The sequence below is a fragment of the Oncorhynchus clarkii genome, chromosome 17 (genome assembly GCF_045791955.1).
Source record: "Oncorhynchus clarkii lewisi isolate Uvic-CL-2024 chromosome 17, UVic_Ocla_1.0, whole genome shotgun sequence".
Taxonomy (NCBI): Eukaryota; Metazoa; Chordata; class Actinopteri; order Salmoniformes; family Salmonidae; genus Oncorhynchus; species Oncorhynchus clarkii.
In genome coordinates, this window is record NC_092163.1 from 64,535,074 (window position 1) to 64,648,043 (window position 112,970).

Here is a 112,970-nt window from a genome sequence, read left to right on the forward strand (position 1 = left end):
TATTATTAGCACATTCATTTAATTAGCTTGTAGATATGATTCTCCTGTAAAGGCGTAATCAGAAAATCTTCAAACAACCTTTACTTGGCGATACCTTTTTCGTTTAGATTCGGAAGATACCAGTGTCTTAAACATGTTCCCAGTTGCAGGACGTTCCAAAAAATAATCAGTCCACTTCTTGGAGCGTGCAAGGAGGTTCCTTGCCATATTAGCTGCCGGAATGCTTGTATTTCCCAACATCTTTACAGGAACTAACGTAACAGACATTTGATTTGATAACAGCCGTCGGCCGCATGTGAACTCAAAAAAAAAAAAGTCCCCTTTTCAGGATCCTGTCTTTCAAAGATAATTTGTAAAAATACAAATAACTTCACAGATCTTCATTGTTAAGGGTTTTAACACTGTTTCCCATGATTGTTCAATGAACCATAAAAGATTAATGAACATGCACCTGTGGAACGGTCGTTAATTAATACACGAACAGCTTACAGACAGTAGGCAATTAAGGTCACAGTTATGAAAACTTAGGACACTAAAGGGGCCTTTCTACTGACTGGAAAAACACTAAAATAAAGATGCCCAGAGTCCCTGCTCATCTGCGTGAACATGCCTTAGGCATGCTGCAAGGAGGCATGAGGACTGCAGATGTGGCCAGGGCAATAAATTGCAATGTCCGTAATGTGAGACGCCTAAGATCGCGCTACATGGAAACAGGACGGACAGCTGATCGTCCTCGCAGTGGCAGACCACGTGTAACAACACCTGCACAGGATCGGTACATCCGAACATCACACCTGCGGGACAGGTACAGGATGGCAACAACAACTGCCCAAGTTACACCAGGAACGCACAATCCCTCCATCAGTGCTCAGACTGTCCGCAATAGGCTGAGAGAGGCTGGACTGAGGGCTTGCAGGTCCTCACCAGACATCACCGGCAGCAATGTCGTCTATGGGTACAAACCCACCGTCGCTGTACCAGACAGGGCTGGCAAAAGTGCTCCTCACTGACGAATTGGGGTTTTGTCTCACCAGGGGTGATGGTCAGATTCGTGTTTATCGTCGAAGGAATGAGCGTTACAGGGAGGCCTGTACTCTGGAGCGGGATCGATTTGGAGGTGGAGGGTCCGTCATGGTCTGGGGCGGTGTAACCGCATTATCGGACTGAGCTTGTCATCATTGCAGGCAATCTCAAGGCTGTGCATTACAGGGAAGACATCCTCCTCCCTCATATGGTACCCTTCCTGCAGGCTCATCTTGACATGACCCTCCAGCATGACAATGCCACCAGCCATACTGCTCGTTCTGTGAGTGATTTCCTGCAAGACAGGAATGTCAGTGTTCTGCCATGGCCAGCGAAGAGCCCGGATCTCAATCCCATTGAGCACATCTGGGACCTGTTGGATCGGAGGGTGAGGGCCAGGGCCATTCCCCCCAGAAATGTCTGGGAACTTGCAGGTGCCTTGGTGGAAGAGTGGGGTAACGTCTCACAGCAAGAACTGGCAAATCTGGTGCAGTCCACGAGGAGGAGATGCACTGCAGTACTCAATGCAGCTGGTGGCCACACCAGATACTGACTAACTTTTGATTTTAACCCCCCCCCCCCCTTTTTGGTCAGAGACACATTATTCCATTTCTGATAGTCACATGCCTGTGGAACTTGTTCAGTTTATGTCTCAGTTGTTGAATCCTGTGAAGTTCATACAAATATTTACACATGTTAAGTTTGCTGAAAATAAACGCAGTTGACAGTGAGAGAGCATTACTTTTTTTGTTGAGTTTACAATCTTTGGGGAAATCCACAATTGGGCTCTTTCAATACTTCTATCAAATTACATTACCAGAGGCACTACTAGGTCTGTGGCGGTTTGCTTGACAATCACCAGCTCACATTACATTTTGTGAGACGGTGATTGTCATGCAAAAAACTGCCGGTCTCACAGTAATTGACCGTTAATTAACATAAACACCTTTAGCATCTCCTGGCTTCCATGCATAGCCTACAAGTCCCTGATGCAGAGCTATGGAACATCTACATTTTAAAAAGTCTAATAAATCCATTATTTATTTTAGACAGGTCTAAAGAAACATGATATGAAGAAAATGTAATCTATTTCAGCAGAACAGAATAGCATACTCTGAGTTGTCCTTATGTTGGGGCGGCAGGGCGGCAGGGTAGCCTAGTGGTTAGAGCGTTGGACTAGTAACCGGAAGGTTGCGAGTTCAAACCCCCGAGCTGACACCGTACAAATCTGTCGTTCTGCCCCTGAACAGGCAGTTAACCCACTGTTCCCAGGCCGTCATTGAAAATAAGAATTTGTTCTTAACTGACTTGCCTGGTTAAATAAAAGGTAAAAAAAAAAAAAAAAAAAAAAAAAATGTTAGGAACTGATCTGGCTATGTCATATGGCTGTGGGCTACACTTGTTCATTTAGCAGACAAGATTTGCTTAGAACTCTGTGGCATTATATTATATTATATATTATATTAATTCATAGTATGACGATGACAATTGAACATAGCTGAGTAAAATAGAAAGGATATTTTCTCCAGACGATTTGAGTGAGCACATGAGGCTATTCTCTGTTGAGCAGTTAACAAAGAAACAGGTACTCATATATGCTTAATTTATTTATACAACTTTAGTTGTGATAAAAATCAAAACATATAGCCCAAAATGTGTAATACATTCTAAGGCTGCATGATGTGACTAATGATGATTTGAAAAAACTTGCATGAAAGAAATGAGCTCTGCTTTTTTGTGTGCAGGCTGTACACACTTCATCTCTCATTCACAATTTGACAAGCACTTTATAATGCATCAAATTTCCCAGCTGCATTCTCTTTGTGTGGCCATAATACCCCATAAAACATTCCATGCCTTTTTTCCATGCCAGTGGCTGTTGTGCCCTTGGACTGAATATAATAATTATAAATCCCTTCTCCCTGCTGCGTGCAGAAGCACCTCTCACTCACATGGCTCTATGTCACGTGATCGGGTCTTTCTCACAGGCTACAAGTTAAGACAAACACGTCGGGGACACAACGGTTCGCGTCCTTCAATTCCGAGGCGCATATTCGGATGACTGCCTTGCCTGGTTCACCAATTACTTTGCAGACAGAGTTCAGTGTGTCAAATCGGAGGGCATGCTGTCCGGTCCTCTGGCAGTCTCTATGGGGGTGCCACAGGGTTCAATCCTCGGGCCGACTCTTTTCTCTGTATATATCAATGATGTTGCTCTTGCTGCGGGCGATTCCCTGATCCACCTCTACGCAGACGACACCATTCTATATACTTCCGGCCCGTCCTTGGACACTGTGCTATCTAACCTCCAAACGAGCTTCAATGCCATACAATACTCCTTCCGTGGCCTCCAACTGCTCTTAAACGCTAGTAAAACCAAATGCATGCTTTTCAACCGTTCACTGCCTGCACCCGCACGCCTGACCAGCATCACCACCCTGGATGGTTCCGACCTTGAATATGTGGACATCTATAAGTACCTAGGTGTCTGGCTAGACTGCAAACTCTCCTTCCAGACTCATATCAAACATCTCCAATCGAAAATCAAATCAAGAGTCGGCTTTCTATTCCGCAACAAAGCCTCCTTCACTCACGCCGCCAAACTTACCCTAGTAAAACTGACTATCCTAACGATCCTCGACTTCGGCGACGTCATCTACAAAATTGCTTCCAACACTCTACTCAGCAAACTGGATGCAGTTTATCACAGTGCCATCTGTTTTGTCACTAAAGCACCTTATACCACCCACCACTGCGACTTGTACGCTCTAGTCGGCTGGCCCTCGCTACATATTCGTCGCCAGACCCACTGGCTCTAGGTCATCTACAAGTCCATGCTAGGTAAAGCTCCGCCTTATCTCAGTTCACTGGTCACGATGGCAACACCCATCCGTAGCACGCGCTCCAGCAGGTGTATCTCACTGATCATCCCTAAAGCCAACACCTAATTTGGCCGCCTTTCGTTCCAGTTCTCTGCTGCCTGTGACTGGAACGAATTGCAAAAATCGCTGAAGTTGGAGACTTTTATCTCCCTCACCAACTTCAAACATCTGCTATCTGAGCAGCTAACCGAGCGCTGCAGCTGTACATAGTCTATCGGTAAACAGCCCACCGATTTTTACCTACCTCATCCCCATACTGTTTTTATTTATTTACTTTTCAGCTCTTTTGCACACCAATATCTCTACCTGTACATGACCATCTGATCATTTATCACTCCAGTGTTGTTAATCTGCAAAATTTTAATTATTCGCCTACCTCCTCATGCCTTTTGCACACAATGTATATAGACTCCCCTTTTTTTTCTACTGTGTTACTGACTTGTTAATTGTTTAGTCCATGTGTAACTCTGTGTTGTCTGTTCACACTGCTATGCTTATCTTGGCCAGGTCGCAGTTGCAAATGAGAACTTGTTCTCAACTAGCCTACCTGGTTAAATAAAGGTGAAATAATAAAAATATTGAAGATATTGGAAGAACTACCCACATTTACTTTGTCAGCCAATAAGATGTGTAGGCCTAACAAACAGCAAAAGCACTCGCCTATGTCAATCTATTATCCCCCATAGTACAAAAGTTGACCTATTCTATTATGTGCTAGAAATAAATATTATGATGCAATCTCTATTACACTCAACACTGCCCTTTCCTACCTGGACAAAAGGAACACCTATCTGAGAATGCTATTCATTGACTACAGCTCAGCGTTCAACACCATAATGCCCTCAAAGCTCATCACTAAGCTAAGGGCCCTGAGACTAAACACCTCCTTCTGCAACTGGATCCTGGACTTCCTGATGGGCTGGCCCCAGGTGGTAAGGGTAGATATCAACACATCCGACACGTTGATCCTCAACACGGGGGACCCTCAGGGGTGCGTGCTCAGTCCCCTCCTGTGCTCCCTGTTCACTCATGACTGCACGGGCAGGCACAACTCCAACACCATCAAGTTTGCCGATGACACGAGTGGTAGGCCTGATCATCAACAACGATGAGACAGCCTATAGGGAGGAGGTCAGAAACCTGTCCATGTGGTGCTAGGACAACAACCTCTCCCTCAACGTGATCAAGACAAAGGAAATGATTGTGGACAAAGGAAAAGGAGGACCGAGCACATCCCCATTCTCATTGACGGGGCTGCAGTGGAGCAGGTTGAGAGCTTCAAGTTCCTTGGTGTCCACATCACCAATAAACTATCATGGTCCAAACACACTAAGACAGTCGTGAAGAGGACACAACAAAGCCTATTCCCCCTCAGGAGACTGAAAAGATTTGGCATGGGTCCTCAGATCCGCAAAAGGTTCTACAGCTGCACCATCGAGAATATCCTGACTGGTTGCATCACTGCCTGCTATGGCAACTGCTCGGCCTCCAACAGCAAGGCACTACAGAGGGTAGTGCGTACGGCCCAGTACATCACTGGGGCCAAGCTTCCAACCATCCAGGACCTCTATACCAGGCAGTGTCAGAGGAAGGCCCTAAAAATGGTCAAAGACTCCAGCCACCCTAGACATATATTGTTCTCTCTTCTACCGCACGGCAAGAGGTACCGGAACGCCAAGTCTAGGTCCAAGAGGTTTCTTAACAGCTTCTACCACCAAGCCATAAGACTCCTGAACAGCTAATCAAAGGGCTACCCAGACCCCTCTTTTATGCTGCTGCTACTCTGCTTATTATCTATGCATAGTCACTTTAATTCTACCCACATGTACATATTATCTCAAGAGCTAGACTAACCGGTGCCCCCGCACATTGACTCTGTACCGGTACCCCCTGTACATAGCCTCGCTATTGTTATTTTTCTCTTGCTGTTTAATTATTTGTTACTTTTCATTTTCAAATTTTTACTTAACACTTTTTTCCTGAACTTCTTATAGCATTTTTGATTAGGGGCTTGTAAATAAGCATCTACCTGTTGTATTTGGCACGTGACAAATACAATTTGATTTGATATATTACAAACATAGTCTAGGACAGTTGTGGGATGCGATAAATAACACATTTAATACAACCACTAGCATAAAAAAAACTGTTTTAAGCAATGAGCCTGACACAACAAATCATAACGTTTAGCTTAAAATGTTGATAAACTATGAGGCTATTTCTTCATATTGCACACATGGCAGGAGGCTGTAAGTGCAAACGTTCCATTAGCAGGAAAACACGTTTCTCATAAGTGACGCAAATGCAATTACCCATATAATGCTTTTATTATAAAGGTGAATTTTTATGGTGAAAATTATCTTCACCAAACTTGAAAGTCACGCGCTGCTTATGTATGCCAATTAGGCATACATTTCACCTGTTGTAAAATGGATTAATGTGCTTCATTTTAAGAAGTTATTTGGCCACTTTAGTTGTGATACAAACCTTATCAAAACATAAAAGCCTATGGGCTAGGAGACGTGATGTGTCACAACTTCTGCCGAAGTCGTTGCCTCTCAATGTTCGGGCGGTGCTCGGGGTCGATGTCACCGGCCTTCTAGCCTTCATTGATCCATTTTTCATGTTCCATTGGTTTTGTCTTGTCTTCCCACACACCTGTTTTCAATCCCATTCATTACCTGTTGTGTATTTAACCCTCTGTTTCCCCTCATGTCTTTGTCAGAGATTGTTTTATGTCAAGTGTTGTTTTATGTTGTATAGGTGCGCGACGGGTTCTCGTACCCATGTTCGTTTATGTATGTACGTATTTAGTGTTTGGAGCATGTTAAGTGGACTTATATTAAAAGACTCCACTTACACTCCGTTTGACTCTCCTGCGCCCTGCCACCTATACACACGACTCTGACAGAGACTACGATTTGAAAAAGTTGAAAGATAAAGGCATGGCTGTTTCTTGCCTTAAACTGGGCAAGTATTCAGACCCCTTTATTTTTCCACATTTTGTTACCTTACAGCCTTATTAAAAAATTATTACATTGTTTTTTCCCCTCATAAATCTACACACAATACCCCTTTAATGACAGAGTTTAGATATTTTAGCAAATGTATTAAAACTTTTAACATAATTAACACAAGTATTCAGACCCTTTACTCAGTACTTTGTTGAAGCACCTTTGGCAGTGATTACAGCCTTGATTCTTCTTGGGTATGACACTCCAAGTGTGGCACTCCTGTATTTGGCGAGTTTCTCCCATTCTTCTCTGCAGATCCTCTCAAGCTCTGTCAGATAGCTGCATAGCCATTTTCAGGTCTCTCCAGATCAGGTTCAAGTCCGGGCTCTAGCTGGGCCACTCAAGGACATTCAGAGACTTGTATCGAAGCCACTCCTGCATTGTTTTGGCTGTTTGCTTAGCGTTGTTGTCCTGTTTGAAGGTAAACCTTCACCCCAGTCTGAAGTCCTGAGCGCTCTGGAGCAGCTTTTCACCAAGGATCTCTGTAATTTGCTCCGTTCATCTTTCCCTCGATCCTGACTAGTCTCCCAGTCTCTGCCGCTGAAAAACTTCCACACGCCATGATGCTGCCACCACGTTTCACCGTAGGGATGGTGCCAGGTTTCCTCCAGACTTGATGCTTGTCATTCAGGCAAAATAGTTCAATCTTGGTTTCATCGGACCAGAAAATCTTGTTTCTCATGGTCTGAGAGTCGTTTAGGTGCCTTTTGGCAAACTCCAAGCGGGCTGTCATGTGCCTTTTACTGAGGAGTGGCTTCCATCTGGCCACTATATCATAAAGTCCTGATTGGAGGAGTGCTGCAGAGATGGGACAACCATCTCCACAGAGGAACTCTGAAGCTCTGTCCATCGGGTTCTTGGTCACCTCCCTGATCAAGGCTCTTCTCCCCCGATTGCCCAGTTTGGCTGGGCTGCTAGCTCTAGGAAGAATATTGGTGGTTCCAAACTTCTTCCTTTTGAGAATGATGGAGACCACTGTGTTCTTGGGGACCTTCAATGCTGCAAAAATGTTTTGGTACCCTTCACCAGATCAGTGGCTCAACACAAACCTGTCTCGGAGCTCTACAGACAATTCCTTCGACCTCATGGCTTAGTTTTTGTTCTGACATGCACTGTCAACTGTGGGACCTTATATTGACAGATGTGTGCCTTTCCAAATCATGCCCAATCAATTGAATTTACCACAGGTTGACTCCACTCAAGTTGTAGAAACATCTCAAGGATGATCAATGGAAACAGGAAAATGTCTAAAAACTTGTTTTTGCTTTGTCATTATGGGGTATTGTGTGGGATTTTAAAAACAAATCAATTTTGGAATAACGCTGTAATGTAATAAAATGTGGAAAAAGGTCAAAGGTCTGAATACTTTCTGAATGAACTGTAGGTGATTTGATGATGTTGAAGTTGAAATGGTACTGGAATAGTGGAGGCAGCTCCTGTTTTCTTTGCGACTTGCCTATTTCACAGTGATGCTTAACAATGTCACTTATGTTATCCAATACTTTTTCAGTGGGGACTATTTCTTTCATGTTTCATGAGCTCAGTATGCCTACTACTTCCTATTTTCTTGTCACTCTAGGTATTTTTATTAATTGTTGTCAACAAAGTTTTTATCAAAGTTATGTTATTTGCCGATATGTTATGTATTGCACCCAGTTTCATCTAGAATCATAGTTATATTCTCCAGCCCTCCCAATAGTAAACCAAGTGGCAGGGCTGTCATTGACTAGCCTCACAATGCCGCCTGATCATGCAAGCTTACATTAAATGCTGCATGGTTTATTGTAAGCTTGCCGGATCGGGCCATTTAGCGAAGCTAGTCATTGAAGGGAATATATTAAGGATTGTGGCTGTCAGCTGCAGTTTGTTGCCTGGTAGTTTTTATGCTTGTCATCATTCTATTAAAAGGTTGTTTTTTTTGACTGATATTCTCTGAAATATTTGAAATAAAAAAATGTATTTTTTTTTTGTCGTGTCAGTGAATGACAGATTGCAATAGCGTATGTGGTTATCTGATACGTAAAATACCTAACTAACGTTTCCATGCGATGTCAAATCTGGCCGGTGTCAGCAACGCTGCACTGCAATGGTTTCAGGCGTCAGCAACGCTGCTCTGCAATGGTTTCAGGCGTCAGCAACGCTGCTCTGCAATGGTTTCAGGCGTCAGCAACGCCTGGGCACAGGAAGATCTTTGCATAACGACAGTCTTAATTCATTATTTTGTAACCTTAGCTAGCTAACATCGGCATGGCCTAACTAGGCAGCCTGTCATGCCAGTAGAACCCGTTTCACTTTTTACTAATTTTCTAACGTTAATCAGTCACTGCAAGTGATTTCAAATACGGATTGTTCAATTATTGAACTGGAATCAAACTAGTTAATTAATTCAATGTAACGTTATATCCTATGTGCCCGCTCAGACTGTGGCGGAAGCTCTGTCTAAACGCAAGTACCACTCGCAAGCGATACAGTTTTGGAAAAAATATGGAACGTAACTTTGATATCCGTGAAAAATAATTTTCTAAACACAAAAAGGTTAAATAACTATAGACTTTATGGCTAGCGTTTCTACACGGCCATATTTCCATTTTACATCGCTTGTTTACAAAGTCGGCGACTACCTGTGCTAATTAGCTATCGGCATCTCTGAACACCTGTGTGTAACGGAAGGATGCCACAAACATATTGTAACTGAAAAATGGTCAACTTTCAACTGTGTAAAGTAAGTGTATATTTTGCATTTCTGAAAGTGTGACATGAAAGTAGAGGGCTTTGCTTCTAGAACCGTACCGCAGTTGAGAATCTATTCACGTTTAATTCCTTGGACTAATGGAGTAGACTTCTTTAGTATATTATTGGGCTCAATCAAGCATTCTGATTAACAGTTGTCACGGCTAACTTAGTTCTGATCGTTTGCCTCGAGAGTCTAAATGTGCCCATAAGTTACCTACCTCATTGGTCAGAAAGCTCCAGTTAGCTAACTCTGACCCAGAGGGGTATACTACAAAGCCGGTTCAATTAGTGAGCTAGCCAGCTAACTTTGATAAACAACCAAACAGAACTATTGCTTTTCAGATTATAAGGAACATAATTCGCGTATGTGTTTTGGGTTGTTGAGTCAATTAGACGATGCCCATTATAAACAACCACAATAAAATAATAGTATTTAAAAACATTTTTTTAATCTATTTAACCAGGTAGGCCAGTTGAGAACAAGTTCTAATTTACAACAGCGACCTGGCCAAGCTAAAGCAAAGCACTGTGACAAACACCACCACAGAGTTACACATGGGATAAACAAAACGTACAGTCAATAACACAATAGAAAAATCTTTGCACAGTGTGTGCAAATGTAGTAAGATTAGGGAGGTGAGGCAATAAATAGGCCATAGTGGTGAAATAATTACAATGTAGCATTAACACTGGAGTGATAGATGTGCAAGTAGAGATACTGGGGTGCAAAAATAAATAACAATATGGGGATGAGGTAGTTGGGCTGTGTACAGGTGCACTGTTCAGTAAGCTGCTCTGACAGTTGATGCTTAAAGTTAGTGATTTTTGAAATTCGTTGGCAGTAGAGAACTGTAAGGAAAGGTGACCAAAGCAGGAGTTGCCTTTGGGGATGACCAGTGAAATATACCTGCTGGAGCGTGTGCTACGGGTGGGTGTTGCTATGGTGACCAGTAAGCTGAGATAAGGCGTGGATTTGGCAACGAACAGGAAGCGAGGGCCAGCCAACGAGAGCATACAGGTCGCAGTGGTGGGTGGTATATGGGGCTTTGGTGACAAAACGGATGGCACTGTGATAGACTACATCTAATTTGCTGAGTAGTGTTGGAGGCTATTTTGTAAAGGACATTGCCGAAGTCAAGGATCAGTAGGATCGTCAGTTTTACGAGGGTATGTTTGGTGGCATGAGTGAAGGAGGCTTTGTTGCGAAATAAGAAGCTGATTCTATATTTAATTTTGGATTGGAGATGCTTAATGTGAGCATGGAAGGAGAGTTTACAGTCTAGCCAGACACCTAGGTATTTATAGTTGTCCACATATTCTAAGTCAGAACCGTCCAGAGTAGTGATGCTAGTCGGGCGGGCAGGTGCCGGCAGCGATCAGTTGAAAAGCATGCATTTAGTTTTACTAGCATTTAAGAGCAGTTGGAGGGCACGGAAGGAGTGTTGTATGCCATTGAAGCTTGTCTGGAGGTTTAACACAGTGTCAAAAGGGCCTGAAGTATACAGAATTGTGTCGTCTGCATAGAGGTGGATCAGGGAATCACCAGCAGCAAGCGCGACATCATTGATATATACAGAGAAAAGAGTCGGCCTGAGAATTGAACCCTGTGGCACCCCCATAGAGACTGCGAGAGGTCCGGACAACAGGCCCTCCGATTTGACACACTGAACTCTATCTGAGAAGTAGTTGGTGAACCAAGCGAGGCAGTCATTTTAGGAGCCAAGGCCATTGAGTCTGCCGATAAGAATGTGGTGATTGAAAGAGTCAAAAGCCTTGGCCAGGTCGATGAAGACTGCTGCAGAGTACTGTTTTTTATCAATGGCGGTTATGATATTGTTTAGGACCTTGAGCGTGGCTGAGGTGCTCACATGGCCAGCTCCTAAACTAGATTGCATAGGGGAGAATGTACGGTCGTTTTTGTAATGGTCTGTGATCTGTTTGTTAACTTGGCTTTTGAAGACTTTAGAAAGGCAGGGCAGGGTGGATAGAGGTATTTAACAGTTTGGTCCTAGAGTGTGTCCTCCTTTGAAGAAGGGGATGACCGCTGCAGCTTTCCAATCTTTAGAGATATCAGACGATACGAAAGAGAGGTTGAACAGGCTAGTAATAGGGGTTGCAACAATTGCGGTGGATTATTTTAGAAAGAGAGGGTCCAGACTGTCTAGCCCACCTGATTTATAGGGGTCCAGATTGTGCAGCTCTTTCAGAACATCAGCTATCTGGATTTGGGTGAAGGAGAAGTGTGTGGGGGGGGGGGGGCTTGGGCAAGTTGCTGCGGGGGGTACAGAGTTGTTGGCCGAGGTAGAAGGTTGCCAGGTGGAAAGCATGGCCAGCCGTAGAAAAATGCTTACTGAAATTCTCGATTATCTCCAATTTATCGGTGGTGACAATGTTTCCTAGCCTCAGTGCAGTGGGCAGCTGGGAGGAGGTGCTCTTATTCGCCATGGACTTTACATTGTTCCAAAACTTTTTGGAATTTGTGCTACAGGATGCAAATTTCTGTTTGAAAAAGCTAGCCTTTGTTGTGTATATTTGTTGCATATCGCGGGGGCTATTTGATGCTAATACAGTAGACCACATATTTGGACAAGTTAGCTGGCAAACTCATTGATCCTGCACTAGCTGGAGAGGCAGAATTGTTCACTTCTTACTGTGATGAGAGTATTGGCATATACAGTGCATTCAGACCCCTTGAATTTTACTACATTTTATGTTACAGCCTTATTCTAAAATTGATTAATTTGTTTCCCCCCCTCAATCTATACACACTACCCCATAATGAGAAGGCAAAAACAAGTTTAGAAATGTTAGCAAATGTAAATAATAATTTATAATTTTATACATAAGTATTCAGACTCTTTACTTTGACGTACCTTTGGCAGCAATTACAGATTAGCGTCTTCTTGAGTTTGACACAACAAACTTGGCACACCTGTATTGGGATTTTCTCCCAATATCTCTGTAGATCCTCTCAAGCTTGGTCAGGTTGGATGGGGAGCATTGCTGCACAGCTATTTTCAGTTCTCTCCAGAGTTGTTTGATTGGGTTCAAGTCCGGGCTCTGGCTGGGCCACTCAAGGACATTCAGTGACTTGTCCCGAAGCCACTGCTGCATTGTTTTGGCTGTGTGCTTAGGGTCGTTGTCCTGTTGGACATCTCACCTCTCTTCCCTCTCCTTTTTGAATCCAGGCTGCAACCGAACTCTGAGCCATGTCGTCACGCTTGTTGCTTCGGCAGCAGCTGATGCGGGAACAAGCCCAGGAGCAAGCGAGACAGGAGGCCCAGGAGCAGGCCTCTGTGGCTCAGCTCAGGGCAACTGACTCCACCCCTGCTGTCGCTGTCACTCTGCCCCCAATAGCTGCTCGCCCTCTTTCCGCACAGGTGCCCGTGGAGGTTTTGAAGGTGAGGCTCCACTTCTAAAGGCTTCTCCAGAGGAACTACACCAGCATGGCTTGCTACACCATTAAATTGCTGCGTATAACCTCCATACTAAGTTGTCATTCTCTGTTCGCTGTTTGACTGACATGGTCTTTCAATCTGATAGGTGCAGACCCACCTGGAGAACCCCACCAAGTTTCACATCCAGCAGTCTCAGAGGCAGCAGGTGAAGCAGCATCTCTCTGCCACCCTCTGCAATAAGTTGGCAATTCAGACCCTGGGTGAGTCTCCCCTGGCCCTGTCTAGCTCTGCCCCTGAGATGGATCCCATAGCCCGCAGTGTTCCCAACAGCTCCATGGCTTCACACAACCTGGGATCCAACAAAGAGGAGGTATGTCCCATGTGGTTCAGTTGGTAGAGCTTTTGTGTTCGATTCCCACGGGGGAGCAGTATGAAAAATGTATGCACTCACTACTGTAAGTCACTCTGGATAAGTACGGCTGCTAAATGTCTAAAATGCAAATGTATGTAGTATGACTGAAGACCATTACACTGCAATACACCACTCACATTGGCTTGCAAGAAACATTATATAGCATATTACTTTCTCATGTGTTTTTGTTCTACCTTATGTTATTTTTAGTGCTACATTGATATTGATTACTGCATTGTTGGGTTTGGAACTTGCAAGAAAGGCAAAGTGTGGCTACTTTGAAGAATCTCAAATATAAAATATATTTAAATTAAATTAACACTTTTTTTGTTTACTACATGATTCCATTTGTGTTATTTCATAGTTGTGATATCTTCACTACTATACTACAATGTAGAAAATAGTAAAACAAATAAAGAAAAACCCTCCGAACCCTCAACTTTTGACTGGTACTGTATTTTCAATGAAAGTTTAGGCTAAATGTCTAGACTGCTGGTCACTTATTTCTTAATTACTTTTTTGTTTGTTCTGTTGTGACATGCTTGAGGTCTCACAACTAGGATGCATGCCTTTGTTATCTTGCCCTTGTTGGCTTGGTGTCACAGTCTTCTGTTAAATACTACACTGGCAGCTTAATGATATCTGCACCTCTCTTACACACACGCCTTTGCTTTGAAATCATGCTTCATAAGGGCAAGAGAATGACTTAATTTGAGTCAGTGTTCCTCCCCTATATGTTTCAAATAAATAATTGAATATATGTAAATTCAAGCTGGCCTTTAACGTTTCATATTTAAAATATATATATATATTTTTTACATTTATTTTTAAATTTAAACTTTATTTAACCAGGTAGGCCAGTTGAGAACAAGTTCTCATTTACAACTGAGACCTGTCCAAGATAAAGCAAAGCAGTGCGACAGAAACAACAAAACAGAGTTACACATGGAATAAACAAGCGTACAGTCAATAACAGTAGGAAAAAAAGAAAGTCTATATACAGTGTGTGTAAATGGCGTGAGGAGGTAAGGCAATAAATAGGCCATAGTAGCAAAATAATTACAATTTAGCAGATTAACAACAGAGTGATAGATGAGCAGATGATGATGAGCAGATGATGGTTTGTAAGTAGTGATACTGGTGTGCAAAAGAGCAGCAAAGTAAATAAAAACAATATGGGGATGAGGTAGGTAGATTGGGTGGACTATTTACAGATGGACAATGTACAGCGCAACGATTGGTTAGCTGCTCAGATAGTTGATGAGGGATGAGTTAGTGAGGGAAATGTAAGTCTCAGAAGTCTCTTTTATTGGGTGTTCTATGAAGCTGATAAGTTATTCTATGTATTGATTGGGTGTCTGTGTATCGTTCCAGATAGATGGTGTAATTGATGACATCATCAGCCTTGAATCAAGTTTCAGTGACGATTTCATGACATTAATTGAATTGGGGCTATAGCTGCCTAGTACAGTATGTGGAAATGTGTATTTATCAGTGTTTTTGTCCATTGCACTTGGGCTAATCCAATCATTTAGTGAAATGCAATTAACAACCAGCCTGTCATTCTTGGAATTATCTTGCTATATCTGTTGTCTTTGTTGATATTCTCAAACTGGAATTCGGTGGTGCTGTAGGAGTAAACATACACTTCTGGCACTTCACTAGGACTCGTCAAGCCAGTGTTGTCTGGGTGGGGTAGCAACCAGGAGAGAGGAGAGTAGGACAAAGCATGCAGGGCATGGCAGCGTGTGAAGTTGGAATGGTGGACAATGTAAAGAAGGTTCTGAAAATTCTGCAACTATTTTAACAGTCAAGTTGTTATAGGGAAAGGGATTGAAGAGATTGCGCCCGGCATCAGAACATTTGGATTTTGGTTTTGCTTCAGGAGCATGGGGGGAAAAAAGCGAGAACATTGAGGTAAATCAATCGTGTTGTAAGGTAGCAAAATGGCATTGTTAAGGAGAATGGACATTTAGCCATTTCTCTCACATTTATCAGGATTTATAGCCTACCTCAACACTCAACACTCAAATCAGATTTGTTTGTTTCAAATGCGCTAATGCTTTTGGATAACTGTTAATCGAAGGTTCTACAAGGTTATTAGGCCTATACGAAATTGCGATGACTTGCTAGAAATTATGTTCTTTATAAGCCAACCAACCTGTGATATGATAATTTAGTATCCTTGAAGGTCAAATATAGTACAGTAATACAATATGGTGTAGCTTATACATGTTCTATTTCTACCAGGATAGTTCTTACAAGAGATGTTAGTACATAAACATGTTATTTTATTTTTTATTTTTTTTTAAATACAGGGAACAGTGCACAGTAAATGTTTCAGTAAAAGTGTCGGTTTTTGCCAGCCGGCTAATTTTCAACCGCAGTCCCTGGGCATTTATTAAAAGCAACTACAATAACAATACAGACAAACAGTGAGCACATGCAGAGCAACATAGGACAAGCAACACATAGCACGCAGACAGCAACATAACACATAAAGCAATAAAATAAAATACATAAAAGCAGAAAGTAGTTTCCACACTAGATTTATTGGGAATATAGGGTGTTGAACTACCATTATCCTTTTGTTTTGACAGTTATGATACTTAAATTAGTATTCTGGTACACAAAGAATAAGAAAATGTAAGACAATACAAAATATGAATTAATTCATTTTAGTTTAATTCGTTTCCTCAAGAAGCTCATCCAGGTTGTTAGTATTCAACATTGTTTGCTTTGTTGTTAATGCAGGGGTTTCCCTGTTTCTTACAGCTCCCCTGGAACCTCCTGGAAGTTAACCATAGTCCTGGAATGGCAGCACCTACCCACACTGTCAGCAACTCCTGCCCTGCGGATCTAACCAATATTAAAAGGGAATATTCTGGTATAGTCTTTTTCCTTTACTAGGCCCCTGATCCTTATTTTATATAGCTCTGGAGATGAGCATGTTTGTTTGGATTATACACTTCTTATGTAATGTCCTACGTAACTTTCCATTTTATTGAGAGGGGAAGGTTCAATTGTAACTTGTATAAATAGTAAGATAATTGGTTTTTAGATTGCACGGCAGCACCTCCAAAGTATATGTTATGTTTAAGATGCAGATAACAAAGCTCGGGTGAAAGAGAGACAGAAGAAAGACAACCATAACCTCAGTGAGTCAAAGCTTTTTACTCACTTCTGTATTGTTCTTACCCCACTATGATGCTAGCCAACTCTTGTTCCTCTTGGAGTGGCAGTGAGTTTAATTTCTCAATCTCTTTGTCTACATGGTTTCTCTTGACAGTTGAGAGGAAGCGGAGGTTTAACATCAATGACCGCATAACAGAGCTGGGGTCCATAATACCCAATTCAAGGGACTCGTGAGTTTGTCATTCTTTAATTCTTATTCAGGACATTTACTTTGGATGAATTAATCAGTTGTGCTATTGACACAAAATAATTATAGGAAATCTCAATTACAGTTAATATTTTGGCCATGAAAAGCAATATTCAATTTGGAACAGATTTGATATTCCTCTTTAACAACCTTCTCTCATGGCTGTAGGGAGTTGCGCTGGAATAAGGGCACCATTCTGAAGGCCTCAGTGGACTACATCAGGAAGCTGCAGAAGGAGCAGCAGAGAGCCAAGGAGGTAGAGATGCGTCAGAAGAAGCTGGAACATGCTAACCACTGCTTGATGCTGCGCATCCAGGTCAGTTTTTGGAGAAAAAAGTAAGAAATGCTATCATAAAATGTATTTAGTGATTGCTACTAATGTTCCCTTATTTCTGTTATTGTTATTTTGTGAAGGAGTTGGAAGTGCAGGCTCAGCTTCATGGACTCTCCAGCCCGATGCCCTATGGTCTGAGTTCAGACCCCTCCTTCCTCCAGCAGCAGCACCTTCAGCAGGGAGGTCATATACTTGGGCCCAGAACTGGAGTGGCCTGCTCCCAAACCTTTCTCAGCCTGGGTGATGCAGCCATGGCACAACCCATCCCTACCTCCTTCCTCTCTCCACCCTCCTCTGACTCCCCTGTGGGTGTGACCATAGGCAGCCCCCTCGACCTGGGCAGTCTGCGCTTTGCCGAGCTGGATGACCCCTCCAATGCTGGGCTGTTCCCAGGCGTGGGGTTGGGGGACATTGTCATGGATGAGGGGTGCACACGGTCCCCTGAGAGGGTGGACCCACTGTTTTTTGTGTCACCAGGTGCCTCAAAGACCAGCAGTCGTAGGAGCAGCTTCAGCATGGAGGAGGACTTGTAAAGGGTCTTATTAGCGTCAAGCTGATCGAGAGAGAAGGGATTTAGGGAATGAGAGGGCTAGGGAAGGAGGAGGAGCACAGGAAAATAAGAGCCCCCAGTTAAAACACTGCATATGGCACTGGACACTGCTTTAAAACAAACAGCCAATCGTTTAACTAAACAGGACTTTGATCTGAATCATGCATCAGTACAAAATAAATGACAATCCTTTCCTCTCTTACCAAGTTAATATCGGTCCCTGATCTTAGAAAAAGAAAACAAAAGCTTTTCGGTACATGAATCAATAGTAATGCAATCATTTTCAAATAGAAAATAGTCAAATTAGTTTTTGGATATGGACTATGGACATTGATTTTTGTTCTGTTTCTTGCAAGCCTCAACTCAACCAAGAGTTCCCTGTAGAGAAATTAAAGAGGAAATAGTGGTGGTTTAGTCAAGTACGTTATTGGTCCTTATAGAGCGTATACTTTGTGCACTTTGCAACTTTTGTGAGAGCAATGAGGTTCTTGTATCTATTTAGTGAAACTGGCATGAACTACATAACGGGTGTGCTATTGAATTGAGATATTTTTTAACTGACTTGAATCAGGATTTGTTAGCTTAAAGTCTGTCTATTTTTACACATCTCAGAAGGTTTGTCTAACAAAAAATGTACCAAAGTAGTATTTATTAAATATATGGCACATAGTGTTTGTGATATAAAAAAGCAAACATATTTGATGACCTGTAAAAAAAAAAAAAAATCTAGATTTACTGTATCTTTCATTTACTTTCAAAACATGTTGTTGTGACTTTTTCTGTTGTCTATGCATTTACTTTTAACGCTTTTGTCTGTTGAATGGTTGTACAGCTGGTCAGTAACTCAACTAACAATGACCAAGAGAAGGAGAGAAGTAAAACAAAAGCTACTGCAGCTAGTTAGCCAAAGCAGGTCACCTTTCACAGAATGGTAATATATTTAAGTCATTATATGGGTGTGTTATATATTGTTATATAGTAAATGGACGTATAGCTTTAACGTATGTTAATCTCTGAAACACTGCATGCTACATGTTATGTGTCACATAGACTTGGCCTCTAACTCTTTTTTTACAATTTTTATTTTTTTACCTTTATTTAACTAGGCAAGTCAGTAAAGAACAAATTCTTATTTTCAATGACGGCCTAGGAACAGTGCCTGTTCAGATTTGAACTTGAACCTTTAAGTTACTAGTCCAACGCTCTAACCACTAGGCTACCCTGCCGCTACTTCCACTACTTTTTCCTTAGTCCTCTAATCTGAAAATGTGTATGGTCATGGGACTGTCTAACATTCCCCATGTTTTTCCCAGAGACTGAAATCTGTATATGGTTATCACTCCTCCAGCCTTCATACTCTTTCTTTAATTTGTATTGACAAGTTTTTCAAAGAAAAGTACATTCATTACCTGTATATGTTTAGGAATTTTTTTCCATGTCTGTTTTATCTATTGCCATTGATGCTTGTCATTCTTGAAACAATTGTGCCTTTCCTCCATGTCAAGGAAGATCCCTGCAGTGTACTCTCCTAACACAGGCTTTTTTTTATGGAGATGAAAATGTTTGAGACAAACAATGCAATATCTGTCTGATTATCTGTTTCTAATGCAAGTTGTAGTGTTTGTTTGTGTCAATTATCCCTTAAAAGATGGGTTGCCAACTGGCGATTTGACACATACAATTACATTTTTTCATTCATTGTCTGTGACTTGAATGTAGCTGTGGTTTGATATGAGATCCTATAATTTGAATCATTTAGAAAAAATTTATATTTTTGTTCTGATTTTCAGTTATGGTTCTGCTTTTACTGGAATGCAAACCTCTAACAGCCTTAAAGGGAATATATTGTTGTTGGACACTTTTATATTTTAATGTGTATTGAATTACTAGCTTTTTCTATGCTCAGATAAGTAACCTGTCTAAATCTACACTATTGTCTGGTGTGTTTGTTTATTTTAAACTAAATAAAAATCAGGAAAAAACATTTGCCTATGTTGAATGCTTTTCACTGCAGTGATGTAATTACAGTTTCATGCTTGGTCTATTTAATCACGATATTTCACAATGGAAAAAGGGTTTTCAGAGTGCATTGTGTCTCTATGGTTGGGCTTCATTGTTCCAAATATGCTTTTCTTGCATACCCTCTGCTTTCTCAGACTGGCCCTTGGATTTGGAATGTATTCAATGGGTAAAAGCAATATGGTAGTGTTGTGGCTCCTCCTAGCTTTGCAGGAGCTTTGTACTGGATTTTCGCAGATTGCATGACAGAGCTAGGAGGCTTAAAGCTTTATTTTCCCCCAACTACTGTAATAAAATTAAGGTGGGGAGTGTACAGTGTAATCACCTAAAAATATACATATTCAATACATGAGTGCAATTGTCCAGAGAGAGTGTTTCTGTTGATTCATTTGAATGACTTAATGGCTTTTATTCCATTATAAATAATTTTTTATTGAATATCAAGGATAGCAACACAAATTTTCTGTAAATGTAAACTTCTGAATATCAAACCATACTGTAAATGTGCCCTATCCTGCCAATATTTTACATTAGTAGAATTCATACAGTCGATTGTCCATAATATTACCATCCTTCTATTAACATTTTATTTTTGTTTGTCCTTTCAAATGCTGATGCCTTCCTTGCTGCCAAGAACTCCAGATAATTTACCACACCCCCACCTCACTCACCACTTTGCTCTGAAGTAAATGTACATTTGTATATGAGCAGATTTATGGTTTAGTTAATCACTACTCTCAATTAACTATACTTAGAGTGCAGTGGTACCCTCTCTTTCAACAGTCTCACTCCCTATCAGCAATAAAGTATCACCGAGTTGTCTGTATGTGGTTAGCTCTCTTTCACCTTGTGGTCCACCTTGAGTCATTGGTTAGAACAACATGTTGCCAGTGCAGATTTAGAAATGCAAAGAACCAAGTAGACTTTGTCAGTTCCCCCAAGATCTAAATTAAATGTCATTACAGCAGATTAATTGCTGTCCTTTGAGTTTGGCCCTACACCATCTCTACAATCTCTGACTCTTGACAGTGTTCATAATCGTTTGACACTAACCAGGTTAGTGGAAGAGCATTTGTAAGATCTCCATGCCTAGATCCACACACTCTGTGGCTTGCATGCAGATATCACAGACACAGCACTCAAAACCTGGATCTACACACGGGCAGCAGTGGGCATCCAGACACCCACAGCAGGCACAGTGATGGGTCATGTCCAGCAAAGGTTCCAGGGAATCAGGCTGACAGCAGCACACTGGAGCGCAGGGAGGAACACAGGGATGAGGCACAGGCATGGCATCCTTTCCCCGTGGCCAGTAAACAGTCCCAAGGCTGAGAGAAAAGACATACCAAGAGAATGGAGGCACACAGGTCTAAGGATGTGAAAAGACAGGAAGCAGGGAAACATGGATTGGAAGGCATTTGTAAAGAGGAAAGTACAAAACAATAAATGCAAAACTACATTTAAATCTGGAAGTAATTTGTTTCTTCACGTTCAGAAAAGGCTCTCACCATCTCCATCCACTTGGTTAATCTGGACAGCAGAGGTTTTGTAGCTGCTCTTCTTTATTGAAGTGGGTGGCGGTCTCATTTGGTATGGTGGGCAATGCGTTGAGGTGGTCAACTGTGGGGAAATGGGCTGTGGTTGTTCTTTTGCCACAGACCATTGTTGTGCTTCATTTGTCTTGTCCGTTAGTAAGGTACTATGGATGTTCTGGTGGTGAAATTCAGAATTCTCATCAATTGGAGGTTCTGAATATGATATGAAATTAGATTGATAAATACAGTGCCTTGCGAAAGTATTCGGCCCCCTTGAACTTTGCGACCTTTTGCCACATTTCAGGCTTCAAACATAAAGATATAAAACTGTATTTTTTTGTGAAGAATCAACAACAAGTGGGACACAATCATGAAGTGGAACGACATTTATTGGATATTTCAAACTTTTTTAACAAATCAAAAACTGAAAAATTGGGCGTGCAAAATTATTCAGCCCCTTTACTTTCAGTGCAGCAAACTCTCTCCAGAGTTCCCTGTAGAGAAATTAAAGAGGAAATAGTGGTGGTTTAGTCAAGTACGTTATTGGTCCTTATAGAGCGTATACTTTGTGCACTTTGCAACTTTTGTGAGAGCAATGAGGTTCTTGTATCTATTTAGTGAAACTGGCATGAACTACATAACGGGTGTGCTATTGAATTGAGATATTTTTTAACTGACTTGAATCAGGATTTGTTAGCTTAAAGTCTGTCTATTTTTACACATCTCAGAAGGTTTGTCTAACAAAAAATGTACCAAAGTAGTATTTATTAAATATATGGCACATAGTGTTTGTGATATAAAAAAACAAACATATTTGATGACCTGTAAAAAAAAAAAAAAATCTAGATTTACTGTATCTTTCATTTACTTTCAAAACATGTTGTTGTGACTTTTTCTGTTGTCTATGCATTTACTTTTAACGCTTTTGTCTGTTGAATGGTTGTACAGCTGGTCAGTAACTCAACTAACAATGACCAAGAGAAGGAGAGAAGTAAAACAAAAGATACTGCAGCTAGTTAGCCAAAGCAGGTCACCTTTCACAGAATGGTAATATATTTAAGTCATTATATGGGTGTGTTATATATTGTTATATAGTAAATGGACGTATAGCTTTAACGTATGTTAATCTCTGAAACACTGCATGCTACATGTTATGTGTCACATAGACTTGGCCTCTAACTCTTTTTTTACAATTTTTATTTTTTTACCTTTATTTAACTAGGCAAGTCAGTAAAGAACAAATTCTTATTTTCAATGACGGCCTAGGAACAGTGCCTGTTCAGATTTGAACTTGAACCTTTAAGTTACTAGTCCAACGCTCTAACCACTAGGCTACCCTGCCGCTACTTCCACTACTTTTTCCTTAGTCCTCTAATCTGAAAATGTGTATGGTCATGGGACTGTCTAACATTCCCCATGTTTTTCCCAGAGACTGAAATCTGTATATGGTTATCACTCCTCCAGCCTTCATACTCTTTCTTTAATTTGTATTGACAAGTTTTTCAAAGAAAAGTACATTCATTACCTGTATATGTTTAGGAATTTTTTTCCATGTCTGTTTTATCTATTGCCATTGATGCTTGTCATTCTTGAAACAATTGTGCCTTTCCTCCATGTCAAGGAAGATCCCTGCAGTGTACTCTCCTAACACAGGCTTTTTTTTATGGAGATGAAAATGTTTGAGACAAACAATGCAATATCTGTCTGATTATCTGTTTCTAATGCAAGTTGTAGTGTTTGTTTGTGTCAATTATCCCTTAAAAGATGGGTTGCCAACTGGCGATTTGACACATACAATTACATTTTTTCATTCATTGTCTGTGACTTGAATGTAGCTGTGGTTTGATATGAGATCCTATAATTTGAATCATTTAGAAAAAATTTATATTTTTGTTCTGATTTTCAGTTATGGTTCTGCTTTTACTGGAATGCAAACCTCTAACAGCCTTAAAGGGAATATATTGTTGTTGGACACTTTTATATTTTAATGTGTATTGAATTACTAGCTTTTTCTATGCTCAGATAAGTAACCTGTCTAAATCTACACTATTGTCTGGTGTGTTTGTTTATTTTAAACTAAATAAAAATCAGGAAAAAACATTTGCCTATGTTGAATGCTTTTCACTGCAGTGATGTAATTACAGTTTCATGCTTGGTCTATTTAATCACGATATTTCACAATGGAAAAAGGGTTTTCAGAGTGCATTGTGTCTCTATGGTTGGGCTTCATTGTTCCAAATATGCTTTTCTTGCATACCCTCTGCTTTCTCAGACTGGCCCTTGGATTTGGAATGTATTCAATGGGTAAAAGCAATATGGTAGTGTTGTGGCTCCTCCTAGCTTTGCAGGAGCTTTGTACTGGATTTTCGCAGATTGCATGACAGAGCTAGGAGGCTTAAAGCTTTATTTTCCCCCAACTACTGTAATAAAATTAAGGTGGGGAGTGTACAGTGTAATCACCTAAAAATATACATATTCAATACATGAGTGCAATTGTCCAGAGAGAGTGTTTCTGTTGATTCATTTGAATGACTTAATGGCTTTTATTCCATTATAAATAATTTTTTATTGAATATCAAGGATAGCAACACAAATTTTCTGTAAATGTAAACTTCTGAATATCAAACCATACTGTAAATGTGCCCTATCCTGCCAATATTTTACATTAGTAGAATTCATACAGTCGATTGTCCATAATATTACCATCCTTCTATTAACATTTTATTTTTGTTTGTCCTTTCAAATGCTGATGCCTTCCTTGCTGCCAAGAACTCCAGATAATTTACCACACCCCCACCTCACTCACCACTTTGCTCTGAAGTAAATGTACATTTGTATATGAGCAGATTTATGGTTTAGTTAATCACTACTCTCAATTAACTATACTTAGAGTGCAGTGGTACCCTCTCTTTCAACAGTCTCACTCCCTATCAGCAATAAAGTATCACCGAGTTGTCTGTATGTGGTTAGCTCTCTTTCACCTTGTGGTCCACCTTGAGTCATTGGTTAGAACAACATGTTGCCAGTGCAGATTTAGAAATGCAAAGAACCAAGTAGACTTTGTCAGTTCCCCCAAGATCTAAATTAAATGTCATTACAGCAGATTAATTTCTGTCCTTTGAGTTTGGCCCTACACCATCTCTACAATCTCTGACTCTTGACAGTGTTCATAATCGTTTGACACTAACCAGGTTAGTGGAAGAGCATTTGTAAGATCTCCATGCCTAGATCCACACACTCTGTGGCTTGCATGCAGATATCACAGACACAGCACTCAAAACCTGGATCTACACACGGGCAGCAGTGGGCATCCAGACACCCACAGCAGGCACAGTGATGGGTCATGTCCAGCAAAGGTTCCAGGGAATCAGGCTGACAGCAGCACACTGGAGCGCAGGGAGGAACACAGGGATGAGGCACAGGCATGGCATCCTTTCCCCGTGGCCAGTAAACAGTCCCAAGGCTGAGAGAAAAGACATACCAAGAGAATGGAGGCACACAGGTCTAAGGATGTGAAAAGACAGGAAGCAGGGAAACATGGATTGGAAGGCATTTGTAAAGAGGAAAGTACAAAACAATAAATGCAAAACTACATTTAAATCTGGAAGTAATTTGTTTCTTCACGTTCAGAAAAGGCTCTCACCATCTCCATCCACTTGGTTAATCTGGACAGCAGAGGTTTTGTAGCTGCTCTTCTTTATTGAAGTGGGTGGCGGTCTCATTTGGTATGGTGGGCAATGCGTTGAGGTGGTCAACTGTGGGGAAATGGGCTGTGGTTGTTCTTTTGCCACAGACCATTGTTGTGCTTCATTTGTCTTGTCCGTTAGTAAGGTACTATGGATGTTCTGGTGGTGAAATTCAGAATTCTCATCAATTGGAGGTTCTGAATATGATATGAAATTAGATTGATAAATACAGTGCCTTGCGAAAGTATTCGGCCCCCTTGAACTTTGCGACCTTTTGCCACATTTCAGGCTTCAAACATAAAGATATAAAACTGTATTTTTTTGTGAAGAATCAACAACAAGTGGGACACAATCATGAAGTGGAACGACATTTATTGGATATTTCAAACTTTTTTAACAAATCAAAAACTGAAAAATTGGGCGTGCAAAATTATTCAGCCCCTTTACTTTCAGTGCAGCAAACTCTCTCCAGAAGTTCAGTGAGGATCTCTGAATGATCCAATGTTGACCTAAATGACTAATGATGATAAATACAATCCACCTGTGTGTAATCAAGTCTCCGTATAAATGCACCTGCACTGTGATAGTCTCAGAGGTCCGTTAAAAGCTCAGAGAGCATCATGAAGAACAAGGAACACCTGGGAGACACACCAAACATGTGGAAGAAGGTGCTCTGGTCAGATGAAACCAAAATTGAACTTTTTGGCAACAATGCAAAACGTTATGTTTGGCGTAAAAGCAACACAGCTGAACACACCATCCCCACTGTCAAACATGGTGGTGGCAGCATCATGGTTTGGGCCTGCTTTTCTTCAGCAGGGACAGGGAAGATGGTTAAAATTGATGGGAAGATGGATGGAGCCAAATACAGGACCATTCTGGAAGAAAACCTGATGGAGTCTGCAAAAGACCTGAGACTGGGACGGAGATTTGTCTTCCAACAAGACAATGATCCAAAACATAAAGCAAAATCTACAATGGAATGGTTCAAAAATAAACATATCCAGGTGTTAGAATGGCCAAGTCAAAGTCCAGACCTGAATTCAATCGAGAATCTGTGGAAAGAACTGAAAACTGCTGTTCACAAATGCTCTCCATCCAACCTCACTGAGCTCGAGCTGTTTTGCAAGGAGGAATGGGAAAAAATGTCAGTCTCTCGATGTGCAAAACTGATAGAGACATACCCCAAGCGACTTACAGCTGTAATCGCAGCAAAAGGTGGCGCTACAAAGTATTAACTTAAGGGGGCTGAATAATTTTGCACGCCCAATTTTTCAGTTTTTGATTTGTTAAAAAAGTTTGAAATATCCAATAAATGTTGTTCCACTTCATGATTGTGTCCCACTTGTTGTTGATTCTTCACAAAAAAATACAGTTTTATATCTTTATGTTTGAAGCCTGAAATGTGGCAAAAGGTCGCAAAGTTCAAGGGGGCCGACTACCTTCGCAAGGCACTGTAAGTGGTTACACTTTCAGCGAATGCAATGTCATCTTGTACAACATTCTTGTGTACAGATTGCTTCAATCTTCATTCAACGTGATACCTAATCTTGTTGTCAGTAATGTAGAATGAATAGGTAGCAGGCAGGAACTCTCATTGGCAGAAACATCAGTCAAAGATGGTTGACTGTCCTCATGGTGAAAGTGCTGTCCTCTGTCAAAGATGCTGTAATTTGGAAGAAAATACCATGTTACAACGTGCAATATTAGTTTCCTGGGTAAGGGGAAGAAAACATAACACATAGCTATGAGAATACATAGCATCCCCCAGATAATGTTGAACATTCACTTTGAAAGACTAGCTGTCTGAAGCACATGAAGTACCTGTGTGGTCCACTGTCGATCCATTGGAAGCATTTTGTGCACTTAGATCGTGTATTACATAGCAGGACTGTGATCTCTCTGGATTCACTTCTCCAGACTCCCGGTTCCCATCCATGGCATCAGTTAAGAAACATTCGGTGTCTCCAAAGCAGCACAATCAATTTGAAATCTAAAAGGCAACAAAGAGACAAAGGATATTTCAGCCATTCACTAAATGGGTTCAGTCAGCAGTTTTAAGTACTTTCACTTAAAATCAGGACCTGGGGGAAATGTACAGATATGCAAGAAATAGCATGGTTATTAATCTATTATTAATCTCTATTTTGGAAAAGACATCTGGATACTGGCCGGGGTGAGGAAATGCTAACATCCTAATGAAAGTACAGGAGCACACCATTTTCAGCAAGGATTTTGAGAGGTTTGTAATTATAGGAATTGACCTATACATCTGCACAACCCCCTTCACTGGCCAGGAGTCCCTTTGAGGTACCAGTCTTGACTAGCAGGCCCAGGATATATGGGCCTGATCAGCCTGCAAACTTAACCCATGCATATCATGTATTTTAAACATACTTAAAAAATGAATATACAAAATACTTGTTTTTGCTTTGACTACAAGGAACGAGTGTAGAATCCACATCACATTCAGAAGCAATTCAATGTTCATGTTTCTCAAGACACATAATGTCAAATTATATTAAATTAAATATTGAAAAGGGTATGGGTTTGATCAAATGCATAGCAAATATGTTTTACTTATTGTGAATCTATTTCTAAATTGATTGAGAGTAATTAATTTGTACAGGACAGCAGTATCACACACAGTATCATGCACAGTATCATGCATACAATTAATTGTACTAATAGATAAATAAAAACTTTGCAATGTAGCCACCATAATTACATATCCTGTAATAAACTAAATGTACTTACATTAGAAGCTTGAGCTTGGAGAGAAGCTCTCTGGCATTGTAGTTGAAAGTGGATATAGCCTACTGTACTAACAACCTAAACAACATTGTGGACTACCTATCCCCTCCCCCTCATGCTCCCCTCCCTTATGTCTGTGTTTGTGTGCGTGTGTGTGTGTGTGTGTGTGTGTGTGTGTGTGTGTGTGTGTGTGTGTGTGTGTGTGTGTGTGTGTGTGTGTGTGTGTGTGTGTGTGTGTGTGTGTGTGTGTGTGTGTGTGTGTGTGTGTGGGAGAGAGAGAGAGAGAGAGAGAGAGAGAGAGAGAGAGAGAGAGAGAGAGAGAGAGAGAGAGAGAGAGAGAAAAGAGATGGGGGTGTTCTTGACTGATTAAATAAAATGAGAGATGAGTTGAGGTGAGATTAGAGACTAATATGTCTGGATACTCGATTCAGAAACAATAACTATGTGGGATGTATTGCTGCTATCTTAAATCTAACCAAGTCAACAAGGTGAAACGTTTCATATTTGGAATGCACCCCATTTAGTGACGTCTTGATGATAGACGCCAACCAAGATATCCTGCAGTCACGGCAACTGGGGAATGCTGGGAACGAGGAGAAGGTAAGCAGAGCGCATACGGGTGGACAATCAGGCAGAAAGTGGTAGAATATGTACTGGGGGACAGAGAGAAAGGGTTGGCAATTGCATTGAGGAACCTTCCTCCGTGGCTATTTTCAAAACGAAGTGTAGATGTGGACATGATTGAGGGCAGGAGAGAATGGGGCGAGGACGTGAGACGGTGTGTGGAGAGATATATAGATACTTGGTTTTATTCGTTTTTAAATATATATACCGATGGTTCAAAGGATCCAATCAATGGAAGGGTGGGGGCAGGGGTAAATATCACAGATTTCAATGTTAAAGTATATAAGCGGTTAACTGATTATGTGTCAGTGTATGCAGCAGAGTTGATGGCCATTATTATAAGTTTGAGATGGGTGGAGGAGGTGAAACCACTCAGAGTGGTGATCTGCTCTGATTCAGCTGCAGTGTTGAGTAGTGTGAAGTCAGGCAGGTTGATAGGGGAGATTTGCTTGGGGAGATGATGGTGCTGTTCATGGGATTGGAGAGGATGGGAGTGGTGGTCAGCTTTTGTTGGGTTCCCGCCCATGTGGGTGTGGAGGGTAATGAGAAGGCTGATGTGGGGGCTATAAATGCTATGAGGAGAGAAGGGGTAGATTTTCAAGTCCCGCTGGGCCGCAGGGAAGTTAAGTCCCTGATCCGGGCAAAAAGGCTTGATTTTTGGCAAAGGAAGTGGGATGCTAGTTGTAAGGGGAGGCAATTTTATCATGTGCATAGGTCAGTGAAGGAAAAGGTGGGGAGTATGGGATGTAGGAGAGAGGAAGTTGTGTGGAGTATACTACAGTTTGAGTTTATAAATGTTTGAATGTCGTTGGGGATGAAAGGGAGACATGAAACAGGTCTGTGTGATGAGTGTTTAATGGAGGAAATGGTGGAGCATGTGTTGATATCTTGTGAATTGTATGACGTAGATAGGGAGAGATTGTGTGAAAGGGTTGGAGAGGCTGGTTGGAGATGGTGTTGGGGTTTGTCGGGGAGGGAAGTGGTGTCTAGGGCTCTATGGGCTATCTAGGGCTCTATTTCACGTGGCGGTGTTACACCAATAGGTGTAGTCTGCCATAAAACTTTAAAGAGTGTGTTTTGCTGCCACTTCCTCAACAACAAAAAATGTCCTCTGTGTCATCACAACTTTTGGAGATATTTCTTTTTTTTTTTTTCTTTTTTTTGAATTTTACCCCTTTTTCTCCCCAATTTCGTAGTATCCAATTGTTGTAGTAGCTACTATCTTGTCTCATCGCTACAACTCCCGTACGGGCTCGGGAGAGACAAAGGTTGAAAGTCATGCGTCCTCCGATACACAACCAACCAAGCCGCTGCTTCTTTAACACAGCGCGCATCCAACCCGGAAGCCAGCCGCACCAATGCGCCGGAGGAAACACCGTGCACCTGGCCACCTTGGCTAGCGTACACTGCGCCCAGCCCGCCACAGGAGTCGCTGGTGCGCAATGAGACAAGGACACCCCTACCGACCAAGCCCTCCCTAACCCGGGCGACACTAGGCCAATTGTGCGTCGCCCCACGGACCTCCCGGTCGCGGCCGGTTACGACAGAGCCTGGGCGTGAACCCAGGACTCTGATGGCACAGCTGGCGCTGCAGTACAGCGCCCTTAACCACTGCGCCACCCGGGAGGCCCTTTTGGAGATATTTCAACAAAACGATTTTATGGTAAGTTGATCTAAATTTTGACAAAGTTGTAGATATATTCCAATGAAGTTAACTTATATCTATAATTATTTTTTACATATACAGGTAGGAAAGCCTTAAGAGAAATAATCCACTTGTTGATAAGTTGTTGTTAAAATGTTGATAATATTTTGTTAACGTTAATATGTTGGATGAGTGTGTTGGGGGCAACTCTTCCCTCCTTACTTGGGGGTAACTGGCCCCTGCGGGCTAGTTACCCCTTTATGATTATGGATGTGTTTCTACCTGTCATTTAGACAATGACTAGCCCAGTTAGAGCTAGTTTATAATAACTTGCTAGCTAGTAACCTCATTGGCAGTAAATGCTAGCCTGCTAGCTAGTTAGAATAAGCTGCTAGGAGTGCTAGCTAGCAACCTTATTACCAGATCGTCTTATTGTAAAATACATTAACAAGATAACATAACTTAATTGCAGTTGTAAATGTTTCCACTAGTGACTGATAGATTTACAGATAAAATTACTTTATAGCCTTTTAGCTATTTTACACAGCATTTTATGCCATATAGTTAGATAGCTAACTATGTTTTTAAGAGAGAGCTTGACAATTGGTATCTCTCCTCCCCCTGTTTTCAGTCACAGGATTAGGTGTGAGCAGTGCAGGAGGTGGGCTCATGAGTTGTGCTACAATTTTACTGGGGGTAGCTTTATTTGGGCGCAGTGGTCTAAGGCACTGCATCTCAGTGCATCTCAGTGCTAGAGGCGTCACAACAGACACTGGTTCGATACCGGGCTGTATCACAACCGGCCGTGATCAGGAGTCCCATAGGGCGGAGCACAATCGGCCCAGCATTGTCCGGGTTAGGGGAGGGTTTGGCCCGGGGTAGGCCATCATTGTAAAATTATTATTTGTTATTAGCTAACTTGCTTAGTTAAATAAAGAAATATAAAAATATCCAATTTGTATCCTACAGTGCATTTGGAAATTATTCAGACCCCTTATTCTTTGTTATGTTACAGCCTTATTCTAAAATTGATTAAATAAATTGTTTCCTCATCAATCTACACACAATACCCCATAATGACAAAGCGCAAACAGGTTTTTATACGTTTTCTGGAAATGTATTCAAAATAAAAACAGAAATACCTTATTTACATAAGTATTTAGACTCTTTGTTACTCTTTGTTATGAGCCTCAAAATTGAGCTCAGGTGCATCCTGTTTCCATTGATCATCCTTGAGATGTTTCTACAACTTGATTGGAGTCCACCTGTGGTACATTCAATTGATTGGACCTGATTTGGAAATGCACACACCTGTCTATATAAGTTCCCACAGTTCACAGTGCATGTCAGAGCAAAAACCAAGTCATGAAGTCGAAGGAATTGTTGAGGCACACATCTGGGGAAGGGTACCAAACATTTGTACAGCATTGAAAGTCCCAAAGAACACAGTGGCCTCCATCATTATTACATGAAAGAAGTTAGTAACTCTTCCTAGAGCTGGCCGCCCAGCTAAACTGAGTAATCGGGGGAGAAGGACCTTGGTCAGGGAGGTGACCAAGAACCCGATGGTCACTCTGACAGAGCTCTGGAGTTCCTCTGTGAAAATCTATGCACACACTGTACATAGATTTTTCTATTGTGTTATTGACTGTACGTTTGTTTGTGTAACTCTGTTTCTTTTTGTCGCACTGCTTTGCTTGATCTTGGCCAGGTCGCAGTTGTAAATGAGAACTTGTTCTCAACTGGCCTACCTGGCTAAATAAAGGTTAAATAAAAATTAAATAGAAAAAGATGGGAGAACCTTTCAAAGGACAACCATCTCTGCAGCACTCCACCAATCAGGCCTTTATGGTAGAGAGGCCAGATGTAAGCCACAGCTTGCTTGGAGTTTGCCAAAAGGCACCTAAAGAATCTCAGACCATGAGAAACAAGATTCTCTGGCCTGAAGAAACCAAGATTGAACCCTTTGGCCTGAATCCCAAGCGTCACGTCTGGAGAACCTGTCACGGTCCCTATGGTGAAGCATGGTGGTGGCATGTCAGGATCGAGGGAAAGATGAACGGAGCAAAGTACAGACAGATCCTCAAAGAAAACCTGCTCCAGAACGCTCAGGACCTCAGACTGACACGAAGGTTCACCTTCCAACAGGACAATGACCCTAAGCACACAGCCAAGATTATACAGGAGTGGCTTCGGGACAAGTCTCTGAATGTCCTTGAGTGGCCCAGCCAGAGCCCGGACTTGAACCCGATCGAACATCTCTGGAGAGACCTGAGAAAAGCTGTGCAGCGAGGCTTCCCATCCAACCTGACAGAGCTTTAAAGGATCTGCAGAAAATAATGTGAGAAACTCCCAAAATACAGGTGTGCCAAGCTTGTAGCATCATACCCAAGGAGACTCGAGGCTGTAATCGCTGCCAAATGTACTTCAACAAAGTACTGAGTAATGTGTCTGAATACTTATGTAAATGTGATATTTAAGTTTTTTTTATTTTATAGATTTGCTAAAATATCTAAAAAACGTTTTTTGCTTCGTCATTATGGGGTATTGTGTGTAGATTGATGAGGAAAAAGTATATTTGATCCATTTTAGAATAAGGATGTATCATAACAAAATGTGGAAAATGTCAAGAGGTCTGAATACTTTCCGAATGCACTGTATGTACAAATTACAATAATGCAATAGCAGAGCATAAGAGAGTTTCCACATCAATGTTACACTGTTATTGTTATGAAATGTTATATTACAATGTTATTTATTGTTATTAGTGATATTCCACTCAAATTGTATATTCCAATGAATCTTTTGTTTATGAATTAAAAACAACTGTTGATAACCTTTTGCTCCTGAATGTCATTTTAAAGATTGCTGGGATTTAAAATCTTGCATTATTCACATACTTAGTGCAATTGTACATAATGGACTGTATGTAAAAGGAACAACAAAGAAAGAACAAAGAAAATTCATATTAAGTTAAAAAGAGTGACTTTACATCAACTCTCCTCTAGAATTAGCCAATAACAAAAAAAAATCTGTATTCTTACAACTCTATCATAGGTTTGTACAACTGTAATCCCTGGCCTTTATTTTATGTACTTTAACTTTTGAAAGTAAATTCTTGGGATTGTTTTTCTTTTTTTACTTTTAATGTTATTTTATGTTTATTTACGTGTAGTAATATCCTATGTTTTCACATGAAAAGTGATTGCTTTTGGTAAAAATGCTTTATGGATTCCTGGGGCTGGTGCTAGAAAAATTCCGAAGTGTGCACGGCGGTTGGGAAAGGAGGTGACTGCTGGTGACTTGGAGCTGAGGAGCAGGAAATGGCTGCAAGTAGTGCGGACGAAATGGTGGATATTGAGAAAAAGTTGGTGAAGCAACAGCTGTGCTGGACTGCGAACAATATAGGTGTCAATTCTGATTATATGGAGCGGGGAGATGATGGTCAAGGACTGGAATGGTAGGTAGTGGAAAGACATAGGAAGAAGAGAGATCATGACACAGAAAGCAATGGGACGTCTAGTAAAGAAATCATAAAGAGGGCCATGGTAGGAAGCAATAGTAATGATGTGTTGGAGTGGAAAGTGGTGATAGTGTTTGATGAAACCACAGGGCTTACTTACACCCTATCTGAATAACTAATGCCCTAGAGAAAGAGGTAGGTGAAGTAGAAATTAGCTTGGTTCATTGGAAATGGTTAATTGTTAATATTTTGTGGTAGACAGGCTCAGCAAGAGAAGATTCTGAAAATGGAAAACGCTTAATGGGAAGAAGATTAAAAGCCATGTCCCTGGTGCTTATGCTAGGTTGAGGGGAGTCATCACTGGGGTCCCAATATCTATGCCTATAGATGATATTAAAGAAAATGTGAAGGGAGGAAGAGTGATGGAGGTCAAAAGGTTGATCAGCAGGAAAGAAGGTCAAAGTTAAAGCCTCAATGCTGCTGAGGTTTGCGAAGGTTATGCCTGGGGAATTACAGATAGGAATCCTTAGTCTCAATGTTTGAGAATTTGTCCCATATGCACTGCAGTGTTTAAAATGCCCAAGAAAGGGATGTGTAGCTGTTCAATTTAAAGGAAGGAAAAGTCGTGCCAAGTGTGCAGGAGCACATGATTACTGTGAATGAGGGAGCAATGTGAAGTTTAAGTGTTGTAATTGTGGGAGGGAACATCCACCAAACTGCATTTGGTGGATGCCAGGTGCAGAGAGAGGCAAGAGAGGCTCAGATATATAAAATTAGTCATGATGTATCAATACAGAGGCTGTAAAACAGATTGGTGGAACTACAGTGTGGAATGATGGCGCTGCTATGGCTGCTCCAGTAGTAAGTGGACCTAATGTCGGGCTGGTGTTTCTGCTGGCCCTGGCATGGTTTCGAGGCCTCTTCAGGAATTTTGCGCTCATGAATGTGCGGTGTCAAAGGACGCTTTGGTAATTAATAAAGTTGACTTCATAGCTTTTATTGGTAAGGTCACCAATACGACTCGGGGGATTTATTTGTTTTGTTATTTTCATGGTCGTACAGAATTGGGCAGATCATTAGTAATCGTACATTCCAGCACAGTAGGTGGCGGCATGCAATTAAACGATTGCTTGCGGACCGCCATGATAGCATAGAATAAAGCTTTAAAGAAGAAGAATGTTTGGTCCAACATCCGAGTTCAGCCGATTATTTGATTTCCGGCGTCGTCAACACAGATTGCGACCCTGAGCAGTTATTTCGCTAGGTACTATCGTTGAAGTTTGATCGAGGATTGCAAATACATCACAAATGGTACCGTTAGTTAGCTAAATTAATGCAAATACATACGTTTTGGTTTGTGTGAATTTCATGGTTAGTTGCCTAACATAGCAATTGTCTAGGTTAGTGTCTTCGCATTTGCTAAACCGGCTAATGCTAGCCAACACTTTTAGCAAGCTAACGGTAGCTAGCCAGTCGCAATGGAAATGCAACAGCTTGCCGACTCTTTTCAGACTTTTAGCTTGTTACCGTTTGTTAGTTAAGCATTCGCTATCTGTTTTATGTCTCAGGTTATAGCTAGCGAAGTTGCCATCTGGAATAGCGAGATATAGCTAGCGAAGTTGCCATCTGGAATGCGATTTTTTTTTTAACCAACAATAGATTGTATCTTTTGGGCAGACTAGTATGTCCGACTCGACGTAGAATAGACAGTAGTATAATAACTTTAGATATTAATGTTTGCCATCCGATTAGTTGTTTTCGACATAATGATGATTAGCCGATCAGATCGAACCTCCAGCGGCATAACGTTACCGAAGTACTGTAACTAGCTTGTACTCTGGAGATCGAGCCTACAGTCCATTGAAATCATGGTACATTTATTTTCAACCAACCTTTATTTGGCTATACTTACACTGGCGTGTCCAGTTCCATGGGTAACTCCAAAAGCTAGAGAATATTAAATCCACTATTTTGTATCGAGTTAGAAATGGCTTGTTGCATGTGTGTACATCTGTGTTTGGGTTGTATGCGAGATATCGACAGCTAAAATGCTGAGGGAACTCCGTGCAAAAAGTGGATTTAATATTTTAATGAATATTCTCTGGTTATGAGTTCCATCTGCAAATGGAAACATATGTCTAAGACAGTGCCTAACAAATCGAGAATGAAAAAAGTATCGACAAGTAAAGGATGGTTGAAAATAAAACTGCCATGCTTTCAATGGATCCTCGGATCGACCTCCAATACAAGCAATATTCGTTATGGCGCTGGAGGTTGTCTGATTGGCTAGATGATGATTATCTTCCAGGACAGTGAAGTGTCAGACTTTGAGCCTGCACCAGGGCTTGAGAGCAGTATGGAGGGCGAGAATGCACCAGTGTACTGCATTTGTCGAAAACCTGACATCAATTGCTTCATGATGTGAGTTTAATCAGATGATCATAACAGCAACACCTTCAACACAAGTAATCATAACATGACCTTGAAATGTTACATAACCTTAATTTCATGGGGCTCATATCTGTGTTTTTCTTGTAGTGGTTGTGACAACTGTAATGAGTGGTTTCATGGTAACTGCATCAATCTCACAGAGAAGATGGCCAAAGCTATCAGGCAGTGGTACTGCCTGCGATGCCGAGGTGAGGTTTTTGTTTCCCATTCACTATCATCCACATGGGTATCAGTCACATGTGCTTACTAACCTTACATGATGTCTGTTGCTTTTGATTAGACAAAAACCCATCATTGGAGATAAAATACCGTCCAAAGAAGAGCCGTGAAAAGGAGGCAGAGGGCCAGAGAGAGCCAGAGAGAAAATTTGAAAGACAAAACAGCACTCCAGATTATAAATCTGAAAGGCGCCGTGGATCAAAGGTTCGTTATTTTACATCTAAATGTTATGTCCCCATTTTCCTTCAATGTATATCTAAAATTGTGTGTCTTTGGAACTATTCTGTTGGCAAACATATCTTTGTCTCTTGTTTGTCTCAGGTTAAGCGCTCTGCTCGTATGTGTGGAGAGTGCGAGCCCTGCTTGAGGACTGAGGACTGCGCCACATGCGACTTCTGCAAGGACATGAAGAAATTTGGGGGTCCCAACAAAATAAGACAGAAGTGTCGATTTAGGCAGTGTGATGTCCGAGCCAGGGTGAGTTCCTAATGAGACTAAGCCATCACTTTTTTTTGCTTACATCTTTTGAACGGGTGTAGTCTTGCAAACTGTGACACAATGCTGCTTATTCTCTGCAGAAAATGTTGCGTGTGAAGGATGAAGAGTTTAATTTGCGTGAAAGGCGGGATAATTCCTACCACCGGAGAAGACGATATTCAGACGACTACGATAGTGAGGCAGAACTCTATGAAAAGTACAAGGCAGCGGGATATGACGACAACATGGTATTGCAGTAGATGAGAAATATGGCTGAAGATTCTATCAATAACTATTTGAAATACATTCAAAATACAGATCCTTATTATTGTCCTACTGTTGATCTTACACTCCCATATCCACTTGTTCTTTAGCTTGAATAGCACTTTTTCAAGTATTTTGAATGTTTATCTTATTGTTTCTGTTCAACCCAGCCATGGCTCAGTGATGAGGATGACGGGCCTCCATTCAGCCCTGTCCTGCGAAAGAAAGCTGTGAAGGTCAAGCATGTGAAGAGACGGGAAAATAAATTTGACAAGAAAGTAAGCAAACTTCACTTTTACATCTGGCAGGCACACAATGATTACTGTTAATTTTTATCCATGCAGATGCAGTCCACATCTACCAAATATTTGAAGCTTTTAACTTTTTTTTATTGCATCATGGGAATATTACTGTTATGACAAAATACATCAAAGTACAGTGATTTTACATGTGTGCATTGCGATTTGTTTTTGTTGATGCACATCAGAAAGAGTCACGACGGCACAAACAGAAACAGAAGCACAAGGACAAAGTCAGGCACAGTGATAGGGGCGATGCCAGGGATGGAGGAGGGCAGCGACAGTGCCTCGGGCCCAGCTGTGTGGAAGCTGCACGAGCCAACTCAAAATACTGCTCAGAAGAATGTGGCATGAAGCTGGCTACCAAGTAAGCACACAAACACACACACATGCAACTGTAAGAAAATCAATCAAATGTAAAATAAATTCTATCTCTAGCCGGCTCTATGAGATACTCCCTCAACGTATCCAGCAGTGGCAGCAGAGCCCCTGCATCGCTGAGGAGCAGGGCAAGAAGCAACTGGAGCGGATCCGACGGGATCAGCAGAATGCACGCATGCGTCTCACTGACATGGAGAAACGCTTCCACGAGCTGGAGGGAATCATTGCTAAGGCCAAGCAGCAGGTAGTCCAGCAGGATGAGGAGGTGAGTCACTTCAGTATTTTTTTATTGGCCACTGCGGTATTTATCCAGTGGGGTCAGCTCCACGACTAGAGAAATGTTTTGCCGTTCAAGCCTGCGCTCAAATCTTTCAGCGGCCTCCTGGGTGAAACATTGCTTTGACGTGTCTTTCTTTTGGTTCTCGTTTCAGACGAATGAAGGGGACAATGAAGAAACAGACCTGATGATTTTCTGTGTGTCCTGCAGTCACCCTATCAACCCAAAGGTGGCACTGCGACATATGGAGAGATGCTATGCTAAGGTGAGCCTGTCAATGTTGAGCCAACATTCTTTTTATCCAGCCTATCAATCAACCCCAAAAATGCTTTCGCGTATCCTTCAACACCTTCCCTCTAACTCAGTTAGCGTAGTGCCACAGGGTTTCAGACTGCAGCCATTTTCTTGCACGCGGTAAACTGGAGATTTCCTATTTAGCTTCTCTGATCTTGGTTGTGAGTTTGTGGTATACATCCAGAGTGCAGTAGCTGATAAGTGTCTGCAACATCCTATATGGGAGAGGATGAAATGTACAGAATTAAACTTAATATAGAGTACTAGCAATACGAATATAAGTTGCAGATATTTACTCCTTCCTAAAGGACACAGTATAACATTCTTGTTTTCTCTTTTGCATTGACAGTATGAGAGCCAGACATCTTTCGGTTCAATGTACCCAACAAAGATAGAAGGGTAAGAGTCTAGCACTTTGAATGGGTTTGCTGGAAGTGATCAATTGTTGCTTGCTTTTCTGTTTCCATATTGTTTCACCACAGTAGTCTGTATACTTTTTGTTCTCAGAGCAACAAGACTCTTCTGCGATGTGTACAACCCCCAGAGCAAGACCTACTGCAAGAGGCTTCAGGTTTTGTGCCCAGAACATTCCAGGGACCCAAAGGTCAGTGATGATTGGCGAGTCAAATGCCCAAAAACTTTGCCATAAAGCACACTAATTGTCCTGCTGTTTGACTTATGATGTATAATCTTGGCTTCGCTTGCCCTTCTCTTGTGTTGTGGTTAGGTCCCAGGGGATGAGGTGTGCGGCTGTCCTCTGGTTCGTAATGTGTTTGAGGCAACAGGCGAATACTGCAGGGTTTCTAAACGCAAATGTAATAAGCACTACAACTGGGAGAAGCTCAGGAGAGCTGAGGTGGACCTGGAGCGTGTCAGAGTGGTTAGTAGTGGAATGCACCACATCCATCTATTATTTTGGGCCACTTCACCAGGGTTGAGGTGAATTCCATTGGCATTCCTGTAGATTCGAATCAGAAAGATACCAGAATTCCCGTTCATGATTTTAGCTAACATGAAAATCAATTGACTAAGACCCTGGTTATAACAAACATTATTGACCTTCATAAATGGTAGTTCATATGATCTATGAAAGGGAATTTTAAAGGACCGAGTACACAGTTGATTTCAGACTTTTGCTATTTTAATCATTACTCCTTGCTTTTCTCCCAAAATGTCTTTGTAAACAGTGGTACAAGCTGGATGAGCTCTTTGAGCAGGAGCGCAACGTCAGGACTGCTATGACCAACAGGGCAGGTCTACTTGCTCTCATGCTGCACCAAACCATTCAGCACGACCCCCTGACAACGGATCTCCGTTGCAACAAGGACAGATAGCCGGCTGCATCTTCATGTTATTTCTGAGTGGCATTTTCGTACATCTTTGTTAGAGATTTATAGTATCTTTTTGTAGAGACTTTGGATTTTAAGACCTTTGCTGATGTTGAAAAACTGAATATTTGAATGGTAAATGAATATTTTTCTTGTGTCCAGCACTATTGAGGTCTTGTCACTTCTGGTATCTTGCTAATTATAGTCCAAAAATAAAGACTGTGATCAAGCTCTCCTGCAAATGGAAAAACCTTGGTCAAGCCATCTGCGCTGTAGAATCTGTGTGTGTGCATGCACTCACATTATGGTATAGCTGACCCCATTTAGTTGATAGGTCAATTGTTTGTTTGGTAGATTGAATTAGTCGAGCAGTAGCAAAAAAAAAATTTCATGGGGCACGAATCAGACCGGTGTCTTGTACACGTCTGAGTGGACTGCTCCATTGTGGAGGACGTGGGGATGGCACAGTCCATGAAATGTGCTACTGAAATTATATTCGGTTATATTACATAAGAACAATGGTGCAACGCTAATAGCAATTATAATATTAAACAAATGCGCTTTCTCTAGTGTTGAATAGTGGCGCTGTTCACGGTTCAGAAAAATGTCAGTGTGCTCTTGAATTGGCACCTTTTCCTAGACCATGTTGCTATGTGCATAATAGCAGAGTCAACCAGCATACTGGTGTTGAGAAAAATACAGTGGAGGCAGCAGCAGAATGAGATGAGAACAGCCCTTGGCTTATTGTCTAAGAAAAGTGAGGGGAAAGGGAACCCCAACTTAATTAGATCTGCTCAACAGTCTTAACTGTTGAATATGCCTTGCTTCATATATCTACAAAAATAAAACAGATCCTGCTTCTGTTGCCTGTTTGAGTGTTTAATAGCCTACTGATTCAGTGAGCACCAAGCCTCACAATTACATGTCAAGTAAACAATTTGACAAATTCAACTGTTTTTAATCTTTGCTTTGCTGTAATAAAGGCTTTACACTTTTCAGCCTCTGGTATTATAATTTGTGTTAACACTTCCAAATTGTCAAATAATATAACGCTGTTCCGTAAGGTGTTTTTTAAATCAAATTTTACTGCTTGCATGAGTTGCTTGATGTGGAATAGAGTTCCATGTAGTCAGGGGTCTATGCAGTACTTTAAGCCTCTCATAGTCTGTTCTGGACTTGGGGACTCTGAAGAGACCTCTGGTGGCATGTCTTGTGGGGTATGCGTGGGTGTCCGAGCTGTGTGCCAGTAGTTCAAACAGACAGCACAGTGCATTCACAGTGTATTTCACAAATACAAGTAGTGATGAAGTCAATCTCTCCTCCACTTTGAGCCAGCAGAGATTGACATGCATATTATTGTTAGCTCTCTGTGTACATCCAAAGGCCAGCCTTGCTGCCCTGTTCTGAGCCAATTGCAATTTTCCTAAGTCCCTCACCTGACCACACGACTGAACAGTAGTCCAGGTGTGACAAAACTAGGACCCATAGAACCTGCTTTGTTGATAGTGCTGTTTAGGCAGAGCATCGCTTTATTATGGACAGACCTCTCCCCACCTTAGCTACTGTTGTAACAATATGTTTTGACTATGACAGTTTACAATCCAGGGTTACTCCAAGCAGTTTAGTTACCTCAACTTGCTCAATTTCCACATTCATTACAAGATTTAGTTGAGGTTTCAGGTTAACTGAATGATTTGTACCAAATACAATGATTTGAGTTTTTGAAATATTTAGGACTAACTAATTCCTTGCCACCCACTCTGAAACTAACTGCAGCTCTTTAAGAGTTGTAGTCATTTCAGTCGCTGTAGTAGCTGAGGTGTATAATGTTGAATCATCCACATACATTGATTGACACACTGGCTTTACTCAAACCCTCTTTTGTTCTGTTAGACAGGTAACTCTTTATCCACAATAGCAGAGGGTTTAAAGCCATAACACATACGTTTTTCCAGCGGCAGACTATGATCAATAATGTCAAAAGCTGCCCCCACAATCTATGATCATAAGTAATGTCATTATCATTAGTAGGCTTAGTATAGCAGCATTATATAACTACCATTAAGCTGTAGGCCTAACATGTTGGCCACACCTCTTGTGTTGCAAAATAAATGTACACACATTATTTAATCATTGCACCCATACTGCTCGTGCGCGTCAACGAGCGTATGCATAGCCAGGTGTTAAAATAGAACTTTGTTCGATTGGTGACCCTTGACGCGCTGCAAGTCCTGCCTCTCCCATCTATCTCCTCATTGGTGTTTAGGAGCATATACCCACCCACATGGGTGATTGAAAGATGAACTGAGGTCCACACTCCAGTTCAGTCGGTAGTGGTAATGCACCTTCAACTTGGTTGCCAACGCCATATAAAGTCTGAAGAAGAGGAGGCCTTGAAGGAGGAGATATTACTAGAAACGAATTCGGGTTTACCTTTTTAACTGTGGATTCATTGTTGGAGTTGAGGACCTTGTGCATTTCAGGTAAAATAACTCAATGTTTATATCCCAGGACAAATTATCTAGCAACAGCAAGCTAGCTAAGTTGCCATAAATGTTTGCTTTTCAACCTGTCCCCAAGTTAATATAGTTGGTTCAGAGTTTGTTTTGATATTTCATCCTGCATGTCCTGACCGCGTCTGGTGTGGGAGGACAAAATCAACATGCGCGCGATGGCACGTACACACGTGAGCGGTCTGGTTAGCATGTCGGAGTGCATCCTGTTTAGTCTTAATACCGTAACTTACTTAGGCCTATATTTCAATACTTATATGGGCTACTGTATCAATCATTCATTCTTTCATATCATCACAGAGCATATGAGTCATTCATGATTTGAAATGCAAACAAGCATTTTAGTTTTAAAATAAAATAAAGCAAGTGTTGAATAATTATCTTAAACAATAAATAAACCATTCCATTTCGGATATTGCATTCACAGATGAATGCTACTATTTTTAGTCTTTGCTGTAATAAAGGCTTAACAAAAAACAACAACATTACAACAGACTCTCCTATGCGCTTATTTATTGAGTATTGTTAACATTGTTCCAAACAGTCAGAAAAATTATATTGTAATCTATACAGCACCTGTTTGGCACACATAATATGCACGCAGAGCTTGCTCCTTACATTCTTGATCTCCAGTATTTTCCACTAGTCAAATGTATTCCTCCTGAGCAACCAGTAAACATTCCCCCATTTCGAGTTTATTTGTCATGTCCTCTACATCCATTTTTGCTGTCACGTGTTACGGTGTTCAGAGTTTGTTATAACCAATTTATTGAAGTGATTATAATATGTTAAGGTCAGGCCCTATTGTGCACTATTTGGAAGGGATAAGTTTTACTGGGGGAGGTCGGGTAATGTAATTATATGCTGCAGCAGGGAAGAGAGAGCGAGAACAGGTGCTAGTCACATAGTCGTTGTCTTTTTTTTCTTTTTTTTTAACTAGTGCAGCAAGTTTGATCCCGGCACAATCAAATCAATTGAAAGTCGGACTCCATCTAGTCATTTGTGTGTCTTAATTATTTAATCAAACAGCGTGCTTAAAGCATCAGACAAGCTCAGGGAATATAGTTGATTTAAATAAACCACATAGTATGTGTCAATATATGGAAAAATACTGCGTATGTTTTAAAATTTGGTCGACTAAGATTTTTTTTTAGTCGGGGACATCAGTACATTATGGTATCATGCAGAATATGCTTGACAGGGAGAGATGCTCCGATCTCTAAACCTCTTCTAAACAGATTGTCACCAGTGAATTGTGTGATATGTTAATACGCAGTTAATTCATTCAAAATGTTAAGCAAATTGTATTGACTTTTTTTGTTTCGGTTTGGTAGCAACACGCATCATACACAGAAGCACATGTCTCCCATGCAATAGTTAGGTTAGACCCTAATCAGTGATTGATATTCCACATAACTATGATTGCATTTGGATCTCATGAAAGGTCAGAAATAGTCTCGCAGGAAAGACACATCTAAGCACTTTATAAATGCACAGATCTGATTAAAATAAAGCCATGATTGGAGTTTTTTAAATTATCATAACCCATTGTCAATTATGATAATTTAAAATATTTGAATGGTCGTGATTTTAATTGAATAGCTACTTCAAATAGATTGCCAATACAAGTAATTACTGGGTTAGTTCCATCTCATATTTCTTAAGATATATACAGTGCATTAGGAAAGTATTCAGCCCCTTGACTTTTCCACCTTTTGTTAGGTTAAGGCCTTATTCTAAAATTGATTAAATTGTTTTTTTCCCTCATCAATCTACACACAATATCCCATAATGACAAAGGAAAAACATGATTTTAAAGACTGAAATATCACATTTACATAAGTATTCAGACCCTTCACTCAGTAATTTGTTGAAGCAACTTTGGCAGCGATTCCAACCTGAAATCTTCTTGGGTATTTGGGGAGTTTCTACCACTCTTCTCTGCAGATCCTCTCAAGCTCTGTCAGGTTAGATGGGGAGCTATTTTCAGGTCTCCCCAGAGATGTTAGATCGGGTTCAAATCCGGACTCTGGCTAGGCCACTCAAGGACATTCAGAGACGTGTTCCGAAGCCACTCCTGCGTTGTCTTGGCTGTGTGCTTAGGGTCGTTGTCCTGTTGGAAGGTGAACCTTCGGCCCAGTCTGAGGTCCTGAGCGCTCTGGAGCAAGTTTTCATGAAGGATCTGTCTGTACTTTGCTCCGTTCATCTCTGCCTCGATCCTGACTAGTCTCCCAGTCCCGGACGCTGAAAAACATCCCCACAGCATGATGCTGCCCCACCATGCTTCACCGTAGGGATGGTGCCAGGTTTCCTTCAGGCGTGACACTTGGTATTCAGACCAAAGAGTTCAATCTTGGTTTCATCACACCAAAGAATCTTGTTTCTCATGGTCTGAGAGTCCCTTTAGGTGCCTTTTCACAAACTCCAAGCAGGCTGTCATGAGCCTTTTACTGAGGAGTGGCTTCCGTCTGGCCACTCTACCATAAAGGCCTGATTGGTGGAGTGCTGTAGAGATAGTTGTCCTTCTAGAGCTCTATTAGAGTGACCATCAAGTTCTTGGTCACCTCCCTGACCAAGGCCCTTCTCCCCCGATTGTTCAGTTTAACCGGGCGGCAGTAATAGTCTAGTAATAGTCTTGGTGGTTCCAAAACTTTTTCCATTTGAGAATGATGGAGACCACTGTGTTCATAGGGACCTTCAATGCTGCAAAAAAATGTTGGTACCCTTCCCCAGATATGTGCCTCGAAACAATCCTGTCTCGGAGCTCTACGGACAATTCCTTCGACCTCATGGCTTGGTTTTTGCTCAGACATACACAGTGAACTGTGGGACCTTATATAGACAGGTGTGTGCCTTTCCAAATCGTGTCCAATCAATTGGATTTACCACAGGTGGACTCCAATCAAGTTGTAGAAACATCTCAAGGATGACCAATTGAAACAGGATGCACCTGAGCTCAATTTCAAGTCTCATAGCAAAGGTCTGAATGCTTATGTAAATAAGGTATCTGCTTTAATTTTAATACACTTGTAAAAACGGTTTAAAAACTGTTTTGGTTTTGAATTATGGTGTGTTGTGTGTAGATTGTTGAATAATTATTTTTATTTAATCCATTTTAGAATAAGGCTGTAACGTAAGAAAATGTGGAAAAAGTCAAGGGGGTCTAAATACTTTCCGAAGGCACTTTATCACATACGGGAGGGAGACTATGAAAATTAAACATACTGTTTCAAATATGTAACATTTTGAAAATACACATATATCGCATACGTAGTAAATAAGAAATAAGGCCTGAGGGGGTGTGGTATATGGCCAATATACCATGGCTCAGGACTGTTCTTAGGCATGACGTGAAGTGAAGTGCCTGGATACAGCCCTTAGCGGTGCTATTGGCCAAATATAACAAACCCCCAAGGTGCTTTATTGCTATTATAAACTGGTTACCAACATAAATAGAAGAGTAAATAAGTATTTTTGCATCCTACCCATGGTTTATTGTCTGATATACCACAGCTTTCAGCCAATCAGCATCCAGGTTCCAAACTGCCTAGTGTATAATGGCATTCATCCCATGTTGGAGACTCAATTAAAGAATAATTTCAAATATGTAGTCAGCAAACTCAATGGATTAATAGAGAACAACTACTCATCTATCTATGTTATGGACTGGAAGCATGTTGAGACAAAATCTGAGAATAAATCCATGCTAAAATAGTGTGCAAAACTCTCATCAAGGCAAAGGGTGGCTACTTTGAAGAATCTCAAATAAAAAATATATGTTTAACACTTTTTTGGTTACTACATGACTCCATATGTGTTATTTCATAGTTTTGACTTCTTCACTATAATTCTACAATGTAGAAAATAGTAAAAATAAAGAAAAACCCTGGAATGAGTAGGTGTGTACAAACTGTTGACTGGTACTGTAGGTGGAGGTTGAGATGTATGTGTTCTAGTGAAAGGAGAGAAAGGTCATGTTTTTCAGGATGTTCTTCCTCAGAGGGTGGAGCATCAGAATCATCAGGCTAAATCCCCCACACACTTACCCCTTCAGAGAGGACAGAAGGTGCGACAGTCTGCCTGCCCCCACCCACCCCACACCTCCTTACCTCACACATACACAAATCTCATAAGATTCTCGGTGCAGACTAAGCCTTTCTATGTGGAAATTATGACAATGTGTGTCCATGTATACTCATCCATTCCTGTGTGTGTGTGTTACCTGTTGGGAGTGGTCTAGCTGCTGCAGCTGCTCCATGTCTAGGGATTTCCTTCTCTAATGAACATGTGTAGGATGTGGGGGATTGTAAGGGACTGTAATTCTGCATCCAGCGTCTATGGAGAATGATGAATCTACACACAGACTCAAATACAAGTACATTTTGACTATCACAAATTACACACGTCCCCTGTCCCTCTCTAGAAAAACAAAGGTGAAATATGTCATTATACTCTAATACAGGGGTACTCAAATCTTACCCTATGAGGTCTGGAGCCTGCTGGTTCTGTTCTACCTCATAATTAATTGCACTGGTGTCCCAGGTCTAAAATCAGCCCCTGATTAGAGGGGATCAATGGAAAAAGGCAGGGGAATTGGCTTGGAGGTCCAAAGTGTAGTTTGAAGGCTCTAGTATATACAGAGCCATACCATGCTAGGCAGGGAATGGCAGAAGTGTTGTGCCTGCCTGCCTATATGTGTAGTGTCACTGTCAACACTGTCAGCTTCAATCTCACCCAGTTGTGCAGGTGTAGTGGTGGCCATAAGCAGGCATGCTTAGCATGCCCACCTATTTCTCTACAGATATACTCACTAATTACCATTGAGAATAATTGAATGACTGAACAAATGAACGATCAATCTTAATTCCTTTCATCTCTGGCTTTATTGGGTGGAGGGAATGACCACCTATAGCCAGCTACCTACACCATATAGACAAAAAATACACCATATAGACAATGGTTGATCATTAATTTATACTCACCTGATGGCAGAGAGTGGTTGATGGTCAAAACTTGGCATGTCAAGCCGTTTTCCTTGTACAGTATAACTTGACAGACAGACACACACATAGGTAGCGTTAGCATTTAACGTTAGCTCGATGCTTGGTGGCTTTTAATATCAGCTCCCGATCTTGTCTGTCACTATCAGTAAAGCCACCAAGTATTGAAGGCAGCTAGCTAGTTAGCTAACTAACTACCCTTACTTGTTGGTGGTCCTATTTAGAACTAACCTGGAGAAAGCTAGCTAGCTGAAGCGATGATCAGATAACGTCAGATAGTCACACATATTTTACTTAGAAAACAGCTAGCGCTGCTAGTAGCAGACATACACAGTGAACAAATCAAATATTTGTATAACTAAAACATAATTGTTATATTTATGGTATCATGTTGTAGACCCTCGTCTCTACGACCACATTATATGTTCATTAATTAAATATTGTGGACAGGACAACATTATAAAAACATGAACGTTATGTAGCAATTCTGGTATTTCAGTTCAGGCTTGGCAATGCCAGACCAATTCAGGGGTAGTTACGACAAGTTAGTTTAGTAGCTAGCTAACGACTGAAAGTAGCCAACCCTTGGGACGTATCCCCAATTCTGACGTCCATCCTAACCATTTTAAACGTCAACTACGTCCCAATGATACCGAATAACACAGACCGTCATGCGTGCATAATGTGTTTCCGGGTATGTTGCAGGTGATTACCGGGTTTTAAACAGTCGAGAGTAAGTTTTCGATATTTTATACTGTTTTGAACATATTTTCTGCCGTTTTGTATTTGAACTTCGTCATTTCATCACAATGATGTCTTTCATACCAAGCGGTGCAAATGGTGGGAGGATGTTAGTTCTGTTCACTGTAGTCTCGTAACCAACGTCACCATAACCAAATAGCTAGCTAACGTGACAACTGCTAATGGCTATCTGTTCTTCCGCTAGCATTGATTCTAATAGCTAACTAACCCAAATAGCTATTTTTGCTCTATTTGTCTGCGGTATCTTGGTAGTTGTTTAGGATTTGATATGTGACCTGTATTTGCATTAGTTTTGTCTTCTCTGGCTTTGCATAACGTTATGGTGGTCGTGAAGGGTTGTTAGCTTGTTTGCTAACTAACGTTACGTTAGTAACTGCGATGCAACCAAGACTTTTGACACTTCATTGTGCAGCTCAATGTCAAAGCTCTCTTGGTTGCATCGAAAATAACTAACTAGCTACTATGTTAGTAACCTAGCTAGCAACCAAAATTAGTGAAGTATTTTTTTTATTTAACTACGGTAGCATAACTAACTAGGCTGTATAATAATGCTACTATCACTTATTATATCGTTCCCTTCCAAATAATATCTGAACGCCGTCACTTAAAATAATCCCAACAGACAGAGAGGAGCATTAACGTTAACTAACTACTATATAAATGCATTGATTGACGTTGGCTGATTGTAGCTAGTAAATTACCACGTGAATTACCATATTATAGCCAGATAGCTGACTCTCAAGCCAGCTAGCTACCTAGATGATTTAACTTGACAAAATATAACGTTAGCTATAATATGATTAACTCACTGTCTCTGACAATTAGCAGACTGCCAGTCAAGCATCGTCATCGTTCATGTCAGTGGCTCGACTCGGTTGAAACCTCTTGTCCAGCTCAGCATGGTGTATTGGTGATGGCATTACTATCTGGGTGCATTGATTCAGGATTTACCCATGTGAAACACTGTTAAAAGTCTGTGTAAAGCTAATGATGATGATGATGTAATCTATTTAAACTTAATCTCATTACCAGGTCCTATACATCAATGGGAAGACATACCGGTTTTGGAAAGCCCTGCTGAAGTGAAGTTTTTGCTTGAATTACTCTCACTCATCTGTATTGTTATGTAAAGTATTGGAAGTGTGAACCTAAGAGTGTACTTTAGAAGTCATTGTTCAAGAAAACATTTTTGAGAACCTTAAGTCCCTATGGCTTCATGAGCCCCAGAAATTAGTTAAGTACTGCTGAATAACCGAATTTCAGGGAGTGGGCCAGGGACTCAAGACATGGAGGTCGACGGAGAGGTACTCAAACCTACAAATGATGCACTTCTAGAACGGGAGGAGAGGATTGAGGTCGGGGACAATGGGATGGAGAGGACCTCTGAGGTCCTATCACCACTGGAGGTCCTGGCTCCCTCGGACAGTCTTGACATTCAGGATCATGCCACCTCAGGTCCTGTGATGACAGACCATGGCCATACAGAGAAGATCCCAGGGGGAGTTGCTTTAGAGCCCCCTATAGACTGGTTTGAACCCCTGGAGGATGACAATTATGAAGATGACACACAGGGCTTGGACATGGGCCTTGCTATGGGGGAGCGTCACATGAATAGCAGAGGGGATGCTGAAGAGGAGAGTGTTGCAGGGAGCGAAAGGAGCGGAAGCGTGGCAGGCAGTGAGAGGAACGTCAAGAACAACAACAACCTGTATGTTGAGTGATATGTGACACTTGAGTTGACTAGCATTGACTGCTGTTCTAGTAATGTTATTATAGGGTAATAGTGACACACTCAAAACATTTTACAAAACACATTTACTTGAAGAACAGTGCAGATGCCAAGTTTGGTAACAGAATGACGGCACAGACAGCACAAACCGTCATTCTGTTACCAAACTTAATCTGTACTGTTCTTCAAGTAAATGTGACTTTAAAATGTTCAGTGGAAATTGTTAAAAGTAGTCCTTGTGTAGTTGTAGGGTTTGTTTAGCTTTGCAATCATTGGGTTTTTGTTTCACATATACTACCGTTCAAAAGTTTGGTCACTTAGAAATGTCCTTGTTTTTGAAAGAAAAGTAAAAATGTCCATTTAAAATAACATCAAATTGATCATAAATACAGTGTAGACATTGTTAATGTTGTAAATGACTTGTAGCTGGAAACGGCAGATTTAAAAAAAAATGGAATATCTACATAGGCGTACAGAGGCCCATTATCAGCAACTTTCACTCCTGTGTTCCAATGGCACGTTGTGTTAGCTAATCTATGTTTATAATTTTAAAAGGCTAATTGATCATTAGAAAACCCATTTGCAATTATGTTAGCACAGCTAAAAACTGTTGTGCTGATTTTACACAACGTTAGTAGTACACAACGTTGTACGAGATCTTCAGTTTCTTGGAAATTTCTCGCATGGAATAGCCTTCATTTCTCAGAACAAGAATAGGCTGACGGGTTTCAGAAGAAAGTTCTTTGTTTCTGGCCATTTTGAGCCTGTAATCGAACCCACAAATGCTGATGCTCCAGATTCTCAACTAGTCTAAAGATGGCCAGTTTTATTGCTTCTTTAATCAGAACAGCAGTTTTCAGCTGTGCTAACATTATTGCAAAATGGTTTTCTATTGATCAATTAGCCTTTTAAAATGATCAACTTGAATTAGCTAACACATCATGCCATTGGAACACAGGAGTGATGGTTGCAGATAATGGGCATATGTAGATATTCTATTAAAAAAATCTGCAGTTTCCAGCTACAATAGTCATTTACAACATTAACAATGTCTACACTGTATTTCTGATCAATTTGATGTTATTTTAAAGGACAAAAAAATGTGCTTAAATTTCAAAAACAAGGATATTTCGAAATGACCCCAAACTTTTGAACAGTGGTGTACATTTTAAAGTGAAAAATCAGAATCTCAGTCACTCTGTTACCGTTGCCCTATAACATGTCCGGATTTCACAGGCCCAGACTAAATCAATACAGAAGTTGGATAATTTACTCTCCAACATAGAAGTAGCCTACATTTTAAAGGATTTTGCTGTGTGTGTGAAATAGGCCCCAAATGTTATTACTTGTAGCAAATATGTAGCCAGTCAAACTATACAAAAAGTAGCCAGTTGATGTGCTTTCCAGTTATATTTTATTCTCTTATGATGACAATACTATGACATTTAGTTTTTATTTTATGCCAGGTTTTCTGTTTATAGGCGGAAGAAAAGAGTGAAAACTGAAGAGGGTTGGGAGGACTGGCCGGCACTTGGAGAGGGGTGGAAGCGCAAGGCGGTTGTTCGTCGCTCGGGTTCTAGTGTTGGCCAGAGTGACGTTTATTACATGAGGTAAAAACATTCTGGCAAAACTCTAAATTTTTAGACCAATGGCCAGTTTATATTTTTAACCACTGATATTGTCTTATGACGTAAGGTTCATTGTTATTTACTAAGGCTCACTTACTGTACCTATTGTGTGAATATACCACACACAAATGTGGTAGAAACAATTAACCTAATAATACAGGCTCACTGCACATGCATTTTGTTATGTCAGTATTATATGCTTTTAGGTGACTTTAAACTATTGATGCCACTAATGGGTCACACTATCTTTCTTCCCTTCTCTGTTCCCCGAAGCCCGAGTAATGAGCGTGTGAGAAGTAGGGTTGAGCTTTCCAAAGTCCTGGCAGATACTCTGGACATGACAATGTTTGATTACAAAGCAGGGGTGTTCAGGGGTGCTGGACAACCCAAGACACTGCGCCTGAGAAAGGTTATAAAAGAAAAAGGCTCCCAGCATTTACACTTGAAATGATAACTTATCTTTACCTTCACTAATTTCAATTTATTTTCTAACAACTTCCATCTCGTCTCTTCCAACCCATGGTCTGTTAGAACATACAGAAGGATCATTCTACCTCAGTGGACTGTGGCTTTTCCTCAGAGTCCAGCTCCATGGGCACGCCAAGCAGAGACCCCCACCTCCAACATATCACTCCCCCAAGACCAAACACCTCTCTCACACAGATAAGTTCAGCCTCTGTTGCTCATGATGTGGAAGGTATGAAGCACAGTGCAACTAAACTGCCCTGGAGCCCTGTGTCAGCGCTTTCAGTCTCCATCAATGGGAAGGCTGGTTCAGAGCCCTCCTTTTGGTGAGTCAAATGCTCCTATATTATCTCGTAATTTTATCGCTGAGAATTGAACATTTTCAATCTATCTACATGTGATCTAAAATGTAATGTACATAATCCCTGAAAGTAATTATTTATCATGAGAGGACGATAAACAGTAACTAGTTATGCTGCATACTCACCTTTCTGGTAATTAAAAAAAAAAAAAAATTGCTGAGGTGTAATCACTTTTGAAGGTTGAAGTACAAATAAGATTAAAATATGAAATATTTTATGACTTATTTCCTATTCAACAAAACTATGAATAAGGCTTGAAATGACCTTTATGCTTTCTAAATATGGTATAATCAAATTATAAAACCACTAACTATAATATTTCACCTTCCTAACTGTAATAACTGTAAATACATATTTGTATGTTTAGTGTTTAGAAAATGTCCATATTTTCTGAAGGGCTCTCTTGATCAAAACTTCAGCCCCCACCGCTGTGAATGTCACAAAGAGCTCAAGCTTGGCTTCCCAAACTCGTTAGGAACTCACCTTTCACCTCATATTATTAATGTCCATCTATGACAGTGGTCACAAACCTATCCTTAGTCAAGATCACTTTCACATTCGAAAAGCGAGCTGAGATCTACCACTCAGATCATTTAAGTCATATTTAAAAAATATTTATATATATATATCCTAAAAATAACAGTTGTGTAGGGATGAGATTTGTGCAATAGACCTAATCTATTATCACAGCATATTGGCTATATTCCAGGCCTACCAATGTTGTTATATTCCTCAATATTTAAATAGACACAATGATATTAATAATTAAAACTCAGGGCTATCGATACACTTGACTACTTGTACATTGCATTGCGAGTGGAAGTAGGGAGATGCACATTTTGTAATAGATTTTTATAACTGACATTGCGGAATAAAAACTTAAACATGAACTCACTCTGTGCTGTATTCTTTGACAGTCTCTCAGTGGTCATGGTTTTAAAAGTTATTAAATCTTACGTAGGCTAGTATCAAACTTGGTGCCAGAGTTGTGGAAGCTCTGTAGGCATGGTGATTTGAGCTATCCGATTGGCCAGTGCAGTAGGCGCACTCAATTTAGCCAGAGATCTCCCGGTCCACTGATTAGGCAGAGTTTGTCTTTTCAGACAAATTTGAATGGTTCAAAATAGGAACACTTTGCTTACCTGGTGCGCAGGGCTTCTGAATCAAGTGCACATTCTGCCAACAGCGCAACACGATAAAGAAATAAGTGCGCAAGCTTTTATCGTTGACAAACTTTTCTGCAGTTTGTTGATCAACTAGGAATGCCTTGAAGATCAACCAGTGACAAAGTTTTCTGTTTAAAATCGATGAATCATTTTAGATTAATGGCTATAAATCGATCTATGAATGTTCTATATCGATGAACCACTCTCCTGCTGCGTTATGATGTAAGGATTGCAAGCATGTGCCTTGTCAGTGGCTGTGATGTAGGGTTCAGCCCGGAGCTGATAGACAGTCGGAAGAGCGAATGAAATGGTAGGAGGGACATCCCAGCTGCAAGTGGTTTCAGATTTCACATCCTACTTCACACAGGCTAAAACCATATACAATTGTTTCTGTGGGAACCAGGGCTATCGCTCAATGCAAGCCATTTCGATCTACGCGGTCTACAGAATTATAAAAAATGTATGTCTGTTGGAACCGGTACCAGAACCAAGCAGGTCCCTTATACAGGGGACTTTACATCTAAGAGGTTTTTTAAAAGTTTAACACGTTCCTAATACGTAATCATGGTTTAGGCTATATGTCAGCTTGAAAATATATATATATATATATATATATATATATATATATATATATATATTATACTTTTGTACGTAAAATAAGCAAAGAATACATGGGAGTGATTGTGATATTACGCCCTTTGAACCTTAGGTAACTTGCTTCAATACTCTTTATTTCAGCGTCTGTACCATTTGTGATAATTCATACACAGGCTTTGAGTATGAAAGACAGATGAAGAATCCCTGTTGCCCCAAATGCAGGGGTATGTCATCTTATTTAATGTCAATCTGATGAAAGGAAAGCCATTACACAAAATCCTTTTTAAGAGGAACAGAATTTACATATTTTAAGACATTGTAAATGTGCCTTTTTTTTCCTTTTTTTTTACTGTTTATGAAGGATCCATTTGAGATTGTGTTAACAGTATCTCTCATTTCTTTAGGCAAGAATCCAGTTTATCAAAGATTCAGGAAGGTAAACAAGTGTTCCTCAACTAATTACTCCCTTAAGTTCTCTGTTTTTAACACACGTTTCATGCTCCTTATAGTTTGTGTTTTGTACTTTTTCCCTTTACTTAATTCATTTTTACATAGTTAAACGATGATTAATCAACATGGGTCTGAATGGAGGGGAATACTCTACATTTTCTTATCTTTTATAGTGGATTCCTTGTGGTAACTGTAAGGCTTGCCTTACCACAGAGGATTGTGGGAGCTGTGCTAACTGCAAAAAAGCGCTGAACCCTGACTCCAGAAAACCTGTCAGCTGTCGGAAACGCAAATGTTTATGTCCGATCCGCAAGGTACAGACTCGGATCACATTTGTATTTTATTTGTCACGTGCCGAAAACAACCGGTGTAGACTTTACCCTGAAATGCTTGCTTATGAGTCTTTCCCAACGAAGCAGAGTTTTTAAAAAAATAAGAAAAATAGTAATACGTGGAGTAAAATGCACAAGAACTAAGCCATTATACAGGAGTATCAGTACGAGATCAATGTGTGGAGGTATTGTAGGTAGCTATGTATACTGAACAAAAATATAAATTAGACATATATAACAATTACAAAGATTTTACTGATTAACAGTTCATATAAGGAAATCAGTCAATTGAAATGAAGTAATTAGGCCCTAGTCTATGGATTTCACGACTGGAAATACAGATACCTTTTTAAAAAATGGTAGGCACGTGGATCAGAAATCCAGTCAGTATCTGGTGTAACTTCCATTTGCGACACCTCCTTTGCATAGAGTTGATCAGGCTGTTCATTGTGGAATGTTGTCCCACTCCTCTTCAGAAGCTGTGCGAAGTTGCTGGACAAGAGCGGGAACTGGAACACGCTGTCGTACACGTCGATCCAGAGTATCCCAAATATGCCCAAAGAGTGACATGTCTGGTGAGTATGCAGGCCATGGAAGAACTGGGACATTTTCAGCATCCAGGAATTGTGTACATATCCTTGCGACATGGGGCCATTCATAATCATGCTGAAACATGAGGGTATAGCGGCAGTAATGACACAACTATGGGCCTCAGGATCTCGTCACATTATTTCTGTGCATTCAAATTGCCATCGATTAAATGAAATTGTGTTCGTTGTCCGTAGCTTATGCTTGCCCGTGCCATAACCCCACTATCACCATGGGACACTCTGTTCACAACGTTGACATCCGCAAACCGCTCGTCCACATGACGCCATACATGTGGTCTGCGGTTGTGAGGCCGGTTAGACGTACTGCCAAATTCTCTAAAACGTTGGAGGCGGCTTATGGTAGAGAAATGAACATTCAATTCTCTGGCAACAGCTCTGGTGGACATTCCTGCAGTCTGCATGCAAATTGCACGCTCCTTCAACTTCAGACTTCTGTGACATTGTGCTGTGACAAAACTGCACATTTTAGTGGCCTTTTATTGTCCCCAGCACAGGTTGCACTTGTGTAATAGTATGCTGTTTAATCTTGAAATGCCACACCTGTCAGGTAGATGGATTATCTTGGCGAAGGAGAAATGCTCATTAACAGGGATGTAACCAAATTTGTTCACTAAATTTAAGAGAAGCTTTTTGTGCGTGTGGAACATTTCTGGGACCCACATTTTAATTGTTGGACATCAAAGACTATAAAAATACCAGTAAATCAGCACTAAGTGATTTTAATTTTGGAAATCTGTTCCAAAGTATTCCCACCATGATAGAGATACACAGTACCAGTCAAAAGTTTGAACACACCTACTCATTCAAGGGTTTTTCTTTATTTTTACTATTTTATACATTGTCAAATTATAGTGAAGACATCAAAATGATGAAATAACGCATATGGAATCATAGTAACCAAAATAGTGTTAAACAAATCTTAATATATTTTAGATTATTCAAAGAAGCCACCCTTTGCCTTGATGAAAGCTTTGCACACTCTTGGCATTCCCTCAACCAGCTTCACCTGGAATGTTTTTCCAACAGTCTTGAAGGAGGTTGCGCATATGCTGAGCACTTGTTGGCTGCTTTTCTTTCACTTTGTGGTCCAACTCATCCCAAACCATCTCAATTGGGTTGAGGTTGGGTGATTGTGGAGGCCGGGTCATCTGATGCAGCACACCATTACTGTCCTTGGTCAAATAGCCCTTATATAACCTGGAGGTGTGTTTTGGGTATTGTCCTGTTGAAAAACAAATGATAGTCCCACTATTTGACCAAGGAGAGTTGAAGTGCTGTATCAGATGACCTGGCCTACAGAGTACCAGTTATATAAAAATCCTGTGATTGTGCATCGTCAGTGCAAGATTGTATCAATGCAGATAGCTCATTAAAAATGGATACCTGGACTATTTAGTGGTCTTATTGCTTGAGGTAGAATCTGTCTCGGAGCTTGTTGGTCCGAGAGACGACTCTCCGGTACCGTTTGCTGGACGATAGCAGAGTCAACAGTCTATGGTTTGGGTGGCTGGAGTCTTTGGCAATTTTTCGTTCCTTCTTCTGACACCGCCTGATATAGAGGTCCTCGGTGCCAGGGAACTCGGCCCCTGTGATGTGCAGAGGGTGGGCCGGACATCCCAGTTGTTCTTCTCGGGGGTGCAGTTGTAACTTTTTGAGGATCCAAGGGCCAGTGCCAAATCTTTTCAGCCTCCTGAGTGGGAAGAGGTGCTGTCGTGACCTATACATGACCGTGTGTGGATGGGGGGGTGCTCTCCCCTCTTTCTCCTGTAGTCCACGATCAGCTCTTTGGTCTTACTGATGTTGAGATGCTTGTTGTCCTGCCACCACAGGAGTCTTTGACCTCCTCCCTGTAGGCTGACTCATTGCTGTCTGTGATCAGGTCTCACTCTCGTGTTGTCAGCAAACTTGATGGTGTTGGAGTCGTGTGTGGCCACACAGTTGTGGATTAAAAGGGAGTACAGGAGAGGACTAAGCACACACCTCTGAGATGCCCCCTTGTCTAAGGTCAGTGTGGTGGAGTTTTAGTTGCCTACCCTCACCACCTGGGTACGGCCCGTCAGGAAGTCCAGGATCCAGATGCATCTCTCTGATAGGAGACTCTCTTGAACGAACCTCCTACATCTTATTCTCGAGTGACTGGACATTTCACAATAGAATGGAGGGGAGTGCCGGTCGATTTTTCTCTTCGTCTCAGTCTCGCCAAGATACCGGCCTGTTTGTCATGTCTACGCCTGCTGTGTTTTAGTAGCCCATTTAAACAAAGGAATAGTGTCCTGTATGAACAAGGGAACAGCTGAGTTTAAGTTAAAGACATAAGAAAAGACGGACAATGAATGAAGAAATAAGTGATCCTATTTTGATTGTTTTTATTTGTTTTGTATTTCAGCACAAACCCGAAGGTCCCCAAAAGTTGGATCCCCATCCCATGACGAATTTCAAGGTAATTGACTAGAATCCTATTACCAAGTGTATTCTACTGTGTCTTTCAAAGTAAATAACAAATCTGAATGCATGTAAATTAAAAATGATGAAGGCTATTGAGTATCTATTCCGCTTACTCAATTTAAGGGCAGCATTTCCCACATGTCCACATGTGAACATTGGCAGTTTATTTGTAATGTTCTCTTCACATCTCCATGAAAAGCACCCATAACTGAATATAAATATCTTTTTTCGGCAGATTGACAGCGGAGAATTGCAGGTAACAATACCCAGCCATCTCTAATAATACTCCTCCAATCCTGACCTCATTGTTAATTGAATATGCAATGGAAACAATGAATGTAATTGAATAAAGACCCAAGGAGACAGCAGAACAGATCTTACTCATTATCCCCACAGAACTCCACTCCACAATACAGTGACCCCGAAGATTTCTCTGTGAATGTCGATATAGATGATGACGATGAAGAGTTTGATGGTGATGATGCTGACTATGAGGTAAGCTCTGCTTCAAAAAATAAGTCCTACCCCACTTCTATCTAGGAGTTCCCTCTGCTGGCCAATTACCCCCCCCCCCCCCCCCCCAATATAAAAACCATGCTCTCCCTAGGGAGGTCTCTATCTGAAGTTGGTCACAGTTTGGGCTAACAAGCTCCTTTATCTGTCCACTGAATATCTAGACAGTGACATGTATTAGTTCAAATATATATATTTTTCTTAATATCAGTATTTTTTTCTCATTCTGTCTTTCAGGCTTGGATAAGGAAACGTAAGCGACGCTCCTGTGGGAAGTGTGAAGCTTGTAATAGTAGGATGGACTGTGGGACTTGTGATTTCTGCATAGACAAACCCAAGTTTGGAGGCAGCAATAAGAAGAGACAGAAGTGCCGTCTGCGGCAGTGCCAGAAACAGGCCATGGTAAGGGTTGATTACTCACATATGATGACTTGTCAATCATATCAGCATTTGAGGGTGACACAATTTTTGGCAAACCCTTTTGAATTAGTCCTTGTAATTAAGCAATGGCCATACTCATTGTTATGCCATGAATGGACTCCTAACAATGTTTTCAATGGTGCTCTTATGTGTATGTATGTGTTTGACAGAGACACTTGTTGCCCTTTCAGTTGGGTCAGACTGATTTTGGGTCCGAAGAGGGTTGGGTGCAGCTTGGCAGGCCTAGACCTCACTTTACATACAGTCGCAAGACCATCCCAAAGAAAAGTAAAACACCGCAGCGGGAAGTGGACCTGGATTTCACTGATGATATAGACGAGCCTCTGCAGGAAGATGATGATCACTCCATGGAAACGGTGAGTTCTGCTATGTGGAGATAGCCTTTCCCTATTTTTTTGTGTTAAAAAAATGTTTTATTGTTGTCCCATGTCATCGTCACATTATTGTAATTGTCTTGAGTACAGGATTCCATGCAAATACTGATATACACTACATGACCAAAAGTATGTGGACACCTGCTCGTCGAACATTTCATTCCAAAATCATGGGCATTAATATGGAGTTGGTCCCCTCCCTTTACTGCTCTTCTGGGAAGACTTTCCACGAGAACATGTTGGAACATTGCTGCAGGGACTTAATTCCATTCAGCCACAAACCCATTAGTGAGGTCGGGCACTGATGTTGGGCGATTAGGTCTGGCTCGCAATCGGCATTCCAATTCATCCTGAAGGTGTTCGATGGAGTTGAGTTCAGGGCCCTGTGCGGGCCAGTCAAGTTCTTCCACACCGATCTCGACAGTCCATTTCTGTATGGACCTCACTTTGTGCACAGGGGCATTGTCATGCTGAAACAGGAAAGGGCCTTCCCCAAACTCTTGCCACAAAGTTGGAAGCACAGAATTGTCTAAAATGTCATTGTATACTGTGTGGTTAAGATTTCCCTTCATTGGAACTAAGGAGCCTAGCCCGTACCATGAAAAACAACCCCAGACCATTATTCCTCCACCAAACTTTACAGTTGGCACTATGCATTGGGGCAGGTAGCATTCTCCTGGCATCCGCCAAACTCAGATTCTTCTGTCGGACTGCCAGATTGTGAAGCGTGATTCATCACTCCAGAAAACGCGTTTCCACTGCTCCAGAGTCCAATGGCGGTGAGCTTGGCATTGTGCATGGTGATCTTAGGCTTGTGTGCGTGCGGCTGTGTGTGGCTGCTCGGCCATGGAAACCCATTTCGTTAAGCTCCTGATTTTAACAGTTCTTGTGCTGACGTTGCTTCCAGAGGGAGTTTGGAACTCTGTAGAGTGTTGCAGCCGAGGACAGACAATTTTTATGCCATACGTGCTTCACGGTCCCATTCTGTGAGCTTGTGTGGCCTACCACTTCGCGGATGAGCCGTTGTTGCTCCTAGACGTTTCCATTTCACATTAACAGCACTTACAGTTGACTGGAGCAGCTCTAGCAGGGCAGAAATTTTACGAACTGACTTGTTGGAAAGGTGGCATCCTATAACGGTGCCACTTTGACTGTCACTAAGCTCTTCAGTAAGCCATTCTACTGACAATGTTTGTCTATGGAGATGCATGGCTGTGTGGTCAATTTTTTATTTATTTTTACGCCTGTCAGCAACAGGTGTGGATAAATTAGCTGAATCCACTAATTTGGAAGTGTGTCCACATAGTTTGTGTATATTTATATAGTGTACATTAAACTGAATTATACCAACGTTTTTAAAATCATGTGCTCCCACTTTCTTCTCACTGTCTTATGTCTGTTATTGTCGTAGGCACATTGGCGCCCTATGCTTCCCAGCAGTAGCATACCCCAGGATGAGAACTTCAGAAACCAGCTACCGACAGTCCAGGTTAGTATCAAATTGGAGTTAAGCTTTTGTTTAGGTTTACTTTTATGGCATTCACCTTATGGTGAAAAATGATTTTTTACTTAGTATTCCAATACACAATCATTTCAACAGATTTCTCATATTTTACAGGTGCATAAAGAGACTATGGAAATTGTCAAAAAGAATGCGCTTATGGAGCGTGTCCCACATATCCTCAACCATTTAAGTTCTCCAGCAGTGAGTCACCCTTCTTTTTACCTTATTGCATGCTTAAGATAATTTCAATGTTTTACACTGCAGTATAATAAAATCACAATCCAGGAGAGGTAAGCTCTAGTAATTGTTTGACCTATGGCTAGTGTGCTCTTCAGTGTTTCACTTTTAACATTTTATACTGGAGTATGGTGTATTTCTCTTTCTTATTGCCCAGTATTGCACACTGTTCAAACCGGCGGATCCCCCAGTGCAATATGGTGAAACCCCAGATGAGAATACGTCCTTGGCAACCCCGGATGGACAGAGTGGAATGAATGGAGGAAGGCTAAGTGTGGAGAAGCATGTAGAAACGCCATCTGGAGAGCCTGAAGTAGAGGTCACACCTATGGTAAGTGACCACTTCCTGCTTTGGTGCATAGGCACACTTTACAGCATTGTAACCAATATTTAAGGCTAATAATGACCTTTTCGTTTGACTACAGGAAGTTCTGTGTTAGAGTTATTATGCTTGGATTTAAAATGTTAAGATATTCTATTAGAAATACATGTGCAAGTAAATCTCCAACTGGAGTAAGAGTGGAGTGGAATTGATTCCAACTGCATTCTGTTACTCCTATTATGTTCTCTGTAGATCACTCAGATCTTCAGTTTGGCTGACAGTGCAGGAACAAGTGGGATCGACCAGGACCATGAGCTGCTAAAGCTACTGGAGTCCCTGCGCAGCTCTGCACTCCCCACACTCTGGTTTGCCATAATGGTGGAGGGCCCGATTCTACAGCTACTGCAGTGCTCCAAGCTCTCCCACATGGTGGACACAACTGTCCAGATTGACCAAGGCTTCTGCTATCAGATCTGTGTACAGGGCCAACAGCTGCTCCTCACCCACCCGCTGTATGAAGCTCACCCATCTGGCCTGACCTCTGTGCCCCAGGTAGTGAACCTGCTGCTAGATCTGGAGAAGTACAACGTGTGCCAGGGGGTCCCGACCAAGGAGCAGCCATTCAGCCAGGCTCCAATCATCATTGAGCGGGCATCGACCTGTGACTTTCTGGTACTTAAAGAAACAGAGCACTGTCCGAAGTGTAAGGCCTTATCCTGTAGCTATTAAGTACATTTGATGCCGCAGGGTCACTTAGCAGGAGAAAACTAACAAATGGCCACTACACACAGCATCACACCTCTGCCCTCACAAAACATCTCAAGTCTTTGCTGGGGATGGACAACCAGGACTGGTTTACACACTTACCACTGGACTTTGCAATTAAATGTAAGAAAATTTGAAACGGGATGTTTTATTGCCCTTTTCGTAAGTATATCTTACAAATAAATGTACAAATCATTATGGTTTTAAAGCCTGCTTTTTTTCAATAGCTTTTCAGGTTGATTGAGGCACTACTAGTACAGAATACAGATATAGCTTTCAGCCGCTCTCTGACACCCAATGTGAGCCGTGTGTCCTGTTTATTTTTCTCTTGTTTAGTTCTCAATGTGGTAGGTCACAGTGCATCCACATTTCCTCATGTAGATATATAATAAGTGGTTTATCTTGGTAACGTAAGCAACCTTCAGACAAGTTATTGATCATAAGCACATGAACATTTTTAGATTAGTTCATTGATTTATAAATTAATCAATATGTGAAACCAATGTCCCACATGAAGACCTAAATGGATGGGATTATTACATTCTGTCAACCGTTGGCTGATCCAATCCAATGTTGTTTTGAGAGCAGGGGTTCCAGAAACTCTTCTAGAGGGTGAGACAGTGATAATCCTTATAAGCGTCATCTTCCCATTGCCACTGTTAATCATCATCTGAAGAGAACCACAGCCAAACGGCTTGCTTGATTTGAATTACACCGTCGGTAGCATGTTATATCTTTCACTGCTCATGGAGATTCTGTTAAGTATCTACAGTGATGTTGCTCTATTCAGACACATCTGAAAAATACAGATGTGCTCAAATTGAAGCATTAGTACTTAGTTCTCTGCAAAACTGTTTTCTAAAACATTTATTTTACATTAAATTTATCTGCATTTGAAAAAAGTGAACACTGAAATTATTCTGTCATGACCTGTGAATTCTATTCCTATGGCTCTGGTCCTTCTTTTTACAGTCTATGCTCTGGTCAGTGTGTTGTTCTTTCTACTTTAGACCGTTATTCCATATAGTTTCTTTATAAGGTTTGGTATCATGGAGAAATATGCGTTTGTAAAATGAGCAAATTCTGCTGATTTTTTAATAAAGCCTATTTTTCCAAATGTAAGTGGTGGTTTACGATGTAAATATGGGAAGTATTTTATCAAAACAAATGGCTCTGATTCATTAAATTAATTTATATTGTATAAAAGGCAAGCACATTTTTTTTTTCAAAAAATACAAAATAAAAATGAGGGTACAACAGGAGGCAGTGAATGACCATACTGAAAGAAAACCTACCTCGGTCTTCTAGCTATTTGGTTATTTTATAAGGCTGAAGCGCGTTACTAATTTACATATTAGGTGTGACCATGGCAAACAGTAATGCAGGACGACACGAGCGCCTTGGACATGTATTCTTGCAAAACGAAATGTATTCATTTAATTCTAAAACATGAGTTAAATTGTAATTATGTGTGACATGAAGCATGCTATTAAAAACATTCTATATCTTATCCAAGTAGGGACAACCTTTCCCGTGAAGACAGTTTCACGTTTGTTTGAGATGCGCAGCGCAAGGCATCGACGCAAGGGAGGATGGGGGTTGTATACGCGGGAGAAAAGGGCAGTTGATGAATTTCAATTGGAATATGGAGCCACATTGGATACGCAGAAGAACAATATCTGGAAACTATAGCGAATGGGCCATTGCTAGGCTACATTGCAACATTTTAGTCAAAGAACATAATCGCGAGGCTTTGATCGGGCTGTCTCCCGTGGCTTTACAACATTGAACAGCACCATGGAGACCTCCGCACACATCAGTCATATTCTCAAGGATGGGATTCTATAGGCTCTATGAACTCTTCGTTATAACATTATAGGGACGTGTACATCACGGAAACTATATTGTAGCCACAATCCATGAGTATATGGCACGTCTTCGTTAATTTGCGATTTCAAATCTTCATCAATGGTTTCCTTTTCAGGCAAGTAACCTTCTGCAATATAATTTTGTAGGATTACTTTACAGCCAAAAGGTGCATTCAAAGTCTGTCCTGGCGCAATTAAGAAATAGCGTAGGCTATTGCTGTTTTAGCCTATTTAACCGGGTTTAATTGAATGGTGGTGATGGCCATGTCTCTCGCTGTTAGAATTAAAAAATGTAATCAGTAATATATATTTTTTTTAATTATACTATTTGTCAACCTCACTACTGACAGGGTAATGTATTTGTTGCCTTCCCACTGCGTTCTAATCCTGTCTCACATGAAAAACCAAAACATCTGCCTATTTGGGGTTGTGATTACTACTGGTTGTAGCATACCATACATTTTGACATTTCATCATGACACTGATGAATTCCCATATCGTGTTGGACACTAAATTGCCAGGAGATTTCAAGATTTTATTCTGAATACTGCAAGATTGTATGTTTGTAGGATTTTCTGACATATTTGTATAATCTCCCCGAGCTGTTGCTGCATACATGCATAGGAGGATGATATGGAACATATACATATATGTTCCATACAGTATGTATACATACAGTACACAGGGCCCATCAATAGTTAATGCAGTTACAACGTAGAATTTTTACTGCTTGTTTTCCAAAGCAATTATTTTGTAATCTGTCCCTTTTAGTGTCTAAAACTGTCCTACAGATTGAACTTTTAAGATGGTTACTTTGTTTATCATTTCAGCTTTAACAGTGGAGTTATTAGAGATGAGCTCTGTAAGGTGTGCATGTTCCCACACACATTTAACCAGTGCTGGTATTAACACTATTATGAACACATTCTTGAACAAGGATATCTAGAGCTGCCAGGATCTGAGGGACTTGTTCAAATCTGCCCTGGACAGTGCCTCAGGGTAATTCACTGCTGTTGCTTTGGTCTGTTTGAGAAACACTGCTGTTCTCAGAAAGGGATTTTCTACGTTGTTGCCAATGCAGTGTTACATTTTTGGTACTGATCACTTTAGAAGTGATCTTTTTTGCATGGTCTTTGAGTTCATTATGCATGACAATTAGAGGATGTTACAGAACGTAAAGTAAACCATTGTAAGGAAATCAGTGGATGGCAGACAGTAAACCTTTTGAGTGCTTGTTTATAGGGGTATGGTTTGTGCACACTATTTTCTTGAAGCCCAAGTTAACTAGAGCCAGTCATTAATTTGATCAACTAGCTTGATGTTCGATGAAAGTACTTATAAGCTGCCGGGCATAAGGATCTACTCAAGGATCTCCTTGGGTCACAGCCAAACTGACCCAGTCTCAGTTGGATAGGTGAAAGTGCACAGTGGTATACCTTGTATCATACACATTGTGATGTGTCAATATTTTTTTTGAACCAATATCAAGCGCTAGCGATTACGAGGACATTTTTCACTTCAAGGACCTCTTTGTATTATTTTTTAACTGTGCGTTGTTGAAGGGCTCGTAAGCAAGCATTTCACTGTAAAGTCTATACCTGATGTATTTGGTGCATGTGACAACATTTGATTTGAAATACATAGAGATCCCTTCATGTATTATGGATCATGGGAAAACAGTATATTAATTATCTCCCTGGACATGGGAACATGGTCCATACTCTTCTACTTTGAACCTACCAGATATCTAGTAGGGGGAGGAATCACTGGATTGCTTTCTCCTATACAGTTGTTTCAGATCGAGATAGGGGAGCGAGCCATCAAGGGCAGAGGGAAGGGTTTCAAAATGGGAACACTGGGCTTGCCATAGGATTAGCCCCCATGTGCTAAACTGCCCTGGGCTGTGCTGATAAGCATGTTAAGATCAGTAGTTCAGGGAGGTACAAAGAGTGAGAAGAGATCATATTGGAACGTCACCTGACCCTCCAACCCTCCATAAACCGTCCACAGGGTCCAGTTGGTGGCTGGCTGGCTGTTCAGGTTTAGCTTGTTGAATGAGGCAGACAGACCGTGATACATCCTGAGGACTGTATTTCCTAACAAAATGGCTTCCCTCCTTCTGCCGACTAAAAACACGACTTTTAGTGCACCAATTTGCTCTTTTTGACTTCATGTCTTTTGTGATCTTCATTCTTTAGATTAGGAAATAATTATATTGTAGTGATACAGGGAGAACAGCTAGAGCCAGAACAAGCATATGCCTACTTTCTCTTGGAGCCCCTTGACTCACCTATCTCGGGCAAAACCAACATTGGACATTTTGAGGGGTAAGCAAATTAAAATGACTATAGAATTAACTAAATGGAAAAATTATTTTTGGCCAAAATGCATATGCTAAGATATGTATTTAAAACTCATTTTCAATTGAAGTTCCTTCCCAGTTGTGGACATTTCCTCAGTTGTCTTGTTAACTTTCTATCCCCCACCCCTTATGTTATGGTAATGGTTTAGTCTCCCTAACTGTCCTCCGGGAATAGTGCATACATTACTACACTATTATTATCAGAATTAAGTCAGGTGAAGAAAGTAACATGAATAAACACAGAGAAAATGTGACACAGCTACAGAAGAGAGCCGGTATTTTAAAGATATCTGTGTGATACAGCAATGCTTACTTATGAGAGAGATCTCTTCTAAAAAAAGGATGCTGGTCAAAGAATGTTACTTTAAAAAAATGGTTACTTATTATTAGTGTATATGTAGCATATCTGTTGAAGTGAGTTTGTGTCATTTGACAGTTCATGACAGAAGCAGCCAGCAGCTGTGTAAACAATGGTTGTAGCCACTACCAGGAGTGAGTGTGTCACTGGATCCTACCCTGTCTGTCTACACTGGAGCTGAGGTCACATTTCAGCTGCTGTTCTGTGGGTGTCTGATTCTAGCATCAACATCATAATAGTATCAAGGCATCGGGTTGCTATGAATAACAAAGAATTTCCCTTTGGCAATGACATACAGAAGTAGCCTATATCACATTATTTAAAGTAGAATGCACTAAAATATATAAATGAATAGGTATTTGGACAGACAATTTGTTAACTGAGCTGAGTATGGGTTTTTGCCTGACCTGCAGTGGTGGGGCTATACAGTGTCGTGTCTTTGGCTCTGCCGGATTAAGTGATATGACATGCTATTCTATAAAATCCTTTCTCCGTAATTAATATTACCTGATTGAGCTAATCATGTAAATGTAATTAACTAGAGAGTCGGGGCACCACAAAATAATATTTATAGAGCTGTTATCTTCCGAATAAACTCTTAAAGACCTAGTAATATTTTACATCAATAGCAGTCAATATTAATCGTCACCTTAATTCAGTCTCATCTGAAAGTTGTAAATTCTTAGTTATCCTCACGAACCCTGGCTAACAAGTTGAAGCAGCAATAAAAAATTGGGTTTAATTATTTATTTACTAAATACCTAACTAATCACACAGAATTAATTATACCTTGATTACAAATTACATCATAAAGGAAAACGTCCCTAGCGGGCGGAACAGATATGACAGCTGGTTACACAAAAGAAAAGGGCTGGGTTTGAGTGAAAGAGCGGGAAGACTGAGGAACAAAGGGCGACGCTGTGCTATCGTAAATACAGTATCTTATGCATTCTAAATTACCGCCCATTTGGAAAAGGAAAATGCAATAAATATTTACTCTGAGCTGCGCTTCGGTAGGTTTGGTGGTAGATGGAAGGCCGTGTTGCCAAACCGAGTCCTTTGTCCTTTGAAGAATGTCTCTGGTGGTCAATTGAATACGTTGTAGTAACGTCGTTGTGTGGTAGATGGGATACTCTGTCTGTTCCTTCCTAACCTGCGTTTGCAGCTGCTGTTGCTAACTCAACGGTTAGGAGGTATCACTTCTGTCATGAATAAGATTTCAAAGTTCATACCAATCGCAACCAAAGCTCACGCTGATGTTGGCTTCGTTCTGTAGTTATTATCTGAACAATTCTGACATCGGACCGTCGTCCTCACATCCTCGGAACAGGAGGTTACATTTTCGTCAAGGGCTTATATAGTAGAGGGAGAAAAGGGGCGTGTTTCATAGTTTACAACCTATGTCTCTTCACGTGGGCAGGCCACTGAGTCGGGCCTAATTCACTCAAGAAAACCCAATTCTCACATTTTAGAAGCTAAAATCTCATTTCATCCCATCATGAATAATTTCATATTCAAACATTTAAATTGAACAACAATTCCATGTGAATCCGATAACTCTGATGTGTAGACTTTACACTGTAGAGTTTATGTCATCTTATCATGGATGAGAATGTCTCAGATGACAACCGAATTGACATCATATTCATTAAGTACCACCGCATATGTTCAATTGGTCGGATTACCAAAATATAGTTCATTTCCCCCCACCTTCTGATGTTCCCAGAAACTCTATGTTAACCAAGGGGTTTTCAAATGTAACATTAGAAGGGTAGAGAGAGGATAAAGGGGTCAGTTATTTTTGACTGTCATAAACCTACCCCCAGGCCAACGTCATGACAACAGCTTGTGAATATTATCATATAATAAGATAAGTTTGTAAGGATACATGGTGTTGTGAGAGTGAACATGGTAGAGAGAGAGAGGCCTGCCCTACCCTGCAGCCTTGATCTTGTGTCCATCCCCCTGGAATGAAATATTAAACTCCTGGCTGGTTTGCATGCTGCACATGGGCTGCCTGCCTGTGCTCACAGTACAGTTCATGTTTTAATCTGCATGTTTCCCTCCACAGCTCATCTTTATCACCATAACCATTTTCTAACTCCTAGCATGTGCTATCGGGGTCTTCCTTTGTTTTGTCCTATATTTTGCTATCTTCCTGTAGCCAGGGTTTTTCCCTACATATACTCCCAAGTAGGCCAGCAATTTGAGGTTCTTTCTTTCACAGAACTTTTTTTTTTTACCTCCCCAATTTCGTGGTATCCAATTGGTAGGTATAGTTTTGTCTCATCGCTGCAACTCCCGTACGTACTCAGTAGAGGCGAAGGTAGAGAGCAGCGCGTCCTCCGAAACACAACCCAACCCAACCAAGCCGCACTGCTTCTTGGTACAATGCCCATTTAACCCGGAAGTCAGCAAGTGTCGGAGGAAATACTGTACACCTGGCGAACGTGTCAGCGTGCACTGTGCCCGGTGGGACAACGACATCCCTGCCAGCCAAAACCTCCCCAAACCCGGATGACGCTGGGCCAATTGTGCACCGCCCCATGGGTGTCCCAGTCGCGGCCGGCTGCCACAGAGCCTGGACTCGAACCCAGATTCTTTAGTGGCACAGCTAGCACTGCGATGCAGTGCCTTAGACCACTGCGATGCAGTGCCTTAGACCACTGCGCCACTCGGGAGGCCGTGCAATTTGAGTTTCAGCCATTTGAGTGACAGCTAGTAAGATGCACACACAGGAGAGCACGAGAGAGCGCAACAACTTGTTACACGTCTCTGCACATTTGTGATGTGGTAAACAATTTTCGGGGACCACTTTTGGCTCGTGGATGCTACTTTCAGAACTACTGTCTAAAAAGTATACAAAAGTACCAGAGAGTACCATGTCATTGAGAAAACAGAAAGGTGTCATTGTATTTTTTCGCAAACATCCTTTCTGAATTTAAAAGTATTTGTATTATTATGGATCCCCATTAGCTGCTGCCAGGCCTCTCTCATATTTTTAAGTGGGAGAACTTGCACAATTGGTGGCTGACTAAATACTTTTTTGCCCCACTGTACCACCCACCAATGCGACCTGTATGCTCTCGTCGGCTGGCCCTCGCTTCATACTCGTCGCCAAACCCACTGGCTTCAGGTCATCTATATGTCTTTGCTAGGTAAAGCTCCGCTTATCTCAACTCACTGGTCACCATTACAACACCCACCCGTAGCACGCGCTCCAGCAGGTATATCTCACTGGTCATCCCCAAAGCCAACACCTACTTTGGCCGCTTTTCCTTCCAGTTCTCTGCTGCCAATGACTAGAACGAAATGCAAAAATTGCTGAAGTTTGAGACTTATATCTCTCTCACTAACTTTAAACATCAGCTATCTGAGCAGGTAACCGATCACTGCAGCTGTACACAGCCCATCTGTAAATAGCCTATCCAATCTACCTACTCATCCCCATATTGTTTTTATTTATTTTTTGCTCTTTTGCACACCAGTATTTCTACTTGCACATCATCATCTGCACATCTATCACTCCAGTGTTATTTTGCTAAATTGTAATTACTTCGCTACTATGGCCTTTGTTGCCTTACCACCTCACACCATTTGCAAACACTGTATATAGACTTTTTCTATTGTGTTATTGACTGTACATTTGTTTCTTCCATGTGTAACTCTGTGTTGTTGTTTTTGTTGCACTACTTTGCTTTATCTTGACCAGGTCGCAGTTGTAAATGAGAACTTGTTCTCAACTGGCCTACCTGGTTAAATAAAGGTGAAATAAAACAAATAAAAAAAGCCAAATATTTTCTCCTGAGGGAGAATAGGTTTTGTCGTGCCCTCTTCACGGCTGTCTTGGTGTGCTTGGACCATGTTAGTTTGTTGGGATATGAATGCCAAGGAACTTGGCGTCCACATCAACCTGCTCCACTACAGCCCTGTCGATGCAAATGGGGGCGTGCTCGGTCCTCCTTTTCCTGTAGTCCACAATAATTTCCTTTGTCTTGATCACGTTGAGGGAGAGGTTGTTGTCCTTGCACCACACGGTCAGGTCTCTGACCTCCTCCCTATAGGCTGTCTCATCGTTGTCGGTGATCAGTCCTACCACTTTTGTGTCATCAGCAAATTGAATGATAGTGTTGGAGTCGTGTTTGGCCGTGCAGTCATGAGTGAACAGGGAGTACAGAAGGGGGCTGAGCACGCACCCCTGAGGGGCCCCCTTTTTGAGGATCAGCGTGGCTGATGTGTTGTTACCTACCCTTAACAACCTGGGGCGGCCTGTCAGCAAGTCCAGGATCCAGTCCAGGGAGGTGTTTAGTCCCAGGGTCCTTAGCTTAGTGATGATCTTTGAGGGCACTATGGTGTTGAACGCTGAACTGCAGTCAACGAATTGCATTCACACATAGATGTTCCTTTTGTCCAGGTGTGAAAGGGCAGTGTGGAGTGCAATAGAGAGTGCATCATCTGTGGATCTGTTGGTGCCATATTTAAATTAGAATCGGTCTAGGGTTTCTGGGATAATGGTGTTAATGTGAGCAATGACCAGCCTTTCAAAGCATTTCATGGCTACAGACGTGAGTGCTATGGGTTGGTACTCATTTAGGCAGGTTACCTTAGTCGCTGTGCCCAAGAACACTATGGTGGTCTGCTTGAAACATGTTGGTATTACAGACTCAGACAGGGAGAGGTTGAAAAAAATCAGTGAAGACACTTACAAGTTGGTCAGCGCATACTCGGAGTACACGTCCGGGTAATTCGTCTGGCCCTGCAGCCTTGTGAATGTTGACCTGTTTGAAGGTCACATTGGCTGCGGAGAGCGTGATCACATGGTTGTCCGGAACAGCTGATACTCTCATGCATGTTTCAGTGTTACTTGCCTCGAAGCGAGCATATAAGTCATTTAGCTCATCTGGTAGGCTCGTGTCACTGGGCAGTTCTCGGCTTTGCTTCCCTTTGTTGTCTGTAATAGTTTGGAAGCCCTTCCACATTCAATGAGCGTTGGAGCCGGTGTAGTACGATTTGATATTAGTCCTGTATTGACGCATTGCCTGTTTGATGGTTCGTCGGAGGGCATAGCGGGATTTCTTATAAGCTTCCCGGTTAGAGTCCCGCTCCTTGAAAGCGGCAGCTCTACCCTTTAGCTCAGTGTGAATGTTGCCTGTAATCCATGGCTTCTGGTTGGGGTATGTACGTACAGTCATTGTTCGGACAATGTCCTCAATGCACTTATTGATAAAGCCAATGACTGATGTGGTGTACTCCTCAATGCCATTGGAAGAATCCCGGAACATATTCCAGTCTGTGCTAGCAAAGCAGTCCTGTAGTTTAGCATCTGCTTCATCTTATCACTTTTTTCATAGACCAAGTCACTGGTGCTTCCTGCTTTAATTTTTGCTTGTAAGCAGGAATCAGGAGGATATAATTATGGTCAGATTTGCCAAATGGAGGGCGAGGGAGAGCTTTGTACGCGTCTCTGTGTGTGGAGTAAAGGTTGTCTAGAATTTATTTTCCTGTGGTTGCATATTTAACATGCTGATAGAAATGAGGTAAAACTGATTTAAGTTTCCCTGCATTAAAGTCCCCGGCCACTAGGAGCGGTGCCTCTGGATGAGCGTTTTCTTGTTTGCTTATGGCGGTATACAGCTCATTGAGCACGGTTTTAGTGCCAGCATCGGTCTGTGGTGGACAGCTACGAAAAATACAGATGAAAACTCTCTAGGTAGATGGTGTGGTCTACAGCTTATCATGAGAAACTCTACATCTGGTGAGCAAAACCTTGAGTCTTCCTTAGATATCGTGCACCAGCTGTTGTTCACATATATGCATAGGCCCCCGCCCCGTGTCTGACGAGAGGCTGCTGTTCTGTCCTGCCGATGGAATGTATAACCCACCAGCTGTATGTTCTTAATGTTGTCGTTCAGTCACGACTTGGTGAAACATCATATATTACAGTTTGTCCCATGTGCTTTCAGCTTGTCCCATTTATTTTCCAGCGATTGAACATTAGCTAGCAGGACGGAAGGCAAGGGCAGATTAGCCACTCGTCACCTGATCCTTGCAAGGCACCCTGATCTTTTTCCATGAAATCTCTGTTTCCTTCTCCAGTGAATCACGGGGATCTGGGCCTAGTCGGGTGTCTGTAGTAGTATATCCCTCCCGTCCGACTCATTGAAGAACTCTTCGTCCAGCTTGAGGTGAGCAATTGCAGTTCTGATGTCCAGAAACTCTTTTTGGTCATAAGAGACAGTAGCAGCAACATTATGTACAAAACAAGTTACGAACGAGTTACGAAAAATAGCATGGTTGGTTGGAGTCGATAAGACGGCAGCCCTCCCCTCCGGCGCCATCGTTGTATCAATCATGACTGAATACATTTTGTTTTTTGGTAATCAGATTACATGTAATCAGTTACTCCTCAACCCTTCCTATAGCCTTATCATATTGTTAAAACTCCTAGGTGTCCATTTCATCTAGTTAATCCCTGTAGTTTCTATGATCTGTCTCTCATCAAATTTGGTCTTACTGAGTGTGGATTTTCCTCTAAAACTCCCTTCTTTCCCGTAGGATTCAATCAGGAATGCGATTTTAGTGCTAAGTTACTGTACCTGTGAACAAATGTGTGTTCTCAGAACACATCTGCCATCCTGATGTGTCAGTAGTTACCTCTGACTCACACCATAGGAGTTGTTTTACCAGACACCCCCGGTCCTCACCCCTCTCATGCCATGTTTCCCTTGATTACTTATGAACTTAACTTGATTATTTATAAACATTCTAAACTGATTGTGGAATGTTAAGAACTAGCTACTTACACTGCTTGCTGTGCTTGGTGTATTGATTGGTTTGTGTTAAGGAAAACAATCCTAGATGCCGTGCCTACCTTATGGCTCCAGGCATCAACTCGCCACTTCCCTCCAAGAGGACACCCAGCTGTCCCTGTTGGTAAACCCAGCTGTCCCTGTTGGTAAACCCAGCTGTTCCTGCTGGTAAAAACCCAACTGTTCCTGTCTGTCTCTCCATGTTTCCTCTCAATCTCTGTCTTGCTCCTTATCCCCATGTTTTTTTAGACTGTTGAATGGCACATTGTTAAGAATTTAGGTCAATTTTTGGTAAACCACCTCCCTTTGGTCAATAACAATGTCCTCTTCAGTGCAGATTAAGTTATATGAATAAGAATGGAGTGGATTCATGGGCTGGGTCAGACTGTCAGTGTCAATACACAGTGAATCTTTACTGTGACAGTTGTTTGTTTAAGAGGCTCCTCTGTGTCTCTCAATAGGAGGTCACACAGGGGGAACTTCACACTAGTAAACAGCAAACAGGACTGCCTCAATTCCATGACTGGAGCCCATGTGAAATGTGTGAGGTAAACTATATATACAAAAGTGTGTGGACACCTCTTCAAATAGTGGATTAAGCTATTTAAACCACACCCATTGCTGAGAGGTGTATACAATCGAGCACACAGCCATGTAGTCTCCATAGACAAACATTGGCAGAATAATGGCCTTACTGAAGAGCTCAGTAACTTTCAACTTAGCACTGTCATAGGACGCCACCTTTCCAACAAGTCAGTTAGTCAAATGTCTGCCCTGCTAGAGCTGCCCCGGTCAACTGTAAGCGCTATTATTGTGAAGTAAAAACGTTTAGGAGCAACAACGGCTGAGCTGCAAGGTGGTAGGCTGACTGCTGAAGCGCGTAGTGCGTAAAAATAGTTTGTCCTCGGATACAACACTCACTACCAAGTTCCAAACTGCATCTGGAAGCAACGTCTGCACAATAACTGTTTGTTGGGAGCTTCATGAAATGGGTTTCAATGGCCCAGAAAGTGCACACAAGCCTAAGATCACCATGCGCAATGCCAAGCATCGACTGGAGTGGTGTAAAGCTCGCCGCCATTGGACTCTGGAGCAGTGGAAACACGTTCTCTGGAGTGACTCTATATGAATGCCCATGATTTTGCAATGAGATGTTTGACGAGGACACTTTTGATCATGTAGTGTATCTCTGTTAACCCCCCTACAACATATTTTCCAAAATGATTCATCAGGACCAACTTGTGAGCCACGTTCCTGGGTTTCTGACAAAAAATATTGTTTTTGTTTATTTGGTGAGTTACAAGAAAATCCCAAAGGCTCGCCTCACAACACAAACAAGTTTTGGAGCCACTGTGTGGAGAATGCTGTCATAATATAAAATGTTGGGTCCCTGCTGTCTTCAGTGAATGTGTACAACTGTGTATAAACACAGTATGATTTGTCTTACTTTCAGGGCAAGGTCATTGCTGTTACTTTTGGTTCATTCTTTTTTTTGTATTACAATTGAGACAATTTGACAATTGAGACATTAAACACACACGTGGTTTAGGTTTTTCTCCATCTTTTCTTCTCCATACATTATTTATGCTGTTTTGCTCTCAAAATATGAACGCAACATGTTTCATGTCCCATGTTTCACGAGCTGAAATAAAAGATCCCCGAAAATTTCCATATGCACAAAAAGCTTATTTCTCCCAAATGTTGTGCACAAATTAGTTCACATCCCTGTTAGTGAGCATTTCTCCTTTGCCAAGATAATCCATCCATCTGACAGGTGTGGTATATCAAGAATCTGATTAGACAGCATGATCTTTACACAGGTGCACCTTGGACAATAAAAGGCCCCTCTAAAATGTGCAGTTTTGTCACACAATACAATGCCACAGATGTCTCCAAGTTTTGAGGGAGCGTGCAATTGGCATGCTGACTGCAGGAATGTCAACCAGAGCTGTTGCCAGATAATTGAATGCTATTTTCTCTACCTTAAGCTGCCTCCCATGTCGTCTTAGAGAATTTGGCAGTACGTCCAACCGGACTCACAACCGCAGACCACCATGCCAGCCCAGGACCTCCACATCTGGTTTCTTCACCTGCTGGATCGTCTGAGAACAACCACCCGGACAGATGCTGAAAGTGTGGGCTTGCACAACCGAAGAATTTTTGCACAAACGGTCAGAAACCGTCTCAGGGAAGCTCATCTTCGTGCTCTTTGTCCTCAACAGGGTCTTGACCTGACTGCAGTTTGGTGTCATAACCAACTTCAGTGGGCGAATGCTCTCCTTCGATGGCCACTGACATGCTGGAGAAGTGTGCTCTTCACAGATTAATCCCGGATTCAACTGAAGCGGGCAAATGGCCGACAGCGTGTGTGGCGTTGTGTGGGCGATCAGTTTGTTGATGTCAACGTTGTGAATAGAGTGCCCCATGGTGGGGTTATGGTATGGGCAGGCATAAGCTACGGAAAATGAACACAATTGCGTTTTATCAATGGGAATTTGAATGCACAGAGATACCGTGACGAGATCCTGAGGCCCATTGTCGTGCCTTTCATCCGCCCTCATCACCTCATGTTTCATCTTGATAATGCACAGCCCCATGTCGCAGGGATCTGTACACAATTCCTGGAAGCTGAGAATATCCCAGTTCCTCCATGGCCTGCATACACACCAAAAATGTCTCCCATTGAGCATGTTTGGGATGCTCTGGATCGACATGTACGACAGCGTGTTCCAGTTCCCCCCCAGTATCCAGCAACTTTGTAAAGCCTTTGAAGAGGAGTGGAACAACATTCCACAGGCAACAATCATCAGTGATCAACTCTATGCGAAGGAGATGTGTTGCACTGCATGAGGCAAATGGTGGTCACAACAGATACTGACTGGTTTTCTGATGGTATCTGTGAGGTATCTGTGACCAACAGATGCATATCTGTATTCCCAATCATAATGTCGTGTCTTTGGCTATGCCGGATTAAGTGATATGACATGCTATTCTATAAAATAATTTCTACGTAATTAATATTACCTGATTGAGCTAATCATGTAAATGTAATTAACTAGAGAGTCGGGGCACCACAAAATAATATTTATAGAGCTGTTATCTCCCGAATAAACTCTTAAAGACCTAGTAATATTTTACATCAATAGCAGTCAATATTAATCATCATCTTAATTCAGCCTCATCTGAAAGTTATAAATTATTGGTTATCTGCACGAACCCTGGCTAACAAGTTGAATCAGCAATAAAAAATTGGGTTTAATTATTTATTTACTAAATACCTAACTAATAACACAGAATTACACATACACATAATTAAATCATAACTTGATTACAAATTACGTCATAAAGGAAAACATCCCTAGCGGGCGGAACAGATATGACAGCTTGTTACACAAAAGAAAATGGGCTGGGTTTGAGTGAAAGAGCGGGAAGACTGAGGAACAAAGGGCGAAGTTGTGCTATCGTAAATACAGTATGTTATGCATTCTAAATTTCCGCCCATTTGGATTATCTGAACCATTCTGACATCGGACCGTCGTCCTTGTAATATTTGTGTTGTGGAGAAATGACGAGGCAGGAGACGGGAGTACAGTTAGTTTTCGTTTAGTCAAAACCCCTCGTGCTCCACAGTTCGCGGCATTCCAGTGCGCATGTGCATTTCCTATTAGGTGTAGTAACGTAACACTTCCGTAATGCATTACTGCTTAGTAACAGCACAGTAACTAATATAAACAGATGTAGATCCCAGATACTACAGTCCTCACATCCTCGGAACAGGAGGTTACATTGTCTTCAAGGCTTTATATAGGAAGGGAGAGGAGGGCGTGTTTGAAAAGTTTTATAGCCCATGTCCCTTCACAGGAACGGGCCACTGATTGAGCAGAACCTTATGAAAACCCAAATCTCACATTTTAGAAGCTAAAATCACATTTCATCCCATCACAAATAATTTCATATTCAAACATTTAAATTGAACAACAATTGCATGTGAATCCAATAACTCTGATGTGTAGACTTTCCACTGTAGAGTTTGTCATCTTATCATTGATGAGAATGTCTCAGATGACAACCGAACTGACATCATATTCATTAAGTACCACCGCATATGTTCAATTGATCGGATTACCAGAATTATAGTTCATTTCCCCCCACCTTCTGATGTTCCCAGATTCTCTATGTTAATCAAGGGTTTTGCAAATGTAACATCAGTAGGGTAGAGAGAGGAAAAAGGGGGGAAGAGGTATTTATGACTGTCATAAACCTACCCCCAGGCCAACGTCATGACAATGTGAAATCCATAGATTAAAGCCTAATGAATTTATTTCAAGTAAAATCTTTTGATGAGTGTTAAATTTATATTTTTGTTTAGTATAGATAGTCTGTCAGACAGGCAGATCGGCTCCTCCTCGTCCCTACGACAGCAGCACAGCCGTGCTTAAGAAAACCTTTGAAAGAACCTGTTAACGTGAAGCCATACAAATTCCAAAAAGCATGCTTTTTCAATCATGTACATACAATGGACATAGACAGGCTAGGTCTGATAGTCTGTCACGTTCTGTGTTAACTGTAGGCCTATTTGTGTTTAGTCACATTACTGAAAATGTAAATGCTCTGTCTCTTTCTGTTACAGGATTTAACATTAGACACTTGAAGAGAGACATAGTGGCTCCCCTCACTGGTGGTGGCTGGGATCACTTTACTTTTGGGGACCAGTGGAAGACGCACATTTCTTACTGGCTTAACAAAAATAGATGGCTAACCAGACACCTGGAGAACATATGCTTGAAGTTGCAAGGTATTTGAATATTTAAGCCAACCTGTTCTCTATGCAAAATTATTTGTCCCATTTCTATTAGGTAACCACAGTGCACTCTCTCAGTAGGTGAGGTTTTGATTGGCTGAGGTTTGAGAAACAAGGCCTCACGAATCAGACCACATGGAGGTCAAAAGGTGTCTCATCACATCCATGGGTGTGGGGTCTCCAGGTGAGTTTTACACCTTCACAAAGAGATGTTGGTATTTAGTAATCTCGCGTGGACAGACGCATGTAAGATAGGATGGTATCGTGGTGTCTGTCAACAGACTGGGATGTGACGACTAACAAGGAACTTTGTTCCGTTGTACAGATTTCTTTGTCACTGATAATTTGGACAATTTCCGATTTTGCAGGTATTTGCATCTTTCGAATTTCGGAAGGGCATGGGACATTTGGCCCATAGACTTGCACAAAACTTACAGAGAATGTGGGGTGGAGCAACCGCCTTGCTTCGGCTCTTTGTTGTAGTATGTTTTCTAACTATCAGACATGCTTTTGAGTTATGTACCCAGTAGGTCCCTCAGGTCCTCTGGCAATGGCCTTTTAACTATCCCAAAGCCTAGGACCAAGATGCATGGAGATGCAGTCTTTAGTAACTATGCCACCAGCCTCTGGAAAAGCCTGCCAAAGAACCTGAGGGGGGCCGAAACTGTGGACATATTTAAAAGAGATATTAAAACACACTTTTCTAGCTTTGCTTGTCCTTGGGGTGCTTTTTTAGTATTTCAGTTTTTGTAATTGTTGTTTTTTCTATCCTCTAAACATAATTATGTTTTTATTTTCATTGTTTTGTTTCTGGGGGGGGGGGGGGCTAGTTATTTAAAATAAAATGTTTTACCTTTATTTAACTAGGCAAGTCAGTTAAGAACAAATTATTATTTTATATGACGGCCTAGGAACAGTGGGTTAACTGCCTTGTTCAGGGACAAATTTTTACCTTGTCAGCTCGGGGATTCGATCTTGCTACCAGTCCAACGCTCTAACCTCTAGGCTACCTGCCGGGGGGGTGGGGGGGGGGATTAAGTGCATTGTGTTACATTTATGTCTGAAATCAGCTATATAAATGAAGCTTGATTGTTAACACATCTGCCCCCAGAACTTAATTGAGCATATGGCACAAGTATGCAATATTTTAGTTCTGGGTTTCTGATATTAGGTACTTAGTAACACCATTGCGGTTACATAGTAATTGTATAATTGTTGTCTTAACTGAACATGTTGACATGTTTGTTGGTGTGTAGATCAGGACAGCAAGCTGCAAGCTGAGCGCATCTCCGCACTACAGGAGAGAAAGCAAATCCTGGAGGACATCCTCAGCAGCCGAATGAGAGAGCTGAGACAAGTGTGTCTGCTGGAGGCGGTCAGTTCCTCTCTCCTACCTTTTAACTATTGTAGTTCCTCTCTCCCCTACCTTTTAAACATTTTCGGGCTCAAGTCAGTTCCTCTCCCCTACCTTTTTAAAATATTTTTTATTTTACCCCTTTTTCTCCCCAATATCGTGGTATCCAATTGTTTAGTAGCTACTATCTTGTCTCATCGCTACAACTCCCGTACGGGCTCAGGAGAGGCGAAGGTTGAAAGTCATGCGTCCTCCGATACACAACCTATCCTAGCCGCACTGCTTCTTAACACAGCGCCATCCAACCCGGAAGCCAGCCGCACCAATGTGTTGGAGGAAACATTGTGCACCTGGCAACCTTGGCTAGCACGCACTGCGCCCGGCCCGCCACAGGAGTCGCTGGTGCACGATGAGACAAGGATTTCCCTACTGGCCAAACCCTCCCTAACACGGACGACACTATGCCAATTGTGCGTCGCCCCACAGACCTCCCGGTCGCTGCCGGTTTTGACAGAGCCTGGGCGCGAACCCAGAGTCTCTGGGGGCACAGCTGGCGCTGTACTGCCTTAACCACTGCGCCACCCGGGAGGCCCTCTCCCCTACCTTTTAACCATTTGCGGGCTCAGGTCAGTTCCTCTCCCCTGCCTTTTAACCATTTTTGGGCTCAGGTCGGTTCCTCTCCCCTACCTTTTAACCATTCGCGGGCTCAGGTCAGTTCCTCTCCCCTACCTTTTAACCATTTTCGGGCTCAGGTCAGTTCCTCTCCCCTACCTTTAAACCATTCGCGGGCTCAGGTCAGTTCCTCTCTCCTACCTTTTAACTATTGTAGGGCTCAAAGCACGTTAGAGGGAATGGCTCCATACACCCAAGCCATGCTATCGAGACGTGTGCTTTATCAGATTAATGGAAAGCAAGAACCAACGTCAGGTTTGTTTTCTGTTTCTGACTCAATACAGATAAGCTCTCAACCCCTGTAAACCTCAACCACCTGAAATAATAAATCAGGCTTAATGAGTTTGTCTGCACAGATGAATGAACCATTTTTGGCAACTTTTTGATTTTTTATATAATTTCAAAAAGCAAAGTTTAAAGAGCAACTGCCCTTAAAAAGCAACTTCTTGTTTAGAAAACAGCCTAAGTGGCATTGAAATGAGTCAGAAACATTTATTCTACTGTCAAAATTGGCAAAGTGTAAATAGGATAATTTTGGTCAGTCATTCTCGTCAAAAACAGAGTTTTGTGAGACTTGTGGTCGTAATTGCATCACAATGCTGGCAGCACACAAGTAATCAGCGTTTCGGAGTGCAGCTGTTCATGACCCAATTGTAATGCTGTGGTAAATTTGGGTTACCTTTGGAAATCCCTATAGGGCTAGTTAGGGACCATCTGCAAATTACACAATGTACATGGAACAATATGTTAAAATTCCAATGGTTCCAAATTTCAATTACTTAAAAATCTCAAACCAATGATAAATTGTAGAAATGGATACAAATATTGAAAGCATTTAATGAGAACTAAAAGGTGAGCAACAAAATAATTGTCTCATTTACAATGTGTAATTTATTGACAGCTCCTAACTAGCCCCGGAGGCTATCCAAAGTCAAACCAACTTTGCCAGTTGTACACAAGCCGGCTAAAGCTAATTGCCGAAATAAATTGTCTAACTCTTCCCACCTGCGAACACACACGAGACACCCACATCAAAACACACACCTAGGCTCCCTAGTGGCGCAGCAGTCTAAGGCACTGCATCTCAGTGCAAGAGGCATCACTGTGGTTCGAATCCAGGCAGCATCACATCCCGCCATGATTGGGAGTCCTATATGGCGGCGCACAATTGGACCAGGTTTGGCCGGGTTAGGCCCTCATTTTAAATAAGAATTTGTTCTTAACTGACTTGCCTAGTTTAAATAAATGTTAAATAAAAAAACTAAACCAACTCATGTTCTAATTCAGTCATGGCCGTGAGCCTTTCTTAATAAACCAAATCTAAAACGAGGTAAAATCAGGAAGTGCAGTCACTCTTTAAAGTTTCCCCCTTACAGAGCAGTGTCAGTCAAGAATATGAAGCGAAAGCATATGAATGTTAGACTGATTTCTCCAGAGACAGAGACCAAAATACTTTACCAGGCACCAAATCCAGCTTTTCACTCACAGCTGTTTCACACATTTCCCCTGATTTTTGGTTTAGAATTCAACACAGATGTGTCTCAGCTTCTCTCCAGACCAAGATTATTCATGCATGGAAATGCTCTCTATATACTGTTTAGTGCATTAGATGTGGTGGTTTGATGCACTACCATTCAAATGATACTATTCTTGACCAATGTTCATATGATCACAGTAGCATTAGTTCTAGCTAATTTTAATTTACACTGTTATTCTCCAGCCTGTGTATGATACAAATGTTTATTATGTTTGTTCCTATTGCTGTTTGATATATTTAATAACAGACAGTATGAAATTTGACTTGGCATTGGCCGTATGAAAATAGTGGTAAAAAAAGTATGAAAATATCTGCAGGAGCTGACCGGGATGGTCCCACATGCTTTTCCCCTGGAGACAGGAGAGAGAGCTCCTGTTGTACAGCGCAGGGCTGGACTGGCACATTACAACACCAAGGGAGAGGTCAGAGAACATTCAGAGACTATGACACTGGTCACAGAGGACCTATATGTCTGTTAATACAACACATCACTGACTAAGTTATTGCTTTGTGCAGGATGAGTCAGGTCAGCGAAGGCAGATGAAAACACTCTTCAGTGGGGCTCTGTACAGACACTCAGAGTCAGACAGGAATGTCCCCAACAGCAGGAGGACCGTCCACCGGGGATGTCACACAGGTAAGGTAGTGCTGCATACAGCAAGAGTTCCAAGATGTATTAACAGCTACACATAAAGATATTGCACAATGTTACAGTACCATGATATCCACAGAGAAAAGTCTGAACAACCTCTCACCACACATAGGATTGAACTTTTATATGAGGCAGTTTCCTCTCCTTTCCGATGCTGTGATGGCCTGTGTATTTGGTCTCAAATCAAATCAAAGTTTATTTGTCAAGTGCGCCGAATACAACAGGTACCTTACAGTGAAATGCTTACTTACAGGCTCTAACCTATGGTGCCGGGGAAAAAAGGTGTATGTGTGTAGGTAAAGAAATAAAACAACAGTAAAAAGACATTTGACAAAAGAGTAGAAAGCTATATACAGTCACCTGTTAGTCAGGCTTATTGGGGTAGTATGTACATGTAGGTATCGTTAAAGTGACTGTGCATATATGATGAACAAAGAGTAGCAGAAGCATAAAAAGACGGGTTGGCAGGTGGTGGGACAATGCAGATAGCCCGGTTAGCCAATGTGCGGGAGCACTGGTTGGTCGGGCCATTTAGGAAGTATGTACATGAATGTAAAGTTAAAGTGACTATGCATATAAGATAAACAGAGAGTAGCAGCAGCGTAAAAGAGGGGTTAGGAGGGGGGGGCACAGAATGCAAATAGTCCGGGTAACCATTTGGTTAGCTGTTCAGGAGTCTTATGGCTTGGGGGAAAAAACTGTTGAGAAGCCTTTTTGTCCTAGACTTGGCACTACGGTACCGCTCGCCATGCAGTAGTAGAGAGAACAGGACGGCCACTTGGGTGGCTGGGGTCTTTGACAATTTTTAGGGCCTTCCTCTGACACCGCCTGGTGTAGAGGTCCTGGATGACAGGCAGCTTTGCCCCAGTGATGTACTGGGCCGTACGCACTACCCTCTGAAGTGCCTTGCGGTCGGAGGCCGAGCAATTGCCGTACCAGGCAGTGATGCAACCGGTCAGGATGCTTTCGATGTTGCAGCCGTAGAAACTTTTGAGGATCTCAGGACCCATGCCAAATCTTTTTAGTTTCCTGAGGGGGAATAGGCTTTGTCGTGCCCTCTTCACGACTGTCTTGGTGTGTTTGGACCAATCTAGTTTGTTGTTGATGTGGACACCAAGGAATTTGAAGCTCTCAACCTGCTCCACTACAGCCCCGTCGATGAGAATGGGGACGTGCTCGGTGCTCCTTTTTCTGTAGTCCACAATCATCTCCTTAGTCTTGGTTACGTTGAGGGATAGGTTGTTATTCTGGCACCACCCGGCCAGGTCTCTGACCACCTCCCTATAGGCTGTCTCGTCGTTGTCGGTGATCAGGCCTACCACTGTTGTGTCGTCAGCAAACTTAATGATGGTGTTGGAGTTGTGCCTGGCCATGCAGTCGTGGGTGAACAGGGAGTACAGGAGAGGACTGAGCACGCCCCCCTGGGGAGCTCCAGTGTTGAGGATCAGCGTGGCAGATGTGTTGCTACCTACCCTCACCACCTGGGGGCGGCCTGTCAGGAAGTCCAGGATCCAGTTGCAGAGGGAGGTGTTTAGTCCCAGGATCCTTAGCTTGGTGATGAGCTTTGAGGGTACTATGGTGTTGAATGCTGAGCTGTAGTCAATGAACAGCATTCTCACATAGTTGTTCCTTTTGTCCAGGTGGGAAAGGGCAGTGTGGAGTGCAATAGAGATTGCATCATCTGTGGATCTGTTAAATTTGAGTGGGTCTAGGGTTTCTGGGATAATGGTGTTGATGCGAGCCATTACCAGAATTTCAAAGCACTTCATGGCTACAGATGTGAGTGCTATGGGTCTGTAGTCATTTAGGCAGGTTGCCTGAGTGTTCTTGAGCACAGGGACTATGGTGGTCTGCTTGAAGCATGTTGGTATTACAGACTCAATCAGGGACATGCTGAAAATGTCAGTGAAGACACCTGCCAGTTGGTCAGCACATGCCCGGAGCACACGTCCTGGTAATCGGTCTGGCCCCGCAGCCTTGTGTATGTTGACCTGTTTAAAGGTCTTACTCACGTTGGCTACGGAGAGAGTGATCACACAGTCGTCCGGAACAGCTGATGCTCGCATGCATGCCTCAGTGTTGCTTGCCTCGAAGCGAGCATAGAAATGATTTAGCTCGTCTGATAGGCTCGTGTCACTGGGAAGCTCGCGGCTGTGCTACCCTTTGTAGTCTGTAATAGTTTGCAAGCCCTGCCCCATCCGACGAGCATCAGAGCCGGTGTAGTATGATTCAATCTTAGCTCTGTATTGACGTTTTGCCTGTTTGATGGTTCGTCGCAGGGCATAGCGGGATTTCTTGTAAGCTTCCGGGTTAGAGTCCCGCACCTTGAAAGCGGCAGCTCTACCCTTTAGCTCAGTGTGAATGTTGCCTGTAATCCATGGCTTCTGGTTGGGGTATGAACGTACGGTCACTGTGGGGACGACGTCCTCAATGCACTTATTGATAAAGCCAGTGACTGATGTGGTGTATTCCTCAATGTCTTCACTTCCTGCCTGTGTTGTACTGTGTAAAACAACACATTTCACTGTACCTATCCAGTATATGTGACAATAAAACATCTTTATTTATGTATTTCTGAGGTTGTTGTTGCCTGTGATGACAGGTTGTGTTTGTTTATCTTCCAGAGGACACAGTGATGTCGGAGAGTACTAGCTCCATGTCAGATTCAACGTGCCATGACAATGGTGAGTCGGCCAGAGCTGCAAATGCAATAATAACAACTGAATCTATTAAAGCTGGTCTGTAAAATCATTGAACAGTTATCTTTGTTTGTTCCACAAATACAGTTGAAGTTTACATACACTTAGATTAGAGTAATTAAAACTCGATTTTCAACCACTCCACAAATTTATTGTTAACAAACTATAGTTTTGGCAAGTCGGTTAGGACATCTACTTTGGACATTTATTTCCAAACGCCTGAAGGTACCGCGTTTATCTGTACAAACAATAGTACGCAAGTATAAACACCATGTAGACCATGCAGCCGTCATACCGATCAGGAAGGAGATGCGTTCTGTCTCCTAGAGATGAACGTACTTTGGTGCGAAAAGTGCAAATCAATCCCAAAACAACAGCAACGGACCTTGTGAAGATGCTGGAGGAAACAGTTACAAAAGTATCTATTTCCACAGTAAAACAAGTCCTATATCGACATAACCTGAAAGGCCGCTTAGCAAGGAAGAAGCCACTGCTCCAAAACTGCCATAAAAAATCCAGACTATTGTTTGCAGCTGCACATGGGGACAAAGAACATACTTTTTGGAGAAATTTCCTCTGGTCTGATGAAACAAAAATATAACTGTTTAGCCATAATGACCATTGTTATGTTTGGAGGGAAAAGGGGGATGCTTGCAAGTCGAAGAACACCATCCCCACCGTGAAGCAGCTTTGCTCCTCCTCACAAAATAGATGGCATCACGAGGGAGGAAAATTATGTGGATATATTGAAGCATCTCAAGACATCAGTTAAAGCTTGGTCGCAAATGGGTCTTCCAAATGGACAATGACCCCAAGAATACTTCCAAATTTGTAGCAAAAGGGCTTAAGGACAACAAAGTCAAGGTATTGGAGTGGCCATCACAAGCCCTAACCTCAGTCCCATGGAAAATATGTGGGCAGAACTGAAAAGCATGTGCGAGCAAGGAGACCTACAAACCTGACTCGGTTACACCAGCTCTGTAAGAAGGAATGGGCCAAAATTCACCCAACTTATTGTGGGAAGCTTGTGGAAGGCTACCAGAAAAAGTTTGACCAAAGTCAAACAATTTAAAGGCAATGCTACCAAATACTAATTGAGTGTATGTAAACTTCTGACCCACTGGGAATGTGAAGAAATAAATAAAAGCTGAAATAAATCATTCTCTCTACTATTATTCTGACATTTCACATTCTTAAAATAAAGTGGTGATCCTAACTGACCTAAAACAGGGAATTTTTACTCTGATTAAATGTCAGGAATTGTGAAAAACTGAGTTTAAATGTATTTGGCTGTGTTGTATGTAAACTTCCGACTTCAGGTGTATATCAGTTGTGCAAAATATTCTCAAAATGTCTAGGCGGAGTTAGTATCATTACATTATTCTGTGATGCCACAGAAGAGAGATTGTATTATTTGGTGCTCTTCACATTCACAGTTTATAAATCAGTTACTGGATGACAGATCGTGAAAATGAGAGCGGCGAAGAATCACATTTCTCATCGTCAAATTCTGAGTTACACGGCTGCTGCCTGATAATGTTCATGAAAGAGAATGACCTGTTTACTGTAATTGTGTGTCAATTGTGAGTTAGTGACTCTAGTTAAGACCAAACCCCATATTCTCCCTCCCTCAGAGGAGTCCTCTCCCAGTGTTGCAGAAGACCACCGCTCCATGTCCCAGCCCCGTCTGGGCAGCCCAGACCACCAGGTCTGTAGGAAACTGTCCCCAGTGGAGATATACTATGAAATGAGAACACGCCGTAACTCTGTGACCAGCTCTATCAGGTAATGTCACTGTGTGTGTGTGTGTGTGTGTGTGTGTGTGTGTGTGTACAGTCGTGGCCAAAAGTTGAGAATGACACAAATATACATTTTCACAAAGTCTGCTGCCTCAGTTTGTATGATGGCAATTTGCATATACTCCAGAATGTTATGACGAGTGATCAGATAAATTGCAAGTCCCTCTTTGCCATGCAAATGAACTGAATCCCCCAAAAACATTTCCACTGCATTTCAGCCCTGCCACAAAAGGACCAGCTGACATCATGTCAGTGATTCTCTCGTTAACACAGGTGTGAGTGTTGACGAGGACAAGGCTGGAGATCACTCTGTCATGCTGATTGAGTTCGAATAACAGACTGGAAGCTTCAAAAGGAGAGTGGTGCTTGGAATCATTGTTCTTCCTCTGTCAACCATGGTTACCTGCTTTGCACAAAAAGGGCTTCACAGGCAAGGATATTGCTGCCAGTAAGATTGCACCTAAATCAACCATTTATGTGAAGGCTTCAGGGCGCCCAAGAAAGTCCAGCAAGCACCAGGACCGTCTCCTAAAGTTGATTCAGCTGCGGGATCGGGGCACCACCAGTACAGAGCTTGTTCAGGAATGGCAGCAGGCAGCTGTGAGTGCATCTGCACGCACAGTGAGGCGAAGACTTGGAGGATGGCCTGGTGTCAAGAAGGGCAGCAAATAAGCCACTTCACTCCAGGAAAAACATCAGGGACAGACTGATATTCTGCAAAAGGTACAGGGATTGAAAGTCATTTTCTCTGATGAATACCCTTTCTGATTGTTTGGGGTATCCGGAAAAAGCTTGTCCGGAGAAGACAAGGTGAGCGCTACCATCAGTCCTGTGTCATGCCAACAGTAAAGCATTCTGAGACCATTCATGTGTGGGGTTGCTTCTCAGCCAAGAGTGTGGGCTCACTCACAATTTTGTCTAAGAACACAGCCATGAATAAAGAATGGTACCAACACATCCCCGAGAGCAACTTCTCCCAACCATCCAGGAACAGTTTGGTGACGAACAATGCCTTTTCCAGCATGATGGAGCACCTTGCCATAAGGCAAAAGTGATAACTAAGTGGCTCGGGGAACAAAACATAGATATTTTGGATCCATGGCCAGGAAACTCCCCAGACCCTAATCCCATTGAGAACTTGTGCTCAATCCTCAAGAGGCGGGTGGACAAACAAAAACCCACTAATTCTGACAAACTCCAAGCATTGATTATGCAAGAATGGGCTGCCATCAGTCAGGATGTGGCCCAGAAGTTAATTGACAGCATACCAGGGCGGATTGCAGAGGTCTTGAAAAAGCTGGGTCAACACTGCAAATATTGACTATTTGCATCAACTTCATGTAATTGTCAATAAAAGCCTTTGACACTTATGAAATTGTCACGATCATTATAAGGAGTGGACCAAGGTGCAGCGTGGTATGTTTCCATCCTTTTATTTTGAAGAGAACTTAAACCACAAAACAATAAAGTGAATAAACTAAACGTGACGCTACATACAGTGCAGAAAGCAACTACACACAAACATAGTCAAGATCCCACAAATCACAATGGGGAAATGGCTACCTAAATATGATCCCCAATCAGAGACAACGATAAACAGCTGCCTCTGATTGGGAACCATAATCAGGCCAACATAGGTATATAATTCCCCTAGATAACCCACCCTTAATTACACCCCGACCTAACCAACATAGAGAATAAACAGTTCTCTATGGTCAGAGCGTGACAGAAATGCTTGTAATTATCCTTCAGTATTCCATAGTAACATCTTACAAAAATATCTAAAGACAATGAGGCAGCAGACTTTGTGAAAATTTATATTTGTCTCATTCTCAAAACTTTTGGCCAAGACTTGTCACAGGCCGGCTCATAGCCTGTGGCAAAAATGAGGGGACGCAAACAGGTATAGGCCAATTTAAAAAATGTTGATGTTAATGAGGTGTGGAAGTATCATAATGTAAGGTGTATGTAAAGTGCATGGATGCGTGAATCTGTGTGTGTGAATGACTGCGTGAAAACTATGCAAAACTACAAAAGAACAAACAAAACAGGTTCATACCTGGAGGAGCGGAGAGAGAGAAGTGATTAGTGACAGTTTAAATACTTAGAGCCCAGGTGACTCCAATCACTAATGACCCTCCTCTGCCTGCAGGAGAAACCGCCCCTGCACTGCAGAGGAGGAGCCGTGACACTGTATATATGTGTAAAGCACTCCTTCTTTTTGTGTCTAATGCTATGTTTTGATGTTTTTCCCTAGCCCTAGTCATTCTCTACCAAGGAGTGCATCTAATGTTGAAGGCAGAAGTGTTCCTGCTACCCCCCTCCTCGCCCGAACCGCCCCAATCAGTGTTCATGTCAGGTAATATTCCTCCTCTGGTCCAGTGCTTTTGCTTAATGCAGCACATCCACTGCTACTCACCCACTATGATGACAGAGAGGCTGACCGACTGACCAATGAGTGCAGCAGGTAATTAGGCTACAGAACATGCCAGTGATGGCTCTCAAGATGCCAGTCAAGGCTCCCAAGATGATTTTATTTTGCGAGAAGTCAGGTGCTTAGTGTCATATTGACTTATTTCATGCTCTTTTTTTAAACTTATTTTTGTATTCATAGCTTTGATATGACAAATTCAATCATTTGAAAATGTAAAGATAGGTTATTGTCATAATGTAAACACACTATCACAATAAGCCCATCAAATGCTCATTGCTCTCTATCGCTCTTTCAGATCAGATGACTCTTGTGGGATTTCACTAAAGCAGTGGTCTGGCAGCCTGGATGTACCACATATGGAGCCCCTGGCCCAGGAAGGCTCCTCCTCGGAGCGCAGAGGCTGCCCTTACAGCTCCCGTGCCCGGCGGAGCAACAGTTCTGAGGCCCTGCTTGACCGCTCCAGTCTCCCTGAGGACCCAGCCCCCAGGAATGGGATGCCCCCCAGAGGAGGGCCTTACAAAAGTTCTGAGGCCCTCACTGACGGCAAGCTGAGGCACATCCACCTGGGCAGTCCTGAGAGACAGGAGCAGGCCAACCTGCGGCTGTCCATGGGTGGGAGAGTAGAAGCAGCAGAAGGAGGGGGTTACAACGAGCTCCTAATGGATTACATCTGGGGAAAGCAACAGAGGATGCAAGTGCAACACCAGCTGTACCAATCAACAGGTAGAATCTGGCAGGACATTTCCTCTCCTCGATTGTCCACTGCTGCAGTGCCTCCTCACGCCAATGGCTTCTCCCACTCCCAGGTGCATCTTCCCAGCGCTACTCCTTCCTACAGTCCCAGAGTGATCCATAGCTCCCAGGCAGAGCCTCGCAGAGTCAAAGTCACCCGGACCAAGTCCTGTGGACCCTTCATCCCCCTGCAGCAGGACGCCATCCTGCTCTCTGCCTATGAGTCTCCCCACCCTGCCCCAAGCTCCACTACCTCCTCCATTCCCAACCTGCACCCCTTCCAGACTGAGCTGTCCGGCCCATCATTCAATCGCAGGCCTCCCCAGTTCTCTCTCCCCACCCCTGAGGACTCGACGAGGAGTCTGCATAAAGCCTTGGCGCTGGAGGGTCTCAGAGACTGGTATCTGAGGAACGCCCTCGGCTACCCTACCACTACATCGAAGGGGCATGATGCAGGGGTCTCCCGTCTCTCATACCCCCACCCTTTTGTGCACCAGGCTCAGTCTATACAAGGTGATCCACTGCATAGGTCCCAGATGTCTCAGTCAGCCAGCTTCCATGGCCACCCACTGCATGGAAGGTGAGTATTTCTCTACTTAGGAATGATTGTTGGTAACATTCACACAGGTGCACATTAGAGTACTTTTGATCATGTTTGTTTGCTGAGTACTGTAAGGATTTGTGCCCTCTCTATGGCAGGTCAATGGAGTTCTCACTCTATCAAGAGCCCATTCATCCTCAGATGCAAGACATGACAACAAAGGAGCCCAGTGCTGACCCTGGCACTTTGGTCTGATGTAGCTGAATATATATTCAAACACACACGTAGACAGACAGGCAGACAGGCAGACAGGCAGACAGGCAGACAGGCAGGCAGACAGGCAGACAGGCAGACAGGCAGACAGACAGACAGACAGACAGACAGACAGGCAGACAGACAGACAGACAGACAGACAGACAGGCAGGCAGGCAGGCAGGCAGGCAGGCAGGCAGGCAGGCAGTAAAAGGAGCTGATATAAGGTGACCTCACAAGCTAAGGCAGGCAGGCAGGCGGGCGGGCGGGCGGGCGGGCGGGCGGGCGGGCGGGCGGGCGGGCGGGAGGGAGGGAGGGAGGGAGGGAGGGAGGGAGGGAGGGAGGGAGGGCAGGCAGGCAGGCAGTAAAAGGAGCTGATATAAGGTGACCTCACAAGCTAAAAAAAAAAACATTACAACCACAGCAGAAAAAGACTGTAAAGCCGATCTGAATGCCCTCTGTTGAAAATGAGCCCACCAACTTTTGACCCCTAGATCACAAAGCAAGAAATGGATTTGCACTGGAGCTGTCCCAGGAGTCACAGAATATATTGTTATCTGTAGCTACTGTATTGTATTCTATCGTTGGTCAGACCCAAGCCACATGTAACAAACATCCTCGTTGTTTAACCTAACAAATCTCCCAATATATAATTTTTTACAGAATAAAGTATATATGTATTCTAAATTACTATTTTGTATCTTCTGAGATATAAAGAATAGTTATATAAAAGAGGTAATTTAGTGTCTTGTGATTTACAAAAATATATAATGAACTCATATCAACTAAAAAGTATTTAAACACACCAGTGAACGTGTAAATGAACCTGTTTGTAAACATTAATATATATGTCTTATCTCTTCATCTGTCCATCAAACATACGCATTTCAACTGTGCTTGCTATTTCTCATGTTTTTCAAGTGAACACAAATCCTTTCAAAGCTTGGTCTTCAATCAACAAATGAAAGAAATTCCTGTTGTTGCCAAATTGTTGTTTCATGCAAGCTCTTTTTTTCCTGCATTTCCTAAGAGTCCAGCTGGTGAAAGGACATAATAGCCAAGTTCAGATAAAAACCTGAGGACTTTTAGAGGTCTATGACAGTCGTTTAATGAACTTTCTATTAATTTCTATTCATTCAGTTGTGTAGCATGTTTTCCTTCAGGGCACTTTATGAACTTCAAAAGCCTTAACCAATTGCAGTAGTGGGATGGGGAAATTGACCCCAAGAGAGAACACACTAAAACCAGAAAATGGTTGACAGCGTATGAATTTTGAGCAAATAAGAAAAGTGTTACCATGTTCAAGTCTACGTCAAGGTGGAAGTTTTGTGATGTTGTGTATAATATTATGTATTTATAAGATTGTAACAACATTATCAACAATAAACCACATATTTTGATCTGTATGTATCATGATAATAAGCTAGATTTGATTCTAAATTCCTTTATAAACTGATGTCAACTTAATGTGGAGAAATTAAAAGGGGTCTAACTAGAACAGGGCTAGGGGATGGGACTGTTGGCATGAGCAGGCCTTATGTCAAAACTCATAAATGTGGTAGTATGAGATTACGTTTCCAATGTATCATGTAATACGCTACTCCTATTGGTGGCACAATGTTATCATAATGGTAAAATTATTTAAAGTAATTAATGCCATTCCCATATACCACCGCAATTCAAGAACGGCTCTTTTATAAGCTTCCCATGACATGTGCTTGTTTGTTCTTGTGTATCTTAAGTTCATGATTATACCGTTATAAAAGGGCATCACTAACAACCTGAATGGTAGGAAATTAATACCTCTGGAAAGAAACATGAGTAGCTAAGAATGATCTTTCATTTTAACTGATTAATGTCATGGCTTCATCTATTGACATGTTTTACAGGTAAAGCTATTCCTTTTATCTCAAGTACCTTTAATGGAATGTTATATTGGTTTTAAATGTTGGTGTTTTCACATTCAATAGTTTGTGTGTGAATTTCTTCAAGCTAGTCTAAACCTGAAACTGATGACCAAACTGCTGTGCATTGGGGGTCGTAAATGTATTTTTCAGGTGATGTACTTATGTCTGTAAAACATAAATGAATATACATTTTGCTCGAAGGAAATTTATCCAGAATATATATTGTATATTTATGAACTTATAACATTTTTTATCTATTTGTGAAATACATTATAAAACTGTCATAAAACCCATTCAGCACCAGCCAGAGAAGTGTGGTGTTAACTAACATTTACAGGTGTATTAGTTGTAGCTTTTTGAAGATTGAGTTATGTTGATTGACTGGAATTGTTTGTGACATATTGACTGAAATCCCTATCTGTTTTTCTCCTGATATTTTTTTCATCCTATGTCCATATTTCAAAGGGGTGAGAAATACTGTACAGTTTATGTTTGAGGAGGATGGGGTACATTCATTGATATTTTTTAAATAAAGTATCATCATGGTAAATCTTGGACTGGAATCATTAAAAAAAACTATATTGATGTTCATGTATTTACAGTAATTACTGTGAGTGATTTGCCTCAAATAAAGTATATACACCATAGGTCATAGGACATTTCATCGGTTATCCTTATTTGCCTAATTCTAATGACTTTGGCTTTGTTTGAAGAATTTGGCACAATTTGACATATTTAAAACATGTTTATATAGCTTGCTAGTGTAGCTTATGGTGCTGCCAGCCACACAGCATGTACTGCCCAATCAAACACTGGCAAAGCTCATGTCATTTTCAGAACGTGTGCTGTGCTTATGGGCAGGCACGCACGCACGCGGAGCCAGCTAGTGATGGGCATTCCGAGTCTTTTCGGTGAGCCGGCTGGCCCATTTGGCTCCGTTCACGTAAAAAAAGCCGGCTAATTTGGCTCCCAAACGGGTCTTTGTTCAACATGCTTAAAACTTGAACTAGAACCATGAAAAATCGCAAATCTACAATGTAAAGCTCAAAAGGTAAGATACCATTATCTCAGATCGTGAAATGCGCGTTCAAATATATTTTTACCTGGCCAAATGATTCGTTTTTGCGTGGACCAGATTCATGCGCTCTCCCCACTATTTATTGTTTCTGTAGTGAGGATTCACATTCTTTAGGTAATTATTTTGTAACGTAACCGTAGAAAAATGTTTGAGCTCAAAAAGCAGTAGCTGCAGTATGCTAATCAAGGAGCCAAATTAACGAGTATTTCACTGATACGATTCGGTTCCCAATCTTAACCAAAAAGATCCTTTCAAAAGAGCCGTTCGTTCGCGACGCATAATAAGAGCAAACGTTGACGAAGAAGGAACGGTCCTTCAGTTTACTGGTTAAATCGGAGGACTCTGTTTTTCATTATTATATGTAAGTATTTGGTAAATATTACAGCGTTTTTTTTCATAGTTACAGGGTGTAATAAAGTTTTTAAGCAATTGTTACTTGATGTGTCACATTGTAGCAACGTACGAATTTGAAGTCGGTTGCTTCAAAGCAATGACAATCTGTAACAAATAACGTTAGCTAAACAACTTTTGTGGAGAACAGACTCAGGCTAATTTACGCGTTGCATTAGCTAGCTAGTTAGTTGTACAAATCTGTTATAAAAATTTAAATCATATCTGTTACAAAGCTTTTTCTTTAGAGGACATAGCTAGGTTTGTTGGACTTGGCAGTTCTGAATTGGTCAAAGGATTGACTTTTTCATCTCTTTGACACCTTAATGACTTGACTGAGATGGTCGTATCAATAGCTGTAATTGTCACAGGTTTAAAATAAAGACTCATAGACAGCATGCACTCAGTCAATAAAGTTACAGGCCAGCTTTGAAGAGCTATTTACGTTGACATGCCATTCATCTAAACCCAGCTAAAAATAAATGGACTCTTGCACATTCACTGGGCCCTTTCAAATGTCATTGCAGCCAGGCTCTAGAACTATAAGATTTACTAAATGTAGAATTTGAATAGGCTTACTCAGTGTATTGGCCATGTTGTGTCGTCTGAATTAACCTCACATATCATATGTATGAATGCCTATTAGGTCAATTCATAATAGTGTGAACAGTGAAAGTTTAGTGAACAGTTTGTCTGTTTTTCTTTTTGCCGTAGGCCTTCTGCGTGTACCATCTTCATCTCCATTTTCTTCAATCCTGCCCTTGCATGACCTGTGCTGTCTAGGCTAGAAGGCGTCGGCTCCCTGTTCTATTGTGTGTCCCTTGTCACAATGTCCAATGAACCTTCATCTAGATATGCTGCTGCAATATCAGCCCTTTCCCTCAGTTTACCTGCTGTTAACCCCAACCCAACCCTTATCCTCAGTTCATCCACTGCCCCCAACCCACCGCTTACCCCTAAACCCTCTCTTATCCCCAAATCACATATTACCTCCAAATCCCTTACCCCTAAACCACTAGTTGCCCCTACCCCCAAACCACCCTTTGCCATCAAACTACCCACTGCTGCCAGCCCAGCCCCTTTAAATTCATATCCCCCTTCACTTGAGATTTTGGGATCAGATGATGAGGAACAGGAGAATCCATCTGATTACTGCATAGGTACTTCACCAGTGTGCCAAATATAACCAAACAACAATACAATCATGTGTGGTAGAAGGAGTTGTTGTGTACAGTTTATTGTTGATCGGAAAGAGGTTTCACTGTTTATTGTAGGTGGGTACTACCCGGTGGAAATTGGAGAGATATTCATTGACCGTTACCAGGTGGTGAAGAAGCTGGGCTGGGGCCACTTCTCTACTGTGTGGCTAGGCTGGGACATGGAGTAATTATAATAGTTATACTGATAACATTGTTTTTGTTATTGATTTACCTTCGGTTTCATATTGTGATTATGACAGCTGAAGCAAGTGATTCACAATGTTTATTTGTATGTGCAGGAAGAGGTGTTTCGTGGCTCTGAAGTTGGTAAAGAGTGCTCCAACCTTCACAGAGACCGCTTTGGATGAGATCAAGCTTCTGAAATGTGTCAGTATTATATGCCCATGTTCAACATTTTATTCTCTGCTGTGTATGCCTAATCACAGGTTGCCTAGGAGGCAGCTCTACAGAGTGGTCACTAGCTGGCATAACCACAAAGTCATCCAATCAGATTTTGAACTTAAACTTATCCTTAACCTTAAATGAATACATTTTGTTGTCATAAATACATTTTTATGATATAGCCAATTGTGACATTGCAGCTGGCCCATCTAGCAGAAATCGCTCAGTTCTGCCTTCAGGGCAAGATTCATGACAATAAATGTTAACCTGTGGCCTAATCAGTGTAATTACTTGCTTGTTCATCAACCAGAACTAGGTTTAGTAGGAACTATATAATTTTATTAGTTGCACAATGGTGATAATAAAAAGGAATATGTTTACTCTCCAGTTATGTCCTGTAATATGTTGTTTTTAGGTAAGGGACAGTGATCCATCTGACCCTAAACGTGAAACTGTTGTGCAGCTTATTGATGACTTCAAAGTCTCTGGAGTCAATGGGGAGCGTATCCTTTAAAAGCCACCTACCTACACGTTATCCTTTTACTCATAATATCTTTATCAAACAACATGTGTCATATGTTAACTTGCACATTTAATGTAAATGGTTTCTCCTTGATTCAGCTATGTGTCAGATGTATGCATGGTTCTTGAAGTTCTGGGTCACCAGCTGCTGAAGTGGATCATCAAATCCAACTACACTGGCCTTCCCCTGCCCTGCGTTAAGAGCATCCTTAGACAGGTGCTGTGTCTTTTCCCCTGTGATCTCCAAATTCTCTCTCTAGCATTTTATCAGCCAGAGCAGCTTTTGTGAACTGATGATCTCCTTTGTGTGTTCCCTGCTGTCATGTAGCCACAGTATATCACCATTGTTGTCTCATATCACAGGTTCTTCAGGGCTTAGATTACTTGCACACTAAATGCAAGATTATCCACACAGACATCAAGCCAGAGAACATCCTTTTGAGAGTGGATGAGGTTTACGTCCAGGAGCTGGCAGCCGACACCAAGCTATGGGAGCTGCCAGTGTCTTCTGCTCCCACAAGCTGTTCAGGTTAGTATTGCTCTCAATTCCATGTTGGCATACACGTGTCACTAAGTACATATCCCTGTGGCATTGCTCTGTCTGTTTGACTTATTTTATTTTTATATGGAGGGAAATGGAAAAGATTTGTTACAGAGAGATGGCGATACAATAACAGTGCTGAATATTAGGAAGAGATGATTAACAAGTTTAATATGATTTCAATAGATGGGTCTGTTTTTTTCTTATTCTCTATGATTTGATTTCTTGCTCTCTTGTGCCCTTCATCTACTACTGATGCCAGCAAACACCAGTCTAAGAGAAAAGCAGGTATGACAATCAACTCTTTATTATTGTCTCAAAGCATAAAGCAATCATAGTGCTACAAAGGCAGAAAAAAAATGTTCTGTTCATCTTTTGATTACCTCATCTATCACCTATGTCTCTCCTACCCCTCCTGTCATAACCTGGGTATTAGATTGTATCAAACTTGATGGGGAAATTGACGGTGGCTTTCCAGGCTCTTGGGGTTTGGGTAAGATGGCCTTGGCATTGTGAGTGTGTGCTGATTCACTGCATATTGGCCCTCAGAAGGTCCTTTTGGAGAAAAGCTTTGATCTGGAAATGTGCTATGTTATATCATTTGTTTTGGCTGTTGTCAATAGTTACGGTATTGTTTCAGGTTTTCTACTCATTCAACCATGAAAGCAGTTGTGTGTGTGTGTGTGTGTGTGTGTGTGTGTGTGTGGGTGGGTGGGTGTTATTTAAAATGTGTATAACCTGCACAATAACAGCATTTCTGAGTGAAGATGTACTATCTACAAATTGCTGTTTGTATTCAGTATTTATGTATTCTAAAATTGTCTGTTTGTAATCAGTCTTTATGTATTCAATCAGTATTCATAACTACACCTTTGCATTTGTAGTGAAATTGCTCACCTTGATAAACTCATCAATAATTAGCATGCACTGCATGAAAAGGGGATATGCAGTTCTGATATTTAAGAAAATGTACCATATTTGCAGAGATTGTTTTAAAAATATATTTGAACACTTGCATGCTGCAACATGAGAGATGTGAATCCCATTTTAAGTTTCCCATCAAACTACTGTGACTGTGCTCATAGACTGGGAAGGTCTCCAGGATCCCGATGGCCAGGTTGTCGAGGAAGGAGAAGAAACAACAACAGCCGCAGAAGGGCGAGGACACTTTAGTTGGCCGTCAGAAGAGGGAGAAACCTCATGTGTCATTCTCTAATATCACCACTCCCTGTAGCATCCCTAATTCCACCTCGTCCCCTAAGCCTTCAGGTCCTGTGCATACTACTTGGAGACGGACCCTGCTGCATGAAGAAGCAATGGGCTCTGACAGCAAGGAGTCGGCCTCGTCACCGATGGAAGATGCACCATCATTGACTACAATGTCTCACTGTTCTAGACAATCTATAGTGTTACACTATTCTACCCAGAGAGACAACCTGCCCTCATCACCATCACATGGTCAGTCTTGCTCTGGAGCCAGCAGTTTAGAGTATATTGTAATAGCATATTACCGTGTAGTATACATGTCAGAATACCTGTCCACTAGTCTTTCAAATGAACTTTTATGATTTGCAATATACTATGTCATGCATATGCTGATGATTAAGTTAATTTACATGATTGAAATTGCGTGTTGTAATACCTCGTACAAAGCAACCATTTTACACCAGAGCACTCACAGCACATCCGTTATTGTTGTGGACAGGTGTAGATATTACTGAATAATTCTATCTGAGGTATCTGCTTTATATTTTGTTTCAGGGTTAAGTGAATCAGATCTGTTGGTGAATCTTCTGAAGCCACAGAATGCTGATAAAATCAGCATCAAGATTGCAGATCTGGGAAACGCCTGCTGGGTGGTGAGTTACTATCTGTCTACAGACATTATGTATTTGAATGAATATATATGTATTAATAAATACACTGTCTTAGAAGACAAAATACATTACATTGAAATGATACGGCTTATTATCAACTAATTGCTCATGGTATGGAGTGCTAAGTCTTCATCTCTGCTCTCCTCCAGTACAAACATTTCACAGAAGACATCCAGACCTGCCAGTACCGCTCTGTTGAGGTCCTGATTGGGTCTGACTATGGCACTCCTGCAGACATCTGGAGCATAGCCTGCATGGTGAGAACCCAGGAGCACCACATCCACCCTTATGTTAATGTTTAGCTGTCCTAAATATATTTTATTGAGAAGTCTTACATTTCCATAAAGGCGTTTGAGCTGGCTACCGGGGAGTATCTGTTTGAACCCCATTCAGGGGACAACTTCTCACGAGAGGAAGGTAAGCCTTATCCTTTCTCCTCTCTGTCCTGTGTTTTTCCTGGTGATTGTCCTTGCTCTTTAAAAAAATGCTTTAATGTCTCCCATCAGATCACATTGCTCACATAATTGAGTTGCTGGGACCCCTTCCATCCCAGTTTGCCCTCTCAGGGAGAAACTCCAAGCGATATTTCAATCACAATGGTATATCTATTCACAATTGTTGTATCCACCATAGTGGTTTCCTTTAGCATATGATTCATATTTTGGTGAAAATGTACCTTTATTTTAGTTTCACCCACAATATCAAATTTGGTTTACATATCCTGTTCAGTCAATCCCTAGTGTAATCATGTAACACTCTTTCCCTTGTTTGCTCACAGGGCATCTGCGGCGCATCTCAAGGCTGAAACCGTGGAGTTTGTGTGAGATCCTTCTGGATAAGTATGAGTGGCCGCGGGAACAGGCAGTCCAGTTCAGTGCTTTCCTCCTCACCATGCTGGAGCCCCTCCCAGAGAAGAGAGCCACCGCTGCCCAGTGTCTGAAACACCCCTGGATCTCCTTATAGACACAAAGCCACCACCGCTGCCCAGTGTCTGAACCCGATCTGGTTCTCCTCATGGATACAGAGCAGTCTCACCGATGACAGAGGTTACACAGGTGACACAGCGTCAAACAGGCTGGGACAAGTGCCTTAATATGATGTTTGAATAGTGGGTAATGGCTGATATTCAGCAAGTGTTATTTTTTCAGCTGATCTTCTGCAATGTTATTTTTCTGTTTGCTCAGGGAGAGCAGTCAACTATCAATATATTTTGTCTGATTATTTAACACCTTTGATGTAAAGAAAATAACTTTTGATTTGGATAGATATGCCAGATGGCCAGTCTGCCCCTGCTGGGAAAGCTCTATTTTTGTTTTTGAGTTTCATTGAATAAATGTTACTTGTTTATACAAGGCTTTCATTATCTATCGCTTTTCTCTGAATAATAAGATAAAAAAAAGATTTTGACAGAATTAATAGAAATAGGGTTAGACATTGTGTTAATTTAGCCAATTCATGTATGAATTCAGAATACTCTATGGCTGCATTTAGACAAGCACCCCAATTCTGATTTTCTTTTCACTAATTGGTGATTGGTCAAAAGACGAATTAGTGGAAAATGTACGCTGCGTACATGCTGCGTGCCTATGTGATTCACCTGAATCCTGTCATAAGACCAGTGGAGGCTGCTGAGGGAGGAATGCTCATAATAATGGCTGGAATGCAGCAAATGGAATGGCATCCATTATTTGATGTATTTGATATCATTCCACCAATTCCACTCCAGCCATTACCACAAGCCCGTCCTCCCCAATTAAGGTACCACCAACCTCCTGTGCATAAGACCTAATGGAATGACGAAGAAGCAGTGGCTTCAAAGGGGATTAGGATACTGTTGAGTAGGGCTCAACACTGTAGCCCGGTCACCCAGTCCATGCAGGGTAAGCCATACCTCCCCTGTTTTCACTGCTTCCTTCTGTCCTGTCCCTTCTTTCTGTGTGAGTGTGCTGTGAGTATGTGTTGATGACTGAAAGTGTGCTTTAGTGAGATCTCCACAGCCACACATTCCTCTCAGTTCACATTAAAGTGGCAATCTGCAGTTCAAACAATAACAAAGCGGCCACACAGCCACCAATGGTCAGTCCTTGTATCTAAAGCTCTCAATGAGTTTGAGTGGTTACATTTCTCCAGCCCCCTCCCTCAGCTGTTTACCTAATCCATGTTTTAAGGCTATACAGTGTTTGTTCCAATTTACATTGTTTACAAACAAAGGAGTAAAACAAGCATATATAGTTTGTTCTGATGGGGAACGACAGCTCATGATGCATCAATAAGTTATATTCTTCAAAAAATTAATGGGTATACATCATTCATTTAAAAGTCTAAAAATGGATGTAGGAACTGCAGATTGACGCTTAGGGAGGGGTTAGTCTCATGAAAATGTGAGTGTGTGCTCATGTGTGAGACACAAACTGCACAAACTGCAGGTGTGAAACAGTTTTATGGTGAGAGGCAGCATCAAGAAGGAAGAATATCACCACCCTGATTGGAGACAGACGAGCTTCAGATGGAAGTGAGATCCGTGTAATGTTATGGCGTTTGCATGTATTTGATCTGTCTTTGCATCGTAAAGTAGTAAACTAAATAGCTACTACCTTGTGCATGCTTGCATTGTTGGTTGCAACTGTGTTTTTATGTTAACAGTGCAGTGAATTGTCTTCTCTTTTTTAACATCTTGTGATATTGTAGAGCATTTAAAAAAAATGTACTTGTTGAATTGTGTAGATTTGAATGGAACTTTTCAGATGCCATAATTACATCAGAGGTTATTGAAGCTAAATATGTGTGACATGTGTTTGTCTCTTCACCTCACCCTGGAATGATCTTCAGAGTTGTCGCTCTTTGTACATTGCAATTTATAATCATTTAGTATAATCTGATTTTAATATTTTCTTTTATATAGATTTTCAGTTTAGTCACCAAACACCTTGATTCACTGGGGTGTAATGCCCACTGGAATGTGGTACAGTTAATCTGCTTCATCAAACAACTCAAAGTATATTTGCTATCAAATGAAGACACTATCAAAGCGCCTGACTGAGCAAACCATGCCTTATTCATTTCCAGAGGCTTTTATGTATGTAGATACAGTACATGTGTAAGAAAGCCAAAGTAAAGATGCTAACAACCCCAGTGCCATGGCTTTTGTTTCACAGCTCTTGACCTGTTCTGCCCGTTGCTATGCAACTCAAAGCCCAACTTAATAGGCATTACCTCAGCTCAGCCTCTCCTGGTCTTTCAGACATGAGTTACAGTTTCTATTAAAGGTTTAAGAGTCCCTCCCGTGCTCTTTTCTGTTTTCACAGAAAACCGAAATTCCCTTTTTTCTGTGTTTTGGCTTAAGGCTGAGTTCTTATCCTTTTTGCATTTTTCTTCAACTCAACCACCATGTTTCAGAGGTGGTTTGGCTTTTCAATATGAGCGCTATATTGTTGACTGTCTTTTCTTAATGCATAGACACTTGATACATTTTTCTTCAACTCAACCACCATGTTTCAGAGCTGGTTTGGCTTTTCAATATGAGCGCTATATTGTTGACTGTCTTTTCTTAATGCATAGGCACTTTATATATTTGTTGTTATTTTGTCATAGTCCAGTGGGATTAGTTAGTATTATTTGTAACACTTAACTGGAAAGGAAAGTGGGATACCTAGTCAGTTGTACAACTGAATGCACTCAACCGAAATGTGTCTTCCGCATGTAACCCAACCCCTCTGAATCAGAGAGGTGCCGGGGGCTGCCATAATGGAAATCCACCTGGACACATTCATGTATTTGTTTATAATATTAATATAAATTGCTCTCTGCTGGAGAGTAATGAGTGGATATGACAACAGGGGTTAAATAATAACGCAGGAGGATATGTTTGAGTGTCATCTGCTACATAGTAGACACCCTTTTCATTAGCCTAGTACTAAAGGAGCTATTCATTTCGCTATGGTCATGCAGATTTCTTGTGGACATACTGTATTGCAAAATATTTTTAAATGGGTACAGTGTTTCTATGGACTTATGTGTTTATCATAAATTCTCAGAGGGTGTCTCAGGGGGAGTTGGCATATGCAAAAAAGACTTAGGACAAATATCAGCAGCAACTAAACAAAAAATATTTTATATTACAGTTAATTCATCTTGTGTGTCCTAGCATGTGGCTGAGCCTTCTTTCTGGTTAGATCGACAGAGCAGCTTTCCTCTTTGCTCTCTACCGCTAGGTGATCCCCACAGCTATGCAGTATCATGGAAGACTGGCACTACTGTGGCATGATGTCATCGTGGAGCGTGCTCTTGACACTTTGACCCGGACATCACGTCCTCAGGTGAGCTCTCTAAACAGATTTACAGTCCAGTCTTTGGTTTAAAGAAAATGCTTTAGTATGTTGGTATTGTGATTCTCCCAGACCTGTCATGAAAGGTTACATGACAGTATTTCCCTTCCAGAGTTTCAGAGTGAAATGACAGTGTGTATGTCTTCCCTTTAATCTAGGCCTAATCGTGTAACGTAATGTATGCCTCATCGTATGTACAATACCAGCTGTCATTTCCCCTCTGAAATATCTACCATCTTCTGAAGGCAGTGCAGAGGAAAGCCGCTGTGGTAGACCCCCAGAGTGTGATCACAGCCATCGACCACTTCTGCAAACAGAGAATGGGCCTGTCATGTATTGTCATGTTGTGTCTTGTTTCTGTCCTTTCCCTTCACCCTGTCTCCCTCTGCTGGTCGTTATTAGGTTACCTTTTCTCCCCCTCTTTCCCCCAGCTGTTCCTTGTCTCCTCCTAACTACCTCGTCACCCCTTTTCCCACCTGTTCCCTTTTTCCCTCTGATTAGTCCTCTATATCTCTCTCTGTTTTTGTTTCTGTCTTTGTCGGATTCTTGTTTGTGTTATTCATGCCTGAACCAGACTATCGTCATGTTTGCTGCAACCTTGTCCTGTCCTGTCGGAATCTGCCGGTCCATCTGAGCCTACGTATGTTTTGTATTAAAGAAGCTCTGTTTACGTTAATTCGCTTTTGGGTCCTCATTCACGCACCGTAACAGAAGAATCCGACCAAGAATGGACCCAGCGACTTCGGATCCTCTCCACTCAGCCGTCGAGATCCAGGGAGCGATGCTAGGCAGACACGAGCAGGAATTGTCTGCTGCTCGACATGCCGTTGAGACCCTGGCCACCCAAGTCTCCAACCTCACAGAACAGGTTCACCATCTCCGCCTCGATCCACCGGCCACTTCCAGGGCTTTCGAATCTCCGGAGCCCAGAATCAATAACCCGCCGTGTTACTCTGGGGAGCCCACTGAATGCCGCTCGTTCCTCACCCAGTGTGATATTGTGTTTTCTCTCCAGCCCAACACTTACTCCAGGAGCACTGCTCGTGTCGCCTACGTCATATCTCTCCTTACTGGACGGGCTCGTGAGTGGGGCACGGCAATCTGGGAGGCAAGGGCTGAGTGTACTAACCAGTATCAGGACTTTAAGGAGGAGATGATACGGGTTTTTGATCGATCTGTTTTTGGGGAGGAGGCTTCCAGGGTCCTGTCTTCCCTATGTCAAGGTAATCGATCCATAACAGACTACTCTGAGTTTCGCACTCTTGCTGCCTCCAGTGGCTGGAACGAGCCGGCTTTGCTCGCTCGTTTTCTGGAGGGTCTCCGCGCAGAGGTAAAGGATGAGATTCTCTCCCGGGAGGTTCCTTCCAGCGTGGATTCCTTGATTGAACTCGCTATTCGCATTGAGCGACGGGTCGATCTTCGTCACCGAGCTCGTGGAAAGGAGCTCGCGTTCTCCGTTGCCCCCCTCTCCGCATCACTACCTTGTCGGTCCATCTACGCTGGACCGGTTCGTCAGCTTCCTGCAGTGCCTTAATAGACTCTGGGGCGGAGGGCTGTTTTATGGACGAGACCTGGGCTCGGGAACATGACATTCCTCTCAGACAGTTAAGGGAGTCCACGGCCTTGTTCGCCCTGGATGGTAGTCCTCTCCCCAGGATTCAGCGTGAGACGCTACCTTTAACCCTCACTGTTTCTGGTAATCATAGCGAAACCATTTCTTTTTTAATTTTTCGTTCACCTTTTACACCTGTTGTTTTGGGCCATCCCTGGCTAGTTTGTCATAATCCTTCTATTAATTGGTCTAGTAATTCTATCCTCTCCTGGAACGTCTCTTGTCATGTGAAATGTTTAATGTCTGCTATCCCTCCTGTTTCCTCTATCTCTTCTTCACAGGAGGAGCCTGGTGATTTGACAGGGGTGCCGGAGGAATATCACGATCTGCGCACGGTGTTCAGTCGGTCCAGGGCCACCTCTCTTCCTCCACACCGGTCGTATGATTGTAGTATTGATCTCCTTCCGGGAACCACTCCCCCCCGGGGTAGACTATACTCTCTGTCGGCTCCCGAACGTAAGGCTCTCGAAGATTATTTGTCTGTAGCTCTTGCCGCCGGTACCATAGTCCCCTCCTCCTCTCCCGCCGGAGCGGGGTTTTTTTTTGTTAAGAAGATGGACGGGTCCCTGCGCCCCTGCATAGATTATCGAGGGCTGAATGACATAACAGTGAAGAATCGTTATCCGCTTCCTCTTATGTCTTCAGCCTTCGAGATCCTGCAGGGAGCCAGGTTTTTCACTAAGTTGGACCTTCGTAACGCTTACCATCTCGTGCGCATCAGGGAGGGGGACGAGTGGAAGACGGCGTTTAACACTCCGTTAGGGCACTTTGAATACCGGGTTCTTCCTTTCGGCCTCGCTAACGCTCCAGCTGTCTTTCAGGCATTAGTCAATGATGTCCTGAGAGACATGCTGAACATCTTTGTTTTCGTTTACCTTGACGATATCCTGATTTTTTTCACCGTCACTCCAGATTCATGTTCAGCACGTTCGACGTGTCCTCCAGCGCCTTTTAGAGAATTGTCTTTTTGTGAAGGCTGAGAAGTGCACTTTTCATGCCTCCTCCGTCACATTTCTCGGTTCTGTTATTTCCGCTGAAGGCATTAAGATGGATCCCGCTAAGGTCCAAGCTGTCATTGATTGGCCCGTCCCTAAGTCACGCGTCGAGCTGCAGCGCTTTCTCGGCTGCGCGAACTTCTATCGTCGTTTCATCCGTAATTTCGGTCAGGTGGCAGCTCCTCTCACAGCCCTTACTTCTGTCAAGACGTGCTTTAAGTGGTCCGTTTCCGCCCAGGGAGCTTTTGATCTCCTCAAGAATCGTTTTACATCCGCACCTATCCTTGTTACACCTGACGTCTCTAGACAGTTCGTTGTCGAGGTTGACGCGTCAGAGGTGGGCGTGGGAGCCATTCTTTCTCAGCGCTCCCTCTCTGACGACAAGGTCCACCCTTGCGCGTATTTTTCTCATCGCCTGTCGCCGTCGGAACGTAACTATGATGTGGGAAACCGCGAACTGCTCGCCATCCGCTTAGCCCTAGGCGAATGGCGACAGTGGTTGGAGGGGGCGACCGTTCCTTTTGTCGTTTGGACCGACCATAGGAACCTTGAGTACATCCGTTCTGCCAAACGACTTAATGCTCGTCAGGCGCGCTGGGCACTGTTTTTCGCTCGTTTCGAGTTCGTGATTTCTTATCGTCCGGGCTCTAAGAACACCAAGCCTGATGCTTTATCTCGTCTCTTCAGTTCTTCAGTAGCCTCCACTGACCCCGAGGGGATTCTCCCTGAGGGGCGTGTTGTCGGGTTGACTGTCTGGGGAATTGAGAGGCAGGTAAAGCAAGCACTCACTCACACTCCGTCGCCGCGCGCTTGTCCTAGGAACCTTCTTTTCGTTCCCGTTCCTACTCGTCTGGCCGTTCTTCAGTGGGCTCACTCTGCCAAGTTAGCCGGCCACCCTGGCGTTCGGGGTACGCTTGCTTCCATTCGCCAGCGTTTTTGGTGGCCCACCCGGGAGCATGACACGCGTCGTTTCGTGGCTGCTTGTTCGGTCTGCGCGCAGACTAAGTCCGGTAACTCCCCTCCTGCCGGCCGTCTCAGGCCGCTTCCCATTCCCTCTCGACCGTGGTCTCACATCGCCTTAGATTTTGTCACCGGACTGCCTTCGTCAGCGGGGAAGACTGTTATTCTTACGGTTGTCGACAGGTTCTCTAAGGCGGCTCATTTTATTCCCCTTGCTAAGCTTCCTTCTGCTAAAGAGACGGCACAAATCATCATCGAGAATGTTTTCAGAATTCATGGCCTTCCGTCAGACGTCGTTTCGGACAGAGGTCCGCAATTCACGTCTCAATTTTGGAGGGAGTTTTGCCGTTTGATTGGGGCTTCCGTCAGTCTCTCTTCCGGCTTTCACCCCCAGTCTAACGGTCAAGCAGAACGGGCCAATCAGACTATTGGTCGCATCTTACGCAGTCTTTCTTTTCGCAACCCTGCGTCTTGGTCAGAACAGCTCCCCTGGGCAGAATACGCCCACAACTCGCTTCCTTCGTCTGCGACCGGGCTATCTCCTTTTCAGAGTAGCCTCGGGTACCAGCCTCCGCTGTTCTCATCTCAGTTCGCCGAGTCCAGCGTCCCCTCCGCTCAGGCTTTTGTCCAACGTTGCGAGTGCACCTGGAAGAGGGTCAGGTCTGCACTTTGCCGTTATAGGGCGCAGACTGTGAGGGCTGCTAATAAGCGTAGAACTAAGAGTCCTAGATATTGTCGCGGTCAGAGAGTTTGGCTCTCCACTCAGAACCTTCCCCTTAAGACCGCTTCTCGCAAGTTGACCCCGCGGTTCATTGGTCCGTTCCGTATTTCTCAGATCATTAATCCTGTCGCAGTTCGACTTCTTCTTCCGCGATATCTTCGTCGCGTCCACCCGGTCTTCCATGTCTCCTGTGTCAAGCCCGTTCTTCGCGCCCCCGCTCGTCTTCCCCCCCCCTCCCCCATCCTTGTCGAGGGCGCACCCATCTACAGGGTCCGTAGGATTTTGGACATGCGTCCTCGGGGCCGTGGTCATCAGTACCTAGTAGATTGGGAGGGGTACGGTCCTGAGGAGAGGAGTTGGGTTCCCTCTCGGGACGTGCTGGACCGTGCGCTGATCGATGATTTCCTCCGTTGCCGCCAGGTTTCCTCCTCGAGTGCGCCAGGAGGCGCTCGGTGAGTGGGGGGGTACTGTCATGTATTGTCATGTTGTGTCTTGTTTCTGTCCTTTCCCTTCACCCTGTCTCCCTCTGCTGGTCGTTATTAGGTTACCTTTTCTCCCCCTCTTTCCCCCAGCTGTTCCTTGTCTCCTCCTAACTACCTCGTCACCCCTTTTCCCACCTGTTCCCTTTTTCCCTCTGATTAGTCCTCTATATCTCTCTCTGTTTTTGTTTCTGTCTTTGTCGGATTCTTGTTTGTGTTATTCATGCCTGAACCAGACTATCGTCATGTTTGCTGCAACCTTGTCCTGTCCTGTCGGAATCTGCCGGTCCATCTGAGCCTACGTATGTTTTGTATTAAAGAAGCTCTGTTTACGTTAATTCGCTTTTGGGTCCTCATTCACGCACCGTAACAGGGCCATGAATATGGGCGAGGAGAAAGGTGCTGTATGGATTAAATGTTATTTGAATGGGTTATCGATAACCAGCTGAATGCAAAGTTCTTTTCATACTTAATCTTCTTTATATCTACAGTCACCTCCAAAATGATTGCCATCCTTTATAAAGATGAACATAAAAGTCTGTATAAAATATATCTATATTATTTTATACTAATACAATTGCTCAGAGAAAGAGATTTTGTTTAAAAGTTTAAAAAAATGGCACCCATAAAGATTATTATTATAAATAAAATCAAACAAAATCAAATCTGCATTAACATTATAATTTCTTAAAGTTAATATCAGTTAAGGAACTGTATTGTGACCTTCCATGGTTTCTTGTTTCAATGGGGTATCAAAATGAGGTAACATGCATGTAAAATCACAATGGGGAAATGTAAAGAACTCACAAATGAAAAGAGAAAAATGGTTGTTGACTTTCATAAATCAGGCAATGTGTACAAAAAAAATGACTTAAAAACCAAATATACCTTTTAGCACTATTAGGACAACAATTGAGACGTTTAAAACCACTGGAACAGTGGTAAACTTGCCTGGAATAGGACTCATGTGTATCTGAGAAAGATGGTTCAGGAGACAAAGAAAAGTCCAAGAGCCACAGTTGGAGAATTTGGTTGCATCTTGGGGTGACCAAGTCAACAATTCAACAGTTACACGCCACTTTTAGGCCAATTGGCTAGTTGGAAGGGTTGCCATAAAAAAGCCTTCATTGAGCTCAACTAACAAATGTAACAATTTGGAACTGGGTGGTTTGGTGAGATGAGACAAACATTTTATTATTATTATTTTTTAAACTTGTTAAACAAATATTTTTCTTGAGCAATTGTAGTAGTATATAACAATACATATGTATTTGTTTTATTATATACAGTCTGTTTTGCTTATCTTCATCAAGGGTGCTAATCATTTTGGAGGGGAATGTATATATTTCTTTCAGTCTCGTATGATTATTGGATAGAGATATAGTGCTAGAAGAGCAGTAGGCTGCAGCAGTATTTACTGTATGTGTTCCAGAGGCAAAGGTCTTGACTCAGGCCACATCTGTGTGTGTGTGTGTGTGTGTGTGTGTGTGTGTGTGTGTGTGTCTATACACTGTATGTGTTCATTCCAGGCTCCATTCCGGACTCTGTGGTCAATGAAGTGAGTCCAGTTACTGTCTTGGAGTTAGGCACTTACTGTGGGTACACAACAGTGTGAATAGCTCGCCTATTACCCCCTGGCGTCAGTGTCATTACCTTGGAGTTCAACCCAGATTATTCTGACACTGCTCGTCAAGTCATCAGATGGTCAGGACTGGAGGAGAAGGTAAAAGGAGATTGGGATGGATTAACATAATGACATGATGATGAACAGGATGTACATTCCTGTAAATTTGGGTGGGTTGTAGATGTTACAACATACAGGTCAGTTGTAGCTCAGAAGCTTAGATGAGATCTCATTACTGTTGTCCAGGTGCAGCAAGTGGAGGGAGCCTCAGGAACTTGGATCCCTCGATTGAAGGAGCATTTCGGGGCCCAGGCGTTTGACTTAGTTTTCCTGGACCACTGGAAAGATCGCTACCTTCCTGACACAAAACGTCTGGAGGTATGTAAGATAACTAATTTGACCGTCCTGTGATTATAGGGAATCATTGATAGTCTTACACTCTTACATTGATTGATATGATCAATCAAAACACAAAACAAATGTAATTATTCTCTCTCTTTCTCCTTCTCTTTCTCCCATTCCCCCAACTCTATCCTCCTCTCTCTCTAGGAGTGTGGTCTCATACAGAAAGGCACAGTGATGCTGGCAGACAATGTCATCTGTCCAGGAACCCCTGACTATCTGTAGTACGTCTGCAACAGCTCTCAATACAACAGCCACTACTACAGATCACACCTGGAGTACACTAAAGCAGAGAACGTCCTGGAGAAGTCTGTGTTCTTAGGGTACTAGCCAAACAGTGAGCCTCTTGCTTTAAAACACTAACTCTCTCTTGATAAAACATTTTGGGTTAGTTTCAATTCGAAGTGCCGCCTTATGACATGCTGTAACTTACTGTGCTAAGCATTTCTTTATCTGTAGAACTGATGTTATCTAGAGTAAGCAAATATGTCTTTGAAAAACTATTTCTACTTGTGTTTTGACATTGTCACAATGCTGTCTTGCTATGCAAATGATGAAAATACCATCAGTTTTATAGCTACAGAATTACAGTAGTGTGATGTCTTTTTCAAAAATGGATTTAATACACTAGGTGGCAGTGGTGTGCCTTTTTAGATATTCAATCAGACAACTGAAAAGCAGCATGCAGTGGTCCCGTCATAACTTCATAGCATTTATAGCCTTCTTTCCGATGTAGGTAGACAGAAAATGGTCTAAAGTCTTACACCATATCTAGCAACGTAAAATAATTATTAATATTTTGTTTTGACACTGTATCAGATCTACATTGAGTCATTTTGGTTCTGTGAGAAAGGTCTATGTTGCACTGCTTTAAACTAATTTTATAGATTTAAATCTTTGATTTGATAAAATCCAATGTGTATTAAACAGATCACTAAGGTATTAACTTAAGTCGGATATTAACAGTACTGATTAATGTGACTTATCCTGGAGATGCTATAGAAAATGATCACATCTATACAGTAGAGAAACAAATGCACCAGATGTACCTGATTGTGAATCACAGTATTGTTTCAGTTGATAGAATATGTCCCTTACATGATATTTCGACATGTGAATTAACAGGTGTGTATGAGAATGTATGAATCAAATCAATGCCTTTCTAATCTCCCCTGCAAAGTGACGGAGTGACGGTGTTCCAACATAAATGGGGGAGGGACTACATATAGAACAAGCTGCATAAAAATATATAGGCTAGTCCACCTAGGGATTTCTTCACAGACGCCCGCATGATAATCCCAATCTGTGGCCATTAGTGCACTGAGAGAGAAGAGGGTTCGGGAGAGAGAGAGGGAGGGGGGTCAACAGAGAGAGGGGGAGTGACAGAGAGAAACAGAGAGCGAGAGGGGGAGAGCTTTTAAGGGATTTGGCAGTGATTTGTCGAATCTCAGTGGCGTAATGTGCTTTTTCTACTTTTTCTACTGATTTAGACATGATGCTATACACGGAAGCCTCGAAAGCCAACGTTTTCAATATGTTTTTATGAACTAAAACAATTTTTTTAATGTTATTGAACAATTTGAGTCCATTACAGTTATTTTGGGAAAATAAATATAATATCTGAGATGTTAATAGATTTACTTTTCGCTAAAACAACGAAGAAACGGGCACTGAATATCATCACATATTAAATATGGGAATAGGCCTATTTGGGAATGATGGCGTGATAGGTCAAATCAAGACTGGTCCAAATGGAATGCTCAGGTAAGCAGTCAATTCTTATATTTATGTACAAATATATGTCACATCTCTATTTCAAGGCCTTGCAGAATTTGTGTAGACTTCAGGCCAGTATCCAACACAGTTTTTTCATTGTTTGCACAATATTGATATGTGCATCAAATGATAGCATGTGATGTTTGGTTGGATGATAATCATACAACTAAGATAACATTTTGTTTTGCAACAACAAAAGGTTTAAAGGTTTAATTATCCTTACTCTGAAACATCATATTTGCATAACAATATTATTGTAATTTCAATATCTTTAGTTGGTTATGTCTTAATAACCTTTTACTGCAGTTGGCTAAATCAGGGTCACGCAGAGTGTTTCTTGGTAGTCTTAAACAACTCTACTTTGAAACAATAGTATACACCTCACACACATGGTTATGGGCTTAAAAAAGACACATGTACCATGTCAGATATAGATTTGTAATGTATTATATTTTGAGTTTGCATTCCAATATACCACTATATACATCACAAAAGACTGAAATATAACAAAACCGTTTAAATTAACAAAGAAACACCAGATTTTTGGCAGCTTCAAAAACGAAAAGTATATTAATTATGATTTTGTTTTTGCAATATTACATCCTTGAGGCCACTCAGTCATTTGATTGCAAGAAACGAGTACACCAAATATTTTACCAATTTTCAATACTGTTATAACTTATTCGGATCTCCCCCTCACATAGTGAAAATGTAAGAAAAGTAAGCTGGATAGGCAGTCAAACTGTGAGCTATATTTCAGTATATATATTCTTAGCGTCATATCGGGATGAAATTCCTTGTTCCTTACACAAGTCATATTTTTTATCTTGAACATGCACCTTAATTCTTCTATTTCTCTCACCCCTATGTCTCCCTTATGTTTCATTAAACCTAAACAGTATTACAGAACATAATACAAATAACATAAAACACATATAGTGTATCTGTCCATGTTCGCTTTTGTGAAATATTTATGCAATGTTATTACTATGCACTTTGCTGCTCTCTTGGCTGTGTTTTACTTGTCCAACCCTTTTCATATAGATAACCTTTACTCATGAAGACTCTCTGCTGTGGTGTTTGAGCGGGTTGATTTTCTAGTCTAGGAGCAGTAGATATTCTCGGACACAGACACACACTTTTAAACAAATTTGTTATGCTCACTTTGAGACTGTCGGGAAGAACTGAAGTGGCATGTCCTATATTATCTACTTGAATGATAATGTTTGGGAATATTATACACTGAACAAAAACATAAATGCAACATGCAACAACTTCAAAGATCTTACTGAGTTACGGTTCATATAAGGAAATCAATCAATATAAATAAATTCATTAGGCCGTAATCTATGGATTTCACATGACTGGGCAGCGGTACACAATTAGTTTTTCCCCACATAATTACTGACAGAAATACTCCTCAGCCCCCCCCCCCCCCCCCCTGCATATTTTAGAGTGGCCTTTTAGGTGCACCTGTGTAATGATCATGCTGTTTAATCAGCTTCTTGATATGCCACCACTGTCAGTTGGATTATCTTGGCAAAGGAAAAATGCTCACTAACAGGGATGTAAACAAATGTTAGCACAACAGTTTTGATAAATAAGCTTTTTGTGCGTGTGTATGGAACAT

At 41.9% G+C, this 112,970-nt stretch overlaps 5 protein-coding genes and 1 pseudogene across 14 annotated transcripts; all 6 read left to right on the forward strand.

The window, feature by feature from the left end:
- The first annotated feature begins 9,188 nt into the window (after nt 1–9,188).
- LOC139369880 (transcription factor binding to IGHM enhancer 3b) lies at nt 9,189–17,711 on the forward strand. Its single transcript, XM_071109162.1, has 8 exons — nt 9,189–9,641; nt 12,841–13,053; nt 13,196–13,420; nt 16,238–16,349; nt 16,564–16,620; nt 16,752–16,827; nt 17,013–17,160; nt 17,259–17,711. The coding sequence occupies exons 2-8, from the start codon at nt 12,862–12,864 to the stop codon at nt 17,709–17,711; spliced, it is 1,263 nt and encodes a 420-aa protein (XP_070965263.1). The 5' UTR covers nt 9,189–9,641; nt 12,841–12,861.
- Nucleotides 17,712–34,644: 16,933 nt separating this feature from the next.
- Nucleotides 34,645–40,442, forward strand: LOC139371268 (CXXC finger protein 1b). Of its 2 annotated transcripts, none has more exons than XM_071111539.1 (14): nt 34,645–35,325; nt 35,763–35,875; nt 35,993–36,093; nt 36,186–36,328; nt 36,446–36,601; nt 36,703–36,849; nt 37,036–37,143; nt 37,353–37,531; nt 37,603–37,810; nt 37,977–38,087; nt 38,466–38,515; nt 38,624–38,720; nt 38,844–38,996; nt 39,304–40,442. In XM_071111539.1, the coding sequence occupies exons 1-14, from the start codon at nt 35,323–35,325 to the stop codon at nt 39,448–39,450; spliced, it is 1,716 nt and encodes a 571-aa protein (XP_070967640.1). In that variant the 5' UTR covers nt 34,645–35,322; the 3' UTR covers nt 39,451–40,442. The 2 variants fall into 2 exon arrangements, with proteins under 2 accessions (XP_070967640.1, XP_070967639.1); XM_071111538.1 differs by having other exon boundaries at nt 34,649–34,765.
- Nucleotides 40,443–47,611: 7,169 nt separating this feature from the next.
- On the forward strand, nt 47,612–62,777 carry LOC139371269 (methyl-CpG binding domain protein 1b). Of its 8 annotated transcripts, none has more exons than XM_071111540.1 (18): nt 47,612–47,690; nt 48,752–49,427; nt 50,915–51,058; nt 51,350–51,485; nt 51,608–51,867; nt 53,808–53,890; nt 54,071–54,102; nt 54,290–54,430; nt 54,925–55,023; nt 57,446–57,499; nt 57,740–57,760; nt 57,901–57,999; nt 58,255–58,419; nt 58,608–58,814; nt 60,244–60,321; nt 60,451–60,537; nt 60,731–60,904; nt 61,148–62,777. In XM_071111540.1, the coding sequence occupies exons 2-18, from the start codon at nt 49,006–49,008 to the stop codon at nt 61,622–61,624; spliced, it is 2,679 nt and encodes an 892-aa protein (XP_070967641.1). In that variant the 5' UTR covers nt 47,612–47,690; nt 48,752–49,005; the 3' UTR covers nt 61,625–62,777. The 8 variants fall into 8 exon arrangements, with proteins under 8 accessions (XP_070967641.1, XP_070967647.1, XP_070967645.1 ...); XM_071111546.1 differs by having other exon boundaries at nt 58,629–58,814; XM_071111544.1 differs by having other exon boundaries at nt 54,928–55,023.
- A 15,216-nt stretch (nt 62,778–77,993) lies between these two features.
- On the forward strand, nt 77,994–90,545 carry LOC139371271 (coiled-coil domain containing 120b). The gene is made up of 9 exons (XM_071111552.1): nt 77,994–78,042; nt 79,115–79,233; nt 81,739–81,843; nt 81,938–82,058; nt 84,698–84,757; nt 86,407–86,557; nt 88,829–88,930; nt 89,301–90,317; nt 90,437–90,545. The coding sequence occupies exons 1-9, from the start codon at nt 77,994–77,996 to the stop codon at nt 90,531–90,533; spliced, it is 1,821 nt and encodes a 606-aa protein (XP_070967653.1). The 3' UTR covers nt 90,534–90,545.
- Nucleotides 90,546–93,266: 2,721 nt separating this feature from the next.
- On the forward strand, nt 93,267–99,793 carry LOC139371270 (SRSF protein kinase 3-like). Of its 2 annotated transcripts, none has more exons than XM_071111551.1 (15): nt 93,267–93,488; nt 94,620–95,065; nt 95,180–95,288; nt 95,404–95,491; nt 95,922–96,009; nt 96,139–96,245; nt 96,392–96,557; nt 96,832–96,857; nt 97,006–97,062; nt 97,655–98,027; nt 98,331–98,428; nt 98,596–98,703; nt 98,794–98,863; nt 98,953–99,045; nt 99,225–99,793. In XM_071111551.1, exons 2-15 carry the CDS (start codon nt 94,735–94,737, stop codon nt 99,407–99,409), a joined length of 1,899 nt encoding a protein of 632 aa, XP_070967652.1. In that variant the 5' UTR covers nt 93,267–93,488; nt 94,620–94,734; the 3' UTR covers nt 99,410–99,793. The 2 variants fall into 2 exon arrangements, with proteins under 2 accessions (XP_070967652.1, XP_070967651.1); XM_071111550.1 differs by having other exon boundaries at nt 93,314–93,876.
- A 2,798-nt stretch (nt 99,794–102,591) lies between these two features.
- On the forward strand, nt 102,592–110,146 carry LOC139369484 (catechol O-methyltransferase B-like; annotated as a pseudogene).
- The last annotated feature ends 2,824 nt before the right edge of the window (nt 110,147–112,970 follow it).

What these genes read in the sequence shown, in the direction of transcription:
- LOC139371270 (XM_071111551.1), top strand. Translation starts at nt 94,735, where the DNA reads ATGTCCAATGAACCTTCATCTAGATATGCTGCTGCAATATCAGCCCTT. An exon ending in TCCATCTGATTACTGCATAG is followed by an intron (nt 95,066 to 95,179) that starts GTACTTCACCAG and finishes TGTTTATTGTAG; the next exon opens with GTGGGTACTACCCGGTGGAA. An exon ending in TCCAGGCTCTTGGGGTTTGG is followed by an intron (nt 97,063 to 97,654) that starts GTAAGATGGCCT and finishes CTGTGCTCATAG; the next exon opens with ACTGGGAAGGTCTCCAGGAT.
- LOC139369880 (XM_071109162.1), top strand. Translation starts at nt 12,862, where the DNA reads ATGTCGTCACGCTTGTTGCTTCGGCAGCAGCTGATGCGGGAACAAGCC. An exon ending in TGGGATCCAACAAAGAGGAG is followed by an intron (nt 13,421 to 16,237) that starts GTATGTCCCATG and finishes TGTTTCTTACAG; the next exon opens with CTCCCCTGGAACCTCCTGGA. An exon ending in GAAAGACAACCATAACCTCA is followed by an intron (nt 16,621 to 16,751) that starts GTGAGTCAAAGC and finishes TTCTCTTGACAG; the next exon opens with TTGAGAGGAAGCGGAGGTTT.
- LOC139371269 (XM_071111540.1), top strand. Translation starts at nt 49,006, where the DNA reads ATGGAGGTCGACGGAGAGGTACTCAAACCTACAAATGATGCACTTCTA. An exon ending in ACCAGCTACCGACAGTCCAG is followed by an intron (nt 60,322 to 60,450) that starts GTTAGTATCAAA and finishes CATATTTTACAG; the next exon opens with GTGCATAAAGAGACTATGGA. An exon ending in AAGTAGAGGTCACACCTATG is followed by an intron (nt 60,905 to 61,147) that starts GTAAGTGACCAC and finishes TGTTCTCTGTAG; the next exon opens with ATCACTCAGATCTTCAGTTT.
- LOC139371271 (XM_071111552.1), top strand. Translation starts at nt 77,994, where the DNA reads ATGGAGGTCAAAAGGTGTCTCATCACATCCATGGGTGTGGGGTCTCCA. An exon ending in CATGGGTGTGGGGTCTCCAG is followed by an intron (nt 78,043 to 79,114) that starts GTGAGTTTTACA and finishes GTTGGTGTGTAG; the next exon opens with ATCAGGACAGCAAGCTGCAA. An exon ending in AAGTGTGTCTGCTGGAGGCG is followed by an intron (nt 79,234 to 81,738) that starts GTCAGTTCCTCT and finishes AAATATCTGCAG; the next exon opens with GAGCTGACCGGGATGGTCCC.
- LOC139371268 (XM_071111539.1), top strand. An exon ending in GACATCAATTGCTTCATGAT is followed by an intron (nt 35,876 to 35,992) that starts GTGAGTTTAATC and finishes TTTTTCTTGTAG; the next exon opens with TGGTTGTGACAACTGTAATG. An exon ending in AGTGTGATGTCCGAGCCAGG is followed by an intron (nt 36,602 to 36,702) that starts GTGAGTTCCTAA and finishes TATTCTCTGCAG; the next exon opens with AAAATGTTGCGTGTGAAGGA.